This window comes from Parasteatoda tepidariorum, chromosome 1, assembly GCF_982258835.1.
Source record: "Parasteatoda tepidariorum strain Cologne lab strain chromosome 1, Ptep-v5.0, whole genome shotgun sequence".
Classification (NCBI taxonomy): domain Eukaryota; kingdom Metazoa; phylum Arthropoda; class Arachnida; order Araneae; family Theridiidae; genus Parasteatoda; species Parasteatoda tepidariorum.
In genome coordinates, this window is record NC_141755.1 from 115,086,058 (window position 1) to 115,230,236 (window position 144,179).

Below are 144,179 nucleotides of genomic sequence, written 5' to 3' on the forward strand. Positions count from 1 at the left end.
GTTGGTGGTAAAGTGCAAGTAAAAAGAACACATTTTCTTCTTTAAGTTTTTAATTTATTCTCATTTAAAAAAAAATTAAATAAAAAAGCTAGATTTTTTTAAGTAATTATATTTCTTTTCAAGACGGTAGCGTTTTCCCGACGGCATTTAAGTCCTTCCCGATAGGGGGCAATGGCCCCTCTGACCACCTACTGGTGCCACCCTTGCCTGTATTCCACCAAATCACTATTCGTTACACGCCTAAAAATAATTCCCTTAAATAAAACATTTGAAAACCAAAATATTAATAATGGATAAAAGATAGAAATCATTGTAAATCATCTTATCTTAATGAAATACTCAAAAATTTCATTAATGAGGAATATTTTTTAATTAAAAAAATAATTTATTTACAACATACAAAATACATTTTCTTTAAAAACTATATACAATTAAAATCTAATTATGACAATTTATTAATCCATCCATATATAGTGTATCATTTTCATATGCTGAAGAAAATCACAGATCTAAAAAATAAAAGATCAGTTAAATATAAACAACTACACAGTTGATAAATCAAAATATATATAAAAATTCTTCATTGTTATAAAATTAACTGTTAAAAATTTACTATTTCCAGAAAATGGAAAGTGATAATAGAGTCATGAAATCGAAAAAACAACATAATTTCTTCGCAAGCTGCTCACGAATATTATAAACGAAGGCATGAAATTTCAGTTCTAAAGGTACTAGCCAGGCTTTTACTTGCGTCTATTTCACTGTATCAATATACATTTCAATATATTAATCACTGCTATTCAAATATATTCACAAAAAAAAATATTTTTTTTAAAATACATCAGAGCCGCTTCCCTTACCAATTTAAAAAAACAAAAAATAAAGCAACAAATCAACATATATTTTTTATTTCATTAATAAATACAAGGAACTAAAACAAAACATAATACACATGCTCTAAGTTGAAATATATGTTTTTCTTAACGCGTAAAAAATATTAAGTTTACCATTAGTTTAGTACCCCAAATTATCTTGGGTAAATGAAAAAATTTAAATATTAGACTTTGTATAGGTTATCTTTGTAATCTGAAAACTCCTCTGCATTACTTTCACTTTTGCTCGCGAACACCATTTTTTAAACTCTTTTTTTCTATCTAAATTCATCAACATATACAATTGTATAAAACACGTCTGCAGTCCCACAAATAGCAAAACTCTCAACCAAATATTGGCAAACTACCAATCACAGCAGATTATTAATATTTTTTGTTTTGCTTCCGGCCGAACAAAAACGTGATAGAACAAAACATATTGACGAACTCTGCTATGTTTACTCAGGATAATAAATATTTGCAATATATACATACCCGAGTTAAACTCAGGATAATCAGGGAAGCAGTTAAAGAACTTTTTCATGACCAAAATCATAAACGAATATAGAAAAGTTCAAACTTATTTATTGGAGAAAAAAAATCATTAATTTAAAATGCAGTTGCAATGAGGTTTCAATATCATCTATATATCATTAAAATAAGAAAAACAGAAATGTTCGCATGCTAAATTGTTATTAGTTAAATGCAGCCCTATTGTCAAACTCTGGGGGGGGGGGAGGCTTCATTTATAGAAATTCTGATTAAATTTTTCTAGTGAATTTCGGTCTTTGACGAAGCGATTTTAGTCATGTAAATGAAAACTCTGGGGAAAATATGGATGTTTGTTTTGAAAAACAATATTTTAAAAGACGAAACTTACTCGTCAGATTTGACTGACAACAGTGAGAGGAAATTTTATGACCTGCTATTGACAAGAAAAAAATTTCTGAAAACTGATAAAAATAAATTTTGTGCAATATGTAGCTTATCATATAAATTTCCACATATGTAGAAACTTCATTTTCGAATTTTTTGTTGATTTTCACACAGCACATCGGAATATAGAATAAACACATATCAGTAGCAATATTTTAAGCATTTATATTTTCAGAATTGTTAACACAAATAATGAATACATCAAATTAAAGAAAAATACAATAAACTTGCTTTTTCAGTTACTATTCAATGAATGGCTTTTTTGTTACACAAGTTCTTGCAGTGTCTTGGCCTGTGGGTGACAGTTTATTCACCCTTAATAAAATTGCCAAGATTCCCAGATATCATGTCATTTCTTTAATTGGAGTAGTTTCAAAGACACTATTTACAAACCACCAATTCTAAAAACACTGCAAGAACTTCAAAAACACATTTGTGCAAGGTTAGAAATTATTGAGAATGGTAAACTTCAAATTGTGTGGAATGAACATCATTATAGAATTAGATGTTTATTTTGCACAAAAAGGTTTCTCATGGAACATTTGAGACTGAACAAAAAAGTAATTTTTACTTTAATTTTGTAGATCACTTATTGTAATAGTTGCAAAAAGATAAATGTTTAAAATCCAGTTATACATCTGTTCTGAACCCATAATGCTGCAGGATGTGTAGCCAGATTTTTCAACAAAGAATAAGCACCTTTTAAGTACTTTTTAAGCATTCAAAAATATTTGTAATCATTTTCCAAAAAAAAAATCATAATTAGGATCTGTGCAGTAATAAAATTTTTCCCTATCGTTTAAAGTAAAACAAGCAACAAATAAATACAAATATAAAATCAATAAATTTCAAAAATTTTGCATAATCATGATAAAATAACTAGTTTCTGTTAAATATTGCAGAGAAAATTGGGAAAATCATGCATTTTTTGTAATTTAGGACGACAATCGATACAGCAAAGAAAAAATCTCTTTTAAAAGATAGAAAATTAAGCACTTTTTACAAACCTTGAAAAAAAAAAGCACCTTTAATGGCTTTTAAAAAACGTAAATCAAAAATAAGCACCTTTAAAAACACTACGGACCCTGTGCTATACAAATCAATTATACCCGTACATATCAATAACAATCAATATGAGTTATTTTTCAAAAAAGTTTTAAAATAGTATGTTTTTTTTAAAAAAAAATATAAGTGAATTGATCTGTCAAACAATAAAATTAAATCTATTTTTTATGTATATGGAAACTTTTATGGATTCTTTTCATATTATAATTATTGTAGTAGTACATTGGAATAGTATATTGTGTAGTAGTGTATTGAAGTAGGAAAATTTCCCTGTTCTTAAATTATAATTTAGTAATTAATATTTCTGATGAAAAATAACACCTTTAGTACTACGTGACTGAATTAAATCTTTCTACTTAAATCGAAATAAAAATATCCTTTCTCGATTCTGCATCTGTGAAGTTGCAAAATAAATTTGTATTTTAGAAAAATTTAAAAAAGACTGACACGTTGAAAAGGTACAAGTAAGAAAATAAAACTTACAAAAGTAGGAAGTCTTTTCATTTCACTCGTAATAGCGTCCCTAAAATCTTTTGGAGCAGTTAAATATTCAAGGCACAAATCTCCATCTATCAGACTCTAGAAAACATAATGAAAATATCAATTTTTAATCCTCTTATTAAATTTGGCTATCTTAAACTTTCAGCTAACCAGTATAACAATTAGACTATAATGGGTACAGGGGAAATTTGCTAAGGAGCTTTCTCAATGATTTTTTATTTTAATTTATTTACACAAGAATTCACAACAACAAAAGAAAAGTAAATGTACAGCATGTTAGTGCAAAAAGTATGAATTCAATTTTCAGACAAATTAACATTTGAACATGTCAACAACAATGGCCAGAATATCTATTCCTTTATATTGTTAAGTTTGTATGCTTTTTTTAGACTTAAAATAATATGTGATAATCAAGAACAAACTTTTCATATTATTACTAATGGAGTGAGAGAATATTTTTGCTGGAGTGGATAATTAACGTTTACATTTTAGAGGAACTTCTCCCCCTCTGACGTATGCAAGCATTGAACACCCGTTTGACAACTAAAGCGTGACGTAGCGACGTGTTAGACCAATCAACAAAATTTAGTAGTCAGTCTCATTATAGAGAGAAGCACAGAGAAGATCCCCCCTCCAGCAATCCGAAGCCAGACCTGACAGAGAGGACGCTGAAGGTACGATGCGGTGGATCCACCCGAGAATTCAAATGTCGCCAAAACGATAAGTTTGCATTAAATTTTTTTATTATTATTTAGTTAATTCAAAAAATTAATAATAACTTTCTTAATTGATCTGATAAGCAATGAAAACGTGATAAGTAATTAGTTCCCCCCATGTGCAAATTTTCCATTCTCTCCATTCCATGCGTTATTTAACTATTCTGCTTTTACAGATCTTTTTGTGTTTTAATGTGCTGACTTACTAATTTACTATCTACTTGTTGTTTAGTCAAAAGTAAAATATTAGTGCAATGTATACGATTTATGTATAAAGTTGTGTTAGCTTTGACTATTACCAAATAAAAACGTAATGTTGAAAAACACGTGGTGATTGATTGTTAATATCATAATAATCTAATTAGCTAAAAAATATTTTTTTCTAAAAATTAAAACTAAATTTTGACACAACGCAATTCAAATGATTTTTAGCCTGAATGAATTTTAATCAAATTAACCTGGATAATGATTCATGAAAATTACTAATTTATTAATAATGTTACTAATACTATACCGAAATTTCCAGTCATAACTGGAATCTAAGGTATAACAATATGCTGAAGGAGAAGTTCAATACAATTTTCGAAAATCATTCAAATGGTTGTCATATTCCTTATTAAAGATAACAGAAAAAAATTTCGTTGAGAAATCTAATAACACATGATGCACTTAGAGGAAGAAGTGATATTTAAGTGACCTGGAGTAAATGAGCATTTTTGACAATGTGCACAATCTTTATATTTATAGTATAGATAATAACTATTAAAAGTTTTGAGGCTCTATTTATTTGATTCCAAATTTTTTTATAAAGGAAGATATGTAATGATTTTTGTGTGTAACACATGCTTTTTAACATGGAGGATTTTAAATGTTTTTCAACAAATATAATTTTGTTTGAAAAGATAAAATAGACATTATATTTAAGCTTATAATCACAAAATAAAATTTTAGCTACATCAATTTGGAACAAACTGACATCAAGACATGTTTGTTTGAAAATTGCCCCAAAACAATCAGAAAGTGGCGGCATGAGCTCAACATTACAGGGTTGCCACTCAAATTGGGTTAAAAAAATTCCCTGTGTTTTTTTCTGTACATATTATACACAATATATTAAGAGGAAACACACTTTCAATGTGCTCTTGTGTGAGTTATATTGGGCTAACTATAATAAACTGAACTTTTTAATTGGCAATAAACTTTTTTAATTGCTGAAAAAACCTTCAGCAATTTTAAAAAACAACAACTTTTTAAAAAGGAACAGCTGAATATACCTAAATAATGCTAATGTAAATAAAATAGTTTAGTATAGTTGGAATATCATCCTTAAATATCCCATAGTTTGATTCACAGAATCTGAACATAAACGATACAAAAATTAAATGAAGTTATATTTAAAATTCAAAGAAACATTGCATATCGAGCAGTAAATTAAAACTATATACAAAAACGAAAATAATTTGCAAGATATTCCAAGTCCTAAACATCAAGGTGAACAATAATCCGGGGAGAAAAACGTAGGAAAGAAAATTTATGTACTCCCATTTCTCCTTCAAGAATTTACTCTTTGTAGCCTTTTGAAAATTGTATTAGTATAAATTTCTTTACCATTTCATTTTTGATAGCATTATAAATTGCATACACACTAAAACATTGCTACAACAATATCTAGGGGTCCAAATAAATATATTGTTGTAGAGAATATATCATTATATTGAACGAAAGCATACTTCGGGGATACAATAAGATTTTTAAAATTTTTTAATGTTATATATGTATTAACTATAAATCTATTTATATATCATATAAAAATTTAATTTGCTGAGCGGTAATTATAGATAAATATGAAATCAGATAGGACATCTGTGACTTCTTAAGAGAGGCAATTCTAAGAATGGAAGGAGTGGTCTATGTACATCAAGTATTAAAATCTGAATACTTTCATTGTTTTGAAAAGAAATAAGATGAGTACATAATCAGCAATGAGTCTTTTCTTGTCAGAAAAGACAGGACCAAAACGTGAAATTCAAAAACCTTTTGGGGCTCTGATTTTTTAAAACAAAATTCAAGGATTTTCAAGTACCGTGGGAAAGGTGTTTTAAGTGTGTGTCGAAATCTAAGAATACTGATGAGCCTCTTCTTTTTTTTCAATTCAAAAATAATCTAAAGAAAATAAAGGCAGGGTATCTGCTACATTTTAGATTTTCAAATTCATGATTTTTCATGACTAATTCCAAGAACTTTTCATGACTTAACGAAGTTACTATTTTCTCCCGACAAAAACAGAACAATAAATTTAAAAAGCATTATAATAACATTAAATGAAAGCAAATGAAATATAACTAAAACTGTTATAGTCTGCATCTTCATATTTATAGATATTAAATTTGAAAAACAGAGTAAAGTAAGAATTGAAGCGATAAAATAAGTGAAAAAAATACAAAAGCAAATAAGAATTTTTTTTCTCTATGGAATTGTATTCTAAAAATACTTTTCTTGCTTATCAGAAAGGAAAGAAATACGCCGGATTTTTCTGTTCCCATTTCGGAATAAAATTTTTTTTTTTGCCAATGACCGGCTTGCTTCAGTTAGAATTTTAAATTAATAAAATAAAAATAATAAAAAAACAAATAACAAAAATTTCGAAATCACAGAAGTTTAAAAGATAATTCACTCTAGAAATGTATTTTTTTGTTGTTGAAAGAAAACCATAATTTTTAGAGCATGATAAAAACAATCTATATTTGAATAAAATATGACTGTAAGTGGAGATTTTGTTACAAATTCAGATACTCGGAACATCATAAAACTGGGGGGGGGGGGGGAGGGGATTCCATTTTAAAAATTAGATTTTTGGTGAGGTGAATCCGTGACAAATTTTGTTCAATACCAAAATTCATGACTTTCCATGATTTCTCATGACTTTCCAGGCGCGCAGATATCCTATGAGTGATAATTACTAACTAAGCTACGGAATCAACAACACAAAGCAACACAAAAAATGTTTTTTTTTGATAGATTTTATTCATGACCTACAAAATATGATGGACAGCTGAAATTGTTTGGTCAGAAAAAGAGTCAAAATGGTAGAATATTTTTCAATTTGCATGGATCTCAACAAGTCTTTAAGAGAATTAAAAACTTCCTTTTGAATGCAATTATGAAATCCGTTTATCTAAAGATAGTTTTATATTAAAAAATAATTTAATAAGGGTCAAAAATGTTTTGAAGCGTATGATGCACACATTTTTACTCTATTTTAAACAATGCTAATTCAAATCGCCAATTCGCAAAAGGTGGGAACAATAACGTTAACAGCTAATTCTCAATTCTATACATGTTTATGTTATGTACACAAAATATTCACTACTCATGTCATCTACTTTTCTATTTAAATACTAACATTATAATAAATTTTTCATCAACTTTCAGGACACCAGATTATTTTAAACAATAAATTTATGGGATTAATAATTATAAAAAATATTATTTTAAAAATGGATAGTTAATTTTAAAGTACTTTTTTCAATCTATTCCTAGTTAAAACAACCATGTGATTTCATTCATTACTTTTTTTAGGCACTGATCAAAACACTAAATTGAACTTTGTAAACTTTTTTCCCTCAGTGCTATAAATTATCAATAAAAAAATAGCGATATAAGTATTGCTACCATTTGTAAAGAATATTACCATATAACCAACCTCTTTACTTTTATTTATAAACATCTAAATACTATTACATATTTTTTTTAAGTTTGATTGGCTCAGTTAACATCACGAACAATCAAAATTGGCTGGAATTTTTTTTAAAGGTGTTTATAGAAATCTTTTGCAATAATTTATGTTATTTCCTTTAATTCGGCAGAAATATAAATTTCAGTGTGAGTTAAATTTAATGTTAATTGTTGTCAGAGCTTAAAGTAAAAACTGTGTTATACTCTGAGCTTTCAAGAACTATTTTAATGACAAAATGTAAACAAAATCTGTTCAATAGTTCTTGAGAAATAGATATTTAAAAAGATAGCTTTTCCAACTCAAAACTATTTAACCAATTTTGTACATTTACACTAAGAGGCCCTAAGTTTTGACTACCTTAATTGAGACGATATTTTTTAGCTACTCCTCCATATTTTGACAATCAAAAATTCTTCAAAACAAAAGTACGTTTGTGTGTCCACTGTTATTATAATACTGCATTTTATATTTACCTGTTCTTCCTCATCATCACATATGTGTTCACCAACACAAAGAACAGTATTTGCTATCATATGCTTCTGAAGGTCTAATAAAAATGCTTCGCTCTACAATAAAAAAAAAAAGCATTAATTAAAAAAATATAGATTTGAATAAATAAATTAAGATTGAAATAATAAATATAGAAAATATAAGTTGAGTAAAATTGTATGATATACTTTTTTGAGTGCAATTTGTACTAAATTCAATGTACTTTTAACATCTTATTTAGATATTATTTAATGCTCTTTTTTAAAGGCTGAATTATCACATGAATTTTTCTTTTTTCAGCAAATGTATTATTGTATGTTATTCATGGCAGTGGTGGGATTCGAACCCACGCCTCCAAACGATCTGTGTATGAACGAATGGGTCCACTCTATAAACCGGTGTGATGTATGGGTGTGGCGGAAGTCAAATTCTTGGCCATAGATGGCGCCATTTGAAAACAAGAGCAATTGCACCCCAGCTGCCTTAATAGCTGACAACAATAACATCAAATAGATTGATTCAAATAAAATACAGTTTACACATGATGAGCATTAATTACATGAAATACATGCCCTACTTACACTTTTAGTGTTTTCTAACAATACACCAATAGAGCCAGAATAAGTCATATATAATAGACAAGGTCTTGCCATTTCATGTAGTTGTTCCAGATGTATTTTCACTATTTTCCCCACATTATATTTAGTCTGAATTTCCTGAAATGAAACACAATATATATTTATTGTTGCGTTTAAGTTACACACGGAGGGCAGTCACTCTCCAAACAATTTCTCAATTTCTTTAAAATTTTGTGCTCGATGCTCAGTTAGTTAACAACTATGATATATAATGAATCAATTTGAAATTCAAATTCCATATTTTAGGTTCACTCTTACAATTATAACAATGTAAAAAAAATTTTTTTTTTACATTGACACTCTCAAACAATTTTTCTATTTTTGTTTTGTTGCAGTTTAGGGTACCTTCATAAATGTCACACTTTTTTTTCAATGTTTCTGATTTCAATTCTCCCCCTTGTCACACTTACCTTTACCTATCTGTCACACGGTATTACATTAACCAAGCAGTTCAGAAACATGGTACAGATCACATTTCAAATTTTATTTTTAAACTTTAATGGGATGCCTGCAAGAGACAAAGTGTAGGTACCTTGAGCCTGAGTGGTTGTCAAAACATGGCATTGCTTACGTCAGCAACTGTTCTTTTCATTCTATTTAGAGCTAACTCACCCCGTCAAGTATCAATTCTCTTAATTGCACAGTAATTTTAATTCTTTCACCATATATTTCTTACTTAACACAAAGCCATGTAGAACACAAACCAATTATGCATCGAAGTTGCCAGGTACACAATATATATATATATATATCACATGTTACAATAAAACTCACCAACACAAAAATAAATCTATGAAGGAATTCAAATTAGATAAAAATATTTAAATGTTTTAATTTTCAATAATTACAAGATACAAATGTTTTTTATACTTTACAATTCAACAAGTTCAAAATTTAGTAAAATTATCTTCCTGCAAACCGAATTTTACTACCTTTTAAATTATGATTCCATATGTAAATAAAAAAGAGCTGGGAATACTTAAAAAAAATGTAGTTTTTTGTTTTAATCCACTTTTTTTCGACACATAATTTTGAATATAAAAAGCAATTTAATTCCTTTGATTATTTTACATTAAATAGATATGGCTGTAACAAAAAAGAATTAGATTTCTTAATTTTTCATTTAACTGAATACTATAAAAATTTTTTTCTTCATATTTTGAATAAGTTTGCTAAACTTTTTTTTTAAATACTAAATTACTATTTTAGACGCCCAGTGTCTGAGCGGTAGTGCTTCGCACTGTCTTGCCACAGGTCCCTGGTTCGATCCTCGGGCCGTGTAAGGTTGACTTAACCTTTCATCCCTTCAGTGGGTCGATAAATGAGTAACAAGCATGCTTGGGAACTAAACACTGGGGGTTCCGCGTTCGGCTGACCACCTGACTGGAACATCTGCTCCTGCATCCCAGAGCCCAAGGTCAAGAAAACTGAGATGGGCACAGTAGGCCTTGGCCCTTTATGAGCTGTTGTGCCACTGAGTTTAGTTTAAATTACTATTTAAGTACTATTTTTATACATTTGATAAATTTTAACAAAAATATTCTACATTTTTTTTAAATGACAAAAATAACTTAAGCATGTTTGTATTGACTGTTTTCTTTATTCATCAGAAATTGGACGAATCACTTTAGGTTTTTCAATAATTACTGTCGATAAAATTAACCACATGAAATTTGTTTCATTACCATAATTTTTCTAATTTTGCCAAGTACAGAAAAACACAGAATTATATGAATTCCACAGCTTCCAGAAAATTGGTTTTCTATTGTATAAATAAATGCAACATGTTTAAAATTCAAGAAACTTACAAGTTCTAATTGTTCAGATAAATCCTTTGACTGTTGGGATTCCAGAGTCATCTAAAGAAAGAAAAAATGTATTGCGTTGATCAAACTCTTTCTGGATAAAAATCATGCCAAAATAAATTAATGTAAAATACACTCTGTCAAAAATTTTATATCTATCTTCACTTTTGGAAAAAAAATGTACTTTATTTGATTCAAACAGTCAAATCCAAATTTTACTTACTTAAAGAACACAAAAACTTATACATGAATCTCCATTAAACCATAATTAAATATAGAAAATTGTAATCGAAACAAATAAACCATACCATGTTTTTAGAATGCATTATTATAGGATCATGTGAAATTGTTTGAAAAGTCATAAGAAAAACAGTACTATTTAACAAACAGAAGGAAATAAATTTGATAACCAATATTATAACGTTGAATTTAAAATACACCATCAAAAAAGGACTATTAGAAAAGGATATAAAAATATATAATTGCTTTATAATTATGAAGCATATAAAAACATATACAGACTTGGGCAAAAAAAAACATTTTTCAAAAATTAAGGATAATTTTTGGAACAGTATATACATTTATCCCAGACTACTCTTAAAGAGGGTAAATGAGAAACTAAAGAACACACAATTTGCATTACTTAAGTTAATGCTATTAATCTCAAATACTATTTCCAATTTCAGAACTGCTTTATTTAGGACAGAAAGTTTCAACAGTTTCCAGATTATTTTATGATTAGAGCATTGTACAACTCATAATAGTTAGAGATCAATGCAATGAAAATTTTTATAGTACTGTTGCATTAAAAAAAAAGAAACCATAATTAATTAGGAATATTCCCTCAAATCTATTTTTAAAAAAGTTCAGATTAAAAAAGAACACAGGAAATAATGTCGATATACATTTTTGCACACATTTAAATTCCATTATCTGATTACTGTGTTGTTGATTGAAATTATCATTTCTAAACAACTAAACTCCACCCAAGAAGATTTGTTATTGTATTTGCTGAAAATAAAAAAAGCATGTGACCCCTGAGGTTATCCGAATAAAAATTTGAAGATGTAAATTCTGAATTGAGTTTCTACATCATAAACTGACTGAATTCTCAAAGAGTTTGAAATAATGAATTCTGCAATTAAGGCTACTTGCCTGAACCATGTAAATAATTAGTGGACACTCCCTACTATCAATTTTAGAATTTTACTAGTTTTAATCATTGAAATAAAAATATGTTCAATAGGTTATTTTAAAATCAGCTCTTATATTCATGGAAAATGGAATGTTCTAGAAATAAAGAAAATCATATCATTCAGAAAAATCAGACGTATAAAATGATTTAAAAACAAAAATTTTACTGAATTTTGAATTCACTTGCATATTATACTGTTCTAATAAAAAAAAGTTTAGAATTCTAGGTTTTCTTCTACATTAAAAAAGTTTTTTTTTTTAAATGGTCGGAAAAAAACACATGGTCCTCAAACAATCTGGATAATTGGAAAATCTGGTAAATCCCCGCTCTGATAATTGGCGTCTAACTGTATGTAGTTATTCCAAGAATAATTCATTAGTTAAATTTACTTAAAGCGAGGGCTTACTCATTTGTAGAATGAGAATACATCAGCAAGAAAAATCCTAATTCCTCTGCTAATAGTTTTCACTAAACTGAATAATGTGACACAATAAAAAAAAGATACAACCTATGGCATAAAATAGCTTGAAAACTGATGAGTACATCAATAATATTTTGATTTTCGATTGTTCTTAAAAAAATTTATTTAGAGATGCTTCATGAAATAGTTATTGTGGGGAGCACAGGGTGCGTAGCCAAATCTTTTAACAAAACATAAGCACCCTTAAAGTACTTTTTAAGCACTATATACATTACCAAATTGCAAAATAATTTTCAAAGAGTTTACATGATCATGATAAAATAACTAGTTTCTGACAAAGAACTCTTTTCTTGATCATATTAGCCACTATAAAATGATCGAGAGACTTTTCAGTTCAATTTCAGAGGGTGAAAAATGAAGCCTGACAATGAGAATATCTTGCAAAATGCAGTAGAGTTGTACTCGAGAGTGCAAGAATCTCACCAAACCCAGCTTAGTAGTCACTCCCAAGTATTTCATCAAACATGTAACTCGATTGGTGTAATCATATGTTACGAACCGACGGCACGCTGAAATTGATTGTTGTTGAATGAATTGTGAAAACGTTAAATAGAACAATGTGAAAACCACGCTTTTGTATAATACGAAGAAAAAATCGACATGGTAAAGAAAAATTCTAATTCTTAAAAAGGGAAAATTAAGCGTCTTTAAAAAACACCCCATGAAAAAAGTACCTTTAAGGTCTTTTTAAAAAACAAAAATTGAAAATAAGCACCTTTAAGCACTTTTTAAAAAAGTTAGTAACTGTAAGCTGTAACTACACCATGCAAATTTTGTTTCTGTTCAAAAACTATCGTCTAGGTATAATTATTTTATGAATATACCAGTAATAGATATTTTAAATCATATAGTAGTTACATTAGTTATAAAAGATTATCATACCATCATAAAATTCCCAAAATTATCAACGGAAGCAAATGTATTTTCATTTAAACAAGCAACTGAAGTTGTTGGTATCACAGAATGCTCTTCAGCAACTAGATCTAATTCTTCACCACAGTCAGAGAGACGAAAAATTGAAACATTGTATTTCACATGGCCAACAATAATTAGATTATATTCAAGACTTGTACTAATTGATGTTATTTTATCAACCAGCTGGAATAAAAAAAAGTTAAATTGAAAGAAAAGCAAAACAATCAAAGGAATGAATTAATTTATATTAAAAACAATAAACACACACACTGTATGATCAACAGAAGTATTCAGAAGAAAGAGATCTAAATACTCAAGTTTCTTTCAGTCGAGCAGTGCTTTAAGAAAATCACTGATAGGCAATTCCACCATTTACGAATGTTGTATTTGGAGACTCAAAACTATAACACAGTCAACAAAATTCCAGCAGTTCTAATAATGTTTGTGAAAATAAGTCAGGCGTTATTTAAGCTTAATAAAATTTTAAGAAATTCTTTTTTGAAAATCAAAAACAGACCGTTACGGTATGTAACATATTATGTTATGCCCATAACATATTGTGTTTTGAATAGACACAATATTTGTGATATATTGAGTAGAGTGTTTTTCTTAATCATATTTAATATCACAAATTTTTAAGGTTTTTAATTTTTAGCTAGGAAAATTTTGAAATGTTTTATTTGATTTCTGATAACTAAAATAGGAATTCAGATGCAGCATTTACGCAGCATTTTTATTTAGTGTAAGTGGCAGCATAGATTAAAAGGGAAAATAGCAATGCTTTTTCCTTGGAATCATCCAGGTTGGCTTAATTGGGTTTTTCTTTTGGCAGGGGGGATGATACTTTTTGCGATATTATCTAGAATAACTGTTTTCAGACTTAAATTTTATTTCAAAAGAGAACAATTTTCCTTTAAAAGAAAATTTTCACAACAAAATTATTATTTCAATAGATTAATAAAATAAAATAATAACTTTAATACAAGGTCGAACCTCAATAAAATGAAATCGCTCAAAGTGAAATATCACTTTACACGAAACGCATGTTTGATTACGAGAGTCAAGAATCAATTATTATTGTATTTTACATGCTTAACATAAACTTTTCAAGCTGATTATCGGTTAACATGAAAGGAAAAACAAAACAGCCCAGATAAAAAAGCATGTGAATAAAGTGCCAATTACTCATTTTGAGGAACATTATTTCTACTTTTCTCTTTTGTTAGTTAAATAAAATAGTTAAAAGTTTTTAAGCTTATTTTTATTTGTTTAGTACATAATAGCATCGTTTACATACATAAATGTAGTCCATAATATGCATTAATAGCACGTAATAAATTTTTTTTTATGATGTATTGGATAAGATGAAAAAAATATGGTAGTCCCGCCGATTTCGTTTAAACAAGGTTCGATTGTAGTATCTTTTCCTCCATTAATAAAAGGTTCCCAATTTATTTTCTTCCATGAATAGAGATAAAAGCAGATTTATGAGGTTAGAAAAATATGCTGTCTTTGTTAGGTGGTTATCGATTATTTTTTAAATTATTGAAATAATTTTTTCATATACAGTCAAAGCTCGATATCTCAAACTTGAAGGGAGAGGAGATAAAATTCGAGATATCGAAAATTCGAATTATCGAAAATCGTATGTTATCGATGGTAGAATAAAGAAAAATGCTCTTTACATACCTTATTTACTATTCCATATTCATTCTAAAAACACTTTTTACACTTTTATTTAAAAAAAGATTAAATTGTTGTTTGCTTTAGAGATGTGAAAGAAAGTTTGTCTATAACACTTTCTAAGTGGACTATAGCTTTAAATGTCTCCTCTGACTATAGCTTTAAATGTCTGACATATTCGGCTGCCTCTCAGTAAATCTCCTTACAGTTTCCACTGCAGAAAGTGCATTCGTGCTTAATAGTAACATTGGGCGGTAAATCTTCGATTTCCTCGTTCTCTTCTTCTGATAGTTCACAAGAAGCTTTCGTTTGAGCAATGACATCATTGTCATCCCACTGACCACACACTGTTACTACATCATCTACGTTTACAAAGTCATGAAATTCGATGTCATCAAGCTTCATGAGTCCGGTCAATCTGTTCCAATCATTTTCGGTGTAGTTTTCAGCAGAATTAACGATATTGATTGCTTGACTACTTTCGTGGTTTTTAATGAATCCATACTCTTTGAAGCCATTCATTATCATAGAGGAAGACTCATCATTCCATGCCTTGTCAGCCATTCTTAAAACTTTTTATTTTTTTTTGGAATATTTTTTTAATTTTAGAAAAAAAATCTACACTATTTATGGAAAAAAATTCAAATTATCGAATGATTAGAAAAAAAATTTCGTGAAATCAAGTTTTTTTTAACATTGAGTGTATAGGAAATTTGAAGGGAATTTTTCGAGACATCTTCAAGATATTGAAAAATTCGTGAAATCGAGGTTCGACTGTATTTTAAAAAATATTTTAATTTTTTTGTTGTAACAAAGACAGACCCTTTACCAGCCAACATTTTACAGAACTGCTAGTTATTTAATGTTATTCATTATAATTACTTGATTTGCTTTAACAAAACTTTCTTTTTTAGAAAATTACAGAATTATCATATATGAGATTAACATTAAATCTGTATTAAGTTGGTTTTTTAATTTCTCAGAATCCTACTTATTATAGCTTATTTAGAGTAATGGATGTCTTTTAAGAGTTATAAAGGTGTGAAATTGGGGCAGCCATACCTAAACATCTCAATTTGCACCATGTGCAGATACCTAAAAATGTAAGTTAAGTTGTTCTCTGCTGCATTTATAATGGAAATAACCACAAAATTTAAGTAGGATATTCACTGGGGATAGAAACAAGGCCAGTGGCGTACGCAGAATTTTTTCAAGGGGGGTGTTCATAATTTTCTGAAACTACTAAAAGAAACTCGAGTCTGTAATAAAGCACTATTATTTCCCTAATTTAGACAGCTAGATAATTATTTAGACAACATTGTTTAGTTAAATTTTGATTTGATTTTTTAAGTTTAGGAACATAATGTAATATCTTTTGAAAAAAGTCCAATGTCAAATGGGTGGGAAGTAACATTTTGAGGGTCACTTTCACAATCATCAGATTTTGTTATGCTAGAAACGTTTTCTTCAACGGAAGTATCACATTTCTGTACAACAGAAAAACTTTCATTGGTACTAGATGCTGTCACCTCACTAATTTCAGGTCGTGATTTTTTCTCAAAATAATTAAAAATTGTTAAATTCTTGCGTTTTGACATCCTAAAGATCCAAGAACAGTAAATATATATATATATATATATATATTGGCACAGAAATATCCGCTAAGCTAGGATCTCAAAGTTTCGAGCTGGAATGAATAACTTCAACGAGCACAGTATCTCCAATGGTATTGTTACTGATCGAAATAGTGACGACGACAGGTTCGGCGATTGAATGAACTTTTTGTTAAGACAAAACAAAACAGATTTAGCGACAAGCGGCAGAGATAACTATTAGTCTGACTAACTAACTCCACTGCACTCCGTTCCCTCCTCTTTTATATAATTTTTCACAGCATCTCCAAAATTCTCGAATTGTCTCAAGACGACAGAACGTCTAGGATTCCAGAATCATCGCGTAAAGACCTCGCGAATGACAGCTGGTCTCGAAAACTATACTGGCAGGACAGAAAGGAACAAGTCCGTAACAGTATCACGTGAATTTGGTTTCAAAAGTAGAACCCTATTATAGTAAATGTTTTTTCAGTATTCTGAGAAATACCGTGAGAAAAAAAAAGTAAGCATAAGGCAAATAAAAATATATAGTCTTAAAAAATAATAGCACGCATAATTTCTACTAAACTTTCTATTTTTGCCATTTTATCTGAGCTCAAGGGGGGTGTTTAAACCCCTAAACCCCTCCCTTGCGTACGCCACTGAACAAGGCTTTTTGTTACATTATCAAGCGGGCAGAAACAGGCTCTAAATATTTATGCCGAGACTTTCAGACTTTCTAGAGTTAAGAGCATTTTGCATTCGGGCCCTGTGCTACCTTGTTAACTCATCGATTTGGCTGAAAGCAGATGCTTGGTTGAGCGCACATGCCTATCTATCCAGACAGGAATAGTCCAGGTGGTGAACCTGGAACCATCTACGAAAATGCATTTGGACGAGTCATCCAAGTGACCAATAATGGAATCGAGACAATAAATGACTTGGTTATTCTCGAGGGCGCTACCAGGCTTTGCTGCTGTACCAATTCAGTTAATGAAGAGCTTCTTATTCTTGTAGCCCGTCTCCACGGATTAAAACAACAGCAATACCAGGGGTCTGTCCAGGCCAAATTTACTACTGTTTAGCGGTACCTTCACAAATTCAACTTTAGGAAAAACTGTAGTTTCACAAAACACTTTTTCTTAAAATTTTATTTTTTGTATCCCATAAGAAACGATAAATCAATATTTTTATTATATTTTTGTGTTGATTTTTTTATATAATTTTCTCAAATTATGTATAATTTTTCACAAAATAGGTACCTCTCAGAAAAACCTAGACAAACCCCTGAATACAGAGGATGAATCTGTTTTGGAATTGAACACTTGTGGAGATGATGACCTTAGTCAAAACTACATCTTCAACAGAAAAATCTGACTCAGATTCCGATGTGGAGTGTAAGAAGATAATGAACTTCAACTCAGTTGTCTTGTGTACACATCCCTTTAGAGGGGCTGATATCAAAACTGCTTAGTATAAGTGCAGTTTTTATAATATCTAAATATATCAATATAATACTTTATATTAATATATTTAATACTTATTACATAACCCTTCAACATTTGAATTTTGTGTAAAATACATTTATTGGTGGCAGCAAATTAAAGCCGAAATTTTAAAAACAAATAGAATTCTTATAAGACCTTGATGAGGACTGGAGCATGGTCATTTCTCTAAGTGACCTTAAATTTATTGTTTTAAATATTTTTAAGAAGTGTTAAGAAAAAAGTACTTTAAATTCTAATTCATTAAAATGTTAATACACTATCTTTTTCCTGTAGCTCATAACAGGAAGAATCATATGCCTGTTATTGTGAGGAACATAGTTATCTATTATTAATGTATTATTACCTCCTTTTTGCTTAAAAGTTCCAGTCTCTTATTATTCAAACAGTATAATCCAATATAGATTCCTTCAGCTATTAAGATAACACCGTTATATTCACAGATAGTTGTGGGTTGACCATCTAAGACAGTTTTGTCTAACCAATTTAAACTTGATTTCATGGAATACCTTTCGAAGGCATCTGTAAATCCATAGGATATTTCATACGTGAGAGCCATGGGTATTCCCCTTCTATTAAGTTCTTCAAATTCTAGCAAAGCACCTACAATAAGAAAGCCGCCTTCTGGAGAACTATTTATGGTGCAAACACTAGAAATAAAAAAAAAAAAAATAGATAAATTTGTTCTAAGTATGGTCCACACAATAGAATTAAAATGTAATATAATTGTTAAAATATGGTGCACATATTTAAAATAAAAAGAAATAAATATCCTACACGGTCAGGAAAATCTGCAAAAGTCAGGATATTCTAAAATTAAGGTAAAAAGTCAGGATTTTTCTTACATATTCATAAAGTTAGGAAAATAATAAAAAAAACTATAGTTCATTCAAAGACTGAGAGGCAAAAATAAAATTTCAAGGAAAAATTCTGTAATTCAAAATATGTAATTTCCTCATAATAACATTCCTCTTTCCCTGGTAGAACCTGTCCTGTTAGCAATTTTCCTCCTGTTTATCCAATGAAAAGGAATTTTTGATAGGGTTGCTAGGTTTATTGCTCTTTGTGTGAATAACTGGTTTATGAGCAGAGTATACTAACATATCTGGTAGCAACAGTTTTCCAAAAAAGTTCTGCCAAATCAGGTGGCTGGAAAATCTTCCTTGTGTGGAGCGGGCCATATTAAATTTTGACAGCATTAAAAGGTACATATAAGCGAAATGTTTTTTTCAGACAGCCGGAATCTCAATAAAAAATGTCTAAGACTGTGTTAAGGATCCGATAATGCTACCAAAATTAGCATTCTTTAAGCTAATTTCTGAAGAATTTCAACCTTTTCTTTTAAATTTTGAGACCTCCAAACCTCTCAGTCCATACTTATATTCTAGTATATTGGAAGTAACACAAAATTTTTTGCGGCGTTGTGTAAAAAAGTCAGTTATAGACAATGCTACAACTGCAAAAAAAAAAAAGCAAGTATTGACTTAACAAGCAATGACAATCTATTAAGTGTTAATAATGCGAATATAGGTTTTGCAGCAAGTAAATATCTGAACATGATAAAAATTAATGAAAAGAAAAGGGATATTTCAAGTTAGAATGTCGAAAATTCCTTTTGACGACGGTCGAAAAAATACTCGAAAAAAGTCCATTGTTGTGCAGTATGACCATATATGGCAACGTTACTTTTAAAAAGTAACGAGTAAAAGTACAAGTATTTTTAAAAAAAGTAACGAGTAAAAAGTTCTTATTTTAAGAAGTAACGAGTAAAAAGTACAAGTACTAAACAAAAAAAGTAACGATTTAAAAGTACATTTATAGGAAATCGAAAATTCAAAGTAACCTAAAATTTTATTGAATAATATTCTTATGTTCTTCAATGTTTTTGCAAAGTTGGTTTTATTTATTTAATTATTTTTAATTTTGAAAGTTATGGACATTAATTTACTTTCAAATTCGGAGGAATGTTATAATATAATTTTGTGATATAATCGTATAATATAATTTTAAAATCAAATATAATTTTAATATCAAACTTGTTATGGATTTGCACTAAAAAGAAATTTTACCTATTGATTTTAATTTTTAGTTTATTATTTTTATTTATTTAAATTACCATTGATTTAAAATTGTTTTACTCTATAGAAACGCGTTTTAAAAGCGCAAAAATAAACAAAGCAAACATGGGGTTTCAGATAGCTTTGTGATCTTTGAGCTGGTAAAAAATAATTGAATGTGCAGTATAAGTTGAAACAGAACAGTCTACAGTTTTATTTGTAACAATGGCTAATGCTGAAGTCATGCGAGAAAATCATTTTCCGAACATTCCTGCCAAACGGAATGATTAAAATTTGTAAGCGAATTTTAGTATCAGCGTCTAAATTAATACCTTCGAGTTTTCAAGAGTTAAAATAGTAAAATAGTTTTCAGTCGCACAAATAGTTCCGAAGTTCTTAGAGATTTGACTGGGCGTTGTTTGACAAGGTCGGGCATAGACATAATTTTAGGAAAAAATGTACTAGATAAAAATGTATTTAGTAAAAAATGTATTAAGACAAAAATGTATTATTAGTGAGATCAAAAAGAAAATTGAAAAACTTAATAACAAAATCCAACAATTTTTATTTAAAATGTATTAAACAAATGCATAAAACTCGAAAATGAATGAAAATAACTTCTTAATTAATATTTTTATTCATTTTGTAAAATAATTGCATTTTGACAGCACTTTTTTTTATTTTTTTTTTTAGAAAGCTTACCGAGTTTTAGAAAAAAGTAACGATTTCATTCGACATTTCCGTTACAAATACTTGTACTTTTTCCCAAAAAAAGTAACGAAAGTACAAGTAAAAGTACTAAATTTAAAAAGTAACGAAGTACAAGTAAAAGTACGTACTTTTTACTTGTACCGCCGGTACAAGTAAAGAAAGTAAAAGTACTGCCATATATGAGTATGACACGTGGCATTTCAAGTTTAGTTCCAGAATTGATTATTCAACATCCATCCATTGCTCAACAAAGGATGGATACCTGTCTGGAAATTCTCCATGTTAATAACTGGGTAGCTGAAACAACAGCAGAAAAAGCAAAAAAGGAATTTTTACTGTTTTGTGATGCTGCCAAAAAAAAAGAAGAGCAAAAGAGATTCTTAGAGTTTAATCCACAGCAACAGAGATTAGATAATTTTTTTTCGAAATATTTGAGCTGAGAAAAAAAAATTGAAAATTTGTGGGAGGTTATAAAAATTGTTCTTATCCTCTCTCATGGTAACGCAACAGTGGAAGGGTAGGGGGGTTTCAATCAATAAAAGCTTATTGGTTGAAAACCTCAATGAAGATTGTTCACAAAGGCGTGTGTATGATTATGTTTCATTTATAAATGGAATAAAAAACAGACAGTAATGAAAAAATGCTAGATGCTATAAAAGGATCTAGAACAAGATGGAGACATGCATTAGAAGCCAAGAAAAACAAAGAGAATAAAAAAGCTGAAATTTCTAGAAAACGAATAAAAGAAAAGATAGATGATTTGAAATTAAGAAAATCTAAATTGACAAAAACTGCTGCTACAGAACTGGATGTTCTTGATTCAGAAATTGTCAAACAACAAAATATGTTGAGAAATATTATATGACATAGGAGCCCCTGAGTTTCTCCGGAACCTTACAGTATTACAGAAATAAATTTAAAAATACTGAAAAAAAAAGAAGATATTTTTGATTTTATTTTTCTCACAAGTTGTATAATTTTTCAATCTGAATTTTTATTTGTATATAATTAACTTTTCTTGACTTTTTTACCCTTTATATTTCAATATTATCTTTTAAAAGAAAAGTCAGTTTGAAGTGAATTGGTGATTTTTAAAAATTAATAATTTAATGTAACAAATGTTCTAGTATGTTTTAAGAGTAAATATTATTAGAGGATACTGATACATATCTCACAGACTTGATTAACCCTTTATATCCTGACGACACTCATGCATTTGGTTCCACTTAACATTAAATAAAATAATCTTTCCATAATCCAACAGATTATCTTGATCTTTTTATTTAAATAGTTTTCGTATCTAACTACAAAAACACACTAAAAGTTTAATCTAATCATGATAATTAAAAATATGTTTCACGTGTTCATATGTTATTTAAAAATATGTAAGTTTTCTGAAAATGTAATTTGGGATATAAAGTGCAATTACGCAATTCCACTTTAATATATAAGTGTTTATCCTATTCAATATATGATAGTTATGACTTAGTAGCATATTATTACTAATTGAAACTGCAATGTTAAAAATTTTGTTGGAGTGGGAAACGGCGGGTTATTATTTATTAAATTATATTAAGCAGTTAAAATTTATTAAATTAAAAAATTTGCTAAATTAAAACTTATTAAATTAAATTATAAACTTCTAAAAATTTATAAAAAGGCTCTAAAATTAGAAAAAAATTGCCCCAAAACCTCAAGAAGTGTCCTAAAATGAAACATTACTTTCCAAAATGTCAAAAATTGACTTAAAATAAAACAAAAATGACAAAAAAAAAGGAACTAAAAACACAAAAAAAATTACCCTGACAGAACAAAAAGTTAAAGAATGCAAATGTCATCAGATTCTGTGTAATAATGATAACTGGATCTATGCCTAAATGAAGTAATACATATTATAAAAGAGTGTCCACTTGTTTTAATTAAAGATAAATTTCTGGACAATTTTTTTTTCATTATGCAACATGTTACTGTAAATTAATATAACCCATTTATTTTACAATTTCAATAATTTTGTCCAAAATGAAAATTACAAAATTGGAAAGGAAATTTTTTGTTATTAGGTTTATTTTTTAAATATCTTAAATGCTAAAAAAATTTGTGTGGTCAGAATTATATCGGCAAAACCTGAGCGTCGGATTAATAAAGATGTTATACTTTGTTAGCCAAATTGGAGTAGAAAAATATGCATTTATTTAATGGAAATTCATAATATTTACAAGAGTTACTTTTTCTGAAAAGTTTGAAATAATTTTTTTTTTGTGTGTCTAATATTAAAAGCTAAGTATTTAAAATTTAGTTAGTGCCATTTGTTTTTTAATTTTAATTCATTATGACAAATTTCATAGCTTAAAAATTTAATAGTTAATAACAAAAAGTTTCCCAATAAACTTTTTCGAAAAATTTACTAATGGTCACCAGCCAGTGCCATCTATAAACTTAAATACTATAAACAAATAAATAGAAGACAGGTCAAATCGGAGTATTTTTTATTTTTTAATGAAGTTTCCAATTCTGCCATAAAAATATTGGGGTTCCTTTAATGTGGCCACCCAACCCTTAGGGGGTTGAGCTAGGAAGGTAAAATATTATTGAATAGATATTTCGAAAATATTTCCGTCATGAATTTTCAGATTTTTTGAAATTCATCAAACTTTTGGGACACCCTGTGTATACACATACTATGAAAGCAGCTAACCTTCAACAAACCAAGTGGCATTAGAAAACAGGCAAGGCCAACACTCAGATAGTTTGATGACACTGATGGCTAGTCCACGGAGGAAGATTTAAAAATAATAAAGGTGACTAATTAGAAGTAGCATGCATCTGATAGATTCTGATGGAAAAAACTTGTTGGGACAGTCTTACCTTGCTATGGGCTGTAGTGCCAAGAAGAAAAAGCCTTGGAACCTTTTTGATGTGCAACATGCATGGTATTAAATACATTATAGCTAAAAATAAATTGATTCAAACATCCAAATCACCACATAAGCAGCAATATCTAAATAATTTGCCACAAGACATCCTCAGGTTATATTAAATAATTTTGGATGAAAGTAAATATCAACGAAGTACAATGGGTATAATGCCGTTCATTTGAAAACAACAAAACAATGTAAGTGATTCCAGCAAGATTTCGAGAAAAACGGCTTAACAGCTATTTTTCTTACCATTTCATTACTATCGATTCAAAATATTTCAAATTTGTTATACACCTTCCTTGATATTACATTAAAAATATGAGAAAAAATTTGCTAATTTGTTTTACAAAAATAGTTTTAAACAAGTTAGAAGTTATAATTTTCTCCAACCGATTATACTTTGGTACAGCTTATTACAAATCAACATAACCCACGCATCACTTTACCTCTTTATGAGTTGCGTGCATGCCGCAGAATGACAAGTTTATTTTTATTTATTTATTTTCAAAATAACTTTAATACTTTTCTTGTATTTGTTTTCCTTATTTTCAATATTTGCATTGTATTTTTTAACTATATTTTTATCCACAACTTATCATAAATAAATATTGTGATAATATTACTGAATTATGATTAAAGAAATTTCCTTCAACTATACTTACAATATAGCATTTATTTACATAAAGTTACTTGATCAGTCATCAATTAAATCTTTGGATGTTTCAGATGTTTTTAAATTGTTCCAAAATAATAGTTGAGGTTCAGGAGTCAATCTTTAAGATTTTTTAGGATGTAATTTTTTTTTATCAAGAGGAAGAGTGTCTCATGCAAGAGGTTTTAATAGTAATTTCCTCTCTACTGCAGATGATTGAAAGAAATCAACACCTATTTATCATCTGTGAAAGAATTTGGAAGAATTCGTCAAAATTTTTAACCCCTCTTTGGAACATTATCTTCACCATTTAATTCATGTATGATAAAATGCAGCTAAATTGAATATTTTATCGTTGGTTTTGTAATAATTTCCAACGCATTTAGCCAGGGTTTCCAATATGCTTGCATATTGGTCATTTCCTGCTCAATCAGGTAGACAATATCAGTCAGTTTACTTCAGATGATGCAGACACCCGACATTTGTGCACCCTGTTCATATGTATGCAAGCTTGTGCTAAGCGGTTTTAATTCTCGTTCATATTTTCAATTTTTCGTTTTTCAAAGCACTTAAACTAAGAAAAAAACATCAGTGTAAGATGTACCGTGTCTATGTGTGCCCTTAAATTTTTTTCAAAAAAAAAGTGCAGGGATATAACTGGCAGTAGCGCCTAACATTACGAAACATCTGTGTAGTGTAAACCGGGTAAAAGCAACTTTGATTTAATTTTAATTCTCGTTCATATTTTCAATTTTTCGTTTTTCAAAGCACTTAAACTAAGAAAAAAACATCAGTGTAAGATGTACCGTGTCTATGTGTGCCCTTAAATTTTTTTTAAAAAAAAAGTGCAGGGATATAACTGGCAGTAGCGCCTAACATTACGAAACATCTGTGTAGTGTAAACCGGGTAAAAGCAACTTTGATTAATCCAATTATTAATAATATCTGTTTTTCATATAGTTAATATTTTCATTCATCTTTTGTAACAATATTAAAATGCATGAACTCAAGATTTGAAAATTTACCCATCATCAATAAATATTATGATAAATGAAAAATAAAAAAAATTAAAGCTATTATTTTAAATTAAAACATAGCTACATTATATCATTTTTTCAATTGTAATTTAGAGTTACGATATTTTCTGATTCAAATTAAAGATTTGCAATATGCAGCTATTCATACAAAGATGTCAAATATATAAAAATCTCAATTTCGAATTTTTTGTCGCTTACCTTGGTTCTTCAGTTGCATGTGGCAATCTCTACTAATAAAACAAAACTAAAGCCTATATTATGAATTTCGATTTATTTTTACTCACCTCATTGCATATGCATTCCCTTCTAAAGGAACTGAGTATTTCTTTTTAAAATCAAAAGGGTCAATTATTTCAATTAAAGAAATCCACCCACTTTTCATTTCCTCGATCGGCTCATCTTCTCCATCCTCAGATATTAATGTCTACAAAATAATATTTAAAGTTACATACTTAAAATACCTCAGAAAAAGAATCTAAGTCACCAAATGTGAAAATTATCAAATGCAGAATTATAAACAAAATATCCATAAGATTACTTGATATGAAATAAAAAAACATACATTATAAATGAAAGAATTATAATTAAAGAAAAATCTGAATTAAAACTCTGATCCTTGGACTAGCCATAAATAAGAAGCTATCTTTTTATATTGGGAATAAAAAAAATTCACAAGAAAATTAATAACTGAGGAATTGGATATAATTTCTGTTTTAGTTAAATTATAACTATAAGTTAAGGTTTTTAAATAAGTTATTTATGTTATATGCACGAAATATTCCTAACATATGCAAGATATTCTAGTAATCAAAAATATTACAACTAAAATGATATTTTCATTGAATTTTAGAACATCAGTTAAACTGAAAAACAATAAAGGAACAATGAGGAAAATTACTTGTGTTGCAATTGTTATAGAGATTTCACTTGTTTGATATTTCTCTCATTTTGCAGCAAAAGTATTTCATAAATACATAAGAAATTGCTTTAAAAAATTTAATAAATTATTTTAAGGATAGCTTAATAAGTTTAGCACTGTTTAAATGTGTTAAAATAACAGATTGCTTTTTCTAAAAAGATTTCATACAGTAAAATACAACTTATTTAGTGTGATATTTGTTAAGTATATTATCAAGTATAATGACCCCCACTAAAGGGTAAAACAATGAAATTTATTGGTGGCAGCTTTTTTCCATCCACTGGCAATTTTATGCTTTAAAAGTATTTTAATGATTTTGCTTCTAAATTGTTATAAAAAACTTTTTTCCTTAGTTTAAAAACATTTTATATTTATATTATTATTATAATATCACGTTTTTTTAAAAATAATAATTAAAAAAAAAGAAAAAATAATATATAATAAATTCGATTTTAGACTTGTTTCGCTCACAATCAATTTTAACTTTTGTATCAGTAATTTGTAACTTTTGTAAGAACTAACTCTGGAAAATTAACCCTTTTTATTGAACAAAATATTAAGTTCAGAATTTCTGCAACTCTCAGCTTTATCTCTCCATTCTTCTATTGTTCATTCTTCATTCATAGTTTCATTCATTCATATTTTTTATTTTCATCTTTTGCATTTGATTTTCCTTTACTCAATTTAAATTTTTTTTAGGTAAATCTTATCCTTCAAATCATTGTGAAATTTTTTTTAAAAATTGTACTGTCAAACTTCATTTTGGAAATACTGTTGAGGGTTTATTTACTATTTTTGGCATTACTCTTTCCGTTTAATTGTCATTTGGTACAGGTGCACCAAAGACAAAATTCTGCACCTGCCTTTTCATTTTTCATCAAAGAAACAAAACCAAACATCAGTCCAATCTTTGAGGAGTTTCTTTTTGTCAATAACTAATTCTATTTTACGGCCTTAATAAAAAGCAAAGATAGCACGATCTTACAGTTTGTCTATAGTAAGAACTCCCCTTGCCACAAAGTCTAATGCTGGCTGCTGCTATTAAAACAAGAATAGTGCATTTTAGAGAGGAGAGCTTTTATGATAGATTAGATAGGAAGTTTACCAGATTGTCTGACACAGCTGCCAGTAGGATACTAATTTAATCCGATTTAAAAACTTTTTTTAGAATCACATGGATTTGAAATGATGCTCTTTATGCAATTTACTTAAAATGATACTATTTACGCAATCGTTTGCTATTTTTTAGTACACAAAAAAAGAAGAAAGCAAACCTTGAACATATTCTGCAAATAAGGGTAATGCATTTTTTTTAAAGCTACGTTTTAATTTCAGGCTAGTTTCTCACCATTTACTCTATTTATTATGAGCGTTAACTGATTTTAAAATGGTTTAATTTTTAAATTTTCATATTATCGCAACTAGGATGAAATCTAAAACTATCAACGATAATTTTTTATCAACATTCATCAAAACATCTGAAGTTATCAAAGTTTGTTTTACTAATATTTTCTTATTTTTATTTTAAGTTAACCTCAATAATTTTCTCACCATTTATTGAAAAATAATTCTGGCTGTTTTTATTAGCAAATTTATTTTTACTTTTTCTGTCTTTCTTAAAAATCAATATACAATGAATAGCAAACTTTACAGATGAGTTATTTATCATTAAAATGTGTACATAGAATTAATTTTATAAAACTTTATCTTTTATTTTTACCAACCGTTATTCATAGAAACAATAATTTCAAATTAACTTCTTTGAGTATTTAGACTAATAGCGATTAAATTCCCCCCAAAATAATAAAACACAAAAAAGCACATAAATTTTTTGAAAAACTTTTCTGAAATCGAATCTTTTAAAAAACTGAAATGATAAAAAAAAGAAATGCTATAAACAATGCTTCAGGCGCGAATTCTCATTTTTCTTCATTCTAGGGGTAACACAACTGATCACAGAAAAAAAAATATTCCCTTTCTTTCGCAGATCCAAGCCATAACCACAATACTAATGTCCTAAACAGGGATCCCACATTCCTACTTGAAATAGTTATACCTCGTAACCACAGTCACTGCCACGAGTCCAGATAAATGGCTAGGGAAGTTGTTTACATAGACAAACTATAAAAGATGCTGAAACAGACTGTCAATAAGAAGGGGCAGGAAAAGCCATTAAAGAACATCATAACAGACGATAATGAAAAAATAAAATTTTTTCATTTAAGCAGGACTGAAAAAAAAAATTAGGATTGAATTTTATTATGCTTAAATTTAGCCTATTGAAAGATGTCATATAGGAAATTCATTACGATACAAAATCGCAAACATTTAATTTAAAAATAAGCAGAAGTTATTAAAAGTTTTTTCGTATGCATATTATGCGAGTGCATTTCCAGGAACTAAGGAGAGAAGATGGGAGAACAAAAAGAGGCGGTGAGTGGCGAAAAATAGTGATATTTTTTTGGTATCCATTTTATTTTACTTAGTCGCCACTAATAAATCAATCTCAAATATAATCCTGGCAAAAATTGTTATATGTTTTAGCAAATTATTTTTGGCTGGGTAGAAGCTTATTGTGAAGATAACGCTTGGTTTTTATAAATTGCACCCTCACATGTCGATAAGAAGAGGAAAGGTATTGTATATTGAACCCTTTTCTAAATTATCACAGACCCTTATTCATATGTTGTTAGGAGTAAGCGTTATGATTGAAGTAGTTTCCTAGTCCCATATTTTGATGTGAATGACCATCACTCAATAAGGTAATAATCAATAGACCTTTCAAAAATTATTGATATTTTAAAATGAATTTTAAAGTAAATAAGAAAAATATAGAAAGTTACAAAAATTTTGTAAGCTTTTAAACTATGTTGAATATTTAACTACGAATTTCGTTAATCAAGAAAATACGATAATACAGTGGAACCTGTAAAAGTGACCACCTGGGTAAAGTGAACGCCTGAGTAAGGTGACCATTTTCTACAAGTTTTATTTCAAGAGTCCTTTTTAAAGAGTCTTCGTAAAGTGACCACCTCTATATAGTGACCATTTGACTTGGTCCCGAGGGTGATCAATTTAGACAGGTTCCACTGTATTTAAAATTTTCTTCTGTAAATTAAAAATTGTAGCTCATGTTTAAATGTAATGTCAAAAGTAAATTTAGTAAAAATAAATATAAATGTTGTAATCAATTTAAATTTAGAGCATTCATAAAGTGTATAAAATTTGAATTTTTTTTCTCTCCCTAAATTATAGTTTATAATATCAACTGCATTTTAAAATAAAATGTTCTCAGTAATTTCAGTTGAAACTTGATTATCTTAATATATATATTTTTTTCAGATTGATTGCTTGAATGTAAAGTTTTATGCCACAAGATCCAAAGGATGATATGGTGCGCCAAACTTGTCAAAGCAGATCAAAGGCGCACACTACAATTTCATCTTTATAAAATAAATGAAACCAATAAAATAATTAATCACAGACACGTACACTTAAAAGTCAATAAAATTAGATAAAAGGCATAATTACATAAAATACACAAAAAATGTAAAACGGTACATGGGTAAGAAATAAGAATGAATAAAATCAGATAAAACAGTCATGCACAATATAAAATATCTATAGCTAGCAGAAATGTGAAAATGTTGGGATGATGGATTAATTATTTTTCTTCTGGTTACATGGACTTAGCTAACAGCATGGATGCCCACAACTGACCCTCTGAGTTAGAAAAAATAGTATTTTAAGGTATTCATAAAAACTTTTGCAATATTTTATGCTAATGCCAGAGTTGACTGGATTAAAATAAATGGTTATATATTTATAAAAATGCTTTTAGTTTGAATAGATCCAAATGACAAATACCAAATTTTTCATAAAAATTTCTCACTTTTAGGTTTAATAGCTAATATGAACTTACATTATTCTAAATAAAAAGAAATATGTAATTTTTAAATGTTTACAGATCATTGCATTACTACAAAAGTATCGATACGTACTTACTATGGTAAACAAAAACTTACAATTTTGGACATAACATGATAAACTGGTATCCCAAAAGGCACCAAAGTAACAAGCAGTCATTTAATTAATATATTATTAAATTTATTAATTAATAATTGTATATACTGATATTCTTGATTTATTTTTTTCCTTAATGTATAATTTTTTCTTGGTATTATTTTCCTTTATTTTTTTCATTCATTATTGTTATTACTATTTACTATTATATTATTTATTAGCATGAGCTAGCTGGGATATTTTGAATTTTTTTTGTGCAGCTGCTGTTATGTTGGTAATATGGTTGCGATAGTGCAAAAGTACCAAAATATCTTTATAAATAAATCAATGTAAGCAAGTTTAAGGTTTTTTAAAATTCTTTTCACTATACTATGTTTTCTAAAATCTAAAGGATGAATGGGTTGGAGGAAATGTTTTATGAATTTTAAGCTTTTTTTTAAAAATTATCAGTGCAAACATTATAACATTATATATACATTATATTTTCAGTGATTTTTGTAACATTTTCAAAGTGAATATTTTAGTAAAAGTAAAAACAAGCATTTTGACAGAAAATATTCAAAATTCATTAAAAAAATTTTAGTTGCATATTTTTTTAAATTTAATGCACCATTATGTTTATAAGCTTATATTGCTCCACTATATCCACTATGTTAAAATAAATAGTTTATTCTTTATTTATTACAAAACCATTAGTACTAAAAGACAATAATATTAATATTTCTATAAAATATACATAAAATACAATGTATTTACATAAAATATAATAGCATTTTATAAGCAGCCTTTTATCCATTATTTTCAAATTAATTTTCAATTCAAACTATTAAATCAAGCTTTCGATGTAAATACCATTGAAGTATAACATTTTCATATTGCACACAATCAGAGTATTAAAGTAATATGTAATATTTACGGAATATGTAATATTACGGAATTATGTAATATTTACGGAACAAAAAAAAAAAAGACATTTTAAAATTAAAATATTAATTATAGGAAACATTGATTCAGTTAACAAATGTTTTTATGAAAAACTTTTGAATAGTTTTGTTACCTTTAAATTGAGACTTTAAATATTATTTTAATTTTTTTTTTTTTCAATGCCCACCTGAGTTAACATTTTGTCAATTCAGGAATTTACAGGGCAGATTTGGTGGCCGCTCTTTCAAGGGCACCATATTAGGTGGGCCAACATTGCTCAAACAGCAAGGACAGGATAGTACAGAGAACGAAAGAACATCCAAGCCATGAGGGGATTCGAACCCAGAACCTTTCTGAAGCAAAAACAGTTCCCAGACCCCTACACAGTCTAGTCAGCATTATTTAACAGTTATCTTAAATTAAAAAAATGGCTTGAAAAAAAGGGAGAAAGAAACAGTTTTAGTTCAGACAAGTTTTTTCCAACTTTGATTAATGCCCAGACAGAATTATAAAATTACTCTAAAAATTTTGAATGTGAATTAAATTTAAACTTAATTCATATCACAGATTTAAGTTTAGATTCATTATTATTAGATTAATAACACATTTTGAAAACTGCTCTAACAGCAGAACTCAAAAACTCAAGTTAGTTTTTAGAAAAACAATTACTAGGTAAAGAAACAAGTAACGGAAGAGTTAAACTAACCAAACACTAGTTTAAAATTTTTAACAAAAGAAGAAAAAAGGCAAATGGTTGATAACTAAAATCCTTTTGAGTGGCCATTAAAAATTGCATTTTAGAAATAGAATTGTATATTAAGAAAATTAGAATAAGGAAACAAAATTCAGATTTTTTTAAAGTTTAAATTCTACCTAACCAGTCTTGCTATGGATTCTTTGTTTTGCTTAAATATTAGTTTTTATGCATTAAAAATTTACATTTAATCTATCAATAAAACTGCAAAAAGAAAAAAGGACATTTTATTTAAAAACAACCAACTATATGAAAAAAGCAATATTAAATGTATTACCAAGTCTCCTTTTTTTTTGTCGTTAATTTTTTTAGAAAATACTTTCTCTCTTTCTAGAACAATTATTTTTTTCCAACATTCATCAAGGATGATCTTGCATGGGGTATTTTCAAGTTTAAATTTGGATTGTGCAAACAGGTATCCAGATTCAGGGAGAGAAATAAAGCTGCAACAAAAAATAAACAATTACAAACCACACTATAAAGGAACACTAGAATCAGCTTAAATTTTTTTTGTTATTAAAAAGAGAAGTTGGCAAAAAATAAAACATATAGAAAATTAAAATATTATACAACTCATTGTTTCTTTTTTACAGCTTACACAATATTTAACTTTAAGAATTTCAATAAAACACAAATTTAATTTTATTAATGCTCTAAAGTTCAAATATAGTTAAGAAAAGTCAAAATTCTTGGTTTTAATTACACTCTCACAGTTACTTGTAAAAATTTCGAGTGTGCACACATAAAGTTAATTTTCAGAAAAAAAAATATATTTAGATAAGTTACAGCATGGTGGCAGTCATACGATGGACACAGGATCAGGCAAGACAACTAAAATTTTTTTATAATTTCCTATGAGCTGAACAATCAGTTTTCCCGATGAGCAGACCTAGTGCGTTCTCCAGAAGTCCACTTTTTCAGGACCACCACAATGGGTGAGATACCGTTGGCCATGTTAATTTGGACGTCTAGTTTCTGCCACACCAGATGGCAGCACCGAGACTCTATTTGGATACAAAAGTGCACTAGGAATTTAATTTTACCGGAAATGCCAAGAGCCAATAAGGCACTCCAGGTATCTTTTACATGTCACATAATCATACGACATGGCCGCTGAGGATTTTCTGGATCCTGCAAGACAACTAAAAAATTCTATATATTTTATTACCTCATATCGAAAGAACAGCAACAAATTAAACTAAAAACTATGTGCTTTTACTTTAAGGATTTTAAAAGAGAAAGATTGCCCAGATAACCTGTCTAACAAGAGATAATGTAACAATAATGATAAGCTAGAATATGTAATGAGAAGATTCTCATGGGATTTCTTTAAAGGAAAAACTTATAATTATTACATTATTTAATCTAAAACAGAGCTAAGATACTGGATGTGAATACTAATTATGAGAACAAGTTTCATTTTGAATATGGAATTAAGAAAGAGAATTTGAATAAAGAAATAACAAAAACATTTGTTAAAGTTTCTTATGTCACAATGCCTCTAATTGACAAAAAATTCGAAAAAATTGCAATAGATAGTGTAGGTGGTCGTAATTAATAAAATTCTACAAAAAGATATTTAACTTTAATAATTGGTTATCACACTCGATATATGCGTTGTTTGTCCAATCCTGAGTCCATCTGAAGTCTTCTAGGATAGTTCAAATATAGTAAGAGGGAAAAAAGATAATGAATTGGTTATGCCTGGTAATGAAGAACATTTTTTCTGGAAAACGAAGTCATGTTCGACAACAAAAGAGAAAAACAAAGTTTGGAATTACCCTTGGAGAGCATTTATCTAAAAAAAACAGGTGAGATGGGAATACTAATTATGAGAACAAGTTTTGTTTTGATAATGAATTAAGAAAGAGAGTTCAGACAAAGAACAAATAAAGAGATATCAGGGTTCATACAGAGATCAGAAGAAGAAATCCAAGGAGTCAAAAATTTTAAGGATTAATAAAAAATTAAAAAACTTTGCGTAAAAGATAACTAGACAGTTTTTTTTTTTAAAAATTAAAAAGCAGTTATTATAAGGAACTCTCAAAAATGTGTAGTTTGCATATTTTTTTCTTAGCCCTTTTGAAATAAATTTTGACTTTGTCAAACTTCATCAAGAAAAATAAATAAAGTTATCACCTTTACACATAAATACATTTTCCAGTTACAAATATTTTAATAAATCTTGTTAAAGTACAGATGTTAAAGATTAACATAAGAACCTACCAATCTTATATTTTTAAATTTGAATACATAAGAAAATCTAAGGCATTTTATACAATTTAAAAAAAAAAATCACAGTAAATTATTAATTAAGTTTATTTGACTTGTAACATGTAAAATTAAAATTTGCTGTTATTTCTTTCTTCTAACTCCTGCAATTAAATTTTTTTCTTTTAAAGTTTTTCTAAAACTAATAGATTTTGACAGCTAAGTCATATAATTAAATTTCCCTGTTTGGACAGTAAATTCATCAGCGTACTTAGTAAGTTCATCTATGCAACACAGTAACCTAAGGAGTTTCTAAGGATTAATTTAGAAATCTAAGTAGTTCCAAGTACTCCTTGGAGACTATTTTATTTCCAAGGAGTCTGTACGCACCCTGGATATATGTATGCATACATAAAGGGATGGCACGAATAGAGATTTGGACGAAGAGCAGAATATTCGCCTCTTCAGCCATATTTTATGCAAAATAAATATCAGTCCGGTACTGAAAAATAATCAAAACCTAGCTGTTGTATATTAGTATGGAGTAAACTGTATATATATATATACTGTCCATTGTTATGGCCTAAAGAGAAAAAAAAACTTCAAATGTTTAAGTGAATAAAGATAATTAGATATTAAGATAATTATAAATATTTGAGATAAGAAAAACTGACTGCTGGATAGAAACAAACAACTTTTTTTAAGTCATTTTTGTTTTGAAAAGCCTCAATTGTGCTTTGAAATCTGTGTGCTTGAGTTTTTATCCTAGAGAAAGTAGCACAAGTTTATCCCTTTATTATGTTAGGTCACAGGAAAAACATTAATAATTATAATTGGCTTATTAAGGTAGAGAAAATAAAATCTTTATCCCAGCAATTAAAGGGAAAATTATAAAATATTAATTAATGCACAACTTGAAGCCAAAAATAGATTAAGAGACAGGAAGTGAATATTTAAGTGTGAGAAAGCATTTAATTTTGAATAAAGTAAGAAAAAGATTTAGATAAAGGAATAACAGTAGTTGAAGATTAGTTGTTAGATCCCCCTGCCTGAAAAATTTTAATTACCATCTGAAAATTTAAAAAAATTTTATCAATTTGCAATACTTTCCCTACCATAGAATCACAATTAACAAGAAAAATAAAATAAAATTTGTAATCTTAGCAATCAATGTATAAAAATACAATATACATTAATTACAGGTTAAAAAAAAAAATCTAATATGTCCATACTCTTGATGCAGAAGTTTCAAATTCCAACTCAGACATCCAATTGACAGCACTCAGAAACGATTAAAAACAATAGAAGAATCTTGAAGATGCACCTAATGATGGGTTGGTTTGGAAAAAAATTGGATATTTTTTAATACCCTATTGCGCAAGAGCAAATCACAATGTTACGAAAAATGAAATCCAACAATTTGATCAAGTGTTGAATTCTCTGACAATGAAGATGAATCAAGAAAATGAAATCAGTATGCAACTCTTTTATGTTTAATTGATGGCAGCTTTCCAGAAAACCAAATATTCTTTAGGATACACAGGAGAAAATAAAAAATTTGTCCCTTCCCTGCCCCCTCTCGATCTTCAAGGTCATAAAAGAAATATTGAAGTTTTCTCTTGACAAATGAGGAGAAACAAATCCTTTCCTCCTACATTTTCTTCTACTCAACTTCAATGATGAATCAAATTTCTGCTTTTTCTTCCTCGATCGTTCTAGTTCAAATTGGCGGGAAAAAAGAGCAAAATTTCCCCCGGTTTTCTGGATACCGGATTAATAGTTCCCTGCAGTATTGAATTTTTTTCCTAAAAATAAAATGCTACTCTCTAATTTTATAAATACTCGAAATCTTTGTTACAGCAATAAATGAATAATTAGATCAAGTATATATCAATGCATTAAAAATGTACATCAACACTATATCAAGTTCTCTCAATTTTGAAAAAATTAAAAAGTTTTAAATTTTTCTAAAAATTTTATGCTAATAAAAATTCAGTACTTACTCAAATCGATGATTTCTATATCCTAAAAGGCAGTGCTCTTTTTCTGGGAACAGTACATAATAATCGTAAGTAAATTCAGATATTAACGGAAAAAGGTGAAAAAAACCTCGGTAGTAACAAGTTATGAACTGCTTCTTCTTTGACATAGCTATGACCTGTAAAGAAGATGAATTTTGTAGAAATTTATTCGTAAAATTTGAATCGCTCATTTAAATAATAACTTTTCGAGGCACTCAAATTATGCCGATATATATATTATTATATTACTCAATTACATTGTAAACCTATTTTGAATGTATTTTCAGCAGTTATTGACATTGATTTTTACATAGCTCTTAGATATGGGAAATTCAAATCGCGCATCTGATCGTTTACTTTTTAAGGCATTAATTCAATAGATTTTTTTTTGTCAGTCATTACTTTTGATTTCCTCATATTTTTTAAATCCCTATATTTTTTATACGATATTATTTATTACAACAATCAAATCTTGAAGCACGAAACATGCATTTAAGTAACTCCTTTTGGAAGAGTCCAATTAGCGTGATTTCGTCGTCGACCTATTTTCGGTAATTACTCCTAACGATTTCATGATACTTAATTTTTCTTTTAACGTGATGATGATTTACAAAATGTGAAAAAGGAAATACTTAGTGCGTTTCCTTCCCAACAAAATCCGAGAATATTGCCCATAATATTAGAATAAAAAAAAAACTACCTATTACAATAAACATATTAAAAAAACTACATTATTTTTTTGCTTCTGTAAACACAGCGTTTTTGTTACCTTAAATTAATAACATACATCGTTGTCATTATTGAAAGTGTCTTGCGAGAAGATATTAGTGCTACAGAGTTTTTAAAAAAATCATGTGAAAATCAACAGTAATATCTGCCAAAAAGAACTAAATCGAAAGGCCACAAGGATTTTGAGCAAATCTAATTTTTATTCTAATTTGGGTTCTAATTTTTATCGCGTCGTAACAATTGCGTATAAAAATTTTGGGATTTAAAAAACCACATGGATATCAGTAACAATAACAAAAAAAAAAAATCTACAAAAAAAAAAAAAAACAGTGGTATTGCCATGCCAAAAAGTGACTTATAAATGCACAAACTGAATTTTGTGTGTTGTAATAATAGTGCATAAAAAAATATAGGGATTTAAAAGAAAAACATTGAAAAATTCATAGCAATAATAGCAGATAAAATAATTGAATGATGGTACTGACACAAATCGAGCACATAAAAAAATTATTGCTAAAAAAAATTCTCTCTATATATTTAAACGTCGTAATAAGGTGGGAATTTTAAAAGCCATGAGAAAATCAATTGCATTAACTGCATTGAAAAAAAGACCAAAACACGGATTTACGATGATATTTAGCGTATTAAAAAGTTATAACTGAAGAAGGCAATTCGAAATTTCAATGTCATATTAACTTATTAAAAATTGATGTGATCTAATTATAGCCAAATAAGAAAGGGGACAAATGTATCACATTTATTAAAAACTTTTTTTTTGACAAAATTACTGCTCTTAACAAAACTTTTCAAAATTATCAATTTTATACCTTCGTTTGCTTCAGTACTTGATTGATTCTAGTCAAAGTTATAAATTTTTTTTTCTTCGAGTTTATCCGAAGTTGCGTTCAATCAAATCTGCATAAAAAAAAGTCGTTATTGTGCATGAATGTGAACTTCGAAATAAAAAAGGGGGTGCAGATAAGGCTGGAATTAATGCCTTGTTAAGAAGATTTTGCATAACTAACAAAGTGAAATTTTTAAATTAGTGGAATTTTAAGAAAATTTTGTCGCAATACAAATTATTGACTCACAAAAGTTCTAAGATTAGCAGAAGAATCACATGCCTGGGTCTGTATATATATATATATATATATATATATATATATATATATATCAAATATAAAAACTATTTTTCAAACAGTTTATAATTGTAATCTAGCTTAATACATTACGTAGAACTAAATGAATTTTTGTGCAATTTAATACATAATAAATAATTTTTTAATTTGTGAAAACTAAAATCATTCGGAGAGTAATGTATGAATATACATATAGTATGAATTTATTAAGATATATTAAAATTGAAGTTTTGTTTCCAAGTCTTATGTAAAGGATGATAGTAGAACCTAGTCTTATAATTAAACAGTTAAAACATTTGAATCTTACAAACACATTTGAATAAATCAATCATGTACTAAGAATAATCTTAATTTTAAATACAATTCACAATTATAAATAGCATATTAATTTTCTTAAGCAATACATTTAAGTATGCAAACTCAAAAGAATGTCTTGATAATATACTAAAAATATTGATAAATAAATATTTTAAAATTCTTTACGAAACTAAAATAATATAAAAATAGTATTTTGTTTCCTTTTTCTTAAAGTAAATGCAATTTTTTTTAAACTATCTTGAACAACATTAAAGTTTATACAATTAAGTTTTAACTACTCATATAATGTCTTTAAATCAGTGTTTCCCTAACTTATGACTTTTGTGTACCTTTTCTAAATATTTTGTAACGCTGTGTACTACTAATAAAAAACTGAATGTATTTTTTACTATAAAAATTGCACAAAAGTTAAAAATCACAATTGGCTGTTGACACCACTAATTATTAACTGTTAACTCTGCAAAAAATAACCAATAGAAAAATATGTAATCGTAAATTTTCATGGCTAGCTTTGTGTTTTAATAAAATGTTTTGAAATTTTAGTTTTTTGCAAGATATTTCGCATAAGAACGCGTACCCCCGCTAAACTGTTTCTGTACCCCTAGGGGTACTTGTACCACACTTTGGGAAACACAACTTTAAATTATTGTATTGGTATTTTGAAGTCTTTTCCATTTCGTCTAGTTTTTAACCAGAGTCCTGAAAGAAATTCAAACTGTGGTTTAAAAGATTTTCAACAGTAAATAGAAAGCAATATTACAGCTTCTTGGTTATGTAATACAGTTCTCAGCATTTTGATGGGTGTTGAATCCAGGTAATGAAAATCATCATCAAACATGCACTTGTAACCACTCAACTTATATTTAAACAAAGAGCCATTCTGCAACGAGAAGAAAAAATAAAGATTAAGTCAGAGCAGTCTTAATTAGCAAACAGGGCCCCCTGGCACAGAAATGTTTTGGGTCCCTATAACATGTCATACAGCTTAAAATCGAACAAAATATCTTCATTTACATAAAATAAAGCATTTTTAAGATATGCGAAAATTTTAACTAACTTAATGGATTTTTATTACCCCCCAAAACTTAATGCACATAAAATAAAGCATTTTTATCCCAAGTAATAAATATTTTGCTTTATCACGCTTTTATTAGGGCAGAAGCAAAAAAAAAAATAATACAGTAGAGAACCGATTATCCGGAACGATCGGGACCATCGCGATTCCGGATAACTGATTTTTCCGGTTTTCTGAATCGCTACAAAATGCCGTTTTTTTTATGTTTATAAAACGAAACTAAAAAATTATTTTGAAACAGTTTTAGAAATAATAAAAAATGATAAATAATAATACACTTAAGTTTAAATAAGAAAAGAAATTATGAAATAAAAATTATATACAGGCTTATATATGTTATTAATGTTATTATTAGCATTAATAACATATGTAAGCTATTTGTGCTTATGTGAGATTCGTCTACAAACGGCTTTTGATCCGTCCTCTAAATCAGTTCTTTCGTCAACTGGATACGCTGTACGCTCTAAATAACAAAATGGGCTCAAAATCTTGCAGGGAAAAAAATTTTTTTTAATGGAAGAAAGTTAATTTCCGGTTCCGAATTTCATTCCGGTTATATGGTTTTCCGGTTTTCTGATTTCCGGATAAGAGGTTCTGCACTGTAATAATCTATGCTGTGATTGGAAGTTTGCCAATTTTTTTTGGGGAAAAAAATGCAAAAATCAACATATTTTTTTTATTTCATTAATAACTAATTTTCATTAATTAGGAACTAAAACATAAGATAACACACAAGTTCTAAGTTGAAATTGAAATTTTTTTTTTATGTGCAAAAAATATTTAATTTACCATCGGTTTACAATCCCAAATTACCTCGAGCAAATGAAAAAAGTTAAATATTAGTCTTTGTATATGTTCACATCTTCATAATCTGAAAAAATCATCTGCATTACTTTCACTTTCGCTCACGAACGCCATTTTTTTAAAAATGCAACCATCGTACATACAATTATACAAAACACGTCTGCAGTCCCATAAATAGCAAAACTCCCAAACAAAAATCGGCTAACTTCCAATCACAGCAGAGATTATAATTTTTTTTTTTTGCTTCTGCCTCAATAAAAGTGTGAAAAAACAAAATATTTATTACTTGGGATAATAAATCTTTGCAATATATACATACCCAAATTAACTCCGGATAAACAGGCAAGCGGTTAAGTAAATGTTACAAAATTTTAAGCTCATATGATGATTTCAAAAGTATGTAATTATGACTTTAAATTAAAATTTAGGCAATACATGTAACAAAGGAGTGTTTAAAATGAGAACATAGAATCTTTCACATATAATAATCTAATGTTGTGTGTTATCGTATGAAATGAATAGCGAGAGTGTTTTTAGAAACAAACAGGAGTAGGATAGAATTTCTTGCACATAAATTCCATCTTTCTTCAAAAATGAAGAAAATCAAAATTTCAACAAAGGTCAAAAAAGAAAAACAAAAATATGTTAAAAAAATTTGCTACAGTAAGACACTATGCTGTAGAAAGATTGTCTTGTATTAATTAATAATACAATTTCTTTTTACCTGAATCAAATGAGACACAAAAAAATCAGAACAATAGTTCCTAACTAGCCTCCTAATGAGGTGGATCAGGTTCGAATCACGGCAATTTGAAATCAGCACCAGGTTCGCACCGACCACAGTACTGACGTAAAATATCATCAGTGGTAGACGGATCATGGGTTAGCGTCCCTTTGCTGTCAGGCTAATTTTGGGAGGTTTTCCTCTCCATGTAAAGCAAATGAGGGTTAGTTCAATAAAAAAATCCTCCATGAAACCAAATTGTTCCTAATACTCGATCCAGAATTACCCTTGCCTTCTGGATTGGGTTCTAAGCTATGAGACTATGTAGTTGAACATTAATAGTCCCAATCTAAAGATTAGGTCGGCTTGTTTAAGGATGGTTATATAACAAAAATAGTTCTGATAATTTTAGGCATTAAAAGTTCGATTTTGTGCTTTTACACATTTAATATTATTACCTAGACAAGTGAGGTATCATATCCCTCCTAAAATACTATTGTTTATTTTTGTCTCAAGCTTAAATGAATAAGACAAAATCAAAGTCAATAAAACTATTATTTCAGAAGTTACATTGATTTTTCTGTATATAAAAAAAGTACTTTTTTTGAACTGCACTTAATATGGACAAAAAACCATAACCTAAAAACTATTCATCTTATTAATTTGAGTCCTATGCGATTCAGCTAAATAAGTTACAAAAGAAAATATACTTTACATCTATTAAAACAGGGTGTGTAGCCACAAAATAAGCACATTTTAAGTACTCAAAAAATACTTTTAATAACTTTCCAAAAAAAATCATAATAATGATCTGTGCAGTAATAATTCCCCCCCCCCCCTATCGTTTAAAGTTCTTAATTTATGAACATAAAGTCAATAAATTCAAAAACATTTTCACAAAATTTTAATAAAAAATGAGCACTTTCAAGGACTTTTTAAAAATGCCATGCACTCTGTAATAGCAATCTCAACTGTGTAAATAAGTATAATTAAAAAATGGTACTCTTTATTTGTACAAATAAGAACTATTTTGTTTCATTGACTGGCATTTAGTTTCATTCATTTCACCATGAAAAATACTGAAGAAACAATGCCTGCCTATATAGCTATATCGGTTGCATACAGAAAGTACAAAACTGCACAACTATTTCTCTCATCCAACATAACCTCATTTAATTTAAAGTAAAAATTTATGTTTGGAGGAATGCATATATGCCTAAATAGAAATATTTAAGTTTCCACCCAACTTTCCTCTGACCAAAGCCTGTTATGCAAGGTTTCATAACTTTCACTTACCTTTGGTTTTTAACACTAAACATACTCACACTTAACACATTTTTACACATTTAACAACATTAACATATTTCTACCACAGTCAGTCAAATGACTGGACTTTACGTTTATGGTATGGAATATGGATGTTAGGAAGGAAATAAACTAAAAAAACTTTATTGTAATGAAACAAAATTGTATATAGTTAATTTTTATGTATTACAAACACAAAGAATAAGAATTTTTAATTCATGGCTCAACACATTTTTTACATATACAGGGTGTTTAAATTGTACATTTTCCGCAAACATATTTCTTCTAATTATTATTATTTATTATAATTCTCATAATTAATATTATTTCTTCTAAAAACTTGTGCTGTCCTGATTGTTTTGACATTTTTCTGGGTAAAAACCAAAAGTTAGTTAGAAATGAAGTAAAGCTATCCAAATAAAATATAAGCTACTTACCAAAACATTTAGTTTCTGTCACTTTTCCTTACACAAATATGGCAATCTAAAATGTTAGGTACTTTCTTGAAATTTGAATTCACAGTTAGTCTGATTGAACTCACTACGCAACAGTCCTTGCAGAACTGTGCAACTCACCGAATGCAATATGTTGAACACGCATTACATCGTGATTTCTGATCCGATAACCTCATAAAGCAATACATTTTTCTCCCGGTCAAATGACCGGTTGTGGATGAAATAGGTAGGGGAGATGGGGGCACTTGTGAACAGGAGGCACAAGTGAACATGGTATGTTTTACCAATATGATTTGAAATAAAAAATCTTAAAAAATTTTCAATTGATGACAGTACTTGTCCTACCTCTCTGCGAAACTTTCAGAACAATGAGACATTTTGTTGTTCTATTCTGACAATTTCTTTGTATCAGCTGGTGTTGTATATATTATAATCACTAGCTTCTTCAAGTGAAAGCATAGTATAAATCAACTAATGAACTAAAACTAACTATTGCAGACCATTATATGAACATTCAGGTAAGTTTATGACAATTATTATTTTTTTTTTCAATTAAAAATTCTTTATTTTTCAAGTAAGGTTTAAGAAGGATGATGGGGCACTTGTGAACAAATCATCTGGGGCAGAAGTGAACAGTTCACATGTGCCCCTACATAGTATTAAGATTATTATCCTCGTGATATTAAAAATTTAAAAAAATATGTATGCATTTAAAATTATTATTATTTAATTTTCCATAATTAATTAATTAATTTTTTCTTTAAAAATTATTTTTTTTTAATTAAATGGTTGATCGCGCATCACGCATACTAACTGATACACCTGAGAAAGATAGAATTGCTAAACTACAGATGAAAAGATAGAAAAATAAAAAAAAAGCACGAAAGAGTATCAGAGAGGAAAGAAAAAAGCCCATTACAACTCCTGAGGAACATGAAATTGCGAAAAACCCAACAGTGAAAAAATTATTGTACAGCTGAAAAATTATTTTCTTATTGACAGTACTGTTGTACAGTTTAAATTCACATAGTAAGCTACAACCCCTTCAGTATAATACGTATCTATATCTGTCATATTAAAGATTTTTTTCCTTGAAATATGATGATTGTTTTGTGTTTTTAATCTTGTTCATAAGTGCCCCAGGCATGTTCACATGTGCCCCCAATCGGGACACATGTGAACAATTGAAGTCATTTTTTTAAAATATCATAAAGTAAAGAAATATTTTATTGAAAAATCTCAAAAAATTCCATAAGACAAAGAAAAGACTATTTAAACATATGGACTTCTTTACTGTGAGAAATGTATGATATTTTTTGAAAAATGAAGAAATAAAAAAAAATGTTCACATGTGCCCCCCTCTCCCCTATACGAAAAGTATTATTAGAAACAAAAAGAATTTTAAAAATAATAATAATAGAATATTAACTGTATACAATTGTTAGAAAAAGCCATGAAGTCAAATGTGCAAAAACGATGAGCGCATTTTCGATGCAAAAGTTCTTAAATGATCGTTAAACCGGTTATGGTATGTTTAGTGTTAAATACCAGTACATGAGATGAACTTTTACCTCTAAACCAACAAGGAGATACTGTTCATATCCATCATCTGAAGTTTCAATAGACATGATTTCAATGGAAGTAATCTTCTGTTCAAACCGCCTTCCCTCCACCTCATTAAAAGTTACCTATTAATATTGCAAAGAAATATTAAAAAATATACTTAATAGGGTTTGAAGAAAGGAGCTAGAAGAAAGAAATTTTTACCCTTTTTTGCGTAGTTCCAGTCTCGAGATCCAATTCGTACTTGAATTCAAAGTAGTAAATTTGCACATAAGTTTTTGAATTTCTAGAATAAACAGCAGCTATGAGGGGAGATTTGTGTTTTCCCCTCACTTTTCCAATGGCAAGAAGAGTAATAGGAAATAAAAAAGAGCCATGCATACAACAAAGAGGTTCCTGGAGAGAGGGGAAGAAAAAATATTACAGGATGCCTAAAAACATTTTGAATACACCTGTGGCAGAATTTTTTCTGGCTTTCTGCGACATACCTCTCTAATACTAATATCTTACTGCAAGATACCTTTAAAAATAACGAATATAAATGTTACTAATTTAAAGTAACAGAAGTGTCAAAGAAAAAAATTTTTTTTTAATTGAATATGTAATATTTTTTTATTCTAATATTATGGCAATATTCTTGCATTTTGTAGGAGGAAAAGACACTAATTAATTTTTTTCGTTCTTTTGTAAATAAAAAAAATAAAAAAATTTTTGTTGCATAAAAAAAAAATCTGGAAATCCTTAGTGATAAGTACCGAAAAAAAAAGATCGACGGCAAAATCATGCAAATCAGGCTCTTCAAAAAGGGGTTACTGAGTGCGTGTTTTCATTTTGAGATTCAGTTGTTGTAATAAATAATAAAGTATTAAAAATAATTGATTTAAAGCTATGTGGAAATCAATAGTAATAATTGCATTAAAAAGTGGAATAAAAATTTCTGCAGAAAAAGAAAACCTAAACTTTTTCCTTCATTGCTCTTTATTTTTCATTATTTTCAAATGAGAACGGAAAAAATCACAAGCATTTTTTGAATATAATTCTGAAGAAAAGGAAAAATCTTTCGAAAATTTCTGCACAAAAGAACAACCAAACTTTTTTTACTTCCCAAAGGAAAAATCTTTCTGCAAGAACTCAGTAACATTCTGCAGCAATGTCGCCATGATTCTGCCACAAGGTAGAATACAAAATTCCCATAATGAGTCTCATTTTGATTAAATTCTTTTTATTTTCGCAACTGATTGCACAAATGTTATGATAAGTTTTTAAGTTCTGTCTTATTATTGGCAGTGTGCAATAAATGTTGATCTTGAGATCGCGTACTTGGAGTGAAACTTAATTGTTTGAGAGCCTGACCTCAATTATGCTAATTAATTAGTGCATGCGATATTAAAAGTTACGCATTCAAGACAGAAAAACATACTTTCTATCAAATAACATACCTTTTCTTAATGAATTAAGATTTTTTAAAAAGATAGCTTCAGATTGTGGCTATTCATTAACATAGGAGGGATAGCCGCAATCTGGAAAATAGAGTTTCAATAGTTTAGTTAAAAAATTGTGAAAAAAAAAAAAAATATTGGAATTAATTTTACTTCATTAATTGTGTTTTGTTACATCTTAGATTTCAGTTATGACTACAAATTTTGATAAACACAAATCAAAAAATGACAAAAACAGAAACCTTAGTTTACTTAATATTGCTACTACTTAAGACAGATTAAATGTAACTGTGAAAGTACTTTTCAATGTCATTTGTTGTCCTCAATAAATACTGTGTTCTTAATATCGTAAACAAATATTTTTGATTTTGATTGTGCAATTGATGAATATTAAATAATTTTTTTGCTAAAAAGTGTTTTCAAAGATTGAATATACATATATATTTAAAGTATAAATACATTAGTAACACAAAAAAATAAAACTTTCAGTAAATACCTATTTAATAATATGAAGAATCAGAAATGAACTTATAATTTTCCTTTCTTTTCTCATTTGAAAAAAAAAAAAAAAAAAAAAAAGCATTTTCAGGTACCCGAATTTAAACATCAATAAATTCATTTTCTGTGATTTCTTAGGGTACTTATCAAATTCCCAGCTTTTTATCAGATTGATAAAATTCTTTGTTCTTTGACATTCAGAATAGTTTTCAAAGGGTTTTTTTTTTAAACAGTCAACTATAATTGAAGATTAATGTACCTTAATTTCCTCGCAGTCGAACAAGATATATTGTAGATAACCATCGTGGGAATAAAGTGCCACATTAAATTTATTGACAGCACATACTTCAATAGATACTGTTAGTTCTTGACTCCAAATTATCTTTTTTCCCCTAACTAATATAACTTTCTTGGGAATAATCTGAAAGAAAATAACAAAAAATCTTTGAAATACAAAATCTATCGGTAAATTCACTAAAGGTATTCAGGTCATATCATACATATTTCTTATTCTATTCAGTAGCAATTAATTCATGAAATTTATCACAATAATTCAAATATGGTTGTTGATTTAAAAAAAAAATGTGTCCCTATTAGGGATGAAACAAACAGTGATTTGGCCGAATGTTCAGCGAAAAAAAGTGACACAATACTGAATATTCAGCCAAAAATATCATTCGAATACGGAATATTAGGTAGCCAAATAGCAACACTTTTTACCTCAAAAAAAAAAAAAAAAAATTATTTTAAATTTTTTTTCCATATAAATATTTTTAGTCATTATTGAAAAATAATCAAAACTTAGCTGTAGTATTGGTGTGTGGTAAAGATAAAAAAAAAACTATAATAGAAATTTTTAAGATAATAAAGATAATTAGAAATATGTAAGATAAATAAAAAAAACTGACTAACAACTATTAAAAAAACTAAAGTTGTAAAGATGAAAAAGGGAAACAGAAAAAAATATCCTTTTCATCATGCAAAACAAAACTTAAATGCTAAACATAATATTTTCCCGGAAACGGAAGTATTCATAAAACGGAAGAGATATAGTTTATCAGAAATGCTTTTAAAAATGTTGCACTATCATAAAAGCCCATAAAAAACAGATGATATTCAAAAGAGAAAAAATAAGAATCTATCTTAATTTTTGGGCGAAAACTTTAAACCTAAACATCCCAGTTTTCCAATAACCCTATTTTCAAGAAAAAGTGGAGAAAAAAAAAGTCTGAAAGAAACGCTCTTAAAAGCAGCGTTATAATAAAATTGTGTGTAAAAACAAATGTTTTTTTCTTTTTTAAAAAAGGAGAAGGCTAGATACTAAGCAAAATAAAAATAGTTATAAATTTTTAAACAAAAATTTAACGCTAAAAACCGCTATTTAACTTCTTCACATTGCCATATTTTTAGAAAAAGCGGCCATTAAAAAATAACGTTTATTAGAAAGTTCTTCCAAAAATGCTGTTTCATAATAAAAATGCTGCTAAGAAAATTTAATTAAAAAAAAGACAAAGAGAAAAAAGAATTATTCTTAGTTCTGAAATATAATTTTAACATTGAGAGTCACAGTTTTCTATGTCAGCAGTTCCAAACTTTTTTTCTACTACGGAATCCTAATTAATCAAACTTCTTTCAATCGAACCCCTACCTTATAAATAAAGTTTGAGATAATTTTCAACATTATAACCTATCTATAAAAAACTATAATTAAAATATTTAATTAGAGGAATGAAATTTTTTTTTACCGTTTTATGATTAATGATTCTGTTTCAGCTCTATATACATAAGCTGAAAATGATTAAAATAAGCCAAATTATGGTTTACTTCTATATAAAAACTTAAAAGAATATACAAGTAGTTATAGACATTGAAAATGGTTATTGGAGATACATATTTCTTTTTAAAGAATTAAGTTATTTTAATTTGAAAGGCGCGAGAGGAAATACTAATAGATTGTTTCATAAATGCTTGTTTTTTTTATCATTTGTTCAACATATTGTTCTTAGAAATATTATATTTTTCTCTAAAAATGCCATATTTCACTAGCATTTTGCTGGAAGTTATTTCACGAAAGAAACCGTAAGGTTCAATACATTATGAATTATATAGAGGATCTAAATATAATTAGAGATTTCAAAACTCATCACTGATTATTAAAAGTACTAACTTCCGGAACCCAGTTAACTCTTCTGTGGAACCATAGGGTTTCGAACAACGCCACTTAGGAGCCGCCATTACTGTAAAAGACACGTTATCTGTTTTTCCGTGGAGGAAAAAAGCACCAATAAAAAATAAAGTCTATTAGAAATGTTTTGTAAAACTGCTGCTATATAATTAACGTGTTGAAAAACAATTACAGGGTTGCCACTCAAATCTGGAAGAAAAAAATTCCTTGCGTTTTCCCTGTACATATTATACACAATATAATAAGAGGAAACAACAATTACTATGCTCTTGTGTGGGCTATATTGGGCAAACTATATTTATTAGTTTTAATTGCTGAAAAAATAGCTGAACATACTTATATAATACTATAGTAAATGAAAATAGTTTAGTATAGCTGAAATATCATGGTTGAATATCCCATAGATTATGCTTTGAGTGGTCACCATTTTTTAAAAGACAAAAATAAGAAACAAAATTCCCTGTATATTCCCAGTTTGTAAAGAAAAAAACAAAATTTCCTGCATTTTCAAAATACCCTGTATTTTCCAGGTTTTCTCTGTGGAGTGGCAACCCCTAAATTACCCAAGTATCCACATTAAGAGCCTTGATACCTATATTTTAGAATATTTCTTTAACTATTAAAATACCACCAAGTAAAACAATGCTAAAAATGTCACTAAAATTAGTTATTTATCATTGGTGTAGATAATAATCATCAGCAGCATTGGCACGACAGCCCTTTGTGAGCCTGGGTCTTCCTCAGAAGCTTTTCCCATTCTGCCCTTAACCCAGCAATTGCTTTCCAGTTCTTTACTTTAAGGATGGCAAAATCCGCATCCACACAGTCTTTCCATCTCTTTTTGGGTCTTCCTCTTGGTCTTTTATTGGAGGGGGTTGCATTAAAAACTCTTAATGCTGTTCGTTCTGGACTCATTCTCAATACATGCCCGGCCCATCTCATTCTACTTAGCTTAATAGATTTAATGATATCATCATTCAAATTCAATTATTCATCATCAATTAAAATATTCAGTTTATCCATGATTAAAATTATATTGATAAAATATATCACAAATATACAGATAATGTCCTCATAGAAGAGCGCCAATTTTCGACAACACAGGACGAAAATTTCCAAAAATACATTATTACACCAAACAGCTATCTTCTTGAGGTACTAAATGGTTTGCAACACATCTAATGGTTATTTATAACCCGAATGAAAAATTTATGCATGTGGTTTCAGATAACTATAGCAATGCTAATTTGGTGATGTAACTCTTACATGTATGCTCATCATAATTCTTACTTAAGATAACAAATACAAATTTATTAAATATTAAAGAATGTGGAAAAACATGTTTGATTAAATTGAGCTGTAAGAAACGTCACTATTTTTTAAATACAGTAGAGTCCTGATTATCTGAGTTTCCGCTTTAATCGAGCTATCAAATATTTAAAGTATCAGGGGTGATTGTGAGCCCAAGCCAAAATTCCAGAAAATTTCTTGAGTTAAAAAAAAAGTTTAAATTGAAAAAAATTTAAACAAGTTTATTTTTCCTTTTTCTCAATATTTCTTAGTTTACTTAAAATATATTTACAATTTTACGCATACCTATACCATTTATACATACCTATGATGTCCTGGAGAAGTAATTAAAATTTACAAATATGTCTTTTTTTCTTGAGTTTATGATTATAACAACTATTTACTGATAAAAAGTGAATATTAATCATGATTATAAGCTTATAAAGTATCTCTCTGGCTCTCTCTTACAAACAAATAAAATAAACTGTGTTTTTAAGTTCCATGTTTGAAAATTTGATTTCCAGAAACTTCTGTGATCAATGATTGTTTTAAATGTCTGGACCTTCAATCTCCGGAAACTTCCGGATCACTGTTAGCGAAAAATCCGGAAATCCGGATTTTTTCCGGAGCACAATCAGCCCTGAAGTATTTTTTTTCTAGTTTATTTTTTATTTTTAAAACTACCACCGAAAAAATTCTGAATTTTATCTTCCAAACACTCAGAAAAACTAAAATTAACAACTTGATCTGACGAAATGATCATGTAAAAATCTCTCATACAGATGGACTAAAAGCTATCAGAAGTGCTATTGAAAATTTAGAACAAGAAGAGGCTACACCAGCATTCCTGCTATCCATAAAAAAAATGGCAAAAGATTGCTGCGGAAAAGCGTCAAAGTAATGTAAAATAAAAACCAATTAAGAACTTTTTTAAGTAAAAACTCTTTCCTTCTCGTAAAGTATGCTCTTTAAGTGTTTTTAAGTAAGCTTTTTAATAAAATATGAATTGTATGTAGTGTACTCGTAAAAGTTTTGTATTTGTTGAATATATTACATTTATACCTACTCTTTTTCTTTCCTTTTTTATATTCTTCGCTTTGACCTAGTTTTTTGACTATCTGAGTAAGTCACATTAACTATGATAATTGGGAGTCTACTGTATTTGAAAAAAAAAAGAAAGAAAGAAATTGTCTTCAGTTTACTTTATAACAATGGCTACTGCTAATAAGAAAGGATGGTAGTACAAACGGTTCTTCACCCCTGTGTGAAGAACCGGTAGTGGTGATACCAAATTAGTAATTTTAATGAGAAAACAATTATTACGCTTTATTATGGAAAATAATTTTATCAAATTGTTTCCAATTACAAATAAAAAAGACATTTTTAAAATTTCTCTTAATTGAAAAAAAAAAATGAAGATTTTGTACACAATTTAACTGCGCTATAATGAACTCTGGATACAGTGAAATTAGATTATAGGTAACGTTTATGTGTCTCGGTCCAGTTATTTAACTAACGTTATTTCAAATGCTTATAATAAACAGCTAAGAAGTAGCTATTTCGTTTATAGTAAACTCAATGCGATAATTTTAAAAGTACATGAAATGTACTTTTAAAAGTACTTAGAGGAGTAATTTAGCTGGAATGACAAATATTTTTCCAAAAACGGGTATAGGAGAGAGTGATTTGGTAGCACAGAAATTCCTAGTTTATACGAAATGACAAAAATCAGGCATGAAAGTGGACAAAAATAAAAAAAGCGAACTTTTATAATGCAGGCCACTGGGAGGAGAGGGTGGGGGGTGCTCTATATGATACTGAGATTTATAAAAGCAACTTTTAACTATGCTGGGAGATTTTTATTTAATATTTAAAGTGGCAGAAGCATTTAGACAGTTAACTTTAAATTTTTCTTAAATATAATTTTAAAATTGCGACCACTACTATATTAAAAAAAATTAAGCAATTATAGGAAGGCACGACTATTAAATTACTTACTAATGAAAAATATACCACATCTTTACAGTAACTAATTCAAGAGAAAACTTACTTCTACTTCTTTCAAAAATCGCGATATTGGATTTTAAAATAGCGTGAATATGAATCACGATATTGCATTTTAAAATCACGTGAATATGAATCGTGATTTTAGATTTCAAAATCGCGATATTGAATTTTAAAATCGCGTGAATATGAAGCGCGATTTTGGATTTTAAAAATCGCGTGAATATGAATCGCGATTTTGGATTTTAAAATCGCGTGAATATAAATCACGCGGTTGGATTTTAAAATCACGTGAATATGAATCGCGCGGTTGAACTTTAAAATCGCATGAATATGAATCGTGCGGTTGGATTTTAAAATCGCGTGAACATGACTCGCGATTTTGGATTTTGAAATCGCGTGAATATGAATCGCGATTTTGGATTTTAAAATCTCATGAATGAGAATCGCGATTTTGGATTTTAAAATCAAGTGAATATGAATCGCGATTTTGGATTTTAAAATCGCATGAATATGAACCGTGCGATTGGATTTTAAAATCGCGTGAATATGAAACACGATTTTGGATTTTAAAATCACGAAAATGCAAATTGCGATATTAAATTTTTAAATCGCGTGATTAAGAATCGTGATGCATAATTTTTAGATCACGTGAATACGAATCGCAATGAGTAACTTTTAAATAGCGTACAAATAAGAAAAACGATATCTGATATTACAACTGCGTGATAACGAATCGCAATATAGGATTTAAAAATGCGTGAATACGGATCGCGATGTTGGATCTTAAACTCGCGATATTGGGTTTTAAAAACGCTTAAATACAAATCGCGAATTGCTAGTACGGCTTTTAAATCGTAACACGTAACTTTTAAATAAATTAAATACGAAAATCGATGATTGATATTAAAATCGTCTGATTAAAAATCGCTATTTTGGCAGATTCCGGCGCAGTTCCTAATATTTAAAATTCCGAAAATCAGCCAAACAAAAGAAATCAAATATCGGCGGTCGGAAACGAAACGCTTAGACTCCTTTCCACTCTATAGCGGAAGTCGTGGTAATCCGACTATCGTTCGGAAGGCTTGGGTTCTCTAATTGGACTATACAAAAATTTTAGTTTTTGGAACATGGTCGGAAATTTTAAAAATTGGGAGAAAAAGCAGATTTCCACTTTTTCGCGGTCTTTCATCCCTGAAATATAAAAAAGATAAAATTTAAAAGATAAATGTCCAAAAACTTAGTATATCATAAGGGGACAAATACTTTGTTATATGTGGAATATTTTGAATGCTGTTTAATGTTCTGTTTAAAAAGGAAAAAATTTGTTGTACGGAAATTTTGCTGAAGAAAAACAAAGTAAATTACATACATGCAATTGCTATCACTAATTACAACAATACTACTGCAATATGGTACAAAATATTTTTTTCAAAAATTTTGGACATAGTGAACCACTGTTAATAGGGAACTTATTACTGAGTTCACAGACGATTCTCTATACTGGTGCCCAAAGAGTTTTTTTTTAATCTGGACTATTAGCCTAAAACTACAATGCATATTAAAATATAAAGCATACTTGTATTACCTGCAGAATATCTTTACCAAGTTGAACACAACATAAAGTATTCTCATCAGTAATAAATGGATATTGTGGAATGCGTTGTTCCAGAGAGGAAATTTCAGCAGATGAGTCTTTTTTCAATTCCTTAGAACAATTTAAGATAAAAATACTTGTCATTTTAATTCCAGGTACAAAAAGCAAAACTTCTTCTTCTGCCAACACTAAAATGTTAATTAGTTTAATTAAACAAAGCAATGGAAATAGATAAAATTCATTCGAAATACTGAGTCAAATAATAAAGAGAAGAACAATGTTATTTACATCTTAACAGCAAAAAGAAAAAAAAGGTTTAAAATATTAAGAAAACCTTTGAAGCAGCAAAATAATATAAAAAACAGAAGTAACATTTAAACATTTTTGCTACACAAGAATAATGTTTGCTACATTTCATAAAATAATACACTATTTTAAGCAGTTCAAACATTCGTCCCTCCCTGTTTTAATTTTAGCTTTTTAGCGACTTCCAACCACATTGCAAACAGTAATAGTCCTTAAATTCTTCCCAAAAAATTTTTCAAACTGAAATTTAGATCTAAACATTCTAAAAGCAAATAGTGTTACAGTATCTTTGACTCATCAATCAAAAAACTGATTATTACAATGAAGCAATGTTAATAATTATTTTTTTTTCTTTCCTTTGTAATTAATAAAAGCTTATTAAAATGTGAACATCTTTATCTTAAAGTACCATATTAGAGATGCCATTAACGTTTTTTATATGTTTTAGTCATTTAATTATATTCTTTTACTAACCAATTTTTCTGCACTATTGCATTTTAGAGTATTTAGAGCATTTTATATTGGTCTCTACCACTGGCTACAATAAATTGGACTGCAGTCCTTTTTTAAAGTACACTATACCACAGGAAAAACTTTTCATGGCGAATTCTGTTTGATCTTATTAAAAGAAGTTAAGTTTAGGAAAGAGTAAGTTCAGGTAAACCATGAAGTTTCAAATGCTTAAAAATTTTTTTTTTAAAATATCAAAATGAAAACAATCTAGTGCAATCCCGTCATAATTTGTTTATTATTTATATTAATATTTTTAAATTTTTATTATTTAATATTTTGAAATTTTCTTAAAAAATTTAAATTTTTTTAAAATTTGAGAATATCTTAAAAGAGTTCAGTACTAAATCACAATAAAAAAAGCCCAAATTATAACAAAGAGCCAAAAAAAAGTTTAAATAATTATTTAAAGTAGCCACTCGGTAAAAAAAAAATTGTCTGAGATTGCTAACACAGATTTTCATATTTTTAACTTTAATCACAATTAAAAAAAAAATATATATAGTTAGAATTTCATACATTGTATTTATCAAATCAATAAATTTATTAATTTTTACTAAGCAAATTCATTCTTAATCCTTTTATAAGCTCAAGATAAACTATAAACTAATCTTCAAAAAAATAACATGTCTAATGTTAAGAAGTTCAGTTGAAACAAAATAAATGTTTCTTTATTTGAGAGTGAAAATAACAAAATTATTAATAATTTGAGCAATTTAATTGGAATACAATTATTTAAAGACTAATGGCAAGAAAAAAAAAGAATAGTACCACAAGATAAGTTTTTAAAATGTGTAATGTAGATTGAGAAATATTTATGGTGAAATGTCTAAGTGATAAAAATACAGTCACTTGCTAATACTCATGAGAATTTTCAAAGCTGAGTGGGAATTCCAGTTTGCCAGAGTTATTTTCAATTTCTCTGAAAAATAGAGTTTTCCCCGATTCTTACTGTTGTTAGGTTGAATAACACAGAGGCCAATGCCGGCAAATAAAGTATTTAGTAAAACATGCGGAAATAATATGTTGCACACACAGTGCTATGCCAAAGAATACATACGAATCAACCGAAATACAGTCAGCTTCTTCAACAAATATATATTGCTTTCCCTTATCGGGAAGTTGTTGTATTACATTACGCAACTCACCTGAGAAGAAAAATGAGATTTTATTTGCATATCAACAACACTTACTACCTATTACTTCATCTCACAGGACACTCAATTTAAAACAGAAGCGTCCCTAAAAGTTTCTTTTTTTTAATGCTTACTTACAATTTTCACCTGTTTCCCATTTACATATCCAAGCAGTCCTGTTATTTAACTCTTCATCATCAGACATCAAAACAATTCTCCAATGCAACTCTTCATTTCTTGTAATCTAAAAATACAGCGAATCTGTTATAATAGCAATTTATATTAGCAGATTTCATTTCAGTCAGTCTTTCGGCATAAGCAATTGTATGAATTTGTTGTTAAAATAGGAATAAAAAAATGAAACAGACTTCTTATCTTATTTTGAACAACTTTTTTGATTCAAAATACGTACCCAGATTAGACTGCCGTAGCCTACAAATTGTAGAATGAATTCATACATAGCTCCGTAAAAAAACAAATTTCCTTAAATTTTTTTTTTTTTGCAGCAGTGAAAGGTAAGTAATTTTTAACTTGTTATAATTGTTGTACCTATAAATTAGGATTTTGGTGGGGACTTGGAAACTTGTCGAAATAGCAAACTTCTTATAATATACCATACTTGTTATATCAACATTTTACCATAATAAGTAACTTGACTCTCTATTATATACAGTGCACAAAATTAAAACTTATTACAATAAGACCTGTTCAACAAGAAGATTGTTTGAAGAGCCTTCTGTTTGTTTAATGTATATTAGATATACTCTTAAAAAACCTATTTAACCCATGTATGATTAATGCAATGACTTCATAGAATATATGTCATTTTTAAGCAGTATCTGAAGCAAAAGAGTTGAGTCATTTTTATGTTCATAATAAGTGATATATCAAAAATAAATAACAAAATTTTGAAATCTCTTTGAGAAATGGGAAAATATTAATTAGCTATTTTAAGAAAGAAAAAGAAAATAAGTACTATTTTTCACAATGCAAAACATATCAAATGTAAACTATTTGCATAATAAACAGGCAGGTTGGCCACCCTGGTAATTTTTTAATTGAGGAATCAATGCCAAATAAATAGAAAAAGGCAACTATTTGCCCTATGCATAAAAAAGAGACATCCCGATTTGAGAAAACTATTGTGGATTATCAGATTTGGGCACTTCTTATAAAGTACTCTTAAGAATTATTGCAAATAGATTGGAAGATCCCTATACAAAAAAAAAAAAAAAAGGCAACTACCAGTGTGGTTTTAGAAGTGGTAAGGTCTGACCAGATTTTTAGTATTAGGCACGTTATAGAAAAGTTTTTTAAAACAAAACATTAAAATATACCTAGAATTCAAGCAAGCATATGATTGAATAAATAGAGAAAAACTGCACCGCATCTTCAGGAAACATGATAAGAATAGTTAACTACAGGCATCGTTGCTAACAAGGATAGGAAAAAATACAATAGATTTTACGAAACATAAAGTTCATCATAATTGCTGCATTATGTTCTAAATATTCAACACATAGTGAATTTTATAGTTATCGTGATAGAAAAAATGCAATTTTTTCTCCCAGTTATGATTGACATTAAATGAACTTGAAATGTTATGTATTATGTTTACTCATAATTTTGAATAGTAATAGGGATTTTATTCATCAAAGACAGTTAAAAGATTTTTTAATTAATATAACAAGGGAGTTCTGAATAAAAACAAACTGAACATTTTGGAAAAAAAAAAAGTTTTAAACTGACTTCTGTAAATGAAACTAGATTATGTATATTAGTAATATGCATTTATATATTTAAGCAAGCAATAATCTGTTTTAAAAAAATGCTATTTCAATAGGGATTTTTTAGGAAACTTATTCAATTTTAGGAAATTTTCTAAAATGTACAAAAATTAGGAGAATTTTTATTAAACCAGTAGACCAGCAGAAACAGGCAAAACCCAGTAGATTTGGCAGCTATGTGTAGGGAAAGCTCTCAAGAAACTTTGGAATAATTACAGGAAGATGTACAACACTTTTTAGCTTTTGCCTCGAAAACATGAGAAAACTTATTCTAGTCAAGGAGGCATAACAATAAACCAAAAGTAACTAAAAGCTATAATGATTTAGAAAAGGCAAAGACTGTGGGACTTTTAGTTAAGAGTGAAAAACCAAGTATGTTATTATGATCAGAGGAAATGGATCAATCACGAATTCAGTAAACCTAGGTTTTGAAAGGATGACAGAATTTAAATATTGGTTTTTATATCTTGTTTCAAAAACCACAGTAAAAAAATCGAAGCTGAAATGCTTAAGTTGTTTAAACCTTCTCACGAAAGTTAAAACTAAAATTATATATAATAATTAGTCCTATTACCACACATGCAGCAGAAACTTAGACTACTACTCAGAATGAAGAAAAAATACTTTTGACAGAAAGATTTCAAGCAAAATACATTGACAAATCAAAGATGGAGATGTGTGAGGAATTAGGAATAATTTCAAGTTAAGGAAGCTCCATAAAGAAAAGATATAATAGAAGCAACAACAAAATACAATGGCTTGAACATCCGGAGTGAAAGAGCAACAAAGAAAATCTATACTAGAAACTAGAAAACTAGACGGAAAAGTTGGGCGTGCAAGAAAAAGATGACTAAATTAGGCAGATTAAAAATAAATAAAAAAGCGAAAATCAAAAATCGGAGTTTAAAAAATGTAATAGAAAATGAGAATCCTAAAATAAACAGAGCATTTGTATTTATCACTTAAATTGGGATTTACCTTGCAGCCAAGTTCGAGCACTCTCAATTGAGAATGAAGACTTCTACCTCCAACAATGTACATTTGGGAGAAACCCTTGTCTACTAGGTCACCAACTTGGAAGTCAAATAAAGGCGAAAAGTTTGGTAACATTAGGACGAGTTCAAATATTTGTTTTTCTGTAGGTTTATTTTCTTCAGGATTATCTTCTTCAGGATTATCTTCTTCAGGTTTGTTTTCCTCAGGTTTATCTTCTTCAGATTGATCTTCTTCAGATTGATCTTCTTCAGATTGATCTTTTTCAGATTGATCTTTTTCAGATTGATCTTTTTCAGATTGATCTTTTTCAGATTGATCTTCTTCAGATTGATCTTCTTCAGATTGATCTTCTTCAGATTGATCTTCTTCAGATTGATCTTCTTCAGATTTACCTGCTTCAGATTCATCTTCTTTAGATTTACCTTTTTCAGATTCATCTTCTTCAGGTTTACTTTCTTTAGATTCATCTTCTTCAGATTCATCTCCTTCAGGTTTATCTCCTTCAGTTTCATCTACTTTAGGTTCATCTTCTTCAGGTTTATCTTCTTCGTGTTCATTTTCTTCATGTTTATTTTCTTCGTGTTCATTTTCTTCATGTTTATTTTCTTCAGGTTCATTTTCTTCAGGTTCATTTTCTTCAGGTTTATCTTCAGTTTCATTTTCTTCAGGTTTATCTTCAGTTTCATTTTCTTCAGGTTCATTTTCTTCAGGTTCATCTACTTTAGGTTCATCTCCAGTTTCATCTTCTTCAGGTTTGTCTACTTTAGATTTATCTTCTTCAGATTTATCTACTTTAGATTTATCTTCTTCAGATTTATCTGCTTCAGATTCATCGTCTTCAGTTTCATCTTCGTCAGCTTCATCTTCTTCTTCTGGTTTGTCTTCTTCAGATTCCTCTTCTTCAGATTCCTCTTCTTTAGATTCATCTTCTTCAGATTTATCTTCTCCAGATTTATCTTCTCCAGATTTATCTTCTTTAGGTTCATTTTCTACATGTTTATCTACTCCAGAATCATCTTCAGTTTCATTTACAGTTTCATCTTCTTCAGTTTCATTTATTGTTTCATCTTCCTTATCAGGTTCATCTTCCTTTTCTCTAGGTTTATTTTCTCCTTCCACCTCAGATAGGGAACCATAGTTTACACAGTACAATAAGCTAAAATATAAACATAGGACACAGTTTTAATTATAGTTCTTTATGTTAAAGCAAAAATTCATTTTTATCATGCAACTCAAGAGTAAAATATTAATTGTCAAGATTCTAATGTTGAGGGAAAAAAAGAAACACTTTTCAAAAAATAATTGAAATAGTAGGTTAAATAAATAAGGAGTTATGATTTTAAGAACATAACAATAAACCATTTTGACAACATTGACTTTAAAAAATCTGATAGAAAACAGCCGCTCAAAATTGGTTCCTTTGCGCTTGGTATAACAGTTCTTTCACCTGTTAATCACATTCCACTTGTTTCACAATAAAGACTTTCATCTTCATAGTAATATCATCACACCTTAAATAATTTTAATGATGCACTTCATGAATGATGAAATATTTCATCAGATATAGTCACAGATTGAACATAATGTCACCAATTCAATGTATTATTCACATTTAAGGCACTATCACTTTTATCAGCATTTAAATAACTGTTCAACAGTTTTTTTCTTAGTAGTTTATAATATTTAATAAGTTTTTTTTCTGAAAAACTCCCTTTTTTGGAAAAGAGAAAATGCGTTTAAGTTTCAACAGATATGTTACATGGATTCCATTAAAAGTTGGTTTTTATTAAGGTGCAGCACTCTTTCCAGGAAACAAGATAATTGAATTGAATTTTTGCCGCTCGTGTAAAATGAGCACAAAATGACGTCACTGAATTAAGAGCTCAAAAATTCTTTTATATTTGGCGTTTTTGAAATGCATATAATAATTGGAAATAAAAATTAACAAGTTATGCACTAAAAAGCAAATTCATCAGGAAAATTGTTTGATTGTTTGTAGATATCAATAATCAATGGCATAATTTTGGTGTCAAATAATGCTGAGAAAACCTACATATTCTTTACTTTGATTAGTTTAACTTCTAAAGATGTGTTTTACTTAATCTAATAAGGTAAAGCCACCAGGCTTTATCTTAGCAAATAATGCTGAGTGGTAAAAGGTAATGATAAAAGGTACCTTATCAAATAATGCTGAGAAAACCTACATGTACTACCTCTAAAGATGTGTTTTACTTAATCTAATAAGGTAAAGCCACCAGGCTTTATCTTAGCTTTGCAAGCTTTTTTTACTAAGACCAATCAAAGTTCGAATCAATAATGTTTAATACTATATAAAAATAGCATTATAACTAAAGTTCTTGATTGTAGTAATGCTGATATTGAATGCACATGTTAAGGTTTTTAAAACAACTATTTTGATAAAACACATTCACAACGGTTACAAAACTTCAGAAACATAAAAAGTAATAAAACAATGTTACAGTCAGAGTAGCAAGCACTCAGAGTAATGGTTCCTTTCTACTGCCCAGATCCAACCGAGAGCGGCGACTGTTAACACTCCTATCTAGCACATTCAGTATCCTTCCACACACCCATGAATCACTTCACGCTTCTCGTATTTCTCCATCCACGCCTGTAATTTCCCACTTTGTTTACCTTTTAAAACTACAGTAGCCCTCCGCAGTAGTAGATCCAATTGCACAATAAAGTCCAATCGCAGAATCACCTTATGAGAAAGGCTGAATCACTAGAGATGATTTATCTAATTGTGATAAAATTTCTGCAAGTCACTTTTCTGGTTGTTGACTACTTCCTACGGTGTTTTCACGGTCGTGATGTTTACTCTGGTGACTTTGGAGGCGGGTGATCGCCAATTAGTGGTTGTTGAAATAATTTGCCTCCAGGAAAATGAATACAATTGTTTACGTGAGAAATTGATTTATCAAAGTAAAAATCAGCAAATTTAAAATGCACAAATCATACAGAAACAGGGGTAATTGTGAGCCCAAGTCAAAATTCCGAAAAATTTCGTGAGTTAAAAAAAAAAAAAAACTGTTCAAATTGAAAAAAATTTAAACAAGGTTTTGTTCCTTTTTCTCAATATTTCTTAGTTTACTAAAAATATATTTAAAATTTTACACATACCTATACCATTTACACATACCTATGATGACCTGGAGAAGTAATTAAAATTTACAAATATGTCTTTCTTTCTTGAGTTTATGATTATAATAACTATTTACTGATAAAAAATGATCTAATAAATAATCATGAATCTAAGCTTATAAAGTATCTCTTTGACTTCCCCTTACAAACAAATAGAATAAACTGTGTTTTTAAGTTCCACCGCTGAAAATTAGATTTCCTGAAACTTTTGTGATCAATGATTTTTTTAAACATCTGGACCTTCGATCTCCGGAAACTTCCGGATCACTGTTAGCGAAAAATCCGGATATCCGGATTTTTTCCAGAGAACAGTCAGCCCTGCTGAACAGAAAATCCACAAAGGGATCAATGCTCAACACTTTCCCACATCAAGAGGTTTTTGTTTTCGAACAGGTGCGGCAATTAATTAATGAGTCTACATTATTGAAATAAAAAGTTAGCCATTACACTGATTGATAAGAAAAGAATAAAATATTTTATGAAGATTAACTTAGTAATTTAATTTAAATATAATTCGATTAATATGATTAGAAAAATAAGTTTAAATATTTTAAAAGGTAGGAAATATGTAATGTGAATTGTAGCACAGAGACAATGTTGTTTGTTTCCTTCACATCAGTTGCAAATTTGGTTATGTAATCCAAGTGAATCAACTGCCTTGGGGAGAATTTATTCTTTTTCTGTCTTAAAGCGAATGTAAGTGGCTTATGGTTTGCATAAATTATAAGCTTTCTACCATATGTCTGAAATGCTTAACAGCAGTTCTCTGTCATAGGCGCCTAAAACTTATATTTTAAAAATAAAATCGGACATAAAAAAACAACCTTGAGAATATATTTATAAATTAGCCTAAATAAAAATGAAAATTACATAAATCATTTATTTTTGAAAAAAATTAGATGATTTACATGAATGATTTTTTTTTAAAAAAAGGGATTGAAATCATGCAAGTTTTTCAACTGAAATATCACTTAGTAGTAGTCATTGTAGAAGAAGTCTAGTGCATACTGTGGAAAGCAAAAAATAGTGAACTTACTGGTCAGAAATTTCTGAAGAAAGGAACAAATAAGTTTCATCTAAGGTCAACATACACCAGGATCTTGCTACAGGAAGAACATCGACGCACAAAACTGAGATTTCTTTTTTCTGTGTGGACATAAAACATCTAAATAAAACATTATCTTTAAATCAATGATAGTCAAAATAATTTTTAAAGTGCGATTTCACTCCTTTTATTAGTTTTTAAGGAGAAAAATTTAAAATGGAGGAGCAAGTTCAAAAACGCATGTTAATTTTGTAAATTATTGACATTTTATAACACAGTTTCTATTATAACAGACAGATAAATCACATTAATAAACTATATACATCAGGCATGGTGTTTACCTTTCCTAATTAAGTATATAATTCTGATTTCAAATCTGAGAATTTTTTTTGTTAAATTTTATTAATTTTAAGAAAATACTGTTTAAGTGTTATTAATTTTAATGGTATTTGCTTACATCAGGTACAAGAACTACAAATTTTCGACAGACACTAAGAATTTGAATTTCTTTGCAGTGTGACACTTTACTAGAACCACAGAGAAAGCTTTTGTAAAAAAAAGCCCTGGAAGAAAAAGCAAGGAAAACGAGCATTGGGAAAGAAGTACTACTTTAACAATTTTAAATGAATTCAATAAATTAAATATTAATTCAAATGTAGATATACTTTTTTAAAAAACTGATTAATAAGCAAAGTTTAATTTAAAGCTTGTGGAAACAAACTTTTAAAGCATATTCTTTTTTGTTTAAATTGTACTTAATACAATTATATAACTTACTTAGTTTTATTATAATATATAATGTAGCAATTAACAATAGTAACTCACAGGAGGTTAATTTTGCAATAAGTTAAAAATATTAAAAAAAAAAACTACGAAAAGTTTCATTTTAATGCAAATATTATCCTGCAGATAAAGATTAACACTATCAAATTAGTGTAGTTATTGGAATTCAGAAAAAAGATGGATCTGCTTAATATTCCTAAACGTTTTGTTAAATAATATGTAGTGCAGAAAGTTCCTTCCATGAACTTATATCCTTGTACTTTAGTTAAGCTTTTTTAAAAAGAAATTCAAATTTCATTAGAATAAATATTTAATAATTTTAAATTCAGGCTTAATCCACTCATTGCAATAAAATTGCACATAAAATTGCAAAACATGCAATAAAATTGCAATGGTGCAAATAAAATTGCACATAAAGTCATATAGATTTTAAAGAGATGTTTTTCAAAAGTTTCTTTGGGTTCTTTTCTGTACTTTTTTTCCTTCTAAATACTCTTTTTTTCATTTATGATTTGCTACTGTGTTTAAGAAGTATATCTAAAAAATGATGGGCGATAAAGAAAAATGGTTTGCATATTTTAAATCAGCACACTTTTAATTGTCTTAGAAAATGCATTGCATATGTAGATAACCGCAACTCTTGAAAATTTGGTTATAAGTGTCATGCAGAGTAAACAGACTGTTAGAGTGCCAAAACAAATTAAAAAAGAAAATATTTGTAAAATTGAAAAAGTTGAAATAACAACCAAATTAATATTTTGTAATTAAAACGAGGATATTTTAAGTTGCCGTGATAGTTAAATTATACTTAAAATAACTAAGATATCATTTTCATAATAAAGCAATAATTACTTTGATGAATACTCGAATGAAACAAACTTTTCCTTTTAAAGACTGCGCAAGATGACTCTCCTGAAAAAAAAAAGAGTATTTAATACAATTATTGAATTATTTAGTTTAATTGATGTCACACTATGTATAATACATTAAGTGAAGACATAATTTAAACAATTCCACTTTTGTTTAATTTGAGGCGCAAAGCCTTAATATTTAATATCTTGTCTGATTTTGGGGCTCTACTCAAGAGTATTTTAGAATTTTTTTTATTTAGCTATTCCACAATAATTATACAAAAAAAAAGCTTAAACTTTCTATTTTACTTCCGAGTCAAGTAAAAGAGAGGGAGAGAGGGAGGAAAAAAAAAGACTACCAGGGAAGGCAAACCTATTGAATGCAGGGCAAAAATAGAATGAATTATCTTCTATTTTTATAACATTTAAATAAATAAACTGATAGCAATACTTTCTAATATTTGTTCAACTTTTGAAAGATAAAGAGACAAAAAAATTCCATTTTAGGATTTAAATTCTTTAGACAGAAATTCCTTTCTTCTTTAATTTTAACTAAAATAAAACCAACTATTTAATTAGTTACCATCTTTTTAGATGCTTAAGTTTGTTTTTTCATTATAAAAACAATATATAATCGTCCAAAACTCTGACCCCCTTTTTTTTAATAGAAATTCCTTAGAAAGAATGTCTTATCTTGATCACTACAAGACATCAATTAATAACTGATTAGCTTAGTCTGCCTCATGGACTAACTTTTTTTTGGATAAAATACAGTTTTGTTTGCCACATTGCTTTGAATTAATGGCTGGTGATTTCAATGAAGAGGTAAGGAGCTGCTGCGGTGGGCTTCCAAAGAGCTAACCCCAGAGTTTTTAGAATAGTTTCATTGAAAAGTCCTACAAGAAGGCTACTTTGCCCCAATGATTGATCCAGGAGTTCCTCTGGATTGAATTCAAAATTACAATGCTACGAGGTAAACATTGACATCAACTTAAGTCAAAACAGCTGTTCAACGTCTCTGTTATAAAATTAAAGAGGTAAGCATAAATAAACACTCAAATCCTTCTAGAAAGGTTACTGCTAGCTTATTGTTACTTATCATACAAGTTGCCTTGTTGAATAATAACTGCATTTTTTGGATACTTAATTTTGTTTTTATTGAAATATAAAAGTAAATATGAATACAAGCTCAATTTTTTATGATTTATATGACATCCGTTCTATTATTTAATCTTTGCAAATATTAAGGCAATATTGTTAGAATAATTTAGATTCTAATTTTAAAAGAAGATATCTGTTTGCCTCATTTTTGAAGAAATTGCTAATATAGCAATAAATCTTTGGCTAAATTTTTATTTCTAATTTGTTGCATTACAGCGTACATAGCATAACTAAATACTTTTGTCTCACGCTTGTTTTTTGTTGGGGAGGGAGAGTTAGCGAATGCTAGTTCTTTTGAGTGAAACCTTTGCTAGCTGAAACAATAAACAAACTGACTACAGTCAACAGAAAAATACGGCATCACCAAATGGTGAGAGAGTAGACCAGATGCAGTACCCCGAAGATTTGGAGAAGGAACGAGTACAGCGTCCTTTGCTGTAGATATCATCCATTAAACGTCGATCAACTTAAGTTCATTTTCTTATACCTCATGAAGAGGCGATTCATGTCTAATCAATTATTTCAAAGCATCAAAAAAAAAAAAAAAAAAAAACTATTAAAAAACCTACATAGGAAATTATTATACATAGGAAACATGAAAATGATTCCTATGTATTAGGTCTCAATGATAAGAAATCAACAATACTTTAAAAGATTACCCCAAAACAATTTGGCAATGAACATAAGTAGGTATTGTGCTTTGAACATTATTGATAAAATATTATAGCTCTTACGTGCAATAACAAAGGTTGTATATTCAATCTTACATTTAAATAGAAATTATTTGGTAATTAAAGGGAATAACATTTTTTTCATCAAACATAGTATTATGTAATGTGTCTTACTGTGTAGCAATAATATATAGGCAAGAAATGTTTTAAAATGTTTAAACTACCCTTTACAAATTTTTAAACTATACAGATTTGGAAAAGGAATTGATAAGAGTCACGAGCCAGCAGGCATCTGTATTAAATAGTATGTTGCAAATAAATTCCATAGTTTTTACAAACCATGAAATATACATTGACAAGTATAAGTTACATTCATTGAAGAAAAATTAATTCTTAAAATGGGGACATAATTTCTAAAATAATAATAATAAATATGTCTCACCTTATTAAATGGTGTCACCAACAAAAAATAATCTTTATTGTCAAGCACCTGATGAAAAAAACACTTATTTAAGATAGATACATACAGGATTTAACAAGAAAGTTAAAATTGGACAGCAATTCAAAATTAAGAGGCAGTTATATTTGATTAAAACAAAACTTAAAAAAAAATAATAGAAAAAAAAACAATTATTGCAGTTGCAAAATAAATGTTGACACTTTAATTCCTTGTGTTGTACAGTGCGCAAACTAAAAAATATGTCACGCTAAATATTTTTCATTCCGACGACTGAATTTTCAGGCACTAAGTGTCAATCTTAATGGCTCCTTCGAGTGACATTGAATAAGTTAATTAATTAGAACTAACTATTAATTAAGTAACGAAATCAGACACAAAAAAGCACTTTCTCTGAATGAACATACATTTATTATTTTACATACTTGGATTCCAGACCCTAAAAATATGGGAGGTATGGTTAGCAGGTATCTGGTAATTGTATTCCGAATAGTTCAGTTATGAGAGCGGATGAAAGTTTGGTCTTCTTTTTTGTTAATTTCACTTCTTGAGTTCTTGGACATTTATTTTAAACTAATTGCGCAATTTAAAAGAAAAATTGTAATCACTAATGAAACTCGTTGACCCAAAAATATTTTTTGATAATTAATAAAAGGTTTTAACAATTTATTGCATTTAATTATTTAATACTGGATGAGAAAATTATTAATTATGAGACGTAAAATTTTTTATACCATATTATGTTTCAATAGTGAAATCTAAAGTTTCAATTGCTCTTATTAGGTAGAAGCTGAGAAAAATTAAAATTAATTATTTTTAAAAAATAAGTTGGCAACAATGAAATAGTTTATTTATTTATTTTTTATTTATTTTTTTAAATGGAGCGATTAATACCTAAATTTGATAAACTTACAAATGCTCATTTGAAACCTTTAAGCATTGGAACATAAGTTAATCATGGTTTTCTTCAATTCAGCCTATTATAGATAAAGTGCATATTTCACGTGTGGTCAGCAAGAATCACAGGAATCTTCGTCTTCTAAAATACACAATAAGTAGTGTGTATTTTAAAATGTGTCCTGGATCAGCTTTAAATTTAGACAGTTTGTACAAATTGCTAGTACACTTGATAAAGAAATGTGTACATGTACCTGACCAGTATTGCTTTTCTTCTTCATGTTATAGACACTAGACCAATGGATGTCTAAATACAAACTTTAGTTAATGAATAATCAAAACATGACTGATAATTGCTAGTAGGAAATTCTTACATTAAAGGACAAAATAAAAGCTATTAAAAATAGTGAAATAGGAATAAGCACATGAAAATTTTTCATTATATGGCTGTTGAAAAATACAAATCAATAATATCTTAAAAAATGTGATTATAATAAGCCATCACCATCATCATAGTTGGACAGCCAGCCCAATGTGGGCCGATGCCTTCCTCTGAAAATTTCTCCATAAAGACTTCCGATTTATCTTTGATCAATAATTCTTTTCATTAATTTTAAAAGAGCCACGATGGCTCAGGGGACAGAGCATTTACATTCCAATGACGTGAACTGGGTTCGAACCTCAGCGATGGCTGCTCGATACCAATTCCTCACCTGGCTTGCACCAACCACAGTGTTGACGTGAATATCCTCACTGGTAGACAGATTATAGGTTAGAGTCTCCTTGCTGTTAGGCTAACCATGGGAAGTTCTTGTGGTCTTCCTCTCCATGTAACGCAAATGCGGGTTAGTTCCAGCAAAAAGTCCTCAACGAAGGCAAATTTCTCCCAATACTTGATCCACGAGTTCCCTTGTTGTCTGGATTAAGTTCAAAATTACAAGGATACATTGTTGAACATTTGTAGTCGTAAACTCAAATATTGGGTCGGCTCTTCAACGATTATTATAAAATGAAATTAATTGCAAAAAAGTTCGACTCCACTAAATCAGCCCATCTCAACTGCGGCCTTCCCTGGTTTCTTGTTCCAGTAGATTTAAAAAGCAATAATATCTTTTTTATTGTATTGTCATCACTCATTGGAATCACATGGGCCATTATTTTTATGTATTTAATAATATCAGTTTGTTTATAAATTTTATACAGCTCTAAGTTAAATCTCCTTCTCCAATTATTGTTTTCATTTACACCACCAAGTATACCCCACAAAATCTTTCTCTCAACTACTGATAATTATATTGAGATATTCAAATATTTCTCTCAATAATAAACTATAAATGAAAGTAAATAGCAGGTAAGTTATTCATTTAAGTCAACTTTTTATAATTATGTATTTTTTTATAATTTTGTTGTTTGATGCTGCTAGACAATTTTCTTCAACAATCTCTAATAACTCTGAATGGCGATTACCTCTTTATATCGGTCATATAAGCACAGTTCCACAGGGTATTGTAATTCGGAAGAATTACTATAAGTTCTAATTCTAAATCCTCACATAAAAAGACACTCTCTGACACAGCAACTGATGACCCAGCCCCCTGATGGCAGACTGCACATTCAACCAAATTGTTTTAAACAAAACACAGGAATTTAGTTTACTCAACATTTCTTATGAAATAAAATTAAATTGTTTTATTTAATAATAATTGATTTTTCATTATTAGATAAGATACAGAAATTTGTTATTTAAGATAATTATGTGATGTAAATTTAAATATAAACAGATTGATTTATCTTACTTACTCAAATTTTAAAATAAAATGACTTAATACTCGTTGGAAAAAGCAAATGAGTATCTAATTAATTAAGTTGCTTTTTTTATTTTAAAAAAATTGTCATTAAAAATTATTATTGTATTTATCTAAGAGAGTGTATTTATCTTTAAGAGAAAAATAATTTTAAATTAATGAGAAATTGTTTTAAAAAAAAGTGTGAATTCAAAGACTAAATTTATAAACTTAAACACTGAATGCACAAAAATGCCACCTTTTTGAATTAATAAAAAAGAGGAAATATGATGAATAAACAAGAGTTACTAAGAAGCTTTTACCATAGTGGAAAATATTCACAATTTTATGTATAGTATTATTAACATCTAAAAGAAAAAAACTTACTTTTATTTCTTTCCTAAGATGCAAATTTCTTGAATCAAGGCTTTTATAAACAATACTGTGTCTTGATACAGCTAAAATGCCAATTGGCTCCACTAGAATAGGAAATAATACTTTTATAAGTATTTAAAAACCTATGCAATATGTTTTTAAATTAATGATAACTGATAAAACTTCTACAAAATTACTAAAAATATATGAAATTCACTTAATGGAAGTTTCATATTAAAAGATTTCACTACATTTAAATCAGAGGTGCTTGTGACACAAAGTGAATTACCCTGAAAATTTTATGTGCAAATACTTGATAACAAGATATTAATTTATATACTTAATTTATATACTTAATTACTTTAATTATATATTTAAAATAATTTTTTGAACCAAAATTTATAATTAAATTACCAACCAATAAAGAATACCACACAAGAATAGCAATATTGGATTTTAAAATCACATCAATACGAATCACGATGCATGATTTTTTGATCCTTTGAATACCAATAGAGACAATGTACTTGAAATTCACGTGAATATGAATCGCGATATTGGATTTTTAAATCACATGAATACGAATTGCGATGTGCGATTTTTAAATCTCGTGAATTCGATTCACAGTGAGTATCTTTTAAAACAGAAAAATACGAAAATCTATTTTTGATAGTATTAAAATAGTGTGTCTATGAATCACGATCTTCGTTGATTCCGGTATAGTTTCAAATATTAAGAACAATAAAAATCTAACTAACCAAAAAACCAGTATTCTAACTAACCAGTTTTCACACGATTTGGAGGTGTGAGAAATTTCATAGATTTACTAACTTACTTCACACAGTTTGGCACATAAAACATTCAGCCTGCTTCCACATACTCTCAGTTTTTGGATCTGGCTTATTCTAACCTTGCTTGATTGAAATCCATGTGCTTTTGTTTGAGCCAAGTTATTCTTGGTCTTCCCCTTTTCTTCCTGCCATCAGGAGCCCAGGAGAGAGAAACACATCAATTTTTGCTAGAATTCTAAGTAAATGTTCTGTACACCTTCTCTTGTTGATTATTTATTCTGTTGCAATGAGATTCGCTTTTTCCAATATATTTTCATTTCTTATTTTAGCAAGCAAAATTATTTTGAAGATTTTTCTTAGACAGTAAAAGGCTTTTAGATGCCTGACTTTCTAAGGCACCATGCTTCAGAACAATGTAATAAAATTGCTCTGACTATTGTTTTATAGATATTTATTTTTGTATGGTATTGAATGAATGTTGATTTCCAGAATTTTTCAGCGTTTCAAAAAGATGCACTTCAGAGTAGTCGCAAACAATTAGAAAAAAAATTACATGATTTTTCCAGAATGATTTTAAGAAATCTGTTTTTTTTTTTATAATAACCATCATTGAACAGTCAACCCAGTTTTGGGTTTATGACTACTAATGTTCAACTCCTTAGTCTTCTGATTTTAAACCCAATCCAGAAGACAAGGGAACTCCTGGATCAAGTATAAGAACAAAAGTGGAGGACTTTTTGATGGAACTAGCTTGCATTTGCATTAAATGGAGAGGAAAAGCGCAAAAACTTCCCACAGTTAGCCTGACGGCAAGGGGACTCTAACCCAGGATTCTACCACTGAGGATATTTTACGTCAGCACGGTGGTTGGTGTGAGTCAGGTGTTGAATGGACCAGCAATGGCTTAAATTTGAACCCAGTTAACCTCATAGGAAAGCGAACGTTCTATCTCCTCAAATTTCACAAGTTTACATAACCAGGATGTGGAGCCGGCTTTTTCAACAAAAAAATAAGGACCTTTTATGCACTCAAAAATATTTTTTAGCACATTTCCAAAAAATATAATCATAATTAGGATATGCACACTAATATGAATTTTTTCTTCCTATTACAGAAAGTTTTTGAAAATTGTTGAAAATATCATCAAAAAATACATCAACAAAATGCAAAATAGTTACCAAAGAGTTACATTATCATGATAAAACAACTAGTTTCTAATTAAAAAAATTATTTTCTTACTATCACTATTCAGTAATGCTATCAGATACTATTCAGTGATAAGACATCATGAAAAATAATAATTAAATGTCACTTAAATGCAAGCAAGCTTACTAACCTGGTGCTAAAACATTTGCTTTATTTCCTAATTTTTCACTTTGATGTTCAAATTTTCTAGCGTGGTTGCAGCTAAATATATCTATATCACGAACACCATCTTCGTTTTCCTAATCAAAAAAGAATCAGATTGCCATATAGTAAGTTGCAATCTCAATCATTTAGTAGAATGCATTAAGTTTTTGCAGGCTATAATTTCTATTACAAAATCAAAGACAAATATATTCTTTCTTCGAAAAAACGTGCCTTTTTCTTTTTACTTAATATAATAAAGATAACCCCGAAAAAATAAAGATAACCCCATCAACGTGCCGCACCCTAACGCTTGATTGTTAATTTCCCCACCCTCAACTTGAATGATCTCTTTTTTACACATATTTTCTCTATACAAATAAGGAGGGAATGGATTTTTCTCTCCCACCTTAATGAATGACGGGGAATCCCGTTTCTTAACAATCCCGTCTAAATATGGAGGGAATGGATTTTTCTCCCCCACCTACTCATCTTAATGAATGACGGGGAATCCCGTTTCCTCCTTGAATCGTTTTAGTTCAAAATGGCGGAGAGAGCAAAGTAATATTTTCATTAATGTCAATTTTTTTTCGTTTTCTAAATTTTAAGCACTAGTTATTTTTTTCTAATATTTTGTTTTTTATTGATTCAATATCACATTCAAATACTAAAACATTATTGCCCAAAAAATAACGTTTATTTATTTTTTGCTTCTTAGATTCAGATCGTTTTAAGCTTTGTTTATCTTAGGGGTGTATTATACGGAAAAATCTATTATCTGGACTTTGGGAAGTCCCACCGGTTTTGGATGTGCGACATTCCACTGTATTTAAATTCCCTGTATTTTCCAGGTTTCCCTATTCTCCCCGCGGAGTGGCAACCATGGTAAATGATAGTAATTATTTTTCTCAACATACCTAGGTCATGAAAAAGTTTTGCTTGTTCATGTACTTTCTCCCTTGCCTTCATGTTACCCCAAAGTAAGCCTCCTTATAATCTTGAAAAAAATTTACAAGATTTCAGATGGCGTGGATAATCTAAACCAGAGTTAGAATAACAGGGATAGATAACATTTGCAAAGACTTAAATGTTACAATAAGAATTCATAAAACAAAAGTAGCAAATCCTCCCCTTTGTCATAATTACTCAGGGTTGCCACTCAAATCTAGAAAAAGAAATTCCTGTGTCTTTCCTGTACATAGTATACACTAAGAGGAAACACACAACCACTGAGCTCTTGTGTGAGCTATATTGGGCTAACTATATTTATTACTTTTAATTGATGGAAAAACTTGGAGGAAAAAAAAGAGGAACAGCCGAACATACTAAAATAATGCTACAGTAAATGAACTAGTTTAATATAGCAGAAATATCATCCTTAAATATCCCATAGATTACACTTTGAGTGGTCTTTTAAAAGAGGAAAATAAGAAATAAATTTCTTCCTGTATCCTGTATTGTAACTTCCTAAAATTTTGAGTTTAACTAATAATTGATTTAGCAAATATATGTATATACATACATATATTGTGAAAAGTGGTGATTCAAATTCGAAATTTATGCATCGTGATATTGTATTGAAAATTGGGCAACCTAATTGGCATATCTCTTAGAAAATGAACTTTCCTTCTTTCAAACAGTACAGTTTAAGGGAAAAAATCTCCAGTTGTGGCCCTTTTAGCATTAGATTATAAAACTAGACATACTCCAATAGTAAGGATGCATTAGTTAATAGTCATCTGAAAAGAAAAATTCCTGAGTAATGTAGATTCTTTGAGCCTTAGATCACATGACTTAGATCACATGATTAAATAAATCAATAAATGTGTGATTATTTCTAAACAAATTATACTAATTTTGAATCACTTTAAAGAACAGTTATAATGCGTTAATATGTTCATTTTTTTCTCTCCAGAAAACCATTTTGAATCCTTATTTTTTTTTTTTTAAAACTTTAAATGTTTCTCTTCTTATTAAGTTATGCAATAGCTTTTTCAATTAAATAACTAATTTATAGGAAAAGTATCACTAGAAGAAAAAGATCTTCTGAAATACCAATATGTATCAAAAGATTATTCATAGACTCAATGGATTAGCTGTAAATTCAATAGATTATACATAAATTCAATAGGATATACATATAAAAGGTAAGAAGTTGAAAGCAAATATAAATTCAACAGGGTTCCCACTCAATTTCAGAAAAAAAAATTTCTGGCTTTTCCAGGTATCTCAGGTAAATTTCAATGAAAATCCATACCATATTTTATCTATACCATACAATTTATCATCAGAAAACTTTATTCTATTCATCGTGTCAAATATTAGATTTTGTGAGCAAAAACACATAATAGTATGAGAATTGAAACATGAAAAAATTTCACTAAAAATATGAATTTTATAAAATAATTGGAGTAGACGTTAGAATTTTTGAACTCCATAACATATTACTGTTACTGACAATTCTAAGATTGGTTATTTTCCAGGTATGATATAGGAATTCTTCAGCTATTTTGTAAAAAATAGCAACTTTCCTGCTTTTTAGAGTTAAAATAAAATTCCCTTTCAATTCTAGATTTTCCCTGTTCGACCTGACCTGCGGGAGCCCTGATTCAAACATCAATGGAAAGTTTTCAATTATTAAGGTTAAATTAGTTAAATAATTATTTGATAGTGTAAATAAAGAAGAATTACATACAAACTACAACTGAAAATACAAAATACAGAGAAATAAATAATTACCGTATATTTGGAACGCAAAATGGCAAACTGGAATAATTTGTTCTTAGGTTTTAAACCCACCATATCATAAATGACGTAACCACCATAATCAATAACAAAGACACTCAAATTTTTTAATGGATCACCTTCTGATTTTGTTTTGATGAATACAATCATTTTATCAAGAATAGCACCTAAAAATAATGAGAGATTTTTATACTGTTAACTTATACTGTTGAGATTTAAACACTCTGTTTATAACAAGAACCAAAACTAATTTTGAAATTTTTATTTAACAGAACTTTATTTGAATAAAAAGAAATTATTTTTTAAATAATAACAATCTTGCCATTTTTTAGACTCAGGACAGGTCTATTAAATATGTGACCTGATAACATTTGATTAATACTCAATGTAAATTTTCCTATATTTTTCAGTTAATTTTTTTAATTAATTTAGTTTAAATTAGTTAGTTTTTTCAGTTAATTTAGTTTACAGGCGAAAAGATTTTTCATCAGCTAATTTTTAGTTTCTTAAAAAATATACCCGCCTCTTATATGGCTATAGTTGGCTTTTGGTATTTACCACTTGAACTACTATATATATATTATCCAGTATAATATTATCCCCTTGCGCACATCCATTTTTGGGCCAATCCTTGGTAACTAGCAAATCAAACACGCTTCAGTACTGCAGTAAGAATACTGCACGCCATATAACATAATCCATCTATTTACGCTTTTAGCTCCATTTGCACTTCAATTTGCATATTTTGTAATCTGGCAATCTTATTATGAAAATATTTTAAGTTATTCTTCAGAGTTTCCTGTACATGTAGGTTCATTTGAATTGCTCAATTTATAGATTTCTTTTTGTGTTTCGACCTGTTTGTTCCTTACATTTTATTTGCTGCTTTTTATGTGATATATTTTTTACTTTATGTGTTCTATTTTGTTTCTATTTTTTTTAATGCTCCTCACTATTGTATTAATATATTTTGCTTGGGTATATTGATACATTATTAGAAATCACTCCTTTTTGCGGACATAATCACGTGAGCTAATGAAGAGATCTTTTTAGAGATTATATCTAGTTTTTTTTCCAGCTTTTCAATATATATTTTTAAATGTTTAATTTTAATTATTTTTCTTCTTCTCTTTTCCTTAATATATTCTCTAAATTTTTTAACTTATTTTATGAAATCTATATACTTGTAGCTTATGCTCAGTAAATAAAACATGTTAATTTTCTCATTTTTTCTCCTTTTTGTCTTTATTGTGCTACACATATAGTAGTGCATCTACCACTACAAAAATATAATTCTAATTCACTAGTACATAAGACATGCAAACTCGATTCTATGATGGGGAACCTTTTCATAGATGAAGGTTGACATCGTCGATAGCAACACACCACACTTAGGTGACTTTTGAATGTGATGTGAACATGCCTACTTTAACAGAAACTCCCCCTTTGATGTGAACATGCCTACCCTGGCAGAAACGCACACTACGATTTGAACACGCCTACTTTGATGGATGGTTCACATTGAACAGTTGACTTGCTACTTGTGACAGCGAGATTGTCCTTCTCAGTCTCAATGACACACAAAGAACAACGTATACACTCGATTGCTAAAGGCAACACTGGAGCGACCCGTGATCTTAATACAGCTCTCATGAAAAAAGTATGGTGATCTTAATACAGCCCTCTCGGCTTCTCACGAAACAGCAATAAATCATCAAGTGGTATCCATTCATCGAATTCTATCAGAGATATAATTCTGGTGGGGGAGTACTGCAGTGTATCCACCACTACAAAAATACAATTCCAATTCACTAGTATATAAGGTATGTTAACTCGATTCTGTGGTGGGGTACCTTTTCATAGATGAAGGTTGACATGGTCAAATATATCCTCACATATATACATAATTATTTGATATATATTTAACTTTCTTATAATTTCAAATTGAATTAGAAGGTTTCAATACTTATTAATATAACAGAATATTTTATTTATACAGTTGAATCCTGTTCCTAAGTTATATCTGGCATTGCCCCATATAATCTGGATGAAATTTTTTGTTGTTGCTTACCCCGTGGCAGAATGGCAGCGACATTGTCGCAGAACGTTACAGAGTTCATGAAGAAAGATTTTTCTTTTGAAAAGTAAAAAAATTTTAGTTTTCTTTTCTACAGAAGTTTACACGTAATACTTAAATCATGCATTTAGATAATCACTTTTTGACGCACTTAATTTAAGCTGATAGTATCTTAAATCAATGTAATGTTTCAATTGTATTTTCGGCAGTTATTGATATTGATTTTCACATGTTTTTTAAATTTCTCAATACAGTCAAACCTCGATATCTCGAACTTGAAGGGAAAGGAGAAAAAATTCGAATTATGGGAAATCGCATGTTATCGATGGTAGAATAAAGAAAAATGCTCTTTGCATACCTTATTTACTATTCCATATTTATTCTAAAAACAATTTTTACCCTTCCATTTAAAAATAGATTCAATTGTTGTTTGCTTTAGAGATGCGTAAGAAAGTTTGTCTGTAACACTTTCCAAGTGGACTATAGCCTTAAATGTCTCCTCATCAAGTTTCATGAGTCCGGCCAATCTGTCCCAATAATTTTGCGGTATAGTTTTCAGCAGAATTAACGATATTGATGGCTTGACTACTTTCGTGATCTATAACCTTCCGTTAGGCGCGCACTTGTTTCCGACATGGATATTCGCGTTGCACCTATGAGGTGTTTCTGATTTTTTGAAAGCCAAATGAAATTTAGTCTAGTTTAAATAGTTAATTGTTACCAATTTAAAACTCTTTAGAGAGATAAATATCAAAAAACTTATTTAGTTTGAAAAATTTATTAAAAGGCAGTATCACAAATAATTGTTCAACATAAAGAAAAACAAAGTAAAGTAAATTTGTAAAAAAAACAAAACATTAAGAGTCTTGTATATAGGAACAACTTATTTCAATATCACATGTTAGTACAAAAATATTATTTTAGAGGCTGTCTGATGCTACCTTCATGTGAACAAGAATTTTTGCAAGAGGTCCTTACAAATTGCTGATACATGACTCAAAAATAAGTATTTTCCGCAAGTAGCACAAGTATACTTTGCATTTTTTCGTTGTTTATTTTTTTGACATTACTCGCACAATTTTCTTTTCTTGTCTTGATTTTCAGACAGTGAATTTTCAGCGGCTTGAGAAGTTTGTTTTTGCCAATCGAAAGCGAAGTACCGAAGATAAATTTTTCTTGCTCCCGTGTTGGATCTCTTCCTCCATCACAAGATGTTCAGCCAATTGACGCAAGAAGGTTTTGCGGTTTTTCACTCCGTAACCATTTTCTGTGTATATAACTTGACCATTTATACCTGCTACGTTGAGTAGGACAGAAAATGAGATAAAAAATATATATTTAATTCATAAAAATATTATATCCATAATACTTGTGTCAATGGTCGCGCTGCACCAGAGGGGTGATTTGAGCGGTTCCAACTCTCCATCGACATGTTCGAAGGTCGGTTTTACACGGACATTTGAGTAATCCAAAGTTAGGAAGATAACATTAGGCTTGACCCCCGGAAACATCTATTGACGGCAAAGGAGGTGGAAGTGCAGTAAGGATGCACCTGTGAGGTGCGCGCGTCTAAAGGAAGGTTAATGCATCCAGCCTTCTTGAAGCCATTCATTATCGTAGAGGAAGACACATCATTCCATGTCACTGACGTCTTTATGTCCATTTTCTTAAAAAAGTTCATCATTATGTCAATTGGTTTTCTATTCATAAAATTTTTTATCTTTTTTGGAATATTTTCTTATTTTCAGAAAAAAAAATCTACACTATTTATGGAAAAAAAATTCAAGTTATCGAGGGATTAGAAATTTTTTTTCGAGAAATCAAGTTTTTTTTAACATTGAGTGTATAGGAAATTTGAAGGGAATTTGTTTCCCTTCGAGATATCGAAAAATTCATGAAATCGAGGTTCGAGTTAGCGAGGTTCGACTGTATATTTCAAACAATATGAAAAATTCGAATCCTGCATTTGATTATTTACTTTTTAAGGCAACGATTCTATCGAATTTTTGGCAGTTATTGCTATTGATTTCTCAATAAATCTTAAATCAATTGCGTGATTTCGTCGTCGATCTTTTTTTTTGTTTTTTGAAAACGGATTTCATGATTTTTAATTAATTTTTTTTAATATGATGATGATTATGTACAAAATGCGAAGGAAATAATTTGTGCGTTTACCCCCCACATTCAACAAAATGCGAAAATATCATCCATAATATTAGAATAAAAAACTATTGCATGTTCAATTAAAAATTCTCAAGTTTTTTTGTAAACACAGCGCTTTTGTTAATTATTTATTAAATTAAATTAGTAATTATTAATAGTTAAGTAGTAGTTATTAATTACATTAGTAATATACATGTTTGTTATTATTAAAAGCATCATGCAGAAAGATTTTAGTCCTAGACAGTTTTGTCGCAGATAGCTCAAAAAAATTCTGCCACTGGGGTTGCTTACTTTTCCAGCTTTTCAAGGAAAAATTTCCCTTAAAATCTTCTCCTAATATTTTCTGAAATTTCCTAAGTGACAAACATTACACCGTGCAAAATCAGACACACAAATTTAAGCTTAACCTTAAGAGCAAATGTGTTTTCAACTCCATGACAAAAGAATAAAATTACATGATTTCGCCATAGGCATTTTAAGAAAATTCCAGTAAAAGAAAACAAGGAAAAATAGGTCACTGCTGTAAAAAGATAGCAAATGGGATTACTGATCAGAATTAATTTTTTATACAAGAATAACTTTATTTAACACATAATTAGCATGTTTTTAGATGTATAAAGCAACTATTGGAACTTCTAAATAACAATAAAAGGTAGGGGTCAATTTAACAATGTCTTGGCTCGTAAAAACTCGCAAAATTTGTGAATTAGTCAATTCATTTTGATAATTTTTTTTACGTTAAAAAATCTGGACAAATTGGTGATTTTTTAAAAATAGCTTAGTTTTTTTTTTAAATATTAAGGCATTTGTCAATTCTCTATATCAAGATAACCAATGTAGTTTTAAATTGAAGCTTTGCTGTGAGGCACATAAACAAGCTATTTTTTTCTTGTAGAAAGAAAGCATTTCAGAAAACACCCTTCAATATAGAAGTCATCAGTATAAAATTAAAGACAATATTTTAACCCCTATGATGTTGAGATATATTTAAGGACTTACCTATTAATATTGCACAGCCCCTAGGATCAGTTGTTAAGAAGTGTCCAGGAAATTGTGCATTATAACCAGGTTCACAGAATGGGTATACAATCTAAAGATTCGTAATGAAAAAAAATGTTACTAAATTTTCATAATCAGTTTGCAAATACAATAGAAACCAGAATACCCATCCACAGGACCATATGTCCAAAAATCAAAATTATTAGACAGTAAATTTTTAAAGCATATAGACAATAAACAATGAGCAAGATCACATAAAATAGTTAAAGACTATAATGAAGTTAAAAAAAAAAAAAAAAACACCAGATTAATTGCATTTAATTTTTTATCTTAAATAATGAAACAATACCATAAAAAGAATCCTTGATATATTTTTCCTCCTGTTGGCAGAATGTTACCAAATCTTTAAATCAATCAAAAAGAAATAAATCTATTACAAAAGAAAATACTAATTCTAAATATATTCCACTATGACATCAATATCATTGCTTAATATTTTCAATTAAAATAATAAAGAAGTCAAAGTAAAAGCAAACCCAAGTTTTAATTCATTATTCCTAAATTAAAAATGATTTATTGGTTTAAACATAACACGATAATAAAATATTTTACATACATGCATTAAAAATTAAAAGAAAAAAAAACGAAAGTAAAAAACAAACCAAAGAAATGTTCACTTTGAAAAATTTTTTTTAAAAATTATTTGTTGAAGAAAAAAAATCATGCTTTTGAAACATCATTAGACGCTTTTTTATTTAATTATTTAAAATAATAAAAAGTAGTATTGACTAATGGTCAAATTCTGTACTTAATAAATGTAAAAATATTTTTTCTTTTTTGAAAATAAAATCGACTAAAGATTTATTTGTTTAAAAATGATACTGACTATCTAAAAAGTTATAAAACAAACAAGTATTGAAAGAATTTTAATAAAAATTAAAAAAAAAAAAAATACTTTAAGTACTATTGTTAAATTATTAAAAAGCGTCAAAACATTACTAAACTCTTTATTAAATTTTTAAAAAAATTATTTGTTTTAACTGTACTACGCACATGGTAGGCGGCAATAAGTACGTGTTTTAGGGAGGGGACTGAAAAGTAACGTCATCTTTGCGAAAAAACTTCGCTAAGAGTAAAAAAGTCTTCTAATAGTCGCCTATTCCTGAAAATAGTTGCTTTTTTTAGCCTTTTCAGGCAAAAAAAGTAGCCATAGTCGCCTAAGGCCGAAAATAGTAGCAAATAGTCGCATTTTAGTAGTCTGTGGCAACCCTGTAAGTTTCAAGAAAAAGTTCTGTTGAAGGTGGCATAACTTAGGAAAATTTGTGTCATTCGTCACTGAGGCAGAATTTTTTCGAGCTATCTGCGACAAAACTCTCTAGCACTAATGTCTTTCTGCAAGATACTTTTAATAATAACAAACATGTACCTTACTAATTTAAAATAACAAAAGCGCTGCATTTACAAAAGGAAAAAAAAAAGTATTTATATATTTTTTTTAATTGAACGTATAATTTTTTTATTCTAATATTATGTGATATTCTCGTATTTTTTTGGGGGGGGGGAGGAAAACATAAATTATATCCTTCTTCGCAATTCGTAAACAATTGTCAAAATGAAAAAAAAAAAAAAAAAAAAAGAATTAAAAATTATGAAATCCACGGTAGTAATTGACGAAAAAAAGATCCACGGCGAAATTACGTGAATCCGGCTTCGTAAATCCGTGTTTCGTCATTTCAAGATTGGGTTGCTGTAATAAATAACATCTCATAAAAAATATTGGATTCAAAAACTGTGGAGAAGTCAATAACAATAACTGCCAAAAAATTCGATTTTATTCTTGATTGAAAATGTAAATACTCAAATGCACAATTCGAATTTTCCATATTGTTTGAAATATGTCAGGATATTTAAAAACCATATGAAAATCAATATCACCAGTAAACTGCCGAAAAAACAATCAAAACATTACATCGGTTTACAATACTATGGGTGAAAATTGAGCTTGTCAGAAAGTGATCATCTAAATGGTCAAATATTGTGTGTAAATTTCTGCTGAAAAGAAAGGTAAAATTTTTTACTTTTCCAAAGAAAAATCTTTCTGCAAAAACTCTGTAATGTTTTGCGGCAATGTCGCCGTGTCACTGCAATTCTGCCACGGGGTCATGTCTAAAGCAGTTTTATTGCAAGCATGCAGAATCACAAATACAACACTATTCACAATGGAACCAAATGTAGTCATGTGAGTTCAATTTGATAGTACTATAATTGCTGTATACATTAAGTTATAAATAACGAGAGAGAATATAGATCAGATGGAAGAAAAAAATACCTTTTCAAATAGCTTTTGTTCTGATTTTCGTTTTTGCAAAAGTTTACTATCGAAATCCAATAATTTTTGGTACTTTAAAATTATTAATTTCCCTGCATCAGTTGTCAAAACTGCAACATCTAAAATAAGTTTAAAAAAAAATTCATTCACAAGTTGTTTAATCATAGTTTGATACAAGACAGCATGAAATTTAAAGCAGAATATAGATTAAATAAATTTAAAAACATGAAGACGATCCAAGTAAAACTTAGTAAAAGAACAGCTTTTTTTTATTCAAATTTCAATTTTTGTTAACCAATTGCATATTTCAGTAACATAAAGAATGAAATATTTATTATCAAGAAGTACATGAAGAATTTAAAAGAATTATACTATGTTGCAAGTAAATACAATACAAGAATTAAGCAATCATCCGTAACTTTATATCATTTTATTATTAAATAATATAAGTATGCATTTAATGAAAAACCCAAGATATGCATTTGATGAAAACCAACTAAAACACGTCAGCTAGATATTAAACTTCTGTTATTCTTTGTGACATTTAACAATATCAAAAAAGTAAATGTTTCATAATTGATTCAAAAACAAAAAAGTTTGTAATTAAATAGATAAATCTACAGAAATGGGAGAAAAAGTTTAAACTTATAAGTATAAATACGGCTCATGCATAACTATTGTTCAGATAGTACTATTAGAAAATTTTTTTAAATGAGTGATGAATTGAGAAAAATTTTAAGTTTAATCAGGATTATTTAAGAAACTTTCCTAATTTCAAGGGATTTTCAAAATAAAATCTTAAAGAATTCTTGATTAAATCAGGAATCGTTGGTACAGATATATGATTGTTGGGGTAAAAAAAATTATCTGAAATTTTTCTTATCAATGTGTGTGTGTTTTTCTTTTTCTGTACTTAGATTTAGAAAATAAATAAAGCACTCATTTTTATGCACAAAAGTGACATTTATAAATTTTAAAGAAAGGAAGAAATTTCTTTTATCAAATAAATTTTTCGCTGATCAACACACAAAAAAAAAATACATATACATATATAGTGGAACTGTTGTTTTACGGTGTCGTACATTATCCCGCTTCCAAGGTCCTTTTCTGCTAATCCAAGAAAATTGACTATACACTACAGATAATGTTCATTATCCCAAATTTTACATTACCCTCTCTAAGAAAATCCCACCTTATAAGTCTTTCTAACTTCTTCATCTTATTATTATTAAAATAAGAGACTTAGCTATTAGCTTTATCAATTATGTTTGTAGCTTTTCTAAGATTCTTTTTGTGACATCGTGCACAATTCATTGTCAGTGGAATTAAATTCTATTTTTTTCCAGATGTTTGTAACATGTCTTGTGACGGAGAGAGTGACCTTAGGATGTCAAATGTTTTACCATTTTTCATATGCGATATTTTGGGGATTTTTAATTCATCTCTCTCTTTTTAATTTGTTTAACAATTTTTTTCGGTTGTTTTAATTATTACATTTCATTGAAGAAAAAAAATGATTCTTCAAAACTCTTTTCCGTAGGTGGATGCATAATGTGACATCGGGTCACCGAATTTCAATTTCACAACATTCCTTTCTTTTCTCTGTTCTCCCTGTGGAGTTTCAAATCTATTGAGTAAGCAGTCTGAACTGTCTCAATTGCATAATACACCTCTCTTCTTAATTCAAATTCCCATTTTTCCCTTCTTGTAGCTGAAACTTCTAACTTTTCTTCCTATAAATTCCCAGCAGCCTTTATCCAATAACTAAAGATTTATGCCAGTCTTCCACCTTTCCCAATTTCAAATTATCAATACACATAGTCTAAAATGTCCATAAAAAGACTTGTAAAAAGAAAACTAACTTATTAAGTTGCAGACATCTTTCTAAATTATAAAAGTAAAGCATTCAATTCACAGAAAGGTTGTACAACTATTTCATTATTATTACAGGGGTCTATCCAGGTTTTTTTTAAGAGGTACCTATTTTGTGAAAATTTAGACGCCCTTAATTGAGTGATGTATAGTTTGTTAAGTGCAGTTTTTGTCTTTGTGTTTCTAGTTTTATCTTCTTCTTAATAAATTTAAAAAATAATACAGGGTTCTGTCCAGAATAAATTTACTGCCATTTTACCTTTACAAATTTGCTATCATATATCTTTTACGTAAAGGTAGCATGTATTCGGTCAGATAGTGCAGTATGGTAAGCCCAACCAATCGCTTATGTCATATCAAATCGAGCTTTTTTTCACAGGTTTTTTTAAAAATGAAACAACAAGGCTCTCTCTCTATAACTTTACAGGAAGTTGAAATTTGAACATTATCTTAAACACTATCCTACATTTATTCTAACAGACCTATATTTTTTATGAACCATTTTTTCATCTGTGAAACTTTTTTCTGTATGACCCTATCAATAATTAAAATAACTTTTTGTACTAGTACTGTTAAATGTTTGTTTTTATTAAATTCAAGGTCAAAATTTAACTATGGACAATGATTTTTATGGATCTATGCATTTTGTAATTTAGATACAATTTTTAGCCCAAACTTTTACAATAGCAAAATTGTTTTTGAATATATGGAGAAAAATATGTAGAAATTTACCAGTCATAAATGATTTTTATTTGTAGCGACATTTTTTGAAAATATTTTCTTGTTTTACCATAATTTTGTGTTGATTCTTTAATTTTTACAAATTCAAAAGATAATTAACTATAAAACACTCACTTTCTTTGAGCTGTGACAAGTCTTCTTCTGGGAAGTGACACAACACGAGAAAACACTTCCCATCTATTTGTTTAAACTTTGAACTTTCGCTAGATATTGTTGATATTTAGTTGACAGTAAATAATATCAGAATTTTACGAAGCATGAGAAAATCAAATGCACTAAATGCAGAAGAAAAAAGAAGATCAAAACACAGATGAAATCGAGCATGCTGAAAAGCGTTAACTGAAATAGAAGATTTGAAATTTTCAAGTCGTAATAACATATTAAAAAGTAGTTCAATTTAATTACAGCCGAATAAAAAAGTGGGCAAATATACCATATGGATTAAATAACTGTTAGATTACAAATCGAAATTTGCAACAAAGTTACTACTCTCTGAACTAAAAATTTTTGTAAAAAAGAGAAAAAAACACAATTTCTTCTAGGGAATAAACTTTTAAATGCTTGCCATTTCAGAATTAGTTTTTAGAAAATTAATTTTGCACCATTTTGATTTATCGGGATATAAATCATTGGTATATGGAAGTCCGCGAAACAACGGCAAATCAACGGTTCCAAATTAGCAGGGAGAATCACTGTTGGTAGCAATGCATTTAAAATTAAAACAGGATATTACTTTAATTCAAGAAGAATTGTTCTAACCTTTTCTGACTCTAGTGTTGCGTTCATCGTCTTCTAGGTACAAGAAAGTTGACATATTGCAAATGCGACCAAAAACTTTGACAATATGAAAAGTTTGGATCTGTTTTTCGATTGAGAGGAATTCAGCATACTCTACAACTTTATCTCGAGCAAAGGCAAAACACTTTGTAGTTGAACTTAAAAGAAATCCAGAAATAACATGAGATATCCGCGTTGCATGCTGAACTGTTATACAACATTGAGACATCAAACTATCCTCTCCTAGGACTAAAGAATCAGTAGAACTAGTCTAGAAAGCAAAAATAAAAGTTTAACAGATATATACTGACATCAGGGTTGTCACTCAAATCTGGAAAAAAAATTCACAGTGTTTTCCCAGTACATATTATACACAATATATTAAGAGCAAGGTGTGTAGTCAAATTTTTCAACAAAAAATAAGCACCTTTTAAGCACTCAAAAAATATTTTTAAGCACTTAAAAAAATTATCGTAATTAGACAGGGTTGGCAAATTTTGACAATTGACAGATTTAACCGTCATATAAAAAAAACCTTTTGACATAGTTTTTGAAAATTTTAGGGTAAGGATATAATTAGCTATTATAAATATGAAGTAATTTTAAAATTACATATACAGTAGGGGTGCACAACCTTTTTGAGTGAAGGGTCACTTGCACAGCAGGATGGCTAAGGAAGGGCCACACATGTATTTAGACATGTTAATGACTAATGTAGTAATGTTTATTTAAACATTAGGGTTCCATTTTTTTATCAATAAAACCAAGTGTACGGCGTTCAGTCGATTTTTCCTTACTTTTTTTTGCCGAATATTTGGTTTTTGACCAAATCACAATTCATTACCACATTCGACCAAATCATACTCGTTGCGGAAATAAAAACGAAGGAAAAATAACTAGGATTTACTATAAAACTGTACCGAAATACCGTAACAAAAAGTGATTATTTAATTGCACGATTAACAATCACGTGTCGCAATAACATCATAGTTAAATAACGGGATCGTCAAAATCATGTGGAAAAGTATAGAAATAATTGGGGAAAAATATATTTATGCAGAATTCAGCACGAATAAAGCGTGTCAAATGCACGGTTTAAAATTTGCATGTGGTAATAGAATAATTGGAATATTTTATAATACGTGGGAACGCATAGCAATAACTACTGAAAAAATTTTTGAAAAAAAGAAAGAAAGAATTTCAAAAAAAAAAAAGATAAAAAATCACTTAGATTTAGGATGAAATCGTCACAAATAAAGTGCACGAAAAGCGATTATTTAAATTTGCGATCTAAAACTCGCGTCGTACTAAAAATTCGGGATTTTTGAAAAAATCATTTTATATTTACTATAAAATCGGCTTAAAGAAAGCGCGTTAAACGTACATTTACTAAAGAATCTGTTAAAATTGATTGTGTCAAAACGTGAGGACTTAAAAGTGCGATTAAAAATTGCCATTTTTTAAATTTTTTTTTTATTGTGTTTAGAAGCTCTCGCGGGCCGCACTTCAGTAGTCGAAAGGCACTTTTAAGTCCTCACGTTTTGATTGTGTCAAAACGTGAGGACTTAAAAGTGCGATTAAAAATTGCCATTTTTTAAATTTTTTTTATTGTGTTTAGAAGTTCTCGCGGGCCGCACTTCAGTAGTCGAAAGGCCGCAGGTTGTGCACCCCTAATATACAGGGTGCGTAGTCAAATATTTCAGCAAAAAATAAGCATTGGTTCAATATCAGGTTCAAATTTCGGTTCAATATCGGAAGGTGGGAAATGAAGCATGAGATAGAGAATATCTTGCAAAATGCAGCAGAGTTGCACGCCTTTACATAATACATGGAGAAAATTTCATTTTCGAAAAGGGAAATTTAAGCACTTTTTCAAAACACCCAATAAAAAAAGTACCTTTAAGGGCCTTTAAACAACAAAAATAGAAAATAAGCACCTTTAAGCAATTTTTAAAAATGCACCATGATTTATGTAAAATTACAAGTGTTCCAACAATTATTTTCCTGAATCATTTTAACATAAAACTCTTTTTGCTTTGAAAATTACTGTTCAAAACAAATTTTTGAGTATTAAATATTAAGTAATTATAAATAAAAATGTGCCAAATTGCAATTTATCCAATCCCTTAATTTGCTTAGTTAAAAATACAAAAACATTTATCTTATTAAAAAAAAAACACTTAATAATCATCTTATTCTTTATACGTAAATTCAGTTTTCATTTACTTCAAGTATACCTCTTAAACTCTTTTCACCAAAGAAAGTGATTATAAAAAAATAGTTTTGAAGCCCTCTGTACTCCAAGTTTATTTTTTAGTTTTGCATGAATAAGACAGAAATTTCAAACTGTTCTCACAAAGTAAACAATGTCTTTTTGGATAATTTGTGGCAAAAATCAACATGGAAAAGAAAAAAAATCTCATTTTGGAAGAGGGAAAATTAAGCACTTTTTAAAAACACCCAATAAAAAAATGCAGCTTTAAGGTTTTTTAAAAAACAAAAAAAGCACCTTTAAGCAGTTTTTAAAAATGCTACGCACCCTGTGAGAGGAAACACACAATCACTGTGCTCTTAATAATGCTACAGTAAATGAACTAATATAGCTGAAATATCACCCTTAAATATGTCATAGATTGAACTTTGAGTGGTTATCATTCTTTAAAAGACGAAATTCCCGGCAATTTCCCGGTTTTCAAAGAAAAACTTAACCCTTTTAGTACTTTCCCTGTTATTTTAGGTGATTCTTAAATTCCCTGTATTTTCCAGGTTTTTCCTGTGGAGTGGCAACCCTGTGACATACATCAATAAAAGGTATACAGGGACACACTGTCAATAAATTATAGAATTTGGTGGTATGTAACAAGCAAAAAAAATTATCTCTTTTATTGTTTTCAGGACTTCAAATTATTAGCCAGAAATTAGATACACATTAAAAGTATTAGTCAAATTTTAAAGGTATCAACCAAAGGCAAATTTTAACAATTTTTTATGCTTAATTTCCCCCCACATATTATGTAACTATAGAGATACTTATTTTATAAAATGCAAACTCTTGTAAAAATGTCAATCAAAATACCAAATTCAAATTTTGCAGGTTGTATGACACTTCAAAAAACGTTATGAAAATGAAAAAAAATATATATAAATAACCAATAATTGAAGAAAAAAGAAACTATCAGTAAAGGACCTGAACTTAAAACAGAATCGCCACGAATTCAGTGTGTCAGTAAGTAATCATTCAAATTCAAAATTAAACCAGCAAGTGGTTCACACGTTGCAATAAATAAAATTATTATTACGTTGCATTAAAAATGTTTATATTTTAAAAAATATGAAAAAATGTGATAACTGTTAAAACTTAAAACAGCAAAATTATCGAATCTAATAGTGAATACTCAGCTACAAGATTTGAATTTCCTGTACTATAATACTATCAAGGTTTTAAAAAAATTATAGAGAAAATTCGTAGCAATAACAGACTATATGGATTTCTAATGTTTTCGATTCAAACATTCTAAATCCATAAGACGATGAGATTTTGAATCAGGATTCAGAGAAAATTTTGTGGGAATATAAATTATTGATTCACGGAATTCCGCAAAATAGCAGAAAAATTAACAATGAATTAAAATTTCTGTCACTCAAGTATTTGGGAGCCTCAAAGGATAAAGCGTTCATCTCCCAATGAAGTGACACAAGTTTGAATCTCTGCAATGGCTGGTTTGTACGAATTTATCGAATCTTAGCTAGCACCGAACAAAATGCTGACGTCAATTACCCTCATTCAGTGTTTCCACTACAGCGCGAGAATCTTGCATATTTTTTTCTTTTCTCGTATTAAAAAATTATTACCGCGAGAAATTCGCTCATGCTATAAATAAATTTCGAAATTCGCAAATTTCTCGCATTTTCGAAAAAAGCTTAGAATTATGATGGGCAAAATCTTCTATGAAGATGCACCAAAATTATTCAATGCTTTAAAAAATAGAAGACATTAAAAATTTATTATAATTAAAGAAATTTTTTTTTTTCAAGAGTTTTTGTGTTTTTTTAGTTTTTAGAAATCTCACCCTGTTTTTGAGAAAGAGTGAGAAATTCTCACCCATTTTTTTTCTATGATGAAAACACTGCTCATTGGTAGTTGAATCATGGGTTAGAATATCCCGGGCATCAGGATAACAGTGGAAGGCTTTCATGATTTTGCTCTTCATGTAACGCAAATGTTAGTCAAAAATATAACTATTGTGGAAACCCAAAGCACATTTTTACACATACCAATTTTCGGATACTATTGCTTATTTTTTAAAAGATTTTTTTCTTTTTAATGCTAATAATATTACATTATTTTCTAAATTGGCATTTTCCCTTAGCAAATATTTGTCATTCATATTTGATCACATAAAATGAAACATTAAAATAAAAATATTCATCAATGTAGTTAGTTAATTTAATGCAATAAAAAAGTAAGTGTATGATGAAAATACACACTTCTACAGTGTCTTCTTCTGAAGAGCCTTCTCCTGCAGAGCCTTCATCTGCAGTGTCTTCTTCTGAAGAGCCTTTGTCATCGGGTATAAAAATAACCATTTTGTGTGCTCTTTAAATGTCACTTGAACAGTCTAAAAGAGACAATTACTGCTGCAATAAATAAAAAAAACTAAATGAAGAAGTAATAACTTTCCAAGACATTATCTTTCAGTATGAGATAGATAGGTGATTTCAAAATGTGTTGAAACATGTTTAATAGGTAGTAGTAGCAAGAAATGGCTAACAAAAAAATTAAATATCAAAGTTTGGGATACCTGACATAATAAATATGAGATGACAAGTTATTGAAGCAAGAAATTATGTTTCTGCTTAACTCTGCATTTATTTTTCAACAGTTCATGTATGATTTATAGTAAGTTGATGTTATGAGTTTCATTCAGTTTATCTAATTTCTCTTCCATCCCAACTACGATACTTCTGTGCTTCATTGATTTTAGAATTGTTATGGAAACAGGGTTGGGTATTTCACATCAAAAACTTGTTTTTGTCACGACACACCAAAAACCTGGGGCAATTTTTTTTTGCTCGGTATTAACTGCTTCCCTGATTATCCCGAGTTTACTTGGTTATGTATATATTGCAAATATTCATTATCCCGAATAAACTCGGGTATAGCACAATTCCTCAATATGTTTTGTTTTATCACGTTTTTATTTGGTCGGAAGCAAAACCAAAAATAATAATAATAATAATCAGCTGTGATTGGAAGTTTGCCAATATTTGTTTGGGAGTTTTGCTATTTGTGGGACTGCAGACGTCTTTTGTACAATTGTATGTACGATGGTGGATGAATTTACATAGAAGAAAGAGTAAAAAAATGGCGTTCGCAAGCGATAGTGATGCAGATGATTTTTTCAGATTATGAAGATGTGAATATGTACAAAGATGACATACATACAGAGATAAACTAATGGTAAATTAAATATTTTTTACACATAAAAATTTTTAAATTAAACTTGTGTATTATGTTCTGTTTCAGTTCCTTGTATTTATTAAGGAAATAAAAAATATGTTGATTTTTTGCATTTTTTTTACTTTAAAAAAGCTGGAAAGAGAAACAGTTAAGATCATTTTATTAAATCATGCACAGCACTTTTACTATTAAATTTATGATGTCACTTATAAAGAAATATAGTTGAAATTATTGAAACTATCATTCGGTTTTTCTAAAAACATAGTGCTGATAATAATTTTTCAATATTTTTTGCAATATCATAACTACATAGTTTATATTACAAGTAATAACTATGAGTTGGATTTTAATGCTTATATGCCACAATTTAGGCAGATTTTTCAGCTTTAGTGAAACTAAAAAGTTTGCGCATAATTGTCTCACCTGAATTTCTAAAATTATTTTTGATTCTCAAAATTTGTTATTAACTTATATGCAGCGGAGCAGAATACCTTTGATTATGCGAACCAGGGTTCGGGAAAAATTTAAACCGTGTAGGAAAAATTTTAGTCTAAAAAAATTCCAACAAAATTTTTTAATGCTCAAAAATGAGCCACTTCGCAAAATTATTCCTTGTTAAAAAAACATTATTTGTCAATTTGTGCATTTATAAGTTAAATTTAATATAATAAATTCTTATTGTTTCAATATATTTCGATTATTTTTATTCAAGAATTGTGTAAAATTTATGTTGTTATATAAACTTTTTAAAGTCGTATTTTTAAAATTCGATTTCTCAGGAACTGTTTGAAAATGTTGCTCAAATTTTGTGTTTTGTTATGCAAAGTTGGATTCATTAAAAAGATGTAAAAAATAGTATACCTTGCAACTCAAAAGTTTTTGGACCTTTTCGAATAAAATAATGAATATTTACTCAAAGTTAATATTCTGGACAGATTTATTTTTGAATAAAAGAATTTTATGATTGTGTGCAATCATTTTTAGTTCGCTTAAAAAGTTCTTAAGACAGTGCGAAATGCGCAAAATATTAAATTAACATTAAGGAAAACTATGGGAAAATCAAATGCAATTGGTTTTAAAAAAATGGAATTGCAATGGTATTGAACCTGTTGAAAAATAAATACTGAAATGTGTGATTCAAAATCAAATTTAAAATCTATTTGGCAACATGGCGATTGTAGTTGGCACGAAAGATCACCATAAGGAAATATCACCGAATACAAAGACAGCTAAGAATATCATGGTAAGCAGAAACAGTGTTTCATCCGAATTCTACACATTAACCTCCGATTTTAGCAGACAATCACAACAATTGTCAACTACAGAGCAAAAAGATCGTCTATAACCAACTTATCACAGGAAATAAAAAGTTTTATCATACTAACAAACAAGAGTTCTTTAAAAATATATAAATTTGTTGAAAACATTTCTTACTTGATTGTATTGTGGCAGAGGTGATAAAGTTAATTTTTCACAGTTTTAAACGCAAAGGAGAAGCACTTTTCTTGCAGTAATCTATCTAATAATTTTGTAATCTCAGAAATAAATATAATATTTGAATCATTTATCTCATTTTTACGAAAAGCTTTTTGAAAACGCTAGCTGTTCAAATTTCGCGCTTTCACTCAATGCATTCACCAGTAACTTTCCTTAAAACTAGCAGTTAGATGTTACAATTTTACACATCACATATTAAAAAACAAATAAGGCTTTTCCACAGAAAAAAAAAAGAAATCACATCACTGTAAAATAAAACATTTGTTGTAAAACATAGTCAGTACTTCATTTTGAATGTTTAATTATTGTAGAAAAGTGCGACGAGTTCTCTGCGTTAGCTTATAGCTCTGTATTTCCATTAATAAGGTTACTGATGAGGCTTGATAGCTAGCGAAAAATACAGTTAAGAGTTGTTGTTGTTGTTAATTTACGTCGCACTAGAGCTGCGCAATGGGCTATTGGCGACGGTCTGGGAAACATCCCGGAGGATGATCCGAAGACATGCCATCACAATTTTGATCCTCTGTGGAGGGGATGGCTCCCCCGCTTCGGTAGCCCGACGACCTGCGCGCGAAGTCGAGCACTTTACGGTAGCACAGTTTAACGAGGACCAATACCGCACACCCTCGGTCCCTACGCAGACTGATCCAAGTGGTCACCCACCCGCACACTGACCGTAGCCAGTGATGCTTGACTTCGGTGATCTGCTGGGAACCGTGTCTTAACGATCAGTCCACTGCGGGACAGTTAAGAGTCAGAAACGGAAATTCACGGAAAACACAGAAATTAGTCGAAATTGATGGATCGAAATGATCTGCAGGTGGCATAGAGCAGTGTTCTCCAGCCTTTTTATCACCGCGGACCTGTCAACGTTTGATAATTTGAACCGCGGCCCCTTTGGGGGGGGCGTTTATTGCTTATATTTTAGATTATTTTGATTTATTAATTTTAATTTAATTTTATTTAAACATGCTTTCAAAATAAAATACAGTTACACCAAAAAATAAATATAAAGTGATTTAACATTTTAACTTACTAGAACGTCAAATCAATGAGACCCTGAACTTGTTTTTTTTTTTTCAATGAGACGGTTCCATCTGGGGGTAATCGTTTTAAAACGTTAAAAAATTTATATTACTAACTTCGGGAGCCCCTTTTTTTTAAATAAATAAAATTTTAATGGAACACAGATATTTTTAGTTTTTGGTATAAACCTAGGAATTTAAATTCAGCTTCAATGAAATGGGTGGTCCGGTACCAGTGGCGTAGCTACCTAGGGGCCAGCTGGGGCAGTGCCCCGGGGCCCTCAAGCTCAGTGGGCCCTCGAATCCTTACCAGAAATCTCGATCGAACTGAACTTTTGGAAATTTCTCCCATTTTCAAAATAAATATGACAGGTTGCTACCCAACTTTAATTATGACAACTCAGTTGAGAGAAATTCATAAGTTATGTTTAGGAAATTCCCCTAAATTCTTTCTGTAGGTTGGCAGTGTTGTCAATTTGACGGATAGTGATATGTGCGTTTTATTGTGAATTCAAGTTAAGATTTTTTTTTTTCGAGAACGGTTAAAAAATTAATGCTGTATCAGGAGTAAGTAAGCTAATGTCAATAAACTTTTTTGTACTGGTCAATATAGTGGTTCAATTTTATTTGATTTTACCACTCATATTGATATCCGTTAAGTCAATAAATCGTGTCAAATCTATAGATTTCGGCTACAGCTCACTATATAACGCGAAAAATCGTGAAAAAATACAAGTCACCTGCAGTAGGTACATTAGTTCAAGTCCGCGGGCAGGAGATCGTTCATGGTCTCTGTAATGCCTTTCCTTTCCAGTAAATAAGCAGACCAGATTTTTAAAACAATAAAACTTAACTTTATTTAAAAACAAAAGAAATAGGCATTGTTTTCCAGTAAGAGCTTCCAGCTCTTAGAATACCAAGGGAGACCCTCTCCCGATTATATCAAACATACATCTACCTTTCTCTCTCTCGCATCCCTCCGACGGGATGACAAAATGTGCCAAGTGCGCCTTAACAGGTCGCCAAACAGTTGCCAACCATTACAGTCTCCACCGTTAATTGTGGTAACACTAATGGTGAGAATTTTTTTTCCCCCGGGGATTCCCCAACGACGCTTGTAGCGTATCATTGTGTTTCTCTTTCCCTTTATTTTACTTTTAACGTCGTCAGTGAACAGTGAGTACCTACCTACTCGAGTACAATCTAATATTGTATTGTTTAAATAAATTAGAAAACTAAAATTATGGATAAAAAGAAGAAACCCAGTGTTGCATTTAAACGCCAAGAAAGAGAAGATAGTAAACAAAAACTGCCCAAAATTGGTTGTTTAGTCAGCCTTCTGCAAATACATCTGGTCAAAATATTTCTATTGATAGTGACTCAAATAATGTATTAACTGCAGTGTTGGTTGAGAAGCTTACTGAAGAAGATTCGACAATTATTGCAGTTGGAGATACCTCCACCGCCGATCATGTGAACGTGGATGATGTTTGCATGATACACATAAGAGCGGAGGGTTTGGAGGAACCACAGACCTCTACATTTTTCGAAAATGTGTACGACAAATTTTCTTATGACTTGGGAAACTTCACGAACAAGATATTAAGTGATAACGATAAACGTCAAATTCTTGATATGGGGCCTTTACAGCCTTCAGGACCTTTTCCAACAGACATCAACCAGAACAATAGGTGTTTTTCAAAATCGTACTACGCTTCGTGTTCTAAATATGGGCCAGTTAATCGTTTTTGGTAGTGTTATTCCAAAATACTAGATGCTGCCTATTGTCAACCCTGCTGGTTATTTGCTTCACAAAGGAATAATGTTTGGCGTACGGGAATTCGAGATTGGAAGCATTTATCAGAAAGAATTAAACAACACAGTTGTTCGAGTGGCCATTCGGAAGCATGTGCTGTGTATGAATTTTGAAAAAAAAAACGATACTGTAGCGACTAGTATCAACCACCATCAACAGATGGCGATACCAAGGAGTTTGACGTCATTCCTTTTCCTCACCTCTACCAGGGGGAACGCCACTATTCATTCCTGCTCAAGCACCTGATGATGGCGGATCTCAACGATCAGCTCTGACGCTAGAGACTTTCGCTATTTCCTTCGCGTCATTTCTAAAGCTGTATTACAATTATGTTTAACTACACTGTAGTTACTTATATTCATTAAATCTGTTATATGTTTAATATCATCGTTTGAATGGACTATCATTCTCCAGCATAAATCAACACGCGCGCTAAAGACGGTGACTCGGAGTTGAACACGCAACCTATGTTAATCGGCCAAGGATTACAAAAATAACAGGTCAGTGGTATTTCATTTTACTTGATTGTTTGTCAGGCATCTCGTAGAGCTTTTATTTAGTTATAATTTAGGTGTATTTTTGTCTTTCGATTAACCTTTAGTCTTAAGCTACACGTGACAAATTCAAACATGGCAGGCATCCGAATGCCCAGTCTCTGGAGTAAAGAACCCGATCTATATTTTGTTAATGTAGAGGCCACGTTTTTCTTAAATAAAATCGACGATGATTTAACTAAATTTCAGTTAGTTATAGGATCCCTCGGACCCGAGGAATTAAAATTAGTCAGACCGCTACTAGATCCGACTTCTAACGACCGTACTTACGCAAAACTAAAACAAACTCTTATCGCTGAATTTTCGCAATCTAAGCAGACTAAAATTAAAACTTTGTTATCACAACTGAAGTTAGATAACCAACAACCGACAACTTTGCTCAGACGTATACGAGAATTAGCAGACGATGCGCTATCGGATGAATTTTTAAAAACTTTGTTTCTCAATCAATTGCCTAATTTTGTGCAAGGTATACTCGCGATTTCTAACGAACCGTTAGACGCTTTAGCAAGACAGGCAGATCAAATAATTGCTCTATCGAATCCACAGCAATTTGAGACCCACGCTGTTTCAAAATATCCCGATCCTATTATTGCAGCATTAAGCAGCAAAATTGAAGAGCTCACAATTAAAGTTGATAGATTATCTCGAAGTAAATCCAGAACTCGGTATCAAGGTAGAAACCGATCTAACACACCCCGACGCGTGCAGAATAATTCAGGCACGTGTTTTTATCATGAAAAATTTAAAGATAAGGCACGCAGATGTAGAAGCCCCTGTAATTTTGTTCCTAACTACTTAAATGATTCAAAAAACGAGTAACGCGAACGGTTGACGAGACGCACGCCGTTCATTTGCATAACAATAAAAGTCGTCTTTTTGTAAAAGATGCTATAAGCGGTACTTATTTCTTAATCGATAGCGGAAGCCAAATCAGTATTCTACCGCATTCTAACCCAAATAACATTAAAGATAGCAACGAATTTAATTTGTATGCCGCAAACGGCGAACTTATACCAAACGCTGGCACTAAATTAGCTTCTGTCGATTTAGGTTTGCGACGAAAATTCACATGGCGTTTCATTTTGGCTAAAACAAAATACGCGATAATAGGATCAGATTTCTTGAGTCATTTTCAACTTTTAATCGATTTTAAAAAACTTTGTTTAACTGACCCTTTTACCGGACTTAGCACCAAAGGAATTTTTCGAGATTCGTTATTTCATTCGATCTCTACTGTTGTTAATCTCAACAAATATGGCAACATTTTAAAACAATTTCCTTCGTTAACGAGACCATTTAACCCTAAAATCGATCCCCCTATGCACGATGTTTTGCACTATATCGAAACAGGAGATCACGCTCCAGTTAAGTGTAAATCACGCAGACTAAACCCAGAACAATATACATTTGTAAAAAAAGAAATCGAGAACCTTTTAGAATTAGGTATTATAAAACCGAGTAATTCACCCTATAGTTCACCGATTCATATAGTCAAAAATAAAGCGGGCACTTTTCGCATGACCTGTGACTATAGAATGCTAAATAAAATCACGAATCCCCAATTATATCCCGTCCCGCACATCCAAGATCTAAACAATCAGATAGCTGGTAGCAAAATTTTTAGTAAACTTGATATGACTCGAGCCTATTTTCAAATTCCAGTTTACGAGGCTCATCAGCATAAAACCGCTATCGTCTGTCCGTTAGGTAAATACGAATTTACGCGGCTAAATTTTGGAATGCGGGGAGCCGCATCATCATATCAAATGTTTATGGATACCATTTTACGCGGCCTCACCTTTGTCTTCTGCTATTTAGACGATTTATTAGTATACAGTAATTCAGAAGCCGAACACGAAGAGCACTTACGAATAATTTTTGAAAGACTTTCGAAGTGCGGGTTAATCTTGAATGCTATGAAATCCGTATTAGGCGTCCATGAATTGTCATTTTTTGGTTTTAAAATAACACGCGAAGGGCTTCAGCCTCTATCAGATAAAGTAGAAGCTGTAAAAAGTTTCCCAGCCCCGCGTACCCTTCAACAATTAAAACGATTTATAGGTCTTATTACTTTCTATAGAAGGTTTATACCGCATTGCGCCGCAATCTTATCCCCTTTACATAACTTACTTAAGGGTAAATACAAACCAAAAAAGTGTATAGACTTATCTAGTGAACAGCTAAAAGCATTCGAAGATGTGAAAAACGCTTTAGCAAATGCTACATTATTAGCTCACCCAAGGCCAGATTCTCATTTGTTCTTGTTAACCGATGCCAGTGCTACACATGCAGGTGCTTCACTTTGTGAACTTGACGATCGTTCTATAGGAAATGAGATTCTTGATCCAAAAAAACTTTTAGATAAATTCAAACCTCTAGCATTTTATAGCACTGCTTTTAACAGAGCTCAAACCGTAAAAAGCACGTACGAACGTGAACTTCTTTCGATTTACTTGTCAATCAAATATTTCAGACATTTTATTCAGGGTCGCGCTTTAACAGTGATTACTGATCACAAACCGATTTCGCACGCTTTTAATCAAAAATTGGAAAAACCAGCTCCGATAATTCAAAGACATCTTTGTTACATCAGTGAATTTACAACTGACATCAGGTACTTACCCGGTCGTCTAAATGCCCCGGCTGATTCTTTGTCGCGAATCTACTCTGAATCCATAAGTACGGCGAAAATCGATTACAATCTTCTAGCTCAATATCAAAAAGACGATTTAGAGTTAAGAGAACTAATAAACGACCCCAAAGCTGATAGTTTGAGCATAGAAAAAATATACATTCCCGAACACGGACTAAACTTGTACGTCAATACCAAAAACGGAAAACAACGTATTTATGTCCCCGAACCTTTTCGTTTATGTGTATTTAATTCTTTTCATTCATTATGCCACCCTGGTGTTAAAGCTTCTGTTAAATTATTGACTGAGCGATTCTTTTGGAAAAATATTAAAAAAGATGTTGCTAACTTTGTTCAAACTTGCATTCAGTGTCAAAGATCTAAAGTGCACAAGCACACTAGGTCACCTGTTCAAAATATTTCAGTGCCATCCGAAAAATTTTCAGAAATCAATATAGATCTCGTTGGACCACTTCCTTTATCTCAAGGCTGTAGATTCATTTTAACGATTATCGATAGGTTTTCCAGATGGCTTGAAGCTATCCCTGTATCCGACCAAACTGCCGAAACTTGCCTGAAAACTATATATACGCACTGGATGTCGCGTTACGGTGTACCAAGAAAAAACGTAACCGACCAGGGAGCGCAATTCGAATCAAATCTTTTTCATTCGTTTAATAATTTTTTCGGCATAACCCATGTTCATACAACCACGGATAATCCAAAATCAAACGGTCTTATTCAAAGACAAAACAGGCAACTAAAACAAGCTCTACGTGCATGTTTGACAGACGATTGGGTAGAATGTTTACCATCCATTTTGCTGGGACTTCGCACCTTTTTCCGGGAAGATATTCAGGCCACGACAGCCGAGATGGTTTTCGGCCAAACGCTTCGCCTGCCAAACGAAATTCTCTCAGAGAACACAGGCGAACCTCCAGATGCCTACACAAGGAGGCTACAGAGTACCATGGAAAAGGTAAGGCCCACTCCTACCTCCAGACATGGAGTCCAGAGGAATGTCTATGTCCCTCAGAACCTTGCCACCTGCAGCCACATTTTCCTCCGGCACGACGCCCAGTGAAAGCCTTTGCAACCGGTGTACGATGGTCCTTTCCTATTTCTAAAAAGACTAGATAAATTCCTCACCATTTCCGTAAAAGGTAAACCAAAGACTGTCAGCATCGATAGAGTGAAGCCTGCTTACCTCCTCAACCAGGACTTTTTAGACAACGAGACCTTTCCACTACCCGAGGAGAACCTAGACCTGACTATTCCCAAGCCTGTAACCAAACGTGTCACATTTGCACCTCCTGCATATCCCACCCGGAAGACACGTGCAGGCCGAACAGTAAAAAGCCCAAAGAGACTAGACTTGTGACAGCGACTCCGTCGTTTAGAGGGAGGCTCCTGTAGCGACTAGTATCAACCACCATCAACAGATGGCGATACCAAGGAGTTCGACGTCATTCCTTTTCCTCACCTCTACCAGGGGGAACGCCACTATTCATTCCTGCTCAAGCACCTGATGATGGCGGATCTCAACGATCAGCTCTGACGCTAGAGACTTTCGCTATTTCCTTCGCGTCATTTCTAAAGCTGTATTACAATTATGTTTAACTACACTGTAGTTACTTATATTCATTAAATCTGTTATATGTTTAATATCATCGTTTGAATGGACTATCATTCTCCAGCATAAATCAACACGCGCGCTAAAATACTAATACTATCGACAAGGAACTTGAAAATGAAATTCGCAAAGAAGAATCATCTTGGAAAATGGTTCTTCAAAGGTTATTCGATATCATACTTACCCTAGCAAAGAGTTCTTTGGCTTTGAGAGGACATCAAGAAGACTTAAGTCAGAAAGGATACCACGGAAAATTTCTGTCCTTTGTAGAGCTTGTCGCCCGATATGATCACATTCTCGGCAAGTTTTGGATATGCCCAAAGGTAATAATAATTATTTCTAAGTTTTTTTTTATCGTTTTATTTTGTTTATAATTATTAACTGTTTAATATCAGGACTTTTTTGAAATTGTGTTTTTTGTATGTTTTTAGGATCTACAAGATATTTGAGTGCAACAATTCAAAATGAAATGATTGAGAGCTTGGGGACCAAACTCGAAACCCATCTACTGGAACAAATTAGAGCGTCACCGTTTTTTGCCATCATAATGAATACAACACAGGACATATCGAAGGTAAATCAGCTAAACATTGTTGAGAGGTATGCAGTAATAACCAGATCGGAAAATGGAGAGCCAATTGATATAGAAGTAAAAGAAGTGTTTCTAGGCTTTTATGCAGCCATCAAATATGGCGCAGTAGATTTAGTCAACCAAGTGACAACATTATTTATCGACAAAAATATTGATTTAAAAAAATGTGTGAGGCAAAGCTATGATGGAGCCAGTGTGATGAGTGGTGTGTATAATGGTGTACTAAAACATATTAAGGATATCCAGCCTAACGCAGAGTACGTACATGGTGCCACTCATAACTTAAATTTGGTGATAAATGATGCCGTTAGCAGTTGTGTGGAAATACAGATTTTCTTCGCAACGTTGCAAGATTTGTATAACTTTTTCGGAAACAGCATCAAACGTTGGGATCTACTGTCAAAATTCACTGGCGAATCGGACACCACTCTAAAAAAACTAAATCCGACTAGATGGTCCAGTAGGGTCAATACGATATGTGCAATAAAACTTCGTTATTTTGATATTATCAAAGCATTATCAGAAATAGTTATAAAGAGTCCTAATAAAGATGAGCGTAGTGAAGCAGAGAGTATTAAAACAAAAATGCTGAATTTCGAGTTCGTGTTTCTTTGCGAGTTCATGCACAGTGTATTGAACGACATCAATTATGCATCCAAAACTTTACAAAAATGCGGCATCGATTTGGGCGAGGCGAGTAAAGTTGTAGCAGAGACCAAAGCAAAGTTGCAAATTTATAGAAATGATTTCGAATTATTCAAGTGCAAAGCCAGTGAAACTGCAAGAAAATCAGGTGCTGATACCCATTTTTAAGAAAAAAGGCAAAGAAAAGTTGTTGTTGTTCATTTACGTCGTACTAGAACTGCACAATGGGCTATTGGCGACGGTCTGGGAAACATCCCTGAGGATGATCCGAAGACATTCCATCACAATTTTGATCCTCTGCGGAGGGGATGGCTCCCCCGCTTCGGTAGCCCGTCGACCTGCACGCGAAGTCTAGCACTTTACGGTAGAACAGTTTAACGAGGACCAATACCGCACACCCTCGGCCCCTACGCAGGCTGATCCAAGTGGTCACCCACCCGCACACTGACCGCAGCCAGTGATGCTTGACTTCGGTGATCTGCTGGGAACCGTGTCTTAACGATCAGTCCACTCCGGGACGCAAAGAAAAGTTAAAAAACATTTTGATGAATTAGCTGCTGATCACCGATTTCCAAACCGAGAAAAAATATTTAAAATTGAGATAATCAATAATGTACTAGACACAGTAATATCTCAATTAGATACACGTTTTATTGGTATGAGTGCAGTCTGTCATATATTCGATTTTCTAACATCAACATTTTTATTACATGCTGATGAAGCAACTTTATTACAAAAGTGTGACGAATTCCAAAGAAAATATTCAGATATATAAGGCCCTAGTTTTTCACTTCAATTTATTAATATTTACCACCTAGTTTTACCTCAACTAACTCAAGCATGGACTGCTCACCAATTATGTAAGGAAATAATGAGCAAATATGGAGTGCTAGAATGCGACCTAACGGAAGTATTTACAGTAATGTTATTATTCTTTACAATTCCTGTCACTTCTGCAGCAGCTGAAAGGTCATTTAGCAAATTAAAAATAATAAAAAATTATTCCTAATTTTAAAGGGTTTTAGAAGGCGAATTTCCTCATTTTAAGCTCTTCCGAACACTTATTTTAGATACGCATACATAGTAAAATACAGGGCCTCATTGTGTACGCTCTAATTGACCTAAAAGCATTTCCACAGGTAGGGTACACTATTACCCGGTAATATAATACGTGGTCCAATTAAAATATTATGGGTCAATATTAAGGTACTACAAAGTCTGAATGATTATTTAATCGGTATAGACAGCAGTAAAGTCAAATTGATAGAGAAGTAAAAAAGTCAGCCAGAAAAGACAAAAGTGAATATTTCACAGACCTTGCCACTGAAGCTCAAAGTGCAGCGCAAAAAGGACAAATAAGTACTTTCTATCAGAAAGTAAAACAAATAAAAGAAAATAAACGAAATTCGCAATGTGCAATACGAGACAAAAACAATAAGTTACTTACTACGGATAAGAGGATCGAAGAAAGATGGAGAGAATATTTTGAAGATACGCTTAACGAAAACCATGTTGAAAATAATGCGTGGTTCAATTAAAATATTATGGGTCAATAGTAAGGTCCGATATCGGGCTTTACGTTAACATAGAAAAATGTCTTCGCGCTTCCTAATTTTAAATGGTTTTAGAAGGCGAATTTCCTCATTTTAAAGCTTTACGCAACTCCATTTTAGATATAAATACATAGTAAACATTAGGGTCACGTTGTATACCCCCTATAGAGCCTATAGTTATTTCCTCTGGTAGGGTACGCTAAAACTAGGTAAAATAATACGTGGCCCAATTAAAATATTATAGGTTAATATTAAGGGCAGATATCGTGTCGTTTGTTAGCATTGAAAAGTGTCCTCAAATTTCCTTGTTTTAATGCATTATTTTACACTGGTGTGCAGAACTTAAGCAGCAAGTGGCTTTTTGGCCGCAGCTCCCCTACAAAGTATAAGATAGCCATGAAATTGCAGTATAATATGCACGTAATTCAGTAGAAAGATTATTTGTATGCAAATTTTAGAAATAAAAGGTCGTAGGTGATGTAAGTGTACGTAAACCTTGTGGGTCGGCGCGCGCTGGTCAAAGCTGTGATAAAAGGGGGAAGAGCGCCGTAGTTAAAGACATTCGCTGCAAGTGCAAGTGGTTTGTTTTGTGAAACATGTCTTCAAGAAATCATTTAGACGACTTTACTCGAGGAAGAATGATTGGGAAGCTTGAGGAGGGGCATAGTGTGACCAGCGTCGCCGAAGAGTTCGGGATCAACAAAAGTGTTCTTTCTCGTCCTTGGAATGCCTTTAAAACTACTGGTACAGCAGTTCGGAAGGTTGGTGGAGGCCGTCCAAGGAAAGCAACACCAAGAGATGACCGTTACATTGTCCTCCAGGCAAAAAGAAACCGTTTTCAGTCAGCGAGCGCCATATCTCAGCAACTGTGCACAGCCACAGGATGACAAGTATCAAGATTTACAGTTTCCAGACGCCTCCACAAAGGTGGCTTATTTACTAGACGTCCTGAACGTTGCATACCTTTAAAAGTTAGCCATCGGCGGCACCGTTTAGAGTGGTGCAGAGAACACGACACTTGGAGATCTCATCAATGGAGTCGCGTCCTCTTCACACATGAGAGTCGTTTTAGTGCTACAAACGATTCTCAACGTCAGTTGATCTGGAGAGAGGTTGGAACTCGATTTCATCCCAATAACATCGCGGAAAGAGATCGTTACGGTGGTCCTGGAGTTGTGGTCTGGGGTGGCATTATGTTGAAAGGGCGGACTGAGCTTCAGTTCTTCGACCGAGGATCTGTAACTGGAAACCGCTACTGCAATGAGGTAATCCTACCCCATGTGCGTCTGTTCCGAGGGGCCATTGGAGCAGACTTCATTTTTATGGATGACAATGTCCGGCCGCACCGTACTGCTAATGTTCAAGAGCTACTGGAAAGTAAAGATATCACACGAATGGATTGGGCAGCTTACTCTCCAGATCTAAATCCCATAGAGCATGTGTGGGATGCAGTAGGGAGACGTCTTGCGACACGATAGTATCCTCCTGGTAACACCCATAGGCTGAAAGATGCGTTAAAGGAGGAATGGAGACGTTTACACCAAGAACTCCTGGATAATCTGGTGCTTAGCATGGAGAGACGATGCCAAGCAACAATTACAGTAAGGGGAGGGCATATCCCATACTAGGGAACATCTGCCAGTTGTACTTACGCTTCTTCAGGCAATCATGTGTAACGCCACTATATGTCAAATAAAGCCTTTTTTGTTCCATACCCTACTTTAAGCTTTATATTCATTTCTGAGCCATTCTTCTTTTACCATCGTTTAAGTATAAAATAATGTACATCATATTCAAATTTCATGTCAATCGGATAATTTCTTGTAGAGTTATGACAAAAAACGCACTTGTTGCTTAAGTTTTGCACACCAGTGTAAATATACATAGTGTACGTCCTATGGGGTCTATAATTAATTCCTGTGGTAGGGTACACTATTACCCTGTAATATAATACGTGGTCCGATTAAAATATTATGGGTCAATATTAAGGTCTGATATCGGGCTTTACGTTAACGATGAAAAATGACTTCCCGCTTCCTAATTTGAAAGGGCGAAGGCGAATTTCCTCATTTTAAGCTCTTCCGAACACTTATTTTAGATACGCATACATAGTAAAATACAGGGCCTCATTGTGTCCTCCTAATTGTCCTATAATTATTTCCACTGGTAGGGTACACTATTAACCGGTAATATAATACGTGGTCCAATTAAATATTATGGGTCAATATTAAGGTCTAATATCGCGCCTTGCGTTAGTTAACATTGAAATATGTCTTTGAATTTTTAAAGCTCTTTAGAAGGTGAATTTCCTTATTTTAAGCTTTTCAGAACACTTATTTTAGATATACATAAAGAGTAAAATACAGGGCCATATTGTGTACCTCCTAGTTGTTCTATAATCATTTCCTTTGGTAGGGTACACTATTCCTAGGTAGTATAATACGTGGTCCAATTAAAATATTGTGGGTCAATATTAAAGTCCGAAATCGGGCTTTACGTTAACATAGAAAAATGACTTTGCGCTTCCTAATTTTACAGGATTTTAGAAGGCGAATTTCCTCATTTTAAAGCTTTACGCAACTCTATTTTAGATATAAATACATAATAAACTTTAGGGTCACGTTGTGTACCCCCTATGGGGTCTATATTTATTTCCTCAGGTAGGGTACACTATACCTAGGTAATATAACATTGGCCCAATTAAAATATTATAGGTTAATATTAAGGGCTGTTATCGTGCCATTTGTTATCATTGAAAAGTGTCTTCAAATTTCCTTGTTTTAATGCACTATTTTAAATATACATAGTGTACTCCCTAAGGGGTTTATAATTAATTCCTGTGGTAGGGTACACTATTACCCTGTAATATAATACGTGGTCCAATTAAAATATTATGGGTCAATATTAAGGTCCGATATCGGGCTTTACGTTAACATTAAAAAATGACTTCGTGCTTCCTATTTTTAAAGGGTTTTAGAAGGCGAATTTCCTCATTTTAAAGCTCTACGCAACTCTATTTTAGATATACACTCATAGTGTGTGTATATTTTAGGTATACACAGATAGTGTGTGTATATGTTAGATATACACACATAGATATACACACTTTAGATATACACCCACTCACACACTCGCTCGCACAGTCGCTCACACACTCGTTCACACACTCGCTCACACACTCGTTCACACTCTCGCTCACACACTCGCCTGTTCAATATATATCGTTCACACATTCGTTCACACTCTCGCTCACACTTTCGCTCACACACTCATTCACACACTCGCTCACACACTCGCTCACAACCTCGCTCACACACTCGTTCACACTAGCTCGCAAACTCGCTCACAGACTCGCTCAGACACTCGTTCACACACTCGTTCCCACACTCGCTCACACAGTCGCTCACACACGCGCTCAGACACTCACTTGCTTTCACACACTAGCTCACACACTCGTTCCCACACTTGCTCACACACTCGCTTACACACACGTTAATATACTCGCTCACTCACTCGCCTGTTCTATATATATTTTTCCCACATTCATTTACACACTCGCTCACACACTCCCTCACACTCTCGCTCACACACTCGCCTGTTCAATATATATCGCTCACACATTCGTTCGCACTCTCGCTCACACAGTCGCCCACACACTTGTTCACAGACTCGCTCACACACTTTCTCACACACTCGCTCACACTCTCGCTCACACACTCGCTCTCACACTCGTTCACACTCTTGCTCACACACTCTCTCACACACTCGTTCCCACACTCGCTCACACACTCGTTCACACCCTTATGAAAAAGTCGAGGTATAAATGAGGTATAAACGAGGTGTATTTTAAAGGTATAATAGAGGTTGTTATTTAAATACGTCGTTAAGGTTGAAAAGGGTGCAAATGAATACTTTAAAATAAACCTCAAAGATACCTCCAGAGGCATATATGTTTCAACCTGAGGTGTTTAATTTTACATCTGTGGAAAGGTAGATATTTACTACTTTAAAGTGTTTCATTTTCAACCTTAGGCTATTACTTATCAGGCTGAAGTATATTTTTTTACACTTGTGGAAGTATTTATTCAACAACCTAAGGTGTGTCATTTTACACTTCAGGTTATTATAAATCAACCTCAGGTGTATTTTGTTCGACTTCAGGTAATTATTTTTCAACCTCAGGTATCTAATTTTATGCTTGTAGAGGTATATATTTTTTATCCTATGGTGTGTCATTTTTTACTTAAGGCTATTATAAATCAACTTCAGGTGCATTTTGTTCTACCTCAGGTAATTATTTTTCTACCTCAAATATCCAATTTTATGCTTGTAGACTATATATTTTTCAACCTATGGTGTGTCATTTTACACTTCAGTTTATTATAAATCAACCTCAGGTGTATTTTGTTTTACCTCAGGTAATTATTTTTCAACCTCAGGTATATAATTTTATACTTGTAGAGAAATATATTTTTCAACCTAAAGTGTGCCATTCAACACTTAGAAAGGTTATTTTTTATTAACGCCATGTGTTCCATGTTCTACCTTAAGTTATTATTTCGTAACCTCAAGTTTATATATTTGTATTTTTAGAAGTATTAATTTATCAACCAAAGATGCGACATTTTTCACTTCAGGCTTTTGTAGCTCAACCTAAATTTTTTTTAGCACTTACGAAGGTGAGGTGTTATACGGACCACCTAGTTTATTAATTTTTAGACTCACTATATAAAAAATATAATATATATAGAGATATTATATGTATTATATGAGGAATAATGTATATCATTAAATTTTTTTCACTAGTAGAGATCATTTATCAACCTGAAGTTTTTAATATTAAACCTTCGACAGTAATTGCTTCTTTTATTAAGCTATAAAAGAAAGTTTCAAATGTATAATTCTTCTATAATTTTAATAGATTGAATTAAATCATCTTAAAATAACACTTATCCAAATTCTACAGTTAGTAAAAATTATTTATGGGAACTCATACTCGTATTTTTAGAAGATAGTTGTCTAAGGTGCTTGAATTTTTAAAGCTATAAGACTACAAATTTAATTAATTAGTCAGCTGAAATTCAAATTACTTTTATTTAAAACTAAAATTTTATTTCTTTTACAAACCAACAAAATTATTTCAAATACTGTTTCTGTCTAGATGTTGAAACTTGTAATTATTGGAACCTAAAAGGAAAAAAAATACGAATTAGTAAGAAAGTTACATCTATACATAATAATAAACGCGGCTGTGTGTGTGTCTGTAATCACAATATATCGCCCTAGAAGCCTCGCCCAGGCACGAAACTCGGCACATAATTGTGTTTTGACATAATGAAGAAGCATTTTTTTTCTTTTTCAAAAATTTGGATTAGTTTTTTAGTTATCAGTCATTTTGTAAGGAAATCTATACTTTTTCGTCTTCAAAGAGCCATATTCAAAAAACTATTAAAAAATGCATATACTTTTCTCTACTCTTATAAATGTATGCTAATGCGAACCTTACAATTGAAATACTAATTTTCGACAACTTAAACCAATAATATGCGAAGGAATTAATAATTTAATTGTAAGGTTCGCATTAGTTTACATTTATCAAAGTGGAGAAAAGTTTAACTTTTGTATTAAAAATGTGGCAACATATTCGATACGTTAATAGAACGCTTCGCTTTGATATATTTGTCGCTGTTCATAATTCACGATCGCAACGAACTATAGGGGGCGTTGTTGTATGAGACGCTTACCTGCGATTTCCATATGAACCGTCATTCAGTTACTCTGGAGACGTCGTTAATGTAGCGTGTAGCATTGCAACGTTCCTTCTTTAATGTGGCTTATTAAATTTAAAAAAGAAAAATGCTTGATATTCTTTCTTGTACAACCGAAAACAAAATGGTATCTCTTTTTATTAGAGAAGGAATATCCAAAACACATCGGAAAAATATTTGTACATTAACAGAAAAAAATATGTATATTCTTATAAGAGTTAAAACCTAATGCCCGAGAAATAGTATTACTAAATTTAATGATATAACATGAAAGGCCCATTTAAACTTTACATTCTATAGTTTTAAGAATCATATTAGTTCAAAAATTAAAATGAACAAAAAGTATACATAAGCCTCATAATTTTATGAAATTTAATTTTGTAAACAACGTTTTTTGACAACAATTTTTATCAAAAAATTTCAAGTTTCAATAAAAATCATTATTTAGAAACTAAGAAACGTAAAATAAAGAATGCTGACGAAAAAAAAACAATTCTTTTTTGTCGCCATTTTTAGTGCTACGAATATTCGTCTTTGGGATTTGCCAAAAACAAAACAAGATGCAATTTTATTTTTTCAGGAGGGAAATATTTTACCGAAAAAACGAAAATGTACCAATTCCCACAACATAAAACTTTATCTTGGCAAACGTACGTTTTGGAAATGTTATTTCATTTGGAATCTTATTCATCAGAGTTCATATGGCGATATGATTGTTTTGAATCTATGCTAAACTCTATATCGGCTCATTTTCCACCGAAATCCAATTAACTATTTTGATTTTAAATAAAGTGCTTTATTTTATGAACTGTCGCAAAAATTTTAAGTGTAGATTGGCGGCACTTAAAAACCGCCAAATCTGTAGCGGCGGTGGCGTTAATACGTCGTAAGTACCGAATTTTTATTCCATACTTTTCTGAATCATATTATTTCAAACATTGGAATATACAAGAAGTATACATAAACACATAATGTTATACCATTTAATTTTTCAAAAGTATTTTGAGAACAATTTTTATCAAAAAATTATAAACTAAAAAACGGAAAATAAAGAATTCTTAGGATAAAAAAAACGATTTTAAGAATTATTAACATTGAAATAAAAACTTTCATATTGTTTCTTTTTTTATTATTCTTATAGTTCTTAATCAGACGTAAAAAACCATTCTGTAGAGAACCATCATCAAATGAAAAAAAAATATTTACAAGCAAATTTTTTATTGTAAAAATCATTGCACTTACCTGATTTATGATTCCCGGAGAATTCCAAAATGATAAGTTCCTTGTTTGAAAAGTTTATTCTCAAATAATAGATACATAGTTTATACCTTCATTACTTTTAGATAACATACTACACAGCAAAATTTTATAATTGATATGAATTTGAATATGTAGCTAAAAACAGAATAGCTGAATTCTAGTTGAACTTATTCTTTCAAAATTAAAAAAAACTTACCAAGAAAACGATTTAAATTAATTAAGAATCAGCACAAATGGCACTATTTCAAGTGACTTGGATAATTTTTTATTGTTGTTTTCCGAATTATATAGATACAGAAATATATACTATTCTATAACGAAGAAGAATATGCTATAACTATTACAATTCTATATGTTCTGAATTCATATTTATTCACTGGAATGACGAAAGCAATGTTGACTTCACTTTAATTCGTAATGAATTGAAGACAGAAGAAATGCATTTTACCTTAATACACACATCTGTAACAGTATCCGAAATCGGAAGTCATCAGTTGCAAGTTTGTTGATAATAGAAATTAAAAATTATTGAGGAATTTTTCTTCAAATGTTAGGCGTGTTCTGTTCCTGAAAGATTTACTAATATTCTGGAGATTTTTTTCAAGTTCTTCGGCCTTTTCCTTAGGGAAATTTTGTTTCTTATTTGCTGCTAAAAAATGGCGTCTGATTCAGTCAATGACTTTGATGGAACTAAATGAAAACGTGATAAATTAATGTCCGATATTTACAGGCTCCCGCTAGACGGCGTACTCGAGCGTTGCGATCGCGAATTGTTATAATAAGTTTTTCTTCTTCTTTCCACGCTCTATTTTTTTTTTTCTTCAGCGAAGACGATAATTTTTGTAGCGATATAGAAATAGAAATTGATACCATAAAAAATTATATAGAAATAGAAATTGATACCATAAAAATTAATTCGTTTTCGTGTTCTTTTCATGTATTTAGCATTTTAGTTTTTTTTTCGTAAGCGTTGTAGCTATATAATATATAAAATAGGAATTTAATTGTTTTTGAAGGAACGATCACACTTACCTTGGATCTCTTTGGTTTTTCTCTTCCTTATTTTAACAGTTTTTATTAAATGTAATTAGTTATTTTCAGAAAGTTTCAGTTTGCAGGTAAGCACTTAGATTTTAATATTGAAGTTTCATGATTTGCTTTCATTGCAATTGTTGTTCTAAAGTATTCGTTGACTTCTTAAAAAACCCGATTACTGACATGGCAGAACCGCCTTCCAAAAAACTTTGTATTTTGTCAAAGAAAAAGATATTAAGAGATTCTCAAAGAAAAAGAAGGGCCCAAGAAACGTCTGTGGAACGTCAAAGAAGGATGGAACATGACCGAATTTCGACAAGCAATTCTAGAGCCCAAGAAGTATCAGAGAAACGTCAAGGAAGATTAGAAGAGGATCGTGTCTCAACTAGCAGTGTTAGGGCCCGAAAAACACCTGAGGAACGTCAAAGAAGATTAGAAGAGGATCGTGTCTCAACTAGCAGTGTTAGGGCCCGAGACACCCGAGAAACGTCAAAGAAGATTATAAGAGGATCGTGTCTCTACTACCAGTGCTAGGGCCCAAGAAACATAGCGTGGCCGACAGCTGGCCGCCTTAGGCGGCTAGTTTACAATAATAGTAGCTGGTTTTGAAATATTAAAATATAGGAAATTGTTTTTTTTTTCATGATTTAAATTAACTGGATGAAATTAACTTTCTTTTTCAGCTAAATAGTATTACTCTTCTGCCATTTCAATTCAATCCTAGTAGCTAAAAAGCATGACAGGTATGACAGCCACAAAATAAAATACACTGAAGACAGTACTACCATTATCAACATTTACAGAAATTCAAATACATAATTTCAATCTTATTTTGCAATTTTAATACTTTTCATTTTTCTATACATCTGGTAACATTAACTTGTAAGTTTGATAATTAGATTTTCTTTCTTTGCTTTTTTACAGATCTTTAAACTCAATAAACCAAGTCTATATTTTTAAACTTTTTGTCAGACTTCATGAATCTAATAGCTTTTTTTAAATTTTTGAAGCTGATTCTGAAAAGGACTTATGCTATTGTCAATCACATCAGAGTTTCTTAAAAAATAGTTATTTTAATATTTTTTAATCAATGTAATCAAGAATCAAAAATCTATTAATAAATTAAAAATTTAATGTTATGTGCCAATTTTTATTCTCTTTTTACACTCAATCGAATAGAACAAATTACAAGCTGATAAGGAGCATTTATTTTAAAATTGTGAGTAATTTTTATGTGAAGAAAATGTCTAAGAGAGAATGTTGTGAAATAATACTTTTAAAATAAGTAGAGAATAATATCTTCTATATAATTTATAATACCGAGCAGAATAAAACTAATAGTTAGTTGTTACAAACACTTGTTTAAATATAAATACACATCCCATAGGATGAAATTCCAAAAAATGCATATTGCTTTCAACAATAAATGTTTTTATTTGCAATTGATTTTATTCAATTCTGGATTAAAATTGCATACTATACTCACTTATTTCTAAAAAATTTCAGATTTCCGAAATTCGTAAATTTTTGAAGTAGTGAAACATAAACAGCTGCATAAAAATGCTCGTAACCTTGAAACAAATTGTCATATAAACTTGAAATCGGATTTAATTTAATTCTGCTCAATATTCTAATGAGTAATAACAATCTACTTAGTAAATAGTTAACGTGGGTAAATTGTGAAAAAATAACATGTAGTAAAAATAGCAGTTTTTTGATCAAACATGAAGAAGTGAGCTAGTACAGTTACTAGTTTTCAATTATCAAATATCTAGCAAACTATTGTTATCAACAATTACATAAATTCTGTAGTTTATTAGGAGAGATTACTTTTTTCTTAGGTATAAATTCAGATCTATTTCCTAGGGGAAGGTTGAGCAGTAGCTTGCTAGTCTCTTCTTCTGCGCAGCTGCGCATGTGCTATTTACAGCCTAGGTCATCTCAGCAATATCAGGTAACTGTGGATAAGCCCTGTTAATATATATATATATATATATATATATATATATATATATATATATATATATATATATATATGTATATATATATATATAAAGTTTATATTGTATATATGTTACGGTGAATGACCGAAATCTGGTGAATGTCAACAATCACCTAGTCGTTTGGTGTATGTCCGAAATATTTGCTAAAAACCCTTACTTCTGACTTTCACCGGTGAATGTCAACAATCACATAGTCGCTTTGGTGAATGTCAACAATCACATAGTCGCTTTGGTGAATGTCCGAAATATTTGTTACATTCGATCTGATATGAATTTATTTGTGGATATAATTACATTTATTCGATATTTTAATACTTACCGACGATAGATCAGAAGAAACATCAGTGTTTGGAGTATCGGGCCATACATTTACATTTGCATTTACATAAGTGCGAGCGATGCCAAACGATCTTGATTCATTGTTGAACGTAAATAATTTTTTATCAATTTTAATCTGGAGAAAGATCTTTCTCCTTCTGCATTTGATTCAAGAATTGACAAATATATTCTTAATGCAATGTGAACGTTAGGAAAAGAATTTATAAGTTTATCTTTAATTTGAGCCTTTAACATTTCTTGTGCAGATTTATGTTCATACAAATTTGAAAATAGTAAAAATTCATCTACAAAGTTTTCCTCTAAATCGGATGAGTAAATTTTCACCAAATTTCGCGCTTTTAGTTTAATCTCAGATTCTGACAAATTTTTGTGAACAAGAAAACTGAAATTATAGTACAAATCACTGTAAGCTTTACGCCTTTTAGTCATTTCTGAAATTAATACATCTAAAATGGCGTAATACGTTCCTGACAAAAACATTTGTCTTGGATTCGAGTTTGAAATTGCTTCTTGTTCTTCTGCTTCGTCGAAAAATCTCTTTCGTTTTCGTGTTCTCTTTATTTTATATTCAGTATTCGGCAAAAAGAACTTGTGCTTTCGATTCTAATTCGTCGAACGATTTTTCGGTGTGCATGTTTTGAAAATGTTGCAATAAACTATCGTACACAATTGTGACTACTGTGCACAATTCTATCCCTGGTTCCTGGAGAGCTAAAGTGATCATATTAACTTGTTTTAATGCATGCTCCCAAATTACGGTCATAAACGCAGTTTGAAAATTACTAATCATAATTCATCGATCGAACTAATCATAATGGTATTATCGATATCAACTGCAATATCGGCAGTATGTCGGTATTGCAGATAAAGTTCGATAAACAAATTTGTAAATTAAAATCCATATTAATAAAAATGTAAAAAAAAAATATGCAAGAAAATTTTATCATATATTTTGAAAAGAGGGGAGGAGTGGGGGAAGGACCCAAAAACGGCTATGCCTAGGGCCTACGAACGGTATATTCCGGTTGACATGCACCGGTGAAGGTCCGAATGTACAAGAATGTAAGGAAATCATTCACCGACGTTTTTGGTGTTTCTCCAAATTCACCGGTGTAAGTCAACAACCACCTATTTCGGCACTTTAAATTGTCGTCGATTTTTTAAGGAAATATAAGGTCATAAAACGTTTTGCTTAACACCATGAATTTGAATTGATCTGGATTTCTGACATGAAAGATACAACATTAAAAATAATACTAAAGAAACTATCTTTAATATTGGTCACAGTAGAGATTATCATGGTTAAAATAAATATATTAATAAAACCCTAAATTGCGAAAAAAAGAAGAAAAAGTGAGAAATTCAAGAATATTAAAGCAGTTTTAAGTTTAGCTATTTTTCTCATCTTGTTCCAGTTCAACATATATAGTTTTAAAAATCGAAATTGTTGTGTTTAAAAAGGAAAATAAAATTATTTAGTTGATTGACAGAACTAGTATTCATATTTTGAAGAAATGATAGATTATAATAATTGTGATGGGAATAATTTTTATGCATATTTTATTCATCCCTTTTTATTATTTTCAAGAAAAGAAACAGACAAGATGAGATATTTTGGTTCTCTTGGATAGCATGATCCATTTTGGTAACCATAAAAACTTCATATAAATGTACACGAAGAAATAAAAAAGACAACACACAGAACTCTTATTTTCCTTCCTCTATCGGCAGTATTTATAGTTTCAGCATTTAAATTTTAAAAATTAATGCTTTTAATCCAGAAAAAATATTTGTTGAAAATACCAAATTATGAAAATGCTAATTATGTATCACAAAATAATTACTTTAAAAATCCCATATTATTTTGATAAAAACAAAATAAATAAAATTACATGAAGTAAGCATTAAACACTCATACAATAAATTAAGTTTAACAAATTATCCCCTTCGTAAAAAAAATATTTTTATTACTGACTGTAATAAAATCATATGAATTATTTATGAAACTTTTGCATTTAAAGTAATTCTTCATTATTTTAATTAATAAAATGCAAGTTAATGTTAATTATTTATATTAGGGCATAAATAATCAATATTTATATAAAAGAAATAATTTTATTAAATTATATGTAAATTTCCTTATAAACATTAATGTGACATTAAATTTCTGAATGAAAACGAAGTTATAGGAAGATCATAAAAATTCCAAGTTTTGATTTATAATTTTAAAAATTTAAAAGTTACATTGATTTTATAAATATAAAATAAGAAGTAACTCCGTGCGTTCAAAATAAATTCATGCACAGTGAACAGTAAAACCATGAATTAATGTACTATAGAAATAAATTTAATATACAAACTATAAAACAATTCTTGCAGTATATAAACATACAATTATAAATGTATTAAGTGATTTAATACAAACATTTGCTTACCTCCCCAGAATATATTTAATGTCTTCTTGTTATCCAACGATAAACTTTATTACAAAAACTTTATAAAAACTTTATTTAAAAGAAATAACGACTAATAATTTAAGTTAAAACAATTAATGAAACAAAATATAAAAGTAAACAGAATTATTTATATTTAACAAAATTTTGAACTGGAAATATCTAGTTTAGATAATGATGGAATAACACTGTGAGCGCTTATACGTAAGAGAAGATTTAGAATAATTGTATGCCAGAGAAATTTTCTTGACAAAACTACCGAAAAAAAAAAAAAAAAAATAGAAAATGTCTACAAGAATCTCCCCCTACCTAAAAGAAATCCCCCTGGAAATTCTAGATAATTGTCTGCTTGAGACAATTTATGAATAGGTAGGGGTCTGTTGATATTTGACATTTTAAAAAAAGAGGACAAAAGAGCCCAGGGCCATAAATACGATAAAGATAATTTTAAAATGCTAAGACCATTTTCCCATATCCTTTCCCATAAGGCGGCTATTTTTGGGGTATCAAATGACTACGTGTGTGATGTTGAGGGAGAATCATCTTTATCAGTTAACAGTGAGAAGAAAAGGAATGGTGGGAAGAGTGTTTTATTTCTTATTGACGGAAAGGGTGGCCGTGACATTTCTTGTAGTTCTCTAAACACCTGTTTCATTTTTTTTATGCGGTGCATTTTTTTGTGTGTATTTTACATTTTACTAATTTTCTTTTAATTATATAATATAATAAGTTGCACTATGTAAAAATAAGAAAAAGAGAAAAAAATTAAAAGTTAAGGAAACAAAACAGAAATATTTTCTCCAGAAATAATGGACCCTGACTTCCCAATTATTGGGGGAGTCCAGACCCCTCGGACCCCTATGGTTCCGACGTCAGTGGATTGTAATTAAATATCAAGAACAGATTATTGTAAATGGCTACTAGTTTTAATGTTTATTAAGTGAGAGTAATTGCATTAATCATGAATTTTTTTTATGAGTGTGATGAATCATTTTTTATGTCACATATTTGTATTAAAAAGTAAATTAAATTAGATTTTAATTTTGAAAACTTTTCACAAAATTTGAAGAAAAAAATATTAAAAATTAATTTTAATAAGTATGCTTTTCATGCTAAAGCATTGAGACGAAAAAATAATATAAAAAAATAATAATGTAAAATAAACTGAAAATATAAAATTAATATCATAAAAGCATTAAAAAATAAAAAAAAATATTACTATGGATAATCGGTAGACGGAAAAAAAGGTCCCGGAAAAAAAAGTCCCGGTAAAAAAGGTCCCTGGAAAAAAAGGTACGGAAGAAAGGGTCCCTGGAAAAAAAGGTCCCGGTAAAAAAGGTACCTCCATAGGTAAAATCTGTAGGGATATTTCCCCTCTCGCTTTCTGAGCAGCATGAATGCTTCTCGCTGTTTCAATGAATATTCTTTTTATCTGTAATAATTCAGATTAGATCATTGAGGTAAGGAGAAGGGTAAAAGGGGGGGGGGGAATTATGGGCTGGTTGTATTACGCTTTTTTTTAAAAATTTTATTTCATTTATTTATTCTTCTTTGATTATTTTTTAAAGCGGGAAGATACTATTTAAATTTTTCAATAATGTTTTACTTTTTTTTTGTAATTTTTTTAAGTGAAAAATGTGTCATTTTCTATTTTAAATTCTTTTTTTATTTCTTTAGAATAAATAAGAAACAAAAGCTAAAAAACCATGCATGGAACAGCAAAAAGCGCTTCAATCTAATCTTCTCATTCCAAATATTTTTCCCTACAGAATTTTCCCTACACAGGTACCTTTTTTTTCGGGAACCTTTCTTTCCGGGACCTTTTTTTCCAGGTACCTTTTTTTCCGGGACCTTTTTTTCCGTACCTTTTTCCCGGTACCTTTTTTTCCTAGAACCGGATAAGGATAATCATTGTAATAAGTATTTTTATTCCCTTAGTTAAAAGCTCATGGATTGAGGCTGGTCTCCAAAGGCCTTCCTGGCTCTTGTTTGGAAACAATTCTTGGGGTGTCGGGGGTCCAGAACCAGTTTTGCTCTCCCTCAACAAGGAGGGAGTGTTACTTCCATGTCATTGTAAATCCTTTTATTGCCCGCTAAACACTTTTACTTGGAAAAGCATGCCTTTAATGTGTAGAGTTTGTTTGAAATATATTTTTAACAAAATGATAATATTATATCTAATAAAAATAGATAAACTGAAAACTAGCGAGATCTGTAACTGGGAATTAATAAAATGGTTAAAATATGATTTCGTTAGAGAAAATTACTTGAATGTTTCTCATCTAATTTTTAAGATATATTTTAATTTTTATAAACTATTTTACTTGTTCTTCTGCTTTGAGAAGAATTTAAATTAAACCCTTTTTAACACAACTCTTCGGAGTAGTTTTGAAAATCACAAGAATCAAACAAAAAGAGTAAATAAATTAATTAAATAACTAAAGTAGATAAAGTAGATAAAGATAGTAGATAATTAAGTAAACACGTAGTTGTTGACATGGAATGAATGAATGAAAATGGTTTTTAAATAGTGGCAAAATAAGTCGTGAAAAATTCTTTAATTTGTACAAAGAATTTTGTTTTATTTGAAAACTCACTGCAAAATTAATCTTAGTTTATTAATTATTATCACTTAAAATAAATGCTTGGTTAATGCTAAATTATGAAAGTAAAATAGAACATGAAGACTTTTTCTCTAGTCCTTTGTAATTTTATATTATGTTACTCGTAGTATAATAGTACAAATATATATTTTTAAAGGAGAAGTCTGTGAATTTCCCTCCCCCTCATTCTATAAAATTCAAGCGTTTGTGGCAATTTTAAAACTTAATTCATGTCATAGAAAAAAAAATTCATATATTATCTACATAAACCGAATTTTTTGCAGAGATATGTGGACCACTGCATTGCCGCATTGCGTAAGGTGACCAGGATCTTCAGAAAACCAAAAATTGGCAGAAGCATTTTTAAAAAAACATTCGAGAAGTCACACTTTACCTTTCTAGTTATTTAAAAAAAAATAACAGAGAATCTCTGCGAAGTATTTCTGTTCTCAGAATATTTAATTTCATATATTAATTTAAAAATTTTAGAACCAGTTTTTAGTTTTTGAGGGCGTAGGCCAGCTTAACATAGCAGATACATTCATGCCTACTTAAAAACGATCGTTGAGAAAAACTTTACTGAGTGGTAGCAAAAGGACAATAAGATTAGGAGAGCAGTTGTGGGTCAGGAGATCGAACGATTGCCACCCAACGGGGTGAACCAGGTTCGAATTCCGGCAATGCCTGGTTGATTCGAATTTTGCACCCGGCTCGCACCGACCTCAGTGCTGAGTTAAAATATCCCCAGTGGTAGATGGATCATGGGTTAAAGTCCCCTGGCAGACAGTCTAACCGCGAGAGGCTTTAGTGGTTTTCCTCCTTATCTAACGCAACTGTGGTCTAGTTAGATCAAAAAGTCTTACAGGAAGTCAAATTTCTCCCAATACTTGATCCATGAGCTCCTTAGTCTCCTGGATTGGGTTCGAAATTGGAAGGATATGGAGATGGTAGTCGTATACCCTATATTGAGTTGGCTGTTCAATGACGGTTAATTTAAATAAATAAAAAATAATAATTTTAAGAATATTTTTCCTAATTTAAGTTATGTTATCTACATAGAAGCTTAATACCGTCAATCAACAATATTTACAATTGTTAATCAACGATATATATATATATATATATATATATATATATATATATATATATATATATATATATATATATATATATATATATATATATATATATATATATATATATCTGATCGATTCGCACATCAACCCCTATTATTTCTGGTTACAATCATTTTTCTACGCAACCACATCAAATTATAAAATAAATAAGAAAGGATCCCGAAATTTTTATAAAATCCTCTATGTAACAATTTCTCATTTGATTTTTTTTGAAATTTAAATGTAATAATTTTGTTCGATTATTTTCTCTTTTTTTCTTCCACATAATTATTGTTCTATAACTATAAAAATAATTTTAAATGTTTTTCAATGAAAAAAAAAGTGTAGAAATAGTGCGCAAAATTAATCCCTGATATTGCTTAAATATTTTATATGTCTATCATGCATTTATTATTTTAATTAATTGGACGTAGCTATACTTAAAAAATATTTTAATAGTAAATATAACTTAATTATCGCTTAATGATTGTAAACCAATAACTAATGTTTATCAAGAAATGTGGTGTAATAGGATAACATCATGAGAAATTATAATAAAGGAGCACCACTTTCAGCTTTTATTTTTTTCACTTTATGTTTTTGATTTTATATTTTTGACTGCTTTTCAGAGTTCAAATAGTTGGAAATATCTTCAATACATTTAAATTAAATACCTCTGTAATCAAAATAGAATCGAATAAAGATACCTTCAAATGAGATATAAAAAAAAGTAGGATCGCGATTTTTATTAATTCCTCTTGGCGACGGCGAACTTTTTTCAGATGTTTTTTGATTAAAAACACTAAGATAGAACTTTTGTGGTCAATAAGTATGCGCAGATAACAGTAAGAAACTGTAAGACTATTATCTTTTGATGTTATAGAAATAAATAAATTTCATGCAAGAAATATTGTTTTTGTTCACAAGTAAAATCTTTTTGGTTAACTGTTGATTCGTCTTTTGCCAAATTTAAACACTTTTTTTTTTCAAATAAAGAATTTGCAATTGATTGCTGCTTATTTTCTGGCAATTTAATTCCATAATGTTTCTGTAATATTCATTCTTAAGCTTTGACCTATAAGAGTACAGGGTGTTCCGTAAAAACGGCAATTTATATGTATATTTAAAATCCTTATTAAAAATGAAAACCAAGTAATTGGGGTTTATAAATTAGTATTTAGGTGATTAAAAACAGAAAGCCTATCGAAATATAACTAACTACAATAGAGGAGTGTTAATGTCCAATAAGCAAAGAAATAAGTTTTAGTGAGGTTTAAATGTTTTTAACCATCGCTTTTCAACTGTTTTCTGTTTCATTCCCTAATCAAAAATGCTTTGTTCTCTGTTTCATTTGCTTCACTGTACTGTGATATGTTATATTTCTACTGTATTTCCGTATATTTTATGTTTACCTTGCGTTAATATAACTTTTGACCTCATAAAAACATATTTTTTGTCTTCAATTTCGACAAATATTAAATAAATAGTTTTTAAGGGTAGTATTTACAAAACACTCTGAATGACCTAAAGATAAAAATTTTCATGCCGAGCATTAGTGAATATTAGAGCATTTTCAGTTAGTTTGCAATTTTAAAATTAATTTAAATTAAAGTCTGATGAAAAAAATATCACTAACAAAGCCTTAAAGTATAAGTCAATATCATATGGATGATTAGTCACTAATTTTAATATAATTAGCTTATCCCTTAAAAAAGCTCAATTAGCCGCGTGTAATTAAGGTCCGCGATTGGCTGTGTGTATTGTAGGTCCTCGATTAGCTGTGTGTATTGTAGGTCCTCGATAAGCTGTGTGTATTGTAGGTCCTCGATTAGCTGTGTGTATTGTAGGTCCTCAATTAGCTGTGTGTATTGTATTTCTTCGCTTGGCTGTATGTATCGTAGGCTGTGTGTATGAATGTTTTTCGCTGAGTTCTTTATAATAATAAAGTTCCAGTTTGAAGAAAATATCTAAAACTGATTTCCAGCTTAATCTCAATTACATTCCATTTAAATAGCAAAACGTTGAATCGTTTTTTTTTATTTAAAACAATTTATTTCGAATATTAAATTTAATTACAAAATATGTTTAATTTTATTTTTTTCCGAACGTCTAGTTCTAATATGTTCTAATTAATAATAGAGACTTAAATAATATTTTAGTCCTAAGAAAATGTCAGATATAAATTTTTAAAAGCTTCTAATGTAATCACTAGATTATTTTATCAACAAAATAAAAATAATTTGATTACAATTTATTAAAAGAAGTCTTATCATACAAGAAAAGTAAGAAAATGGTTTTCTTTGAAACGCGTGTAAACATTAAAATATGTGTAAGGCGAATTTTTAAAACGCTGTTATTTCAAAAGGTAATTCATCTTAAAATCATCTGAATTTTACTGCAAAAAATAATTCAAAAAAGTAGAGCTTTTTAAGATATAAATTTAACTTTAAATGACTACATTTTAGTTAATAATGACTAGATAACGGTATTATTTTCATTAACATGTTCTTCGTTATAAACATACAAACACTTTCAGTGAAATAAAAGCAAAGAAAATAATTAATTTCTCTTAAAATTGCGTGAAAACGTTTTTATGCATTTCTTAAATATCAAAAAAGTTACTAAAAATTAGATAAGATAATATTTCAAATAGGAACAATTATTTATTCCTATACATTAACTGATGACATTTAACTGAAATGAAACATCGTATGTAAATATGTTTTCCTTTATTTGTTTCGTTAAATACGAAAAAGACCGAGGTGGGTGTTTCCAAGATTTTAACTGCACTTTAATCGACCAACCGTTTTTGCACACTTCGACTCGGCTCTTTATACACAACTTTGATGAATGCTGGCAAATCGAGGACATAATTAGATCTTGCTAAAAAATTTTCTGGGACTATTTCATGACCCCCTGAGTCCGAAAATACCATTTTCTAACCGAGGACGTCCTCGGTTGGAACGAGGTCCTCTTTCGAAGGTGAAATTGCCCATGTGTGTCCTCGTTTGACAGCTCTTGTCAACACACTCTTTCAAACACTCGATCACACACTGGCTCACACACTCGCACAAACACACGCTCAGACGCTCACTTTCTTTCACACACTCGCTCACACACTCGTTCACAATCTTGCTCACGCACTCTCTCACACACTCGTTGACATGCTCGCTCACACACTCGCTCATACACTCGCACACACACTCGCCTGTTAAATATATATCGTTCACACATTCGTTCACACACTCGCTCACACTCACGCCCACACATTTGTTCACAGACTCGCTCACAGACTCGCTCACACACTCTCTCACACACTCGCTCACACACTCGTTCCCACACTCGCTCACAAATTTTACGCCTAATTTTTTACCGGTTTTAGAATTTTTTACCGGCTTAGCGCTTCCTAATTTTAAAGGGTTTCAGAAGGCGAATTTCCTGATTTTAAAGCTTTACGCAACTCTATTTTAGATATAAATACCTAGTAAACTTTAGGGTCACGTTGTCTACCCCCTATGGGGTCTATAATTACTTCCTCTGGTAGGGTACACTATTACCCGGTAATATAATACGAGGTCCAATTAAAATATTATGGGTCAATATTAAGGTCTGATATCGCACCTCCATTATTTAACAATGAAACATTGAAAATGTCTTTGAATTCTTAAAGCTCTTTAAAAGGTGAATTTCCTCATTTTAAGCTTTTCAGAACACTTATTTTAGATATACATGCTTAGTAAAATTCAGGGCCACATTGTGTACCTCCCAGTGGGTCAATAATTATTTCCTTTGGAAGGTACACTATACTTAGGCAATATAATATTGGAATAATTAAAATATTAGGTTAATATTAAGAGCAGATACCGTGCCGTTTGTTAACATTGAAAAGTATCTTCGAATTTCCTGGTTTTAATGCACTATTTTAAATATGCATTGGGATCCCCCTATGGGGTCTATAATTAATTCCTGTGGTAGGGAACGCTATAACCCTGTAATATAATACGTGGTCAAATTAAAATATTGCGGGTCAATATTAAGGGCAGATATCGTGCCGTTTGTTAACATTGAAAAGTGTCTTCGAACTTCTTTGTTTTAATGCACTATTTAAAATATACATAGCGTACCCCTATGGGGTCTATAATTATTTCCTGAGGTAGGGTACACTATTACCCTGCAATATAATACGTGGTCTAATTAAAATATTATGGGTCAATATTAAGGTCCGATATCGCTCCTTGCGTTAATCAACATTGAAAAATGTCTTTGAATTTTTAAAGCTCCTTAGAAGGCGAATTTCCTTATTTTAAGCTTTTCAGAACACTTATTTTAGATATACATAAACAGTGAAATACAGGGCCAAATTGTGTACCTCCTAGTGGTCCTATACACATTTCCTTTGGTAAGCTACACCATTCCTAGGTAATATAATACGAGGCCCGATTAAAATATAATAGGTTAATATTAAGCGCCGATCTCAGGCCTTTTGTTATTACTGAAAAGTATCTTCGAATTTCCTTGTTTTAATGTACTATTTTAAATATACATAGGGTTCCCCCTTTGGGGTTTGTAATTATTTCCTATGGGAGGGTACGCTATTACCCTGTAGTATAATACGAGGTCCGATTAAAATATTATGGGTCAATATTAAGGGCCGTTATCGGGCTTTACGTTAACATTGAGAAATGACTTCGTGCTTCCTAATTTTAAAGGGTTTTAGAAGGCGAATTTCCTCATTATAAGCTTTTCAGAACACTTGTTTTAGATATACATAAATAGTAAATTACAGGGCCACATTGTGTACCTCTTAGTGGTCCTATAATTATTTCCTTTGGTAGGGTACACTTATCCTATGAAATATAATACCTGGTCCAATTGCGATATTATAGGTTAATATTAAGGTCTGCTATTGGGACATGTTTTAAAAATACAAAGTGACGACGAATTTCTTCATTTTAAGCTTCTAAGAACACTATTTTAGTTATACATACATAGTAAACTGTAGGTCAACATTGTATACCCCATATGGCGGACACACCATGGCGGACCACCATGGCCCTACTGCAGCAAGTGCGCGGCTGTAGTACCGCTTTGCGGTGGCTCAAAATGTCGGACTCTACAATGTCCTACTACGACATGCCAATGCCTTTACTACTCAGTTGCGCTTCCGCTCTAATCAGTGGCCAAAGATGGCGGACACTTCACTTCCCTAATGCGACACGTGCGCGGCTGTAGTGCCGTGTTGCGATGGCCAAAAATGGCGGACAATACACTGCCCTACTACGACACGCCAGTGCATTTACTCCACAGTTGGGCTTCCGCTCTAATCCGTATCCAAAAATGGTCGACACTCCACGGTCCGACAGCGGCACGTTTGCGGCTGTAGTGCCGCGTTGCGGTTGTTCGAAATGTCGGACTCTATACTGCCCTACTACGACACGCTAATGCCTTTACTCCTCAGTTTAGCTTTTGCTCTAATCAGTGGCCAAAGATGGCGGACACATAACTTCCCTTCTGCGGCGCGTTTGCGGCTGTTGTGCCACGTTGCGGTTGCCCGAAATGTCGGACTCTACACTGCCCTACTACGACACGCCAATGCCTTTACTCCTTAGTTGGGCTTCCGCTCTAATCTGTGGCCAGAGACGGCGGACACTCCACGGCCCTGCTGTGGCACTTGCGCGGCTGTAGTGCCGCGTTGCGGTGGCCTAAAATTTCGGGCTCTACCATGCCCTACTACGACACGCCAGTAATTTACTCCACAGTTGGGCTTCCACTCTAATCACTGGCATAAGATGGTGGACTCTCCATGGTCCTACTGCAGCAAGTGCGCGAATGTAGTGCTGCGTTGCGGTGGGCTACATAGGCGGAATCTACACTGCCCTACCACGACACGCCAGTGCGTTTATTCCTCAGTTGGGTTTCCGCTCTAATCCGTGGCCAAAGACGGCGGACACTCCACGGCCCTACTGTGGCATTTGCGCGGCTGTAGTGCCGCGTTGCGGTTCCCCAAAATGTCGAATTCTACGCTGCCCTTCTACGACACGAAAGTGACTTTACTCCTGAGTTGGGCTTCCGCTCTAATCAGTGGCATAAGATTGCGGACACTCCACGGCCCTACTGCGGCACGTTCGCGGCTGTAGTGCCGCCTTGCGGTGGCCCAAAAGGGCGGACACTACACTGCCCTAATAGACCCTACCAAAGACTTAAGTCCTCAGTTTCACTTCCGCTCTAATCAGTGGCCAAAGAAGGCAGACACTCCATGGCCTTAATGCGGCGCGTGCGCTGCTGTAGTGCCGCGTTGCGGTGTCCCAAAATTTTGGGCTCTACACTGCCCTACAACGACACACCAGAGAAATTACTCCACATTTGGGTTTCAACTCTAATCCGTGGCCAAAGATGGTGGAATTTCCACGGTCCTACTGCGGCAAGTGCGCGAATGTAAATCCGCGTTGCGGTGGCCCAAATTGGCGGACTCTACACTGTCCTACTACGAAACGCCAGGGCGTTTATTCCTCCGTTGGGCTTCCGCTATAATCTGTGACCAAAGACGGCGGACACTCCACGGCCCTACTGTGGCACTTGCGCGGCTGTAGTGCCGTGTTGCCGTGGTTAAAAAGGGCGGACACTACACTGCCCTTATAGACCCTACCAAAGACTTAAGTCCTTAGTTGCACTTCCGCTCTAATCAGTGGCCAAAGAAGGCGGACACTCCATGAACCTACAGCGGCACGTGCGCGGCTGAAGTGCCGCGTTGCGGAGGCTCAAAATTTCGGACTCTACACTGCCCTACATTGACACGCCAGTGCCTTTACTTATCAGTTGGGCTTCCTCTCTAATCAGTGGAGAAGGATGGCGGACATTCCAGGGACCTAATGCGGCACGTGCGCGGTTGTAGTGCCACGTTGCGGTGGCCAAAAATGGCGGACACAGCACTGCCCTAATAGACCCTACCGAATACTTCAGTCCTCAGTTGCACTTCCGATCTAATCAGTGGCCAAAGAGGGCGGTTACTCCAAGAACCTACTGCGGCACGTGCTCGGCTGTATTGCCGCATTGCGGTTTCCGAAAATATCGGACTCTTCACTGTCCTAATAGACCCTACCAAAGACTTTAGTACTCAGTTGGGCAACCGCTCTTATCAGTGGCCAAAGAAGGCGGACACTCCATGACCCTACTGCGGCACGTGTGCGGCAGTAGTGCCGCGTTGCGGTGGCTCAAAATTTCGGACTCTTCACTGCCCTACTACGACACGCCAGGGCGTTTATTCCTCAGTTGGGCTTCCGCTCTAATCCGTGGCCAAAGATGGCGGACACTTCACTTCCCTAATGCGGCACGCGCGCGGCTGCAGTGCCACTTCACGGTGGCTCAAAATCTCAGATCTACACTGCCCTACTTGACCCTACCAAAGACTTTAGACCTCAGTTGTGGTTCCGCCCTAATCCGCAGCCAAAGATGGCGGGCACTCCACCGCCCTTCTGCGGCACGTGCGCTCCTGTAGTTCCGCATTGCAATGGCCCAAAATGTCGGACTCTACACAGCCCTACTAGACCCAACCAAAGACTTTAATCCTCAGTTGCGCTTTGCTCTAATCAGTGGCCAAAAATGGCAGACACACCTTGGCCCTATTGCGTCACTTTCGCGGCTGTAGTGCCGCGTTGCGGTTGCCCGAAATGTCGGACTCTACACTGCCCTACTACGTCACGCCAATGCCTTTACTCCTCAGTTGGGCTTCCACTCTAATCAGTGGCCAAAGATGGCGGACACTTCACTTCCCACCTGCGACACGTACGCGGAAGTAGTGCTGTGTTGCGATGGCCTAAAATGTCGGACTCTACACTGCCCTACTAGACCATACCAAAGACTTTAATCCTCAGTTTCGCTTCCGCTCTAATCAGTGGCTAAATATGGCGGACGCACCATAGCCCTACTGCGGCAAGAACGCGCCTGTAGTACCGTGTTGCGGTGGCCCAAAATGTCTAAATCTACAATGCCCTAATTCGACATGCCAGAGCTTTTACTACACAGTAATGCTTCCGCTCTAATCCGTGGCCAAAGATGGCGGACACTCCATGGCCCTACTGCGGCACGTTGGCGGCTGTAGTGCCACCTTAATGTTTCCCGAAATGTCGGACTCTACACTGCCCTTCTATGACACGTTAGAGCCTTTACTCCACAGTAGGGCATCCGCTCTAATCAGTGGCCAAAGATGGCGGGCACTTCACTTCCCTAATGCGGCATGCGTGCGGCTGCAGTGCCGCTTCACGGTGGCTCAAAATCTCAGACCTACACTGCCCTACTAGACCCTACCAAAGTCTTTAGTCCTCAGATGTGGTTCCGCCCTAATCCGCAGCCAAAAATGGCGGACACACCCAATACCTCCTAGAAAGGAATCAAGCCTCACAACGGGTTACTATAGGCGATGATGACGTAGTAGAGTTAGGCCCAGAGGGAAACCAGTCAGGGTAGCTATTTTTACGAAAAACTCCGAATCTGATCAAACGAGCCATTGGCGATATTCTGAAGTATTATTACCTGTGTCGGCATTCAGCCAATTGGCGAATACTTTTGATTTGAATTTGTAAACAACCGTCGGTGTTCTGGTGTCAACGTTCTTCGTAAAATTTATATTTATTCTACAAATGTTATAAATGTCAGCATTAATTTAATTCTTAGTGTTATGAATAAATGCATATGAGTGCTGTGTACCAAACTGCAGAGTATTTTACAAAGTTGATGGTACAAAAGTATGAAATTTTGGATTTCCCAATACGTAAGAAATGGCTTGCCGCCATGCCAAGAGATTTTGAAGTTGCAAAGAATTCTAAAGTGAGTAATATTTGTTTTTATTTTTAAAAATTTAATTATGCTTCTTTATTATATTTTTACTAAGAGTAAATTATTTTAAATTGTGGATAAATTATTTATAATAATTAAGTTGTTCTTATCAATCATATCGCAAACTATTGTAATATATAGTTATTTTTATAGAGTTTTATTTTATAAAAATACTAATAATTTTAGTATTTTATTAAATTTTTGCTCAAACTTTAAACATTTTTGTTTGACCATAATATATTGTAACTGCTTAAAGCAAAATTTTTTTTATTTGATTATGAAATTTAAATCTATTAATTTTTCTACAAAAATCTATTAATTTTTCATACATGAATATAGTATGTACTATTTATTTTAAATGCACATATAAATATTGTATTCAATTTGTTATAGGTATGTGAGATGCATTTCAAGGAAAATGACATTAGAAAAGAGATATTAAATGACATTAGAATTATTTTTAAATGCTACTGAAAGTTAAACATATATCAGTAAAATTTATGTTTACATTTTATTTATCATTTTTTGAATTTGCTATTTAATAAAATATTTATTATCTAAGGTTGCTTACTTTATTTTAGTTTATCAGTGTGACGGGTAAAAATTATACTTTTTTAAATGTTACTGAAAGTTTAACATATTTCAGTAAATACATTTTATTTATCATTTTTTGAATTTGCTGCTTAATAAAATATTTGTTATCTAAGGTTGCTTATTTTATTTTAGTTTATCAGTGTGACGGGTAAAAATTATACTTTTTTAAATGTTACTGAAAGTTTAACATATTTCAGTAAATACATTTTATTTATCATTTTTTGAATTTGCTACTTAATAAAATATTTGTTATCTAAGGTTGCTTACTTTATTTTAGTTTATCAGTGTGACGGGTAAAAATTATACTTTTTTAAATGTTACTGAAAGTTTCAGTAAAATTTGTGTTTACATTTTATTTATCATTTTTTTTGAATTTTTGCTATTTGATAAAATATTTGTTATCTAAAGTTGCTTACTTTATTTTAGTTTATCAGTGTGATGGGTAAAAATTACACTTTTTTAAATGTTACTGAAAGTTTTAACATATTTCAATAAAATTTGTGTTTAAATTTTATTTATCGTTTTTTGAATTTGCTATTTAATAAAATATTTGTTATCTAAGGTTGCTTACCTTATTTTAGTTTATCAGTGTGATGGTAAAAATTATACTTTTTTAAATGTTACTGAAAGTTTTAACATATTTCAGTAAAATTTGTGTTTACATTTTATTTATCGTTTTTTGAATTTGCTATATAATTAAATATTTGTTATCTAAGGTTGCTTACTTTATTTTAGTTTATCAGAGTGATGGGTAAAAATTATACTTTTTTAAATGTTACTGAAAGTTTTAACATATTTCAGTAAAATTTGTGTTTACATTTTATTTATCGTTTTTTGAATTTGCTCTTTAATAAAATATTTGTTATCTAAGGTTGCTTACTTTATTTTAGTTTATCAGTGTGATGGGTAAAAATTATACTTTTTTAAATGTTACTGAAAGTTTTAACATATTTCAGTAAAATTTGTGTTTACATTTTATTTATCTTTTTTGAATTTGCTATTTAATAAAATATTTGTTATCTAAGGTTGCTTACTTTAATTTTAGTTTATCACTTCTAACAATCACACTTCCACAGGAAAAAAATACAAATTAGAATCATGCTTTTGATATGTTTTTTTTTTACTATCTAAACCTTGTTTGAAGACTGGATTTGATTTTCTAAATTTTTTTAAGCTCATTTTATGTCATTGTTTATAAACAATTTCTATTTTATTTCGTATGCTCTAGTTCTAATAACATGCAAAACATAATCATTAAAATCCAAAATAATCATCTACTAAAAATGTAAGTATCATATTATAAAAATTAGACCCCTTTCTTAGTTTTATGTCAAAACTATAATAATAATAAATGTGCAAAATCCCTTTAAAAATATATTTCTTTGTTTTTAATCCATACATTTTATAACAAAAAGTTAGATAAAATTTTCCAATTTATAAAATAAAACTGATATTTAATGCTTAAAAATATATTTTTTTTCATTCACACAACAGTTATTTTTGTTAGAATTGATTTATTGTTAATCATTTCTGAAAACAAATAAATATATTAAGCATTTTTACACAATTTAAGAACATTTATTCTAGACAAAAAAAAAATAATAATAATTTGTAGAAAGTAAAAAATTAGTAGAAGAGTAACGAAAAAGTGTCGAGAAACAGAAGGGAAAAAGAGAAGCATCGTCAGAAGTGATCAGCAAATCTGGGCCTAACTGTATGAGTCATCGTTTTGCGTCCTTCGGCTTTCTTCCATCTAGGAGGTATTGACACACCACGGCCCTTCTGCGGCGCGTGCGCGTCTGTAGTTCCGCGTTGCAATGGCCCAAAATGTCGGACTCTACACTGCCCTACTAGACCCTACCAAAGACTTTAATTCTCAGTTGCGCTTTCGCTCTGATCAGTGGCCAAAGATGGCAGACAATCCATGGCCCTACTGCGGTAAGTGCGCGGCTCTAGTAACGCGTTGCGGTTTTCCAAAATATCGGACTCTACAATGCCCTTCTACGTCATGTCAGAGCTTAAACTACACAGTAGGGCTTCCGCTTTACTCAGTGGTAAAAGATGGCGGACACTCCATGGCCCTGCTGCGGCACGTTCGTGGCTGTAGTGCCGCGTTGCGGTTGCCCAAAACGTCGAAATCTACGCTGCCCTTCTACGACACGCCAGTGACTTTACTCCAGAGTTGGGCTTCCGCTCTAATCAGTGGCCAGAGACGGCGGACACTCCACGGCCTTACTGCGGCGCGTGCGCTGCTGTAGTGCAGCGTTGCGGTGGCCCAAAATTTCGGGCTCTACAATGCCCTTCTACGACACGCCAGTGAATTTACTCCACAGTTGGGCTTCCGCTCTAATCCGTGGCCAAAGATGGTGGACTCTCCACGGTCCTACTGCAGCCAGTGCGCGAATGTAGTGCTGCGTTGCGGTGGCCCAAATATTCGCAATCTACACTGCCCTACAACGACATGCCAGTGCGTTTATTCCTCTGTTGGGCTTCCGACCTAATCCGTGGCCAAAGAAGGCGGACACTCCACTGCCCTACTGTGGCACATGCGTGGCTGTAGCTCCGCGTTGCAATGGCCCAAAATGTCGGACTCTGCACTGCCCTACTAGACCCTACCAAAGACTTTAATTCTCAATTGCTCTTCCGCTCTAATCAGTGGCCAAAAATGGCGGTCGCAGCATAGCTCTACAGCGGCACTCGCGCGTTGGCAGTGCCGCTTCACGGTGGCTCAAAATCTCGGATCTTCACTGCCCTACTAGACCCTACCAAAGACTTTATTCCTCAGTTGCGCTTCCGCCCTAATCCGCGGCCAAAGTTGGCGAACACTCCACGGCATTTCTGCGGCACGTGCGCAGCTTTAGTTCCGCGTTGCAATGGCCCAAAATGTCGGATTCTACAATGCCCTACTACGACATGCCAGAGCTTTTACTTCACAGTAGGACTTCCGCTCTAATCAGTGGCAATAGATGGTGGTCACTCCATGGCCCTACTGCGGCAAAAGCGCGAATGTAGTACCGCGTTGTGGTTGCCTGAAATGTCGGAATCTACTCTGCCCTACTACGTCACGCCAATGCCTTTACTCCTTATTTGGGCTTCCGCTCTAATCTGTGGCCAGAGACGGCGGACACTCCACGGCCCTACTGTGGCACTTGCGCGGCTGTTGTGCCGCGTTGCGGTGGCCTAAAATTTCGGGCTCTACCATGCCCTACTACACGCCTGTCTACGACACGCCAGTGCCGCGTTGTACCGCAACGCGGAACTACAGCCGCGCACGTGCCGCTGTAGGTTCATGGAGTGTCCGCCTTCTTTGGCCACTGATTAGAGCGGAAGTTCAACTGAGGACTTAAGTCTTTGGTAGGGTCTATTAGGGCAGTGTAGTGTCCGCCCTTTTTAACCACGGCAACACGGCACTACAGCCGCGCAAGTGCCGCAGTAGGGCCGTGGAGTGTCCGCCGCCTTTGGCCACGGATCAGAGCGGAAGCCCAACTGAGGAATAATCGCCCTAATGTGTCGTAGTAGGGCAGTGTAGAATCCTCCAATTTGGGCCACCGCAACACGGCACTACATTCGCGCACTTGCCGCAGAAGGACCGAGGAGAGTCCTCTATCTTTGGCCACCGATTAGGGCTGAAGCCCAACTGTGGAGTAATTTCACTGGCGTGTCGTAGTAGGACAGCGTAGAGCCCAAAATTTTGGGCCACCGCAACGCGGAACTACAGCAGCGCACGCGCCGCAGTAAGGCCATGGAGTGTCCGCCATTTTTGGCCACCGCAACGCGGACACTCCATGGCCCTGCGTCGGTAAGTGAGCGGCTCTAGTAACGCGTTGCAGTTTTCCAAAATATCGAACTCTACAGTGCCCTACTACGTCATGCCAGAGCTTTAGCTGCACAGTTGGGCTTCCGCTCTAATACGTGGCATAAGATTGCTGACACTCCATTGCCCTACTGTGGCAAGTGCGCAAATGTAAATCCGCGTAGCGGTGGCCCAAAATGTCGAAATCTACGCTGCCCTACAACGACATGCCAGTGACTTTACTCCAGAGTTGGGCTTCCGCTCTATTCAGAGGCCAAAGAAGGCGGACACTCCATGACCATACTGCGGCACGTGCGCGGCTGTAGTGCCGCTTCATGGTGGCTCAAAATCTCGGATCTACATTGCCCTACTAAATCCTACCAAAGACTTTAGTCCTCAGTTGCGCATCCGCCTTATTCCGCGGCCAAAGATGGCGGACACTCCGCGGCCCTTCTGCGGCTGGTGCGCGTCTGTAGTTCCGGGTTGCAATGGCCCAAAATGTCGGACTCTACACTGCCCACTAGACCCTACCAATGACTTTAATCCTCAGTTGCGCTTTGCTCTAATCAGTGGCCAAAAATGGCAGACACACCTTGGCCCTACTGCGGCAAAAGCGCGAATGTAGTGCCGCGTTGTGGTTGCCTGAAATGTCGGAATCTACTCTGCCCTACTACGACACGCCAATGCCTTTACTCATTAGTTGGGCTTCCGCTCTAATCTGTGGCCAGAGACGGCGGACACTCCACGGCCCTACTGTGGCACTTGCGCGGCTGTAGTGTCGCATTTCGGTTGCCCAAAATGTCGAAATCTGCGCTGCCCTTCTACGACACGCCAGTGACTTTACTCCTGAGTTGGGCTTCCGCTCTAATCGGTGGCATAAGATTGCGGACACTCCTTGGCCCTACTGCGGCATGTGCGCGGCTGTATTGCCGCCTTGCGGTGGCCAAAAATGGCGGACACTCCTTGGCCTTACAGCGGTGCGTGCGCTGCTGTTGTGCCGCGTTGCGGTGGCCCAAACTTTCGGGCACTACAATGCCCTACTACGACACACCAGTGCATTTACTCCACAGTAGGGCTTCCGCCCTAATCCGTGGCCAAAGATGGTGGACTCTGCACGGTCCTAATGCAGCAAGTGCGACAATCCATGGCACTACTGTGGCACGTTCGCGGCTGTAGTGCCGCGTTGCGGTTGCCCGAAATGTCGGACACTGCACTGCCCTAATAGACCCTACCAAAGACTTCAGTCCTCAGTTGCACTTCCGCTCTAATCAGTGGCCAAAGAGGGCGGATACTCCATGAACGTACTTTGGCACATGCTCGGCTGTAGTGCCACATTGCGGTGGCCAAAAATGGTGGACAATACATTGCCCTGATATACCCTGCCAAAGACTATAGTGCTCAGTTGGGATTCTGCTCTAATCAGTGGCCAAAGATGGCGGACTCTTCACTTCCCTACTGTTCTGAGAAGCTTAAAATGAAGAAATAAGCCTTCTAAAATGCTTTAAAAATTCAAAGACATCTTTCAATGGTTAACTAACGCAAGGCGCGATATCAGACCTTAATATTGATCTATATTATTTTAGTTGGACCAGGTATTATATTACAGGGTAATAGTGTTAACCACCACAGGAATTAATTATAGGTGAATTAGGGGGTTCCCTCTGTATATTTTATGCCGTGCATTAAAACAAGGAAATTCGAAGACACTTTTCAATGCTAACAAACGGCACGATATCTGACCTTAAAATTGACTTAATTCACTATTGCTCAAAACAGGGAAATTCGCCTTCTAAAACCCTTTAAAGATAGGAAGCGCGAAGTCACTTTCCAATGTTAACGTAAAGCCTTATTTTGGACCTTAATATTGACCCATAATATTTAAATTGGACCCCATATTATATTACAGGGTAATAGTGTACCCTATTACAGGAAATAATTATAGATCAATTAGGGGGTACACTATGTATATTTTAAATAGTGCATTAAAACAAGGAAATTCGAAGACTCTTTTCTATGTTAACTAACGGCACGGTATCGGACCTTAATATTGACCTATAATATTTTAATTGGACCAGGTATTATATTACAGGGTAATAGTGTACCCTACCACAGGAAATAATTATAGGTCAATTAGGGGGTACAAAGCGTGACCCTAAAGTTTACTATGTACGCATATGTGAAATAAGTGTTTCAGAGAAGCTTAAAATGAGGAAATTAGCTTTCTAAAGAGCTTTAAAAATTCAGACATCTTTCAAAGGTTAACTAACGCAAGGTCACTGTTAACGTAAAGCCCAATTTCGGACCTTAATATTGACCCATAATATTTAGGTTGGACCCCATATTATAATACAGGGTAATAATGTACCCTACCACGGGAAATAATTATAGGTCAATTAGGGGGTACACTATGTATATTTTAAATAGTGCATTAAAACAAGGAAATTCGAAGACACTTTTCAATGTTAACTAACGGCACTGTATCGGACCTTAATATTGACCTATAATATTTTAGTTGGACCAGGTATTGTATTACAGGGTAATAGTGTACCCTACCACGGGAAATATTTATAGGTCAACTAGGGGGTACAGAATGCTTTAAAAATTCAAGGACATCTTTCAAAGGTTAACTGACGCAAGGCGCGATATCAGACCTTAATATTGACCTATAATATTTCAGTTGGACCAGGTATTGTATTACAGGGTAATAGTGTACCCTACCACGGGAAATATTTATAGGTCAACTAGGGGGTACAGAGCGTGACCCTAAATTTTACTATGTATGCCTATGTGAAATAAAGTGTTCTGAGAAAGTTAAAATGAAGAAATAAGCCTTCTAAAATGCTTTAAAAATTCAGACATCTTTCAAAGGTTAACTAACGCAAGGCGCGATATGAGACCTTAATATTGACCCATATTATTTAAATTTGACCAGGTATTATATTACAGGGTAATAGTGCACCCTTCCACGGGAAATAATTATATTTCAATTAGGGGGTGCACAGCTTGACCCTAAATTTTACTATGTATGCCTATGTGAAATAAAGTGTTCTGAGAAGCTTAAAATGAAGAAATAAGCCTTCTAAAATGCTTTAAAAATTCAAAGACATCTTTCAATGGTTAACTAACGCAAGGCGCGATTTCAGACCTTAATATTGACCTATAATATTTAAGTTGGACCACATATTATATTACAGGGTAATAGAGTACCCTACCACGGGAAATAATTATAGGTGAATTAGGGGGTACACTATGTATATTTTAAATAGTGCATTAAAACAAGGAAATTCGAAGACACTTTTCAATGCTAACAAACGGCAAGATATCTGACCTTAAAATTGACTTAATTCACTATTGCTCAAAACGAGGAAATTCGCCTTCTAAAACCTTTAAAGATAGGAAGCGCGAAGTCACTTTTAAATGTTAACGTAAAGCCCGATTTCGGACCTTAATACTGACAAATAATATTTAAATTGAACCACATAAAATATTACAGGGTAATAGTATACCCTACCACAGGAAATAATTATAGGTGAATTAGGGGGTACACTATGTATATTTTAAATAGTGCATTAAAACAAGGAAATTCGAATACACTTTTCAATGTTAACTAACGGCGCGGTATCGGACCTTAATATTGACCTGTAATATTTTAATTGAACCAAGTACTATATTACAGGATAATAGAGTTCCCTAAAACAGGAAATAATTATAGGTCAATTAGGGGGTACACAGCGTGACTCTAAAGTTTACTATGTATGTCTATGTGAAAAAAAGTGTTCTGAGAAGCTTCAAATGAAGAAATAAGACTTCTAAAATGCTTTAAAAATTCAAAGACATCTTTCAAAGGCTAACTAACGCAAGGCGCGATATCAGACCTTTATATTGACCCATAATATTTAAATTGGACCAGGAATTATATTACATTGTAATAGCGTTCCCTACCACAGGAAATAAATGTAGGTCAATTAGGGGGTACGCATTGAGTTCCTGTATTTTACTATGTGTGCGTATCTAAAAAAAGTGTTCGGAAGAGCTTAAAATGAGGAAATTCGCCATCTAAAACCCTTTAAATATAAGAAGCGCGAAGTCCCTCTTCACTGTTAGCCTGATTTCAGACCTTAATATTGACCTATAATATTTAAGTTGGACCACATATTATATTACAGGGTAATAGTGTACCCTACCACGGGAAATAATTATAGGTCAATTAGGGGGTACACAGCGTGACCCTTAAGTTTACTATGTATGCCTATGTGAAATAAAGTGTTCTGAGAAGCTTAAAATGAAGAAATAAGTGTTCTAAAATGCTTTTAAAAATTCAAAGACATCTTTCAATGGTTAACTAACGCAAGTCGCGATATCAGACCTTAATATTGACCCATAATATTTAAATTGGACCAGGTATTATATTACAGGGTAATAGTGTTAACTAACACAGGAAATAATTATAGGTCAATTAGGGGGTACACAATGAGTTCCTGTATTTTACTATGTGTGCGTATCTAAAATAAGTGTTCGGAAGAGCTTAAAATGAGGAAATTCGCCTTCTAAAACCCTTTAAAGATAGGAAGCGCGAAGTCACTTTTAAATGTTAACGTAAAGCCCGATTTCAGACCTTAATACTGACAAATAATATTTAAATTGGACCACATATAATATTTCAGGGTAATAGTATACCCTACCACAGGAAATAATTATAGGTGAATTAGGGGGTACACTATGTATATTTTAAATAGTGCATTAAAACAAGGAAATTCGAATACACTTTTCAATGTTAACTAGCGGCGCGGTATCGGACCTTAATATTGACCTGTAATATTTTAATTGAACCAAGTACTATATTACAGGATAATAGAGTTCCCTACCACAGGAAATAATCATAGGTCAATTAGGGGGTACACAGCGTGACTCTAAAGTTTACTATGTATGCATATGTGAAATAAGTGTTTCTGAGAAGCTTAAAATGAAGAAATAAGCCTTCTAAAAAGCTTTAAAAATTCAAAGACATTTTTCTGTGTTAACTAACGGCACGGTATCGAACCTTAATATTGACCTATAATATTTAAGTTGGACCACATGTTATATTAGAGGATAATAGTGTACCCTACCACGGGAAATAATTATAGTTCATTTATGGGGTACACATCGTGACCCTAAAGTTTACTATGTATGCCTATGTGAAAAAAAGTGTTCTGAGAGGCTTCAAATTAAGAAATAAGACTTCTAAAATGCTTTAAAAATTCAAAGACATCTTTCAATGGTTAACTAACGCAAGTTGCGATATCAGACCTTAATATTGACCCATAATATTTAAATTGGACCAGGTATTATATTACAGGGTAATAGTGTTAACTAACACAGGAAATAATTATAGGTCAATTAGGGGGTACACAATGAGTTCCTGTATTTTACTATGTGTGTGTATCTAAAATAAGTGTTCGGAAGAGCTTAAAATGAGGAAATTCGCCTTCTAAAACCCTTTAAATATAAGAAACGCGAAGTCCCTCTTCACTGTTAGCCTGATTTCGGACCTTAATATTGACCTATAATAATTTTGTTGGACCAGGTATTATATTACTGGGTAATAGTGTACCCTACCACAGGAAATAACTATAGGTCAATTAGGGGGCACACAGCGTGACCCTAAAGTTTATTATGTATGCCTATGCGAAATAAAGTGTTCTGACAAGCTTAAAATGAAGAATTAAGACTTCTAAAATGCTTTAAAAATTCAAAGACATCTTTCAAAGGTTAACTAACGCAAGGCGCGATATCAGACCGTAATATTGACCTATAATATATTAGTTGGATCAGGTATTATATTACAGGGTAATGGTGTACCCTAGCACGGGAAATAATTATAGGTAATTTAGGGGGTACACAAAGAGTTCCTGTATTTTACTTTGCGTGCGTATCTAAAATAAGTGTTCGGAAGAGCTTAAAATGAGGAAATTCGCCTTCTAAAACCCTTTAAAGATAGGAAGCGCGAAGTCACTTTTAAATGTTAACGTAAAGCCCGATTTCGGACCTTAATACTGACAAATAATATTTAAATTGGACCACATATAATATTTCAGGGTAATAGTATACCCTACCACAGGAAATAATTATAGGTGAATTAGGGGGTACACTATGTATATTTTAAATAGTGCATTAAAACAAGGAAATTCGAATACACTTTTCAATGTTAACTAACGCGCGGTATCGGACCTTAATATTGACCTGTAAAATTTTAATTGAACCAAGTACTATATTACAGGATAATAGAGTACCCTACCACTGGAAATAATTATATGTCAATTAGGGTTACACAGCGTGACCCTAAAGTTTACTATGTATGCATATGTGAAATAAGTGTTTCTGAGAAGCTTAAAATGAGGAGATTCACCTTCTAAAAAGCTTTAAAAATAGGAAGCGTGAAGTCCCTCTTCACTGTTAACGTAAAGACCGATTTCGGACCTTAATATTGACTAATAATATTTAAGTTGGACCACATATTATATTACAGGGTAATAGTGTACCCTACCACGTTAAATAATTATAGGTCAATTAGGGGGTACACTATATATATATTTTAAATAGTGCATGAAAACAAGGAAATTCGAAGACACTTTTCAATGTTAACTAACGGCACGGAATCGGAGCTTAATATTGAATTATAATATTTCAGTTGGACCAGGTATTATATTACAGGGTAATTGTGCACCCTTCCACAGGAAATAATTATAGGTCAATTAGGGGGTACACAGCGTGACCCTAAAGTTTACGATGTATGCCTATGCGAAATAAAGTGTTCTGAGAAGCTTAAAATGAAGAAATAAGACTTCTAAAAAGCTTTAAAAATTCAAAGACATCTTTCAATGGTTAACTAACGCAAGGCGCGATATCAGACCTTAATATTGACCTATAATATTTTAGTTGGACCCGGTATTATATTACAGGGTAATAGTGTACCCTAACACGGGAAATAATTGTATGTCAATTAGAGGGAACACAATGAGTTCCTGTATTTTACTATGTGTGCGTATCTAAAATAAGTGTGCGGAAGAGCTTAAAATGAGGAAATTCGCCTTCTAAAACCCTTTAAAGATAGGAAGCGCGAAGTCCCTCTTCACTGTTAGCCCGATTTCGGACCTTAATATTGACCTATAATATTTTAATTGGACCAGGTATTATATTGCAGGGTAATAGTGTACCCTACCACAGGAAATAATTATAGGTGAATTAGGGGGTACACTATGTATATTTTAAATAGTGCATTAAAACAAGGAAATTCGAAGACACATTTCAATGCTAACAAACGGCACGATATCTGACCTTAAAAATGACTTAATTCACTATTGCTCAAAACGAGGAAATTCGCCTTCTAAATCCCTTTAAATATAGGAAGCGCGAAGTCACTTTTCAATGTTAACGTAAAGATCGATTTCAGATCTTAATATTGACCCATAATATTTAAATAGGACCACATATTATATTACAGGGTGATAGTGTACCCTACCACAGGAAATAATTATAGGTGAATTAGGGGGTACACTATGTATATTTTCAATAGTGCATTAAAACAAGGAAATTCAAAGACACTTTTCAATGTTAACTAACGCCACGGTATCGGATCTTAATATTGGCCTATAATATTTTAGTTGGTCCAGGCATTATATTACAGGGTAATAGTGTACATTTCTACAGGAAATAATTATAGGTCAATTAGGGGGCACACAGCGTGACCCTAAAGTTTACTATGTATGCCTATGTGAAATAAAGTGTTCTGAGAAGCTTAAAATGAAGAAATAAGACTTCTAAAATGCTTTAAAAATTCAAAGACATCTTTTAATGGTTAACTAACGCAAGGCGCGATATCAGACCTTAATATTGACCTATAATATTTTAGTTGGACGAGGTATTGTATTACAGGGTAATAGTGTACCCTACCACGGGAAATAATTATATGTCAATTAGAGGGAACACAATGAGTTCCTGTATTTTACTATGTGTGCGTATCTAAAATAAGTGTTCGGAAGAGCTTAAAATGAGGAAATTCGCCTTCTAAAACCCTTTAAAGATAGGAAGCGCGAAGTCCCTCTTCACTGTTAGCCCGATTTCGGACATTAATATTGACCTATAATATTTTAATTGGACCAGGTATTATATTGCAGGGTAATAGTGTACCCTACCACAGGAAATAATTATAGGTGAATTAGGGGATACGCTATGTATATTTTAAATAGTGCATTAAAACAAGGAAATTCGAAGACACTTTTCAATGCTAGCAAACGGCACGATATCTGACCTTAAAAATGACTTAATTCACTATTGCTCAAAACGAGGAAATTCGCCTTCTAAAACCCTTTAAAGATAGGAAGCGCGAAGTCACTTTTCAATGTTAACGTAAAGATCGATTTCAGATCTTAATATTGACCCATGATATTTTAATTGGACCAGGTATTATATTGCAGGGTAATAGTGTACCCTACCACAGGAAATAATTATAGGTGAATTAGGGGGTACACTATGTATATTTTAAATAGTGCATTAAAACAAGGAAATTCGAAGACACTTTTCAATGCTAACAAACGGCACGATATCGGACCTTAAAAATGACTTAATTCACTATTGCTCAAAACGAGGAAATTCGCCTTCTAAATCCCTTTAAATATAGGAAGCGCGAAGTCACTTTTCAATGTTAACGTAAAGATCGATTTCAGATCTTAATATTGACCCCTAATATTTAAATAGGACCACATATTATATTACAGGGTGATAGTGTACCCTACCACAGGAAATAATTATAGGTGAATTAGGGGGTACACTATGTATATTTTAAATAGTGCATTAAAACAAGGAAATTCAAAGACACTTTTCAATGTTAACTAACGCCACGGTATCGGATCTTAATATTGGCCTATAATATTTTAGTTGGTCCAGGCATTATATTACAGGGTAATAGTGTACATTTCTACAGGAAATAATTATAGGTCAATTAGGGGGCACACAGCGTGACCCTAAAGTTTACTATGTATGCCTATGTGACGTAAAGTGTTCTGAGAAGCTTAAAATGAAGAAATAAGACTTCTAAAATGCTTTAAAAATTCAAAGACATCTTTTAATGGTTAACTAACTCAAGGCGCGATATCCGACCTTAATATTGACCTATAATATTTTAGTTGGACCAGGTATTATATTACAGGGTAATAGTGTACCCTACCACGGGAAATAATTATATGTCAATTAGAGGGAACACAATGAGTTCCTGTATTTTACTAGGTGTGTGTATCTAAAATAAGTATTCGGAATAGCTTAAAATGAGGAAATTCGCCTTCTAAAACCCTTTAAAGATAGGAAGCGCGAAGTCCCTCTTCACTGTTAGCCCGATTTCGGACCTTAATATTGACCTATAATATTTTAATTGGACCAGGTATTATATTGCAGGGTAATAGTGTACACTTCTACAGGAAATAATTATAGGTCAATAAGGGGGCACACAGCGTGACCCTAAAGTTTACTATGTATGCCTATGTGAAATAAAGTGTTCTGAGAAGCTTAAAATGAAGAAATAAGACTTCTAAAATGCTTTAAAAATTCAAAGACATCTTTCAATGGTTAACTAACGCAAGGCGCGATATCAGACCTTAATATTGACCTATAATATTTTAGTTGGACCCGGTATTATATTACAGGGTAATAGTGTACCCTACCAAGGGAAATAATTATATGTCAATTAGAGGGAACACAATGAGTTCCTGTATTTTACTATGTGTGCGTATCTAAAAAAAGTGTTCGGAAGAGCTTAAAATGAGGAAATTCGCCTTCTAAAACCCTTTAAAGATAGGAAGCGCGAAGTCCCTCTTCACTGTTAGCCCGATTTCGGACCTTAATATTGACCAATAATATTTTAATTGGACCAGGTATTATATTGCAGGGTAATAGTGTACCCTACCACAGGAAATAATTATAGGTGAATTAGGGGGTACACTATGTATATTTTAAATAGTGCATTAAAACAAGGAAATTCGAAGACACTTTTCAATGTTAACTAACGCCACGGTATCGGATCTTAATATTGGCCTATAATATTTTAGTTGGTCCAGGTATTATATTACAGGGTAATAGTGTACACTTCTTCAGGAAATAATTATAGGTCAATTAGGGGGCAAACAGCGTGACCCTAAAGTTTACTATGTATGCCTATGTGAAATAAAGTGTTCTGAGAAGCTTAAAATGAAGAAATAAGACTTCTAAAAAGCTTTAAAAATTCAAAGACATCTTTCAATGGTTAACTAACGCAAGGCGCGATATCAGACCTTAATATTGACCTATAATATTTTAGTTGGACCCTGTATTATATTACAGGGTAATAGTGTACCCTACCACGGGAAATAATTATATGTCTAATAGAGGGAACACAATGAGTTCCTGTATTTTACTATGTGTGCGTATCTAAAATAAGTGTTCTTAAGAGCTTAAAATGAGGAAATTCGCCTTCTAAAACCCTTTAAAGATAGGAAGCGCGAAGTCCCTCTTCACTGTTAGCCTGATTTCGGACCTTTATATTGACCTATAATATTTTAATTGGACCAGGTATTATATTGCTGGGTAATAGTGTACCCTACCACAGGAAATAATTATAGGTGAATTAGGGGGTACACTATGTATATTTTAAATAGTGCATTAAAACAAGGAAATTCGAAGACACTTTTCAATGCTAACAAACGGCACGATATCTGACCTTAAAAATGACTTAATTCACTATTGCTCAAAACGAGGAAATTCGCCTTCTAAATCCCTTTAAATATAGGAAGCGCGAAGTCACTTTTCAATGTTAACGTAAAGATCGATTTCAGATCTTAATATTGACCCCTAATATTTAAATAGGACCACATATTATATTACAGGGTGATAGTGTACCCTACCACAGGAAATAATTATAGGTGAATTAGGGGGTACACTATGTATATTTTAAATAGTGCATTAAAACAAGGAAATTCAAAGACACTTTTCAATGTTAACTAACGCCACGGTATCGGATCTTAATATTGGCCTATAATACTTTAGTTGGTCCAGGCATTATATTACAGGGTAATAGTGTACATTTCTACAGGAAATAATTATAGGTCAATTAGGGGGCACACAGCGTGACCCTAAAGTTTACTATGTATGCCTATGTGAAGTAAAGTGTTCTGAGAAGCTTAAAATGAAGAAATAAGACTTCTAAAATGCTTTAAAAATTCAAAGACATCTTTTAATGGTTAACTAACGCAAGGCGCGATATCCGACCTTAATATTGACCTATAATATTTTAGTTGGACCAGGTATTATATTACAGGGTAATAGTGTACCCTACCACGGGAAATAATTATATGTCAATTAGAGGGAACACAATGAGTTCCTGTATTTTACTAGGTGTGTGTATCTAAAATAAGTATTCGGAATAGCTTAAAATGAGGAAATTCGCCTTCTAAAACCCTTTAAAGATAGGAAGCGCGAAGTCCCTCTTCACTGTTAGCCCGATTTCGGACCTTAATATTGACCTATAATATTTTAATTGGACCAGGTATTATATTGAAGGGTAATAGTGTACACTTCTACAGGAAATAATTATAGGTCAATTAGGGGGCACACAGCGTGACCCTAAAGTTTACTATGTATGCCTATGTGAAATAAAGTGTTCTGAGAAGCTTAAAATGAAGAAATAAGACTTCTAAAAAGCTTTAAAAATTCAAAGACATC

At 31.3% G+C, this 144,179-nt stretch overlaps 3 protein-coding genes across 6 annotated transcripts; 2 read left to right on the plus strand and 1 right to left on the minus strand.

Moving 5' to 3' along the window:
• Positions 1-364: 364 nt before the first annotated feature.
• LOC107450605 (splicing factor 3B subunit 3) lies at positions 365-92,533 on the minus strand. Of its 4 annotated transcripts, none has more exons than XM_087150899.1 (28): positions 92,142-92,533; positions 89,735-89,884; positions 85,229-85,517; positions 81,857-81,975; positions 79,528-79,618; positions 74,283-74,455; positions 71,533-71,641; positions 69,418-69,509; positions 66,335-66,382; positions 64,062-64,121; positions 62,418-62,527; positions 58,199-59,372; positions 55,572-55,677; positions 53,473-53,669; positions 46,665-46,826; positions 44,673-44,864; positions 44,477-44,593; positions 39,303-39,422; positions 36,339-36,493; positions 32,402-32,567; positions 25,789-25,928; positions 18,476-18,779; positions 13,317-13,532; positions 10,762-10,812; positions 8,897-9,031; positions 8,300-8,392; positions 3,357-3,452; positions 365-509 (listed from the first exon to the last, which is right to left on the minus strand). In XM_087150899.1, the coding sequence occupies exons 2-28, from the start codon at positions 89,831-89,833 to the stop codon at positions 456-458; spliced, it is 4,668 nt and encodes a 1,555-aa protein (XP_087007025.1). In that variant the 5' UTR covers positions 89,834-89,884; positions 92,142-92,533; the 3' UTR covers positions 365-455. The 4 variants fall into 4 exon arrangements, with proteins under 4 accessions (XP_087007025.1, XP_087007029.1, XP_071035438.2 ...); XM_087150903.1 differs by having other exon boundaries at positions 89,735-89,881; positions 92,142-92,526; XM_071179337.2 differs by lacking the exon at positions 81,857-81,975 and having other exon boundaries at positions 92,142-92,504.
• Positions 92,534-95,674: 3,141 nt separating this feature from the next.
• LOC147816755 (uncharacterized) lies at positions 95,675-96,421 on the plus strand. Its single transcript, XM_087157312.1, has one exon. It carries the CDS (start codon positions 95,675-95,677, stop codon positions 96,419-96,421), a length of 747 nt encoding a protein of 248 aa, XP_087013438.1.
• A 3,595-nt stretch (positions 96,422-100,016) lies between these two features.
• On the plus strand, positions 100,017-101,272 carry LOC107444293 (zinc finger MYM-type protein 1-like). Its single transcript, XM_016058393.3, has 2 exons — positions 100,017-100,167; positions 100,299-101,272. Exons 1-2 carry the CDS (start codon positions 100,017-100,019, stop codon positions 101,270-101,272), a joined length of 1,125 nt encoding a protein of 374 aa, XP_015913879.3.
• The last annotated feature ends 42,907 nt before the right edge of the window (positions 101,273-144,179 follow it).

Coding starts and splice junctions, on each gene's coding strand:
- LOC107450605 (XM_087150899.1), bottom strand. CDS start 89,833: ATGGTTATTTTTATACCCGATGACAAAGGCTCTTCAGAAGAAGACACT. Junction 64,122..66,334: donor TGGTGACACCATTTAATAAG/GTGAGACATATT, acceptor TTTTTTTTTCAG/GAGAGTCATCTTGCGCAGTC. Junction 10,813..13,316: donor ATTTTGGGAATTTTATGATG/GTATGATAATCT, acceptor TTCTTTCTTTAG/ATGACTCTGGAATCCCAACA.
- LOC147816755 (XM_087157312.1), top strand. CDS start 95,675: ATGGCAGGCATCCGAATGCCCAGTCTCTGGAGTAAAGAACCCGATCTA.
- LOC107444293 (XM_016058393.3), top strand. CDS start 100,017: ATGGTTCTTCAAAGGTTATTCGATATCATACTTACCCTAGCAAAGAGT. Junction 100,168..100,298: donor CCGATATGATCACATTCTCG/GCAAGTTTTGGA, acceptor GTATGTTTTTAG/GATCTACAAGATATTTGAGT.